Source organism: Sorex araneus, chromosome 4 (genome assembly GCF_027595985.1).
Source record: "Sorex araneus isolate mSorAra2 chromosome 4, mSorAra2.pri, whole genome shotgun sequence".
NCBI classification, from domain to species: domain Eukaryota; kingdom Metazoa; phylum Chordata; class Mammalia; order Eulipotyphla; family Soricidae; genus Sorex; species Sorex araneus.
Genome location: NC_073305.1, coordinates 71,530,878 through 71,675,056, shown reverse-complemented (window position 1 = coordinate 71,675,056; position 144,179 = coordinate 71,530,878). Strand labels below are relative to the sequence as shown.

General features: G+C 46.6%; 2 protein-coding genes across 5 annotated transcripts; one reads left to right on the top strand and one right to left on the bottom strand.

Moving 5' to 3' along the window:
• Positions 1-64,246: 64,246 nt before the first annotated feature.
• On the top strand, positions 64,247-110,178 carry DHRS7B (dehydrogenase/reductase 7B). Of its 2 annotated transcripts, XM_055137076.1 has the most exons (7): positions 64,247-64,329; positions 89,517-89,695; positions 96,365-96,474; positions 100,049-100,265; positions 101,199-101,291; positions 104,230-104,382; positions 105,802-110,178. In XM_055137076.1, exons 1-7 carry the CDS (start codon positions 64,310-64,312, stop codon positions 106,005-106,007), a joined length of 978 nt encoding a protein of 325 aa, XP_054993051.1. In that variant the 5' UTR covers positions 64,247-64,309; the 3' UTR covers positions 106,008-110,178. The 2 variants fall into 2 exon arrangements, with proteins under 2 accessions (XP_054993051.1, XP_054993052.1); XM_055137077.1 differs by lacking the exon at positions 101,199-101,291.
• TMEM11 (transmembrane protein 11) lies at positions 109,889-124,488 on the bottom strand. 3 transcript variants are annotated; one of them, XM_055137078.1, is made up of 3 exons: positions 124,340-124,455; positions 121,278-121,570; positions 109,889-110,798 (listed from the first exon to the last, which is right to left on the bottom strand). In XM_055137078.1, coding segments are annotated over exons 2-3 (519 nt in total). In that variant the 5' UTR covers positions 121,280-121,570; positions 124,340-124,455; the 3' UTR covers positions 109,889-110,281. The 3 variants fall into 3 exon arrangements, with proteins under 3 accessions (XP_054993053.1, XP_054993054.1, XP_004612870.1); XM_055137079.1 differs by lacking the exon at positions 124,340-124,455 and adding an exon at positions 123,616-123,734; XM_004612813.3 differs by lacking the exon at positions 121,278-121,570 and having other exon boundaries at positions 124,340-124,488.
• Between the last annotated feature and the right edge of the window lie 19,691 nt (positions 124,489-144,179).

Genomic DNA, 144,179 nt, shown 5'->3' with positions numbered 1-144,179 from the left:
AGGCGTTTGCCTTGCACGTGGCTGATCGGGATTCGGTTCCCAGCATCCCATAGGGTCCCCTGAGCACCGCCAGGGGTAATTCCTGAGTGCAGAGCCAGGAGTGACCCCTGTGCATCGCCAGGTGTGACCCAAAAAGCCAAAAAAAAAAAAAAAGTGCAGGTGGTGTTTCTGCTATGTTTTGGGGGCTCCAGGGTATATTCCCAGAAGTGGTGTTTCTGGGTCAAATGGAAGTTCAATTTCTAGTTTTTTGAGGAATGTCCATATTGTCTTCAAAGAGGCTAGACAAGTCGGCATTCCAAGTGACAAGGAAGGAGAATCCCTTTCTCCCCGCATCCATACCAGCACTGGTTGCTTTTGTTCTTTTGGATGTGAGATGATATCTGTGTGTGAGATGATATCTTATTGTTATTTTGATCTGCATCTGTCTGATGAATAGTGATGTAGAGCACTTTATCATCTGCCTTGATCATTTGAATTTCTTCTTTGAGGAAGTTTCTGTTTATTTCTTCTCCCACTTTTTTTATGGGGTTGGTAGAACTCTCAAGTTCTACCATTGCCTTATATATCTTTGATATTAACCCCTTATCAGATGAGTATTGGGTAAATAAATTTTCCCATTCTGTGGGCTGTCTTTGTATCTTGGTCACTGTTTCTTTTGAGGTGCAGAAACTTCTTAGTTTAATGTAGTCCCATTTGTTGAATCTCTGCTTCCACTTGATCAGTGGTGTTTCATCTTTGAAGATGCCTTTATCACTGGAACTTTGTAATGTGCATGCTGAGTTGACAGGTAGGGGCTAGAGTGAAGGTTGTAATGGGGAGGGAATCAGGGAACACTGGTGGAGGGGTGTTGACATTGGTGGAGGGATTGGTGTTGAATTGTTGTATACCTAAAACTCAACTATCAGTAACTTTGTAAATCATGGCTTTTTAATCAAAAAAATTTTTGATTAAAAAAAAAGATTCACCCATGCCGGCTGAGGAAGGGAAAGATCTTTCTTTCTCTTTTTTTTTTTCCCTTTTCGGGGAAAAGCAGCGTGACGTCTGCCATATTATGAGGACCATTAAGAAGGCACGAACTTGGTGGCACGGGAAGGAAAAAAAAAATGAGGTATGAACTTGAAACAGCGGGACTCGTGGGCAATCTTAGGCCAGGGCCATACTGGTGAGGCCAGCTAGACTACTTTTGGTACCAGCAACTGCTTGCCACAATGTTTCTAGACTGTGAACTAAGCCAGAGCCCCATGCTGCCCCAGGAAGGGAAATGATGCAATTTCTAACATAAATGTCCCTGGACTTAATTACTAAAATACTAAAATACAGAAATTCTAAACCATGCAGCCGCTATTGCGGCTGCACAACTTCATATCTCTTCATGCTCAGTAATGGAAAACTAATTATCAAATGCTTCCTTGTCAGCAGGGCTGTTTTTTGGGGGGAAACTCCAACAACAATAGTGAATTTTGTGTTGAAATATGGAATGTAATCAAGGTAAAGAGAAAATGAAGTGAAATTTATCAGCTATGCAGGCGGGGGTGGGGGTGGGTGGGAGGTATACTGGGGTTTTTGGTGGTGGAATATGGTCACTGGTGAAGGGACAGGTATTCGAGCATTGTATAACTGAGACATAAAACTTTGTAACTGTCCATATGGTGATTTAATAAAATAATTTTTTTTTTTTTTTTGCTTTTTGGATCATGCCTGGTGATGCACAGAGGCTACTCCTGGCTCTGCATTCAGGAATTTCCCCTGGCAGTGCTCAGGGGACCATATGGGATGCTGGGAATCGAACCTGGGTCGACCGAATGCAAGGCAAACGCCCTACCCACTGTGCTATTGCTCCAGCCCCAAAATAAATAAATTTTAAAAAATAAAAATAAATTTAAAAAAAGGTTCAAAACTGCCTACTTGAATCCTAAGAGGGATTCATGTGAAAAAATCATGTCTAGAGGTCATACTTCAGCTACTAAGAAAAAGTAATGAAGAGCAAGGCTTGACAGAAGCTAGAGAAAAAACAATATTCTAAAAAAAATTAAATAAACCGATATGCAAAAATAAAATAAAGTAATATACTAGGAAGCAATGTTTTAGAAATCAGATGCTTGCCTTGCATGTGCATGACCCAGGTTTGATCCCCCAGCACCACAAATGGTCCTCTGGGCACCTCCAGGAGCAATCCTTGAGCACAGCTAGTTCTGGTCCAAAAAACCAAAAATTTAATTTAAACCAAGAACTAAGGAGATCAGAAGCAATGTAACAGTATCTTGAAAGTGCAGAAAGGAAAAAAAATTGTTAACTCTAGTTTCTAAATCCATTAACAACAGGTAAAGTAAATTTAATAACAATCCTAAAGGATAAGAAATAAGGAAGTTTGGAGCTGGAGAGATATTGCAGTAAGTAGTGCACTTGACTTGCATATAGCCAACCTAGGTTTTATCCACAGCACCGCATGTGGTTCCCTGAATCTGCCAGGAGTGATCCCTGAGTAGAGTCAGACATAAGTTCTGAGCACTGCGGGTGTGGAGAAAAGGAAGAAAGTAAGGAATGAAGGAAGGAAGGAAGGAAGGAAGGAAGGAAGGAAGGAAGGAAGGAAGGAAGGAAGGAAGGAAGGAAGGAAGGAAGGAAGGAAGGAAGGGAGGGAGGAGGGAGGAGGGAGGAGGGAGGAGGGAAGGAAGAAGGAAGGAAGTTAGTTCTATGGCCAATGGGGAAAGCTATCAGATGGAAATTTGTGTATTCAGAAAGATGTGGAAAACAGGGCCAAAGTGATAGTACAGTAGGTAGGGCATTTGCCTTGCACCAGGCCAGGCTGGGTTTAATCTCCAGTACCCCAAAATGTTCCCTGAGTCTCACCAGGCGTGATCCCTGAGTGCAGAGCCATGAGTAAACCTGTATGGTCCCAAAAAATTTAAAAAAAAAAGAAGATGAAAAAATTAAAAAATCAGGAGAGGGTGGGGAACATCAAACATGTCAATTTGTCAATTATCTGGTTGAATATGAAAGTTTATTTTGTGCACTTAATTTGTTTAAAATACATTATGACAAAAAATGTTTAACATTGTCTTGAGGAATGCTATAGACTGAATATTTATGTATCCCTCGCCCCAAATTCCTATGTGGAAACCCAAACTCAACTTGATGGAATTTTGTCTGTCTGTGTGTAGAGAGAGGGCTTGTTGAAACACACCTGGCACTGCTCAGGCTTAACCCTAGCTCTGTGCGCAGGGATCACTCTGTGGTACTCTGAAGACTATATGCAGAGACTATAACCCAGCTGGGGATCAAGTTGGGTTAGTCACATGCAACACAGATGCCTTAACTCTGTACTATCTCCCTGGCCCCCAACTTGATGGAATTTGAAGGTTAGACTTTTGGGAGTGGTTGGTTCATGGATCACAAGTGGCAAGAATGACTTAAAAAGGAGAACCTAGGGGCTGGAGCCATAGCACAGCGGGTAGGGCGTTTGCCTTGCACGTGGCCAACCTGGGTTCGAATCCCAGCATCCCATATGGTCCCCTGAGCACTGCCAGTATTAATTCCTGAGTGAAGAGCCAGGAGTAACCCCTGTGCATTGCCGGGTGTGACCCAAAAATAAAAAAAAAAAAAAAGGAGAACCTAAAGTATTCCCTCTTTCATTCTGCCCTTTGGGGACACAGCAAGATGAAAGTAATCTATGTACCAGGATAAAGGTCTGGAGCAAACATTGAATCAACCTTAATCTTAATTTTAGACTTCCTAAACACTAAAAATTAAACTTCAAGTTGTTTACAAACCACTCAGTCAGTGGTATTTTGTAACATAATCCAAACATAAGCTAAGACAGGGTTTTATAATATATAGAGTAACACATAGGACAACTATTGCACAAAAGACAGGGTGGAGAGGTAAATGATCTTATAAAGTTATAAGATAGCCTTATTTTAATTAATTAATTAATTAATTTTTGTTTGGGGTCACACCCTGTTGTGCTCAGGGCTTTTTCCCTGTCTCTGTGCTTAGGGATCATTCCTGGTGATACCCTGGGCACCATATGTGATGCTGGAGATTGAACCTGGCTGCATGTGAGGACTTTTACACTGTACTATTTTTCTGGTCCCTCCATATTTTAAGTGCTACAACATTAAATTCTAGTATATGATAAAAAAAGATAACTATCAGCATATAATCCCTACAACAGACACTAAAAAAAGGATGTGAGATAGTAGTGGGCAGGGCACTTGCTTTGCAAGTGGCCAATGCACTTTTGCTCCCAGGTACTCCATATGGCCACCAGGAATGATCCCTGAGCACAGAGGTAGGAGTAAGCCCTGAGCACTGCCAGGTGTGGTCCCAAAACAAAAGAAGAAAAGAATGTGAAGCAATACAGCTAATAAGTCAGTGGACAAATTAAAACAGAATATTAAAATGTTCAAATGATATAAATGATGCTGGAAAGGGAGCAATGAAGAACAAAAATCAGAGGGGGGAGGAAATAATAAAACACAAGATCTATGCACAGCACATCAATAATTCTGTTAAATGTTACTAGAGATATACACTTCCACCCTTGATGAAATAGAGGGACAGGTTTTGCCTCCTACCGTAAATAACAACAATAACAAAACCAGACAGAATATAAGAACCACAGTTTTCAAACACTAGAAAACAAGAAGCACAGAACAGAGATCCATGAGAGAAAGAAAACAAAAGGAATGAGCCCACAACTGCCATAGCTTCTTACCAAAAGTGTCTGAGGCTTCGACACAAGGTAGGGCACCAAAAGCAGGTTTCTGGGGCTTTCCAGTCTCAACACTGAAAGCCTGTGGCAGGCCAGAGAACAAATGGGACTCCTTATGTCCTGTTTGACTTGGGAAGGCTGGCCACTCTACCAATCAGAAATCAGTAATATGCAGGTGTTGTGTAACAAGAGATGTTCCGAAATCTCGGAGCTGAATGCAATAGGAAGGGAGGGACTTCTGACACCAAGCTAGTAATTACTAGTTACCAGCCGAATGTTCAGAGTTTCAACTCAACACTGACAGTCTCTCCCATGAGAAAGCATTTGATCGCACAAATAAAGCACTTGCTCACCCAAGACTGTTCTCCACTTCAGATGCCAGAGCAAGCCCGGGCTGTTATCTGTGCTGTTAACCAACTGTTTACACTGGAGTTTCCCAAAACACTCTCCTTGGACTTTAGATTCAGTCATAAGCCCAGATTATTCCCTGAGTTTCTAACTGACAAGTTAGATGTCAGAAGTTCCTAAAACACACTCCTCAGTTTCCACTAGTATCTAGAATGACTCACAGAACTTGGGAAACCCATAGACTCAGTATATCCCTGACAGGAAATATTATTCAAGCAGAGCCAGGTGGAAGAGATGCACATGGTAGATGTGAGGAGAGGGCACAGGCTTCCATGCTGCTCAAAAATATCATCTTTCCATATCTCCATGTGTTCACCAACCCAGAAGCCCCATGGACCCTACTCTCGTGTGTGTGTGTGTGTGTGTGTGTGTGTGTGTGTGTGTGTGTGTGTGTGTGTGAATGGATACTTCATTACAAGGTCATGATTGAGTAACTCTTAGGCCATTGGCACATGATTTCAATCTCCAGGCCCATTTCCTCTCCCAAGAGTAGAACTAGACATTCGAACCCTCTAATCACCTGGTTGTTTTTCCATTAATCAGCTTCCATTAATTAGGTGCTTTCAGAAGTTATCTTATTCACATAAAAAGGCACATATTTATCATTTCAATATTTTGGAAATCCCAAGGGTCCTTAAAGCTGGGCATCAGAAACAGTTGAGGAAGGTTAGCTGTATACAGTAAGTGTGCTTTGGTCAACTGAGGAACCAAAATATGCATTTCACATAAGTCACAGTATTGGGACAGATTATCTCCTGCCCCTGTGCCAGGCTGTCTCCACCAGGGCCCTCTTGGAGGGAGGCGGGTTGAATTTCTCTCCCTGTCCCAAGCAGAGCCCCGGCAGCCAAAAACCTCCAGAACCCAGCCGCAGCCATGCTCAAAGCCACTCTCCACAAGCTCAGAAGAACCTCATGCATGAAGGAACCAACAGAGGAACCCAGGTATGCGGGACCTGTGACTGAGATCTCCAAGCCTACACAGATCAGGACTGGGCCTCCCCCACCCAGATCCCCCATTTTCTAGTAGCTTGGCAGTCACACCCACAAAACTGCCCCCGGTGCCATGTAATTTCATCAAGGCCAAGATTCAGAGATTATAAAACAAAGCTCCCAGAAGAGAGCGATGCAGAATCTCACACGGCAGAGCCTGACCAGCTACCCGTGGCATATTCAATATGCCAAAAACAGTAACAATAATGGGCCTCATTTCCCTGACCTTGAAGGTGACAGGGACGAATGGAGACGTTACTGGCACCCGCTTGAGCGAATTGATGAGCAACGGGACGACAGTGATATTGTGATTGTGATAGATGACCAACAAAGACAGGTGCACTATGAGGTCTTTCCAGAAATCTACATATGGTCCACTCAAATCTACGGTTTACAAGTGAGTGCAGGCATTGAGCAAGCCTCTGGCAGGGCAAATAATTTCCAGAAAGAAAAAGGTAAAGCTATTCCTGCAGTTCTCATCAGGTTGGAAATGTTTACATCCCCATCAGGCCGAGTGAGACAGCTTGTAGAGTTTCTCAAACTTTTGTGTGACCCTGACCTCTTCCAACTTGTTTCCTTCCTGTGCCCCCCCCAGTCCCCTCCTTCTGGTTGGTCTTCTAGTCTTATGTAATTTTCATATGTGGACCCTTTAAGAATATTCTAGGTACCCCTGGGAGACCATATGGTCCTTGACTGAGAAACACTGGTGTGAGCATTGGGGAGAACAGTTAGAGGAATGATTCTGAGTATCCCCCAAATAAGGATTTCTGGTCATTCCTGATAAAACATAAAACTTTAAAAACACCCAACTTCTTCCCACAACTTAGCCAAGATCTAAAACAAAGAAAAAATATTTAAGGAGTACAAAAAGGAAAAAGAAAATAAGAAAGAGAAAGGAGGGGTTAGAGGAAGAAGCACCAAACAAAGCGCAATGTTTAGAATCCAATAAAAATTAACAAGCCTGCAAAAAAAAAACAAAGAAAATACTAAGTATAGTGTAGAGAAAATCCATTTAGGAGCCACAGTAGATATGTATTTGCCTTGCACAGCCACTGACCCAGGTTGGATCCTAAGCACCCTATATAGTCCCCTGAGCATGCCAGGAATGATTCCTGCATGCAGAGCCAGGTGTAAGCCTGAGCACTGCCAGGTGTGACCCCAAAAAACAAAAAAAGAAGAAATTTTATAAAAATGCATGGCTCGATGGGAGAGAGCCTGCCTTTTAAAAATGTTTGACCTCAGACTCCAGTGCCAGGTCAGGCAGGTGAGCCCAGCCCTTGTCCAAACAGTGCCCAAGCAGCTGAAAGCCTCTGCACTCCACAATTGCCACCTGCTCCCGGCTGCACTCCACTGCTCAAGACGAGCCCCATCCAAAGTTAATCTGTTGAAAAACTTCAGAATGTGGGTTTTGTGGCTGAAATCTCCAGGCTTTCATGGAGTTGAAGATGGACTACCTTCCCCCATCTCTCTGCACTGCTGGAAGCCCCAGCAGTCATGCACATGTCCCAAAGCCAACACCCAGTTAAACATTTCACTCCTGCTGTATCACCTGTTAAAAGTTTTGGACTTTTTGAAGTCAGTGGCTGCAAATTTCAAACTACAACACTGATAAACCACACCAAATTGGATGGGATATAATGTAAAAGGTAGCCAATCTCAATTAACAAAATACAAACACAGAGGCTTAACCTGTTATAGGTGCTACTTCAAGTTCTGTGCTCACCATCACTCCTGGTAGTGCTTGGGGGGTGGGAAACTGCTTGGGAGACCATGTGGTGCTGAGAATTGAACAGGGTGATTAGCCACATGCAGAGAAAATAGCCCATTTTCTCTCTCCAGCCCCCTTTGCCACTTGAGAGTTAGATAGATAGATAGATAGATAGATAGATAGATAGATAGATAGATAGATAGATAGATATTGGATATTAACTCTTTTTACTTAGGTTTTAGTTGTTTGTTTGTTTGGGGGGCCACACTCTGCCCTGCTCGGGATCTGCCATTGACTGTGCTCAGAAGTGGTGGTATTTGGGGCAACTCAGCCTTGCTTGGGGTCCAGAAGAATCTCTGCAACTTGTTGGTCTCCTTCAAGATTTATTTATGAGGGGCTGGGGCGATAGCACAGCAGGTAGGATGTTTGCCTTGCACACAGCCAACCGGGGTTTGATTCCCAGCGTCCCATATAGTCCCCTGAGCATGGCCAGGAGTAAAGTAATTCCTGAGTGCAGAGCCAGGAGTGACCCCTGTGCATCGCTGGGTGTGACCCAAAAAGCAAAAAAAAAAAATTACTTATGAGTCCTTGGATCATGGCCAATGAGAAGCACTGCTTTACAAGAAAATGAGAACAGGGACCAAAGACGTAGTATGGTAGGTAAGGTACTTCCCTCCTAGGTAGCTGACCTGGGTTCAATTCTTAGCACAATTAGTTCAATTCGAAGCACTACCAATAGTGATTCCTAAGCATAGAGCCAGTAGTAAGCCCATAGCTGGGTGTGGCCTCCCTGAGAAAAGGCACTACAAACGGTCCCCTGAGTGCCACCAGGGTCACTTCTGGGCAGAGCCAGGAGCAACTGGCTCAGGGCTCACTCCTGGCTTTGCTCAAGGCTCACTCCTGGGGGAGGGGGACCCTATGAGTGGTGGTATCATATCAATTTCTCTCTGACCCCCGAAAAAGAATGTCTTCAATAAAACAAATAGTTGGTTAAGTGGAGCTTTCAACCACTAGGGAAAAGATGATGACTAATGTGCAGCACAACGTTGAAACCATGGGTCTCTTATTTTTGTGTTCTGGCTGGTTTTTCTTTGCAGTGATGCTCATTATGCAAATTACAAGTTAGTTATTTTGTAGTGGATTAATTTTGTCAAAGTAAAGATGGCAATACACCATCACTCCTGGTAATTATCAAGAGATGTAAGCAGGGATTAGAGAGATAGTACAAAATGTAAAGTACTCCACAGTGGGATCAGGGAACTGTGCAGAGTACAGACCAAATACAAGTCAGACATAAGAAAGGCAAACAACCTACCCACTGTACTATATTTCCAGCCCTTTGTATAATATTTTATACTAAGGAGGGGTAAAGTGAAAAAGAAGCTAACACTATTAAGTTTTAAAAGCCTTTCTATGGATCCGATCATTTGATCTGTGCTTTAATCTTCATGGCACTCTGTGTGTGTGTTGTGTTGGGGGAGGAAGTTTGGGCCACATTTGGAGGTACTCAGGGGTTATTCAGGGTTCTGCACTCAGGAATCAGTCCTGGTGGTGTTTTGGGAGATCATAAGGGTACCAGGGAACAAACCCGGGTCAGCCACCAGTATGCGAGGCAAGTGTACTCACTGTACTGTCTCTTCTACCCCAGTTTCATGTCATTTTAAAGAAGAAATAAATTGAACCCAGAGAACTTCATGGTCCCTCTCCAGGACACTGTATATGAACTGTGTCCTTCATCTGAATGTTGTGAGAGGGACTTCCTGCAGGTGTGAAAATGAGAACATGGCTCTCACTCACAATTCTTAAAAAAAATTTAATGAATCACTGTGAGTTATAGTTACAGAATTACAAGCTTTCATGCTTACATTTCAGTCATACAATGATTAAGTACCCATCTCTCCAGCAGTGCCCATTCTCCACCATCAATGTTCCCAGTATCCCACACACCACCCCCAACCCATCCCCGCTGCCTCTGTGGCAGGTACATTCCCTTTACTCTCTCTCTCTCTCTCTCTCTTTCTCTTTCTCTCTCTCTCTCCTTTCCTTTTGGGTGTTGTGGTTTGCAATACAGGTATTAAGTGGCCATCATGTTTGGTCTATAGTCTACTTTCAGCATGCAGCTCCCATCCTGAGCGAGCCTTCCAAGTATTCTTTACTTGGCGGTCTGGTCTCTTCTCTATCTGAACTGTCTTTTCCCCCAGAATGTCTCACTCACCTTTTGAAATAGCTTGGGTTGGTTCCAGGAACCATGAATGTAAGGCGAGCACTTGCCACTGAGCCCTGTCCCCAATTCTAGGAAAGGAGACTTTGAGAAGCCAAGAAAGTGCAGAAAAACTACTAGAAATTGTTTTTTCTTCTTTTTTTATTTTATTGAATCACCATGTGGAAAATTACAATGATTTCAGGCTTAAGTCTTAGTCATACAATGCTGAAACAACCATCCCTTCACCAGTGCCCATATCCCACCACCGAAGACAAAAAAAAAACACAGTACACCTCCCATCCCGCCCACCCCCGCACCCCCCCCCGCCTGATAAATTTCACTTTACTTTCTATTTACTTTGGTTACATTCAATATTTCAACACAAACCTCACCATTATTGTTAGGAGCACCCCACTAGAGTCAGACCTGTTGTGAAGAGAAATGAGGTCGCGCGGCCGCTACCGCGAGGTTTTGTATTTCTGTACTTTAGCAACTAAGTCCAGGGAGATTTCTTCGATCATTGCAAGCTTGTAAACCCCATCTGTGGTCGTCATAATATGATGTCCCCACGCCCTTCATCCCCGGGAAGGGACAGGCGAGAGAGAGAAATACCTTTCCCCTCCTAGGCGGGCATGGGGTCGAGGCATAGTTCTCTGGCTGGAGACAATCTGCAAGGAGCTGCCCATGTTGAAGTTGGTTCAGCTGGGTCTGGATTCACGCTTGTGCAGCTGCGGAGGAGCTGCACGCGTGCGGCCCCCGGGGTCACATCTCGGCAGCGGTGGGAGGGGCTGGTGCCTCCCTGTTTTTTCTTCTTTTTGAGGGGTGGGAAAGTACATATTTGAAAAGAGAACACAGGCTTCTCTAGAGTGTAAAAAGCAGCAAAGAAACAGAGAGACAAGCAAGTGAAATACATGTTAAGGGAGAACATGGACTTGCAGATCTGGCCCCGATCCAGGATTCTGGAAGGAGCTTTTATACAGTTCTTCCAATATTTTTAATGAAGTTTTACATACATAAAAGTTAATCTGGGGGCTGGAGTGATAGCACAGCAGGTAGGGCGTTTGTCTTGCACGCGGCTGACCCAGGTTCAATCCCCAGCATCCCATATGGTCCCCTGAGCATCATCATTATCATCATCATCATCATCATCATCATCATCATCATCATCATCATCATCCCGTTGATCGTCGAATTTTTCGAGCGGTCTCAGTAACGTCTCCATTCGTCCAAGCCCTGAGATTTTAGAAGCCTCTCTCTACTCGAATTTCCAAGATGCCATACTGGAAGCTCTTTCAGGGTCAAAAGAATGAGACCCAGCTTGTTACTGGTTTTGGCATATGAATACACCATGGGGACCTTGCCAGGCTCTCTCATGTGGGCAGGAAACTCCCAGTAGTTTGCCAGGTTATTCCAGAGGGAGAAGTAGGCTATAAGATATGGCCAGGAGTAATTCCTGAGTGCAGAGCCAGGAGTAACCCCTGTGCATCACCGGGTGTGACCCAAAAACAAAAACAAAAACAAACAAACAAAAATATTAATCTAGACCCAGGTCACTGAGGCACAGTGTAGCAGCAGCAGCAGCAGCAGCACAGATCTGGCTGGTTACTCAGGATCCCCATCTTGTCCTCCAGCCCAGGATTACCCCTGTCTGCAGAGCAATCTTCACCTCTCCATAACTCACTTGATCATATAAAAAAATCCTAATTTAGCCACACAAAAACTCGCAAGAAACAACTGCAGACTACAAAAATCACAATGAAAAAGCAATGCAGAACCCCACCAGGCTTAGTGAGTAAAGATGGTAGCCTGGAAGATTCAACCAGTTATAGGCAACTATATATTTTCTAATAAATAACTTAGAGAAGAGCTGTTGAAGATATTTAAGGAGTTTAAGGAAACAAGGGAACAGACCATCAATAAAACACAAGAGGATATGAGAACAGAAATGAGAAAACTACAAACAGAAATGACAGAACTGAAAAACTTAGTAAGTGAAATGAAAAACTCACTGAAGGCCTAGCAACAGCAGTCTAGTGGGGACAGAATTAGTGAGCTACAAGATGAAGTGCAGAAAGCTCCAGACAGTAACAGAAGATGGAAAAAAGCCTCAAGATAAATGAACAGCTGACAGGAGAACTTTGGGATGAATCCAAGAAGAACATAAAGATCCTCAGGATCCCAGAGGGCCAGGAAGGCAACCCTGCAGAAGCAATAGTCAAAGACATCACTGCTGATAATTCCCCAGGGCTGGAGAATGCATGAATTTAGATCCAGAAGACCTGAAGGGTACCAGCTAAAATAAATCCAAATAAGAATATGCCAAGACACATCCAAATCAGAATGACAAAAAACGTAGTGATAAAATACTGAAAGCAGAAAGACCAAAGAAGAAAATTATGTACAAACGCACATCCTTAAGATTTACAGCGGATTTAGCAAACAAAACCCTCTGGGCCCAAAGACTGTATCACTGTCATCCTGTTGTTTCTCCATTGACTCGAGTGGGCACCAGTAATGTCTCTATTCCTCCCAGCCCTGAGATTTTAGCAGCATCTCCTTACTTGTCTTTCCCAATGATTGGAGGCTTTCAGGGTCAGGGGAATGAGACCTATCGTTACTGTTTTTGGCATATCGAATACGCCACAGGTAGTTTGCCAGGCTCTGCCTTTGCTGGCGGGATACTCTCGGTAGCTTACCAGGCTCTCTGAGAGGTGTGTATATATATATGTATATATATATATACACATATATATATATAAAATCATATATATATGATTTGTTGCCTACTGTCTGAACTCCATCACCTATGATGTGGCAATTATGGAAAATGGGTAGGAAGTGTCTTATAATGTGTCCGGAAAGTGGCCTGGAGCATGGTGGTGGTTGGGTAGTGGAAGTCAGCTGCCGGGGTTTTGTCCCTTGGGGTGGGGAGGGTTCTCATCCACCCCGCTCTGTGGCACCCCGGGTGAAAACAGCCTGGAGTGGAGTTCAGTGGCATGGCTATGGGGACCTCATTTTATACTCCTATCTGGGATGAGCAGCCGTTGAGATCTGGAGGGTGGCCGATGAGGTGCCAACAAGGTGTGGCAGGGTGTGGCTTATGGGTGTAATCCCTGGGTCACTGGATATTGGGGGATAGCAGGCAGAGGAACTCTGCTTCCCAATCCCCTTGAGTCCAGAGTCCAAGGTCACAAACTTCCGAATTATCTGGGTTTCGTGGGACTTCATTCATGCATGAGGCTCAGCTAGAGCGTCCAGAAAGCGCCCTGGAGCACAGCGGTGGTTGGGTAGTGGAGATTGGCTGCCGGGACTGGGTCCGTTTGGGTGGGAAGGGTTCTCACCAGCACCCCCTCTGGGGTGCCCTGAGTGAAAAACCTGGATACAATAGACACCTCATCAAGAATACTTTACCCAGCTAAACTCTCATTCCGATTTGAAGAAAGAATACACAACTTTACCGATAAAAAAAAAAAACCTCAGGAACTTTATAAACTCAAAACCATATTCACTAGAACTAAAGGGGCTACTTTAAGACAAGTCCCACAAGCATGCCAAACTCCTGTAGAGAGATGGCCCGAAACTCCATGGTAATAATCTCTCGGTGCCAATGGGCTAAATATACCAGTTAAGAGACACTGAGTGACAGGATGCATTAGAAAATTGAACTAAACGTTCTGCTGCCTGCAAGAAACACATTTGGATAGTCAGAGCAAACATAGACTCAGAGTCAAGATTATAAGACAATTCTTCAAGCGAATAACTCTTTCAAAAAGCCTGGGATGACCATACTAGTATCAGATGACATAAACTTCAGACTGGAAAAGGCTATAAAAGACAGCAAAAGTAATTTCTTAATAATAAAGAGATACGTACATCAGGAAGAACTCATACTCCTCAACATATCTGTACCTAATGAGGGACCAGCAAAATTCTTTTCTTTTTTTCTCATTGATTCACCGGGAGTTACAGTAACAAAACTTTCATGTTTGAGCTTCAATCATACAGTCATCAAACACTAATCCCTTCACCAGTGCATGTTTTCCACCACCAAAATACCCAGTATCTCCCCCATTCCACACCTCCCCTGCCTGTGTGGCAGACAATTTGCACAATACTCTCTCTCTACTTTAGTTACCTTTAATATTTTGAGACCAGTCCCACCACCACTCATACCTGCCAAAAAGGCAATGCTAGACAATGTGTTTTGTATTGCTTGTTATGGACGCGATAGAATGCTGCATGGCTGCTCTAGGAATTCTAAAATTGTAATAATTAAGGTGTGAAAAGATTGCTGCAGCAAGTTGCTCGGTCTGAGATTGGTTTGTGTGTCTCTGGATCGTGGCCATGTGGGAGCTTAAGTAGACAGTGGCCAGATGTGGCATCATCTCAGAGTCCAATTGGGGCGGGGGGAAGGAGAAGGGCCCACTCCTCCCCTGTCCTGGGAGGCCTAGCATTTGCCGTCACCGCCACTCCTACCTGAAGCTTGTCGCTGCCTTCTAAAAGATGGCAGCGGCCAGAGCTCCTAGAGGGCAGGTGAAGAGACGGCACCTGCCCTGGTCCGGAGTAGCCCAGCGGAAGCAGCCTATTTCAAAGTCCAGGGCCATCTCGGAAGCAAGTTGCTTGGGGACCAGCAAAATTCTTAAAACAACTGCTAATAAACTTGAATAATGACATTGATAAGCAACACAATAGTAGTGGGAGATTTCAACACTTCTTTGTCACCTCTTAATTGATCAACTAGACTAAAGCTTCCTTAATTGCTTTTCAGAAAAAAATGAAAAAGGGGAATTGTATGTGTACATATATAAGTATATATATTTATATACAATATATATATAAACATAGAGAGAGATAGCTTTTCATCCTCAAAACATTGAATACACATTCTTCTCTGACGCACATGGGATATTCTTCTCCAAGGTAGACCACGTGCTGGGACACAAAACATACCTCTATAGGGGCTGCAGTACATCAGGTAGGGGGTATTTGTCTTGCATGTGCCTGGCCTGGGTTCCATCTATCCCTGGCATCCCATATGGTCCCCCGAAGCACCACCAGTATTAATTCCAGAGTGCAGATCCAGAAGTAATGTCTGAGTGTCACTGACTGTGGCCCTAAAACAAACATCATCGTCATCATCATCATCATCATCATCCTGTTGATCATCGAATTTCTCGAGTGGTCTCAGTAATGTCTCCATTCGTCCTAGCCCTGAGATTTTAGAAGCCTCTCTTTACTCATCCTTTCCAATGGTGCCGCATTGAAGGCTCTTTCAGGGTCAGGGGAATGAGACCCATCATTGTTACTGGTTTTGGCATATGAATACGCCATGGGGAGTTTTCGAGGCTCTCGCATGTGGGCAGGAAACTCTCGGTAACTTGCCAGGTTCTCCCAGAGGGAGAAATAGGCAACAAGGTGTGGCACGGTCACTCGACAAACAACAACAAAAATACCCATTATACCTCCACAAAGTCAAGAGCATAGAAATTAAATCAACTATCTTCTCAGACTATGATGCATTGAAAGTAGAAGTTAATCACAAACAAAAAGAAGGGACAACTCCAACACCTAAAAATTAATTAGCTTATTAATTTTCCTCTAAGACAACCAGTGGGTCTTAGAGGAAATTAAGAGGTTCATGGAAACAAACAGGAATGAGGACACTACCTATTAGAACTTGTAGGATAAAGCAAAAGTGGCATTGCAATGTTAAGAGGAAAGTTCATAGTTACACAAGCATTCACCAGGAAAGAAGATAGGTTTCACATAAAAAACAGCACAACTTAAGAAACTAGAAAATGTCCAACAAAAGGAGCAAGCAGGTCAGAGGAAGGAAATAATAAAACTTAGAGCAGAAATTATTGAACTGGAACTTAAAAAATCCAAAAGATGAATGAAACCGAGAGCTAGTTCTTTTAAAATGTAGCATTGTTGCACTGTGGTCCCATTGTTCATCAATTTGCTGGAACAGGCACCAGTAACATCTCCATTGTGAGACATGCTGTTACTGTTTTTTGGCATATCAAATACACCACGGTAGCTTGCCAGGTTCTGCTGTGCAGGCAAGATACTCTTGGTAGCTTGCTGGGCTCTCAGAGAGGGGCAGAGGAATCGAACCAGGGTCGGCCACGTGCAAGGCAAACGCCCTACCCGCTGTGCTATTGCTCCAGCCCTTTGAAAATGTAAATAAGATTAATGAACTATTAGCAAAACTCACAAAGAGAAAGAACCCTAGTAAATCTAATCAGAAATGAAAGAGGGAATGTCACAACTGACACAACAGAAATTCAAAGGATCATCAGATATTACTTTGAGAATCTTTATGTTACAAAACAAGAGAACCTAGAAGAAATAAATAAATTTTTGAACTCCTATAAACTCCCTATAGAACCATAATGATTTGTAATACCTGAATAGAACAATCACTATGAAGAGCATTGAACAAATAATCAAAGATTTCACAAAAATAAAAAGCCCAGATCCAGATGGATACAATAGTGAATTCTTTCAAACCTTGAAAGTAGAGGACCTACTTTCAATCCTGCCAATCCTTTTTCAGGCTCTTTTAGAAAATTGAAGAAACTAAAACACTCTCAAACAGTTTTGATGAAATAAATATCACTCTGATATCAAAAGCAGACAAGAGACACCACAAAAAAAAAAAAAGAGAATTGCAGTATGATATCCTTGACGTACACAAATGCAAAGCTCCTCAACTAATTACCCTAAATACTAGCAAGTAAAATCCAACAATTCATCCAAAATCTCACACACCATGACCAAGTAAGATTCATCTCGGGATGCAAGGATGGTTTAACATACACAAGTTAATCAACATAATACATCATATCAATAAAATAAAACAAAAATCATATTACATATCAATAAGTACAGAGAAAACATTTGATAAATCCCAGCATTCATTCATGATAAAAACTTCCAACAAATGGGAATTGTAGGAACTTACCTTGGTATAGTCAAAGTCATGTAAATAAGTCCTTGAAAGTAGGTATAGGGATAGACAAGGGATAATACATGATAACATTTCAGTGTCTGTATTGGAAACCATAATGCCCAAAAGGGAGAGAGAGAGAGAGAGAGAGAGAAGAAAAGAAGAAAAGTGCCTGCCACAGAGGCAGGCAAGGGAGAGGGAGGCTGGAGAGAAACAGGGGACATTGGTGATAAGAAATGTGCAATGGTAAAGGGATGGGTGTTGGAAACTTATATAACTGAAACCAAATCATGAACAACCTTGTAACTATGTAACTCACTGGAATTAAACAAAAGTAAATAAAAATAAAACAAGTCCTCAGCCAACATTACTCTCAATGGAGAAAAACTGAAAGTCTTCCCTCTAATATCAGGCACAGGACAAAGCTGCCCACTTTTGCCAGTTCTATTCCATATAGTACTGGAAGTACTTACCACAGCAGTTAGGCAAGAAATAGACATCAAGGACATCTAGATAGGAAAAGAAGTCCAGCGTTCACTATTTGCGGATAACATGATGCTATATTTAGAAAATCCTAAAGTCTCTACCAAAAAAATCAAGAAAGAGAGATTTGTATAATAAAATGGCAGGCTACAAAATATGCAAAAGCCCATGGCCTTCCTATATATAAGTAATGAAAGAGAAGAAAGAGCTATTAGGGCCGGAGCGATAGCACAGCGGGTAGGGCGTTTGCCTTGCACACGGCCGACCCGGGTTCAATCCCCGGCATCCCATATGGTCCCCCACGCACCGCCAGGAGTAATTCCTGAGTGCAAAGCCAGGAGTAACCCCTGAGCATCGCTGGGTGTGACCCAAAAAGCAAAAAAAAAAAAGAAAGAAAGAGCTATTAAAAAACAATCCCATTTACAATGGTGCCTCATAAAATCAAGTACCTTGGAATCAGCTTAACTAGAGAGGTAAAGGACCATATCAAGAAAACTACAAAATGCTACTCCAAGAAATAAAAGAGGACAGGAGGAAATGGAAATGCATCCTCCGCTTACAGATTAGGAGAATTAACATTGTCAAAATGGCAACACTCCCCAAAGCATTGTATAGACTCAATGTGGTCCCTATAAGGATACCCATGACATTTTTCAAAGAAATAGACAAAACACTCCTGAAATATGGAACAATAGACTCCCCCACGATAACCAAAACAATCTTGGAAAAAGAAGATGGGAGGTATCACTTTCCCAACTTCAAACTATACTACAAAGTAGTAGTAATTAAAACAGCATCGTAATTCAAATAAAGACAGACCTGCGACCATGGAATAAAATTGAACATCCTAACACAGACCCTCAAACATATGATCATTTAATCTTTGATCAAGAAGAAAGAAATATGAAGTGGAGCAAGAAAAGCTTCTTGGGGGCTTTCTTTCTTTCTTTCTTTCTTTCTTTCTTTCTTTCTTTCTTTCTTTCTTTCTTTCTTTCTTTCTTTCTTTCTTTCTTTCTTCCTTCCTTCCTTTTCTTCCTTCCCCACTCCCCATGTCCACTCTGTGATCCCTGACAAGTGATTTCTATCTATCACCTACAACAGGGAAACGGCTTGTATATTGAAAACTGACGTGGCATGGGAGAGATCCACTGTGGGGCTGGCTATGAAAGTGAGCAGTGCCAAGAGCTTCCTTGACTCCCTGACTCCCCTTCCTAGATAGGAAAGTAGAGGCGCGTGTGTGTGTGTGTGTGTGTGTGTGTGTGTGTGTGTGTGTGTGTGTATGTGTGAAGGTTTACCTACAGGACAGTGAAGGTTTGAGCTAGACAAACTTTGTCATTGTCGCTATCATTCTCCCACTCTGCATTTCCTATTGCTGTCCACCCTGTTTCTACTTCCCCTTCTCTGTTGAGCAGAAACAGCAGGGCCTGGTAAAGAACATGGGTCTGGGACAGACAGCCTCATATCAGCCCATCCTGTTACTGATAGGTGTGTTACTGCCAGCATTCATTGCCCAATGCCCTACTCCTACCCCTGTCACCCTCTCCCCACACTTTCTTTAATGGTTATTTGGAAGGTTTCCACCCCACGTCTTGAAGCTCATTGATTCAATATTTTGCTGCTTTCTCAGATGTCAAGTCTCTCTGTTGGGCTGGAGCAAGACTGTAGCTAGTAGGGTACTTACCTTGCTTATGGCTAATCCAGGATGAATCCCTGGCACTCATATGGTTCCCACAAGCCCTTCCAGGAATGATACTTGAGCATAGAGCCAGGAGTAACCCCTGAGAATAACTGGGTGTGGGCCAAAGACAAAAACAAACATAAAAGAGTTACCATGAATAGATAATAAATAATTTGTAACTATGACTGGCGCATGGTAAACAGAGTCATGTGCCATGTAACGGGAAAGTACAGAGACATGACAGGATGGGATTTTACAAAACAAACACCCTCACTGCTTGCAGCACAATGGCTGAGTGACCTGCCGTGAGCTAAGGCTCATGATGGCAGGCCTGCTCCACCCTCCTGCAGGGACGTGCTGCTAACTTCCCTTCACAAAACATCATTGGCCCAAAGTCCTGCCATGTCCAGTCTCAAACCCAAGTTTCTTCCATTGTGCCTTGTTACTCAAAGGGGTGGATGAAAGACGGCATCTCCCTCTGACCTTCATGCTTCATATAGTTTCGTTATTGTCTCACAATAAAAGAATAGACAACCATGTGCAAGCAGACTCTGAGGTCCTGGCAAGACACAGAGAAGTAGTTGCAGCTTCCCCAGCCCAGGAGCAGCTTCCCAGCCCAGTGTTGATGTGAAGATTAGTATATAGAAAGCTTATTGGGGTGCAGTAGCCATAGTACAGTTGGACGGCACTTGCCTTGCATGAGACTGACCAATTCAATCTCAGTGCCCAAACCCTCCAGGAGTGATCCCTGAGACCAAAGCCTGAGCGCTTCTGGGTGTGGAAAAAGAAAGAAACAAAAGGAAAAAAGAAAGAGAGAGGAGGGGGGAGAGAGAGGGAGAGAGGGAGAGAGAGAGAGAGAGAGAGAGAGAGAGAGAGAGAGAGAGAGAGAGAGAGAGGAAGTAATGTAGGCAGGTAGACAAGGAAGGGACTCCGTGGTAATGGAATTCCTTGAGAAGTAATAAAACCACTAGCCCTAAGGCTGTCAGGACCCACCTTGAGGACACAGATAAGACACTTACCTGGTGCCAGCACAGACCAGAGAAAGCTGGGCGCCAACTCCAAGAGAAGCTCCATCAGGAGCAAAAGCCAAGGAAAACTTCTAAGACCATCAACCACTCCCAACTCTACCACCTTGATAACCACTCTAGCAATGGACTCTTTTGGGGAGCAATTCCAAAGTCTTTATTACTGGAATGCTAAATCTTTCAACCCTTCTGGCTGTTATGCCTAATCCCTCAGGATTAACTTTTTTTAATAGTTTGTATCAAGATACAAACTATTTTTTTAAAATGTATTGTTTCTGTACAAGTCATATGATAAGTTTTTAAAATGTTGTTCTGGAATTCTTCTGTGGAATTCTTCTAAAACAAAACTCATGTTCACTTCTAAATATTTTTAATAAAATAGCTTTCATTATGATATTCTTTTAAATTTTAAGTTCATTATTATTATCATTATTCTTTTTCTTCCTTTCTTTTTCTTTCTTTTATTATTGTTGGCCCAATTTTAGCAGTGGGGGTTGGTGTTCAGGGAATCATGTGGTGCCAGGTACTGAACTTGGCCTCCTGCCTGCACAACATTCCCTCCAATCCTTTGAGCTACCTTTGTTCTTCCTGTGAAGTTACCTTTTTTTTTTGCCCTTCACAAATATGTACCAGTTCAGTGGTTCTAAATCCTATACTTAAGTAAAATTGTCTAAATAAGAAATACAGTTACAGCTTATCAGTACCATTGTCGAAATAACATCAAGGTTACATTTTATCAGTAGTGGTACTAAGGTTACATTTTATCAGTACCATTTTATCCATCCCATATAGAAACAAGGTTACATATTAGGAGAAATGTTTCAGATTTACATAATCTTATGTCTTTATTATACTGGATAAGGGAATGAAAGTCACCTGCCAAATAACTAGAATCCAAATGTTCTGATCATGAGGTCTCAGCTCTGAACCATAGCTCTTGGAGGAAAGAAGAAATGCAGTTATTATGGCCAGAATAATGTTCTCAGCATCGTTGAAGAAACAGAAACACTCCTTAACAGTTTCTATGAGACACATATCACCTTAATACCAAAAGCAAACAGAGACACCACAAAAAAAGAAAATTACAGGCCAATAACCCTGATGAACACAGATGCAAAGATCCTCAACAAAATATTAGCAAATACAATCCAACAACTCATCAAAAGATCATACAGCATGACCAAGTGGGATTCATCCCAGGGATGCAAGGATGGTTTAACATTCGGAAGTCAATCAACATAATCCATCATATCAATAAAAAAAGATAAAAACATATGATCATATTAATAGATGCAGAGAAAGCATTTGACAAGATTCAGCACCTATTTATGATGAAAATTCTCATCAAAATGGTGTGGGGTTTTTTGTTTTTGTTTTTGGTTTTGGTTTTTTTTTTGCTTTTTGGGTAATCCCGGCAATGCACAGGGGTTACTCCTGGCTCATGCACTCAGGTGGTGCTCGGGGGACCATATTAGATGCTGGAAATCGAACCCAAGTTGGCTGTGTGCAAGACAAATGCCCTACCCACTGTGCTATTACACCAGCCCCCAAAATGTGTATTGAAGGAATTTTCCTCAATATAGTCAAAGCTATCTACCACAAGCCTATGTAAAGCATCATTCTCAATGGGGAAAAACTAAGAGCCTTCCCTCTAAGATCAGGGACAAGACAAGGATGCCCACTCTCTCCACTTCTATTCAATATAATACTTGAAGTACTTGCAATAGTGGTTAGGCAAGAGAAAGATATTAAGGGTATCCAAATAGGAAAGGAAGGACTCAAGCTCTCACATTTGCAGATAACATGATACTATATTTAGAGAACCCGAAAGCCCCTACCAAGAAGTTCCTAGAAACAATAAACTTTACTTGTACAGTAACGTCACAGGCTGTAAAATCAATACCCCAAAGTCTATGGCTTTCTTATACGCAAATAATGAGAGAGAAGAAAGTGATATGAAAAAAGCAATCCCACTCACAATCATGACTCAGAAAATCAAATACCTCAGAATCAGCTTCACTAAGGAGTAAAGGACCTGTACAAAGAAAACTACAAAATGCTACTTCAAGAAATAAAAGAGGACACAAGGAAATGGAAACACATCCCCTGCTCATGGATTGGGAGAATTAGCACTGCCAAAATGGAAATACTCCCCAAAGCATTATACAGATTCAATGTGATCCCTATAAGGATACCCATGAAATTTTTCAAAGAAATGTATCAAACACTCCTGAAATTCATATAGAAATACAAACCCCCACGAATAGCTAAGCAATTCTTGGGGAAAAGAAGATGGGAGACCTTCCCCAACCTCAAACTCTACTACAAAGTGCTAATAATTAAAACATCATGGTATTGGAACAAAGGCAGAGCTGCAGACCAATGAAACAGAGTTGAATATCCTTATACACACCCTCAAATATATGATCATATAATCTTTGATAAGGGAGCAAAAAGTGTGAAGTGGAGCAAGGAAAGCCTCTTTAACAAAGAGCTGGCAAAACTGGACAGCTACATGCAAAAAAAAAAAATGGGCTCAGACCTCTACCTAACACCATGCACAAAAGTCAGATCAAAATGGATTAAAGACCTCAACATCAGACCAGAATCCATAAAGTACATTGAAGAAAAGGTAGGCAAAACCCTCCACGACATTGAAGCTAAAAGTATCTTCAAAAATGAATTGCTACTGACCAAGCAAGTGGAAACATAGATAAACAAATGGGACTATCTTAAACTAAGAAGCTTCTGTACTTCAAAAGAAACTGTCTTTGGGGGCTGGAGTGGTAGCACAGTGGGTAGGCATTTGCCTTGCATGCTGCCGACCTGGGTTTGAATCCCAGCATCCCATATGGTCCCCTGAGTATCGCCAGGGGTAATTCCTGAGTGCATGAGCCAGGAGTGACCCCTGTGCATCGCTGGGTGTGACCCAAAAAGCAAAAAAAAAAAAAAAAGAAAGAAACTGTCTTTGATGAGAATACAAAGACAGTCTACAGAATGGGAAAGGAAATTCACCCAATGCCTGTCTGATAAGGTGATCAAGGATACACAAGGCACTGGCTGAACTCTAACAAGAAGAAAACATCCAATCCCATAAGAAAATGGAACAATGAAATCAACAGAAACTTTCTCAAGGAAGAAATCAGAATGGCCAAAAGGCACATGAAAAAAATGCTCTTCAACACTAATCATCAGGGAGATGCAGATCAAAACATCAATAAGATATTATCTCACACCACAGAGACTGGCACACATCCAAAAGAACAAAAGAACAACACACCAGTGTTGGTGTGGATGTGGGGAGAAGGGGTCTCTCCTTCACTGCTGGTGGGAATACCAACTGGTTCAGCCCTTTTGGAAAACAATATGGACGCTTCTCAAAAAATTAGAGATTGAGGGGCTGGAGAAATAGCACAGCGGGTAGGGCGTTTGCCTTGCATGCGGTTAATTCGGGTTCGATTCCCAGTATCCCATATGGTCCCCTGAGCACTGCCAGGGGGTAATTCCTGAGTGCAGAGCCAGGAGTAACCCCTGTGCATTGCCGGGTGTGACCCAAAAAGCAAAAAAAAAAAAAATTAGAAATTGAGCTCCCATTTGACCCAGCAATACTTCTGGAAATATATCCTGGAGATGCAAAAAAGTACAGAAGAAATGATATCTGCACTTGTACATTTATTGCAGCACTATTTACAATAGCCAGAATCTGGAAAAAACTTGAGTGCCCGAGAACAAATGACTGGCTAAAGAAACTCTGGTACATCTACACAATGGAATACTATGCAGCTGTTAGAAAAGGTGAAGTCATGAAATTTGCGTATAAGTGGATCAACATGGAGAGTATCATGCTAAGTGAAATGAGTCGGAGAGAGAGGAACAGACATAAAATGACTGCACTCATTTGTGAAATATAAAGTAACATAATGGGAGACTAACACCCAAAAATAGAGATAAGGGCCAGGAGGATTACTCCATGGCTTGGAAGCGGGTCTCACATGCTGGGGGAAAAGGCAGCTGAGATAGAAAAAAGACCACCAAGTAAATGATGCTTGGAGGCCTCGCTCAGGATGGGAGATGTGTGCTGAAAGTAGACTATGGACCAAACATGATGGCTAGTTAGTACTCGTATTGCGAACTATAACACCCAAAAGAAGAGAGAGTAAAAAGGAATGCCCTGCCACAGGATGGGGGGGCGGCAGGGGGGCACGGAGGGAAGCTGGGAGTGGATGGTGGGAGGGATATTGGGACATTGGTGGTGGAGAATGGGCACTGGTGTAGGGATGAGTACTCGATCATTGTATGACTGAACATAATCACGGAAGTTTGTAAAGGTGATTCAATACAAAAATTTAAAAATATATATTAGTGCTCAGCGTCATCACTGTCTGAAGTGGTGGTTCCTGACTAGGCTTCTAGCAGACTTCCTCTGAGGAAAATTGGTTCCACCGCTTTTTACCTACGTGACTTCATAGAGTTTGCTGGTTTTGTAATGTATAAAATGAAGATCACAAATGAGCTTTCCTTACTGGCCAGAATGAAGAGTAATAATCCTTTCAAAAGGCTTAAACACCTGGCACTCAATGTTGGTTAGTTAAGAGAAAAAAAATCAAAAACAAAAAAAATAAATAACTTGATATGTGATAGGTGTAGGGATAAAGAAGTGGAAATAGATTTTATGATTAATTTATTGATGAGTCAGCCACAAAAGTTTGCCAAAAAATGACAAAATATGCATGTGAGGATGTGGTTGAATCCGAGTTTAGGTGTTTCTGACATACCATAATGCCAGCTGACATGGCCAGAGGGTAATCAAGATGCAGAGATGATCACTTTGATTTTGTTGTTGTTGTTTGGTTGGTTGAGTTTTGTTCCTGTTTTTGCTTTTTAGTTCACACCCAGCAATGCTCAGGGGTTCCTCCTGGCTCTGTGCTCATGAATTACTCCTGACGGTCCTTGGGGGGGCATATAGGGATTGAACCCGGGTTGACCGCATGTAAGTCAAATGCCCTACCCACTGTACTATCGCTCCAAGCCTGACAATCACTTTGAGAGCTGGTTGCTGTGCTCATACTGGTATCTGAAAGCCATCTGACAGTTTCCCAGAACATCTAGAAACCTTCGAAGCTCTGAACTGGGTGCTGCCTAGGTGGCAGAAATCAATGAGGAATATTGTAAATACTCCAGGCTTAAGCCTGGGATGTAACCTTGGCTTCCTTTATCTAGTTATTGTCCATTTTCAAGGACAGGTGCTGGGTTGGCCTTTGGCAGAACTGACTCCCCATGCCCAGCACTGAGAAGTATCTCTGTATCAGCTCTTCTGGGAACTTGACCTTGGGCTAGTTCATGCCTCAGAAATCAAGTACCTCAGAATCAACTTCACTAAGGAGTTAAAGACCTGTACAAAGAAAACTACAAAACACTACTTCAAGAAATAAAAGAGGACATGAGGAACTGGAAACATCTCCTGCTCATGGATTGGGAGAATTAGCATTGTCAAAATGGCAATACTCAGGGCTGGAACAATAGCACAGCGGGTAGGGCATTTGCCTTGCACGCGGCCGACCTGGGTTCAATTCCCAGTATCCCCACCGCCAAGGGTAATTCCTGAGCACAGAGCCAGAAGTAATCCCTGTGCAATGCAATCCCTATAAGGATACCATGACATTTAAAAAAAAAAAAATTGATCAACCACTCCTGAAATTCACCTGGAATGATAAGTTCCCATGAATACCTAAAGCATTTCTTGGGGGGAGAGAGATGGAAAGCATCACTTTGCCCAACTTTAAACTATACTACCAAGCACTAATAACTAAAGCAACACTCTTACCTAGCTAGAAAACACATGTGGGGCAGTTTGGGAAAACCCTATAAAGCCAACTTGAACAAAGAAAGCACACACAAATACTGCCAGAGCCCATGTGCTGCTTGTGTCCATGTGGCCAAGCACATGTGGTGCCTAAACACGTGTGTCACCTGTATCACCCCTCTTGAGATGTGTACTACTTTCTTCACCTTTGTAAAAGCCCGCATTCTCTCTCTCTCTCTCTCTCTCTCTCTCTCATTAAAAAATTTTTTTAATTGACTCACTGTGAGATAGACCATTATAAAGCTGTTCATGATTTGGTTTCAGTCATCAGTGTTCTAGTACCCATTCCTCCACCAGTGTGCATTTCTCAACACCAGTGTCCCCAGGTTCCCTCCCATCACCCCCCAAAATCCCCTTCCTTCCCAGTCTGCCTCTGTGGAAGGCACTTCTCCTCCTCTTCCTCTTCCTCTCTCTCTTTCTCTCTCTCTCTCTCTCTCTTTCTGTCTCTTTCCCTCCTTTCCCTCCCTCCTTCCCCTTCCTCAAAGCCTCCAAATAAAATCTGACAAAATCTGTTTTTGCTTCTCTGCTCATCTATTCCTGAAATTCTTTTCTGTGAAAAGGATAAGAACCCGAAAGCCCTGGGTAAGGCCTGGGATTGATTTCCCTTTTCTGCAAAGTGTCATTTCTCGCTCCAGTCTGAGTGTACAGCTCCCCAAGAAATCTGGTAGTGGGGACTAACTCCTGTGCCAAGAAGGACAAGTGGATATCAGATGTGGCTTGACAGCTACCTAGTGGGGCTGGCAGAACCCCAGGTCTGTGCCTTGCAGGGGTTCATCACAGCTTTATCCATCCTAGCCTTCCCAGCATGTCCAGAGGTGGAAGAAATGGATCAGGAGAAAGTGGCTAACTCTCTTCCCTCCACCTCACATAGGGAGGGATGGAGGGAGGAACAGAGGGGAGGGGGGAGGGAGGGAGGTAGGAAGGATGAAGGAAGGAAGGAAGGAAGGAAGGAAGGAAGGAAGGAAGGTAGGAAGGAAGGAAGGAAGGAAGGAAGGAAGGAAGGAAGGAAGGAAGGAAGGAAGGAAGGAAGGAAGGAAGGAAGGAAGGAAGGAAGCCTTATGAAATTAGGTCTGTAAACTAAAAGGAAGATCTCATACACCACACACAGATGGTCACTGTGGGGTCCAGTCTCAGATTCCTGCCTTGCATCAGCAGGAGCAAGGAGGAGGCTCCATCTTGCCTCGAAACAGCTCAGCCAATGAGAGATGCCATAAGGCAGCTAGACAGAAACCAGCCAACCCACTTCTTCCAGTGGGTCTGCGTTTACAAGAGCCTCTCTAAAATCAACAAGGAGTTTCCTTCTTTTGTTCTGGGGGAGTGCTCACAGGTTTCACGGGGACTTCCACTTTCCAAACTGCTTTTTGTTGTTTCTGAATAAACCTAGTTTTGGTGGTGAAGTAATTAGCTGCTTATATTCTTGAGGTTAACATTCAAGGTCAAAAGAAACCAGCTTTGGGACTGGAGTGATAGCACAGCGGGTAGGGCGTTTGCCTTGCACGCGGCCGACCCGGGTTCGATTCCCAGCATCCCATATGGTCCCCTGAGCACCGCCAGGGGTAATTCCTGAGTGCAGAGCCAGGAGTGACCCTTGTGCATCGCCAGGTGTGACCCAAAAAGCAAAAAAAAAAAAAAAAAAAAAAAAAAAAAAAAAAAAGAAACCAGCTTTGCACTTTCCCTGGCCTCAGCACTGAAGCTGTGTACCTGAGAGGTGTCCTTGACCCTTTAGCAAGTTGGACACAGAAGAATCTTGCTCATTATGGAGCAGAAACCATCATGTGCTCTGTGGTATCATCACATCCCTGTGTGGCACCAGGGACTTAGTTGTCTCCAGGCTGGGCAGATATCTCCTAACTCACTTCTACCAGAAATCCATGACAGAAGAGACGTCTGTGGGGTGCCATCCTTCTGGTCTCAGGATGCTGCATGCCCCAGGCTGATGAGTACTGAGCAGACAGTCTCATGTGCCCAGCCACGGTGGCCTAATAACTTCCAGGATGAACTCAGCTCAGGAGGCAGATGATGACCTGCTGAGTCCTTGTAGTGCACAGGACTACCCACCTGTTATCCCTTCCCCCTTGAGCCAGGAAACCCAGTCAATCCCCCAGGTAGGGAGCCAAAGCTCATGGCTTTTTGTTTTGTTTTGATTTATTTGGTTTGAGGCCAGACCCAGAGAGAGTTGTTCTGGGTTTATTCTTGGTGTGGCTCAGGGACTTTTTGGGATATTGGGGTTTGAACCCTGGTCAGCCAGATGCAAGGCAAGTGCTTTAACCTCTGGACTATCTCCCCAGTCCCCAAATAAGAAATGACTCTTTTTTCTACATGCATTTCAGCTCATGAGATAAAGGGCTTTGTTTCCACCCATCCTTCATTGCCCTTCTTGTCCAAGAAAGCTCAGACATCCAGACAGCACACAGTCCGTGGAGACGAGGCCGGACAGGAGAGCAAGGTCAGCCACAGAAGATGGCAGAGAGGCTCAGAGGGTATGTACTAGGGACTTGTCTGAAAGCTGCTGCTCCTTCTCCACCCCCTCCCCTTTCCTTTTCTTTACTCAGAGCCCCGCAATGTCCCCACATCACTGAGAATCTGAGCAAAGTACTGGAAACAACTCAAAAACAACCAGCAGTTGAGTGGTCCAGTCAGCACACGGAGGGGCAGCCAGACTTCCCCGTCTCTGAGAAGGCAGGAAGCATGGCACCACTAATACATGGGGGAAACGATGCTGAGTGGAAAAAGCCAGACGGAAAAGACCACAGATTACATAATACTGCTATAAAATATCTAAAATTAACAACACCAGAGGGATAGAAAGTAGGTTTGTTGTTGCCAGGGTAGGGGAAGAGAGGATAGAATGATTGCTTAGTGGAATTAGTTTCTATTTAAAGTGATAAAAATGTGGGACCAGTGAGATAACACAGTGAGTAAGGTGCTTGCCTGGCAAGTAGCTGACCCTGGTTCAATCACTGGCAACCCATATTGTCCCTAAACCTATCATGAGTGATCCCTGAATGCAGAGCCAGGGGAGTGAGCCCTTAGCACAGCCAAGTGTGGCCCAAACACCAGAAAGAAAAAAGAAAAATAGATAAGAATGATCTGAACCTAAATAGAGAAGTGGCAATTGCACATCATTCACTGTCACTGTCATCCCGTTGCTCACCGATTTGCTCAAGCGGGCACCAGTAAGTCTCCATTTTTAGACTTGTTGTTACTGTTTTTGGCATATCGAATATACCACGGGTAGCTTGCCAGGCTCTGCCGTGAGGGCGAGATACTCTCGGTATCTTGCCAGGCTTTCTGAGAGGGGCGGAGGAATCGAACCCAGGTCGGCTGCATGCAAGGCAAACGCCTTACCGCTGTGCTATTGCTCCAGCTCATTATGAGTGATTTAACTTTGAAATGGTTAATTTATGTTATGTGAATTTCCTATTAGTAAAAAAGGTTTAAGGTGTCTTTTAACAAAATTAAAATGGGCAAGGCAACAAATACTGTTATGTTCTATAGACTTACCACTACCAATACCCCCCACATCACATCACACACACACATACACACACACACACATGCACACACACACAGAGTCCTTCTAACGGTGCCCTTGCTCATCTACGCTAGGCACGCTTGACTCCTCCCAACAGTACCCTGGGAACACAGCCCCTCCAGACCCCATGCACTTGTTGTCTAGGGCCAAAAGGCTCTTCTCCAGGTGTGGCCACTCCTTTGCCAACATGCTCACCTGTCCCCATCCTTGGTGGGATCTCCTCTCTGTTTTCTCCTGCTTCTTACTGTCACCCAGGTCAGCGCCCAACAATCAGATCTTGGGCATCTCTCCTGGCATCCCTGCACAGCATCCTTGCATGGCATCCCTGCTTCCCCTCTCTGGGGACTCCAAACCCTCTCAGAGTCTCTTCCTTTCTGTGGAGAGGCAGTTACCCCAAGGGCAGGGACCCTGGAAGGTAAGTGTGCCTTAGTACACAGCACCGTTCAGGGTTCCATCGCTCTCCAGGATCCCTGGGGACTTTTTCTAGTGGATGAGTATCCAACCCCACAGCCATCAAGCCTCTTTCAACTGTTCTAGGGGCAGAGAGGGGCATTGCTATTGAAGGACTCGTGTCATTCACATGTCATGTCACCACCAGGGCTGAAAAGCAACCTTCTCATGATGGTCAAATCACTTTATTATTGAGTGAAGTTATGGACTGGGACTCAGGCCGTGTTTTCCCATGTGCTGAGCCCTGAGGAGGTGACAGGAAGTCCCCAACGCCATGTGAGACCAGCACCCCTGGCGTCTTCAAGCTGATTTCCATCCTGGAAATGAAGGATGTTTGCTGTCTGTTGAGGGGTGATTTTTGCTGATTTAGGGACTGGGTCTACAACAGCATCTCACCCTGTGAACTCAGAGATAATAGAGAAATTATCTCTGAAAGCAGAGTACAAAAAGCAAATGAATTAAGCATTCATTCTTTGAACTCTAAATTGCTGCACATGAGCAGCCAGAAATCTCTTTCCTAAGCCCTGGGAGAAGCTGGAGAGGGAAGAGGAGCCTGGTGGGTCCCATTGAGTGAGAGGACTCATGAACTTAGCAGCAGCAGAGATGTTACAATGGACAGGCGGGAAGAAGCAAGAAGGGATGGAGTCAAGGGCTGAAGAAAGTAGCTGGCAAGGAAAGGAATTCTCCCACAGAGCTTCTGGAAGGAGCAGGCCTTCCAAGATCTCAATTTCAGTACAGTGAAACCAATGTCAGAGTTCTAATTTTGAGAAATAGTCTCCAGGAAAAACATTTGTGATTTTGTTTGATTGTTAGTTTGGGGCCTATACCTGATGGTGCTCAGAACTTATTCTTGGCCCTGTGTTCAGGGAACTGCATGTGGTACCGGGGACCAAACCTGGGTCAGTCGTGTTTGAGCAAGTGCCCTGCCCACTGCACTATCTCTCCAGTCCCACATTCGTGTTTCAATCTTCACTGCACTTGTGATGCTCTGTGGCTGCCCCACAGAAAAGAGCGTGCTGTCCTGGCAGACCCTGCCTCTTGGGGCGCTGGTGACCCATTCCCTATGGGGATGGGGGTGACTTCCTCACACCAATCCCTTGTTCTCAACCCCCAGCAGGAGTCTGGAAATTCAGCTCAGTTCAGCTCCAAGTAGATATAATAAACCTGGTACAGCATCTGATTCTGCAGGAAATGGGTCCAGCCACCCAATGCTGCCCTCCCTGTCACACACCAGTCACAAGCCCAAGGGTGCCCTGTAACTCTGACCCTCAGGTAAGACTCAGGAATTGTGTGTGTGTGTGTGTGTGTGTGTGTATCTGTGTGTATCTGTGTGTGGGGGGGATAAATAAGGGGGTTGGTCTTCAGGAATAAACAAATAAGGCAAGCTATGGAGAGAGGGTGTGGAGCTCCCTGGCCTTCTCCAGGCCTGCACTCTCCCCTGCCTCCTTGTACTCACCAATCTAGTAAATCTTCGAAGTGTCTCTTTTAGGTTTCTGTGGAGTTTTATTCCACAGGCATGAGCAATGAACTTGTGGGTCCTTGGCCATCAAACTCCAGCTCCTTTTGCCTCCAAAGGGAAGGGGGAAGGGGTGGGAATGAACGTTCCAATACTCTACTCACACAGCTGGTTTTTCTGGCACTCAGCCCCCATCTTTAGTTCACAAGTCATCTTCACCAACACAGCAGAAACATCTTTGCCACTCTCAATACTTTGGGAATTCTCAGACTTCGATTAGCTTTGAGCCGGGAAGGAATTCTCCCTCTGAACTTCAGAAGGAGCAGGTGTGCCCACACCCTAACTTTGGTCCAGTGAAATCAATGTCAGATTCCTAACTTCTAGAAGTATTCTCCAGAGAAAATATTTATGGGATATTTTTATTTGCTTATTTGTTTGGGGGTAGTGTTCAAGGTTTACTCTTTGCTCTGTACTCAGAGATCACTTCTGGTGGTGCTGGGGAGGCCAAATGCTGTGCAAGGGATTGACCCAGGTCAACTTGCATGCAAGGTCAGTGATCTAAGTCCAATATTATCTCTCTGACCCTTAAATATATTTTTGTATACTCGAGTTCCATAAAATGAGGAAAATGCCGGCTCTCTATCAGTGTAATATCCAATTAATAATAGCAACAATCAACAATACTATTTCCTCTGCATTAATACAGTTGGCAGTGAAAATAATAAACCTAACGGTAATGAGCAGCAAGTGAAGACAAATCTGTACATTGGGGACTTTGTGTGCCAAGTGCCATGTGCTAATCTCACGATGCAGAGCTAATCCCAACAGTGACCACTGCTGTAAAGCCTCGCTTCATACTCTACTCATCACAGAACAGCAGAACACAATGTAGACCATGCTCGGCTGCTTAAACAAGCGTCGCTTTTCCTCTAGTACCCACTCACATACTCAGTTTCCTTCAAAGCCCCTACAAGCACCTTTAACACACACACCGACTGCTCTACCACCGGCTTACCCTGATCCACATCTCCTGTGGGTGATGAAAGCTTCTCTACAGCCCTCTTCGCTCCTTCTACTCTCCTACTAGTCTCTTCTTCATCAAGTCCATTTCTTTTGTCCTTTTTGTTCTGGGGCCACCTCCAGTGGTGCTCAGGGATCGCTCCTGGTGGTGCTCTGGGGGACATATGGGGCACTGGGGATTGAATCTGGGTCCTCCATCTGCCAGGTAGTGCCCTACCCGCTGTACTATCACCCCAGCCCCTAACAATTACATTTCCATCCAGTCTCTTCAAGGCAATCTACCCATTTCCCATCATACACCTCAAAATTACAATGGAGATACTTTCTCTCAAAGTTCTGACAGAAGAATTCTAAAATCAAGAGGGTGGTTGGGTAAATTTCTACTTGTAGCCTGAATATTACACACTGACTGCTCTACCACACCTGCTCTCCATGGCACATATCTTCTGTGGATGATGGATTTAAATATTGGGGGAGTGGGGCTCCCAAGCAACATTTAGTGGGGCCTGGGGGCTACTCGTAACAATATTGCAATACTCTGTCAACTGGGTCTGGTGGCTTAACGGTCTGAGCATGCAGGTTTCCTAGGCCCAGCAACCCAGAGACCACTACCTCTGGAAGAACTCTGGGACCACCAGGGCTGTACGCAGATGCTGGGATGAGTGAAAGCGTATAGTGTAAGGATTTGAAGTATGGTCCCAGTGCACGCAAAGCATATGTCCCTGACTACAGAGTAACTAATCAGATTAACAGAGGTTCTCTTTCATGCTCTGTCCGAGCTTCTGGTAATTGCCATGATCTTGGTATCTGCAGGCTTACAGATTCTTCATTCTAATTTTGACTTTCATCTGCATAGTTCTTTCTTTTCTCTACATGTTCTGTTTTCTTTGTTTGGGGACAGTACCTAAGGGCTACTGCCAGCTCTGTGCTTCTGGCAATGCTCAGGAGACAATGTGGTCATGGGCCCCAAGCCCCAGCTGCCCGCATGCCAAGCACACAATCAGTGTGTTCAACATCGATCTCCCTGGTCTTGTTTTTGTTTTGTTTACTTTTTTGCCTCATCTGGTGATGCTTAGGGATCACTCTAGTCTCTGTTATCAGGGATGCCTCCTGGTGGGGCTTGGAACACCATATATGGTGCTGGGGATTCAAACCAGGGCTGGTTGCATGCAAGGCAAGCATCTTGCTTCCCAAATTATCTCTCGCATCCCTGTTTCTGTTTTCTTAAAAGATCTGAGTCATTGGGTTAAGGTCTGGGCCAATTTAGTCTGACCTCGTTCTAACTTGATTTCATCTGCAGAGACTCTATTTCCAAATACTGTCAATGCACAAATCCCAGTGACCAGGACTTGAATATATCTGGGGGGGGGGGCTTGATTAACAAAAGATGTTGACAGTGGGTTGGGAAATAGTGATAATCTAAATGGTTGTTCAAAGCCGAGCAGTGGAGGAAAAGTGCTTTTCTTCTGACTCACAGTTGCCAAGCGCCTGCCAATGAGGTCGCTGAGCTGTTTTTCTCTTTAGACATAAACAATCAGTGACTATATCCCTGACTTGATTATCAAACAGGCTTCCCAGCTTTATTGCAACTCAAAGGATTGCTGCTGTGAAAAGTAATGGGAAGATATGCACCTCCCTCCCTCCTCCTCGGTGCAGCTGAGGGAAGCCTGTGGAGATCTGCAAGCAAAACACATTCCTGTCAAGGATCAGCTGGTACAGAGGTCCTGGTGTCTGGAGATGTGCTGGAGTGTCGGGCCACAGGCAGGCAGCGCTGCTTTGAGTAGTCATTTATGTTCCTTCCCACAAATCTCACTTCAAAAAATCTCTCTTCTCAGGGAACACCAAGCATCAGGGAGAGTGGGTGTGAAGGGGTTAACAGAGCAGCCTTGGTGCGCTCACATTCTGCACATTCCAAGGCCAGGATAAGGCTGCAGAGCGCCTTTGTCTACCTGAGGCCATGGCCATCCCCACAGCTTATGCCAACAAAGTGGTTTGTGGTGAGACTCTTCTTTTCATTGGCTGGGAACCTCGGCCCACTCTGTCTCCCAGCTGATCCCTGGAAAAACAGAGACTGGAGAGGGAGAAGCCAAGCTGAGTTATGTGGACAGTCCATGCCTAAAGTGTTATATCCAAAGTCAAGACATGGAAGGAATAAAAGTTTATTTCATCACAAAGGGGTCATGGATGGAGATGGGTCGTGTTACTCAACCCCCTGGACAAATGATCCAAAAACAGAGGCTGCTTTTATACTCCAAAAGCACATTCCAAAGGGTCGATTAAAATCTTGCAAGATGAACTACAGTGACATTCATGCATCAGAAGAGAGTGCAAGATACAGTTCACATGGGAACAAACGATCCTTTAACCACGCTAAGGGCGAGAGCAAGCCTCCTCCCAACCTTTATCAGCACAGATGTTCGAAGGAAAGCCCACAGCCAGCAGAGAACACTGCTCAGGGTGAAGGCGCACCTTGTCAGTACAGCTGTAGCCCAGGGTAAGGGTGCACTCTCTCCCAGCCTTGTCAGTACAGCTGTAGCTCAGGGTGAAGGCGCACTGTATCCCACCCTATCAGTACAGCTGTAGCTTCTAGCTACTTGGGCCTCAAGAGTATTTGGATGATGTTTTCTTAGGCCTTTAACCACCAGATTAATTTAATATAATTTTGGTACATAACAAAGTGATCAATTAGACAAAAACCTATACAACGAGGGGTGGATGAGCTCTCTGTCTGACAGAGGTTGTGTAGCTGGGCACCCACTGCGTAGGAGAATGGGTTCACGTCACTGGGAGACAAAAGCAGACTCTTGCCTGCTCCTCCGGGATTTTTTCCTGTTCACTTGCCCCCTTGCCTGACTTGAGCTTGTCCTTTCACTGGAGCCCATTAATTTATGAGCTTTATTCTCTGTCTGAGAACCTGAGCGTGGTCTGGGAAAGCCCTGGCGGGAAGCTGGTTCAATGACAACTATTTTCCTACCATTTAGGTACCCAGGGCACACTGACTCTTGCAGTTTCCTGTTTTTAAGAAATGAAAGGGGGAGTGGGAGAGAGAGAGAGAGAGAGAGAGAGAGAGAGAGAGAGAGAGAGAGAGAGAGAGAGAGAGAGAGAGAGAAGGCAGGAGGAAGGGATGTTTTGCCAAAAGGAAGCAAAACTGAAATTTAGACTGAGAAATTCTCACTGTCCCTCAAAGCCAAGTGTGCCATGGAGAGACAGGCAGGCCTTGGACAGCATGTCTGGACACATTTTTGCAGGGGTGGCTGGTGGATGCAGTCAACTATCTCTGCAGAAACACTGACAACTGGGAACTGAGAAATGACCAACACAGATAGCAGGGAAGAGCCATGTGAGGGGCAGGCAGAGAGCAGAGCGAAGCCACTCCAGCCCCAGAATACTCAGGGCCGCGCAGACCACCGCTTAAATAGGGAGTGAGGCAGGAAACTCTTTCGCCTTCAGCATCTCCATAGCAACCAACCTGCTGACATCTTGATTTCATTTCCAGCTTCCAGAACACTGGTGGAGAGATTTCTATTGTTGAAAACCACCCAGTTTGTGGTGTTTGGTAATGGTGATTTATGTTATGGTGCCCTGGCAAATTAATTACTTTTAAAAGCACAAAGCTTTGAAGAAGGCAGGTACCAGGAAAGGGAAGACTGGAATTTGGGCAATATCTGTTAAAAAAAAAATTTACTGGAGTCAAGAGAGATAGTCCAGGGGTAAAGCACCTAGTTCCAAGGGGCTCCGACAGGAGTCATCCCCGAGCACAGAGCCAAGAGTAAGCCTTGTGCACTGCTGTGTGAGGCCCAACACCCACCCTCATCCCCCAAAATGTACAGATCCTATTTTAAAGCAATGATTTTTCATATGGCTTAAAATTTTGCACCAAGGAAGATATTTAAGGTCAATCAATTGCAACATTGTTGGAAATAATCAACAGGATCTGGGACAGGATGCATTACAGAACTGCAGCACTGTAGCACTGCATCCCGTTGTTCACCAATTTGCTCAAGTGGGCACCAGTAACATCTCCGTTGTGAGACTTGTTGTTACTGTTTTTGGTATATCAAATACACCACGGGTAGCTTGCCAGGCTCTGCTGTTAGGGCAGGATACTCTCCGTAGCTTACCGGGCTCTCTAAGAGAGATGGAAGAATCAAACCTGGGTCGGCCGCATTACAGAACATCATTTCAAAATAACATCACACGAAAGAATACCCCACTGGAGATAACATTTGATTTCTTTAAAAAAAAAAAGAAATAAAGGTCTAAACAAATATGCTGGTAAATTATTTTAGAACAAAAGAGCACTGTGGGGTGTGTGTGTGTGTGTGTGTGTGTGTGTGTATGCAATAGTTAATTTCATAATGCACCAACCATCCTTTCCTGGTGGGATCAGCTGCATGTAAGGCAAGTGCCCTACTATCCTCTGTCCCTCAGATCTTTTATTATTATTATTATCATTATTATTATTATTATTATTATTGTTTTGTTTTGGGACCACACCTGGCAATACTCAGGGATTACTCCTGACTCTGCACTCAATAACTACTCCTGGCAGTGCATGGCAGATCATATGGGATGCTGAGGATCCAAACCAGCTAGCCACATGCAAGGCAAGAACCCTACCCATTGTACCGGTCACTCCAGATCAGTTGTTGGTGCTGTTTTGGGGCCACCCAGCAATGCTCAGTGGTCCTTGAGCTCCTTGCTGTGCACTCAGGAATCCCCCCAGTGGGACAGGGGGACCACATGGGATGCCAGGGATCAAACCTGCACACAAGAGAAGCACCCTACCTACTGTATAATCTCTCTAGCTTCCCTAGACCATTTTAAATAAGGAAATGACAAGGAAGAAAGAAATAGGATGAAACACTATAGCCTTAAAGAGATGGAGGTCCATTTCTCAGATGCAAAGGAGTTTGCAAGAGCTGATATGTTTGTGGGAAAGCACCAGAACCTCTAAACCAAACCAAATAAACAAAACAAAAACAATGACCGAAGGATAGGAATGAGTGAACCAGAGAGGCAGATGCTGAAGCCAGTAAATACTTTGGAAAGGGAAGAGTTGGTGTGAATTCCCCACTTCCATAACTCTGGCCTAGGAGTAAGCAATAGCCCATCAGTATGGGGTGATTGAAGCTCCCATAGCAGACCCCCCACCACCACCACCTAAAGCTCAGAGAACAGAATTCACACAAAGACAGCTGCTAGAAAGTGAGGAATTCTGGAAGAACAGGAGCCAGAGAAGAGGAGACCCAAATCTCTGGGAGAAAGCAAGGTTTAGCCTTAAAGTGCACAGGCCCAAGACAACTCAAAGAAGTTCAGCAAAGAATAAAGAACTATGGGGGGTTGAGGGAGGGGCTGGAGCGATAGCACAGTGGGGAGGGCGTTGGCCTTGCAGTGGCCTACCCAGGTTCGATTTTTCAGCATCCCATATGGTCCCCTGAGCACCACAAGGAGTAATTCCTGAGTGCAAAGCCAGGAATAACCCCTGTGCATTGCTGGGTGTGATCCAAAAAAAAAAAAAAAAAGAACTACTGGAACTGGAGTGAAAGCAGTGTGGGTAAGGTGCTTGCTTTGCATATGGCTGACCTGGGTTCAATCCTCGGCACCCCATGTGGTTCCCTGAACATTGCCAGGAGGAATTCCTGAAAGCAGAGTTATCAGTAATCCCCAAGCATCGCCAGGTGTGGCTGAAAAACAAACCAAGAATAAAGATTTAAATTAAAATTTTGACTTGCTGGGCTGGAGCGATAGTACAACGGGTAGGGCATTCGCCTTGCACATGGCCGACCTGGGTTCGATTCCCAGTATCCCATGTGGTCCCTTGAGCACCACCAGGAGTAATTTCTGAGTGCAAAGCCAGGAGTAACCCCTGTGCATCACCAGGTGTGTAAAAAACACAAAAATAAAAAGAGAGGGGCGCCACACCAGGGAGGTTGAATGGCGATGACGAGGCAGGTGAAGGAAGGAATGGAGCCAAGATGGTTGGTCTCACCACAGTTTATTCCGATCTTCTTTCTCCATTCTCCTCTGATTCTCCTCCTGCTTCTTCCTCCCCCATCCTACTTCATTCTCCCTCCTGCTTCCATTCCAACTTGCCCCTGCCCCCTCACACAGCTACTTTAAATCTCCCACATCCCCCAGCAGGCTGGGGCTTATGCAAAGGTGTGGTTACAATCCATAGGGGGTAAAGTTCTATCCCTTAGGGGATGCTTTCACTAGGACAGAATCTCTCTCAGCGGGACATCCGCCCAAGAGCAGAATTCCATGGGTGTGTTTCTCCTTTCTTTGTCCAACTAACATATAAGTATTCATATTATAAATCATTTTGTAAGGACATAGCAAGAGACACATTAAGCTTATAGAATTGCTCTCTGGGGGTCACCTCGATCTCAGACTACCGCGCTCAGGCCTAGTTGCTTTTGGATCATGACATGACACATGCCCATGACCAAGCTCTTAACATATAGTTAAGCATTAGGCACTTTGGCCAGGCCCATCTCGATGCCAGGGTAGCACACAACTCACCGCTTGCCCTGGGTCCGTCCCGTGTCCCTCATCAGGACCCTGCTTTTGGGGGTGCTAGGAAGCAAAGGCAGCTGAGGCTTAAGTCGAGAAAGCAGATGCCCAGGAATGAATAATATTTGAAGCCAATTAAATCCCATGCTACCAAAGCATATTAATAAATGTCTTTCTTTGTCCATACAAAAAGGATATTGTTTTAAGGTAAACTATTCAAAAGACATAAGAGAGGAGAAAGACAATATTAACTTAAAGACAACATTAACTTACACTGTCCTAACAAGGTCTGACCTTACAAATTAAGAGTTTGATTAGAAGAAGAGCAGATAAACTGGTAGAAGTGGTTACAGATAAACAAAGGAATGGGAGTGACTCAGGAGCACTTTGATGGGCGTGACTGATATACCTAAGCTCCTAGTGGCAAGGGGGAAAGGACAAACCAATGATATCCAACACCAGGTGTGACCCAAAAAGAAAAAAAAATTTTTTTTTTGACTTGCCATCCAAAAGGACAAGATCTAAAATTTGAGTCCAACTAAGCAGGTTAACAGATGTCTACTAAAATAAGAGGGTTTTGTTGGGATAGGTGGGCAAAGTTACACCCAGTATGCTCAGGGCTTACTTCAGACTCTGTACTCAGGGAGCACTCCTGGTAGCACTCAGAGGACCATACGCTTTGCCAGAATCAAACCAGAGTCTCTGCATACAAGGCAAGTGCCTTAACCCTGGTACTATCCTATCCCTCTGGTCTTTAAAACAGTTTCTTTTTTTTCTAAAGTACTCTTCCACCACCCTGAAAATAAAACCACTTTTTTATTGTATACTTTCTGTAATAGATTATTTTAAATTCTTTTCATTTGAACACTATAGTTTAACTTATTGACTATTTTAGTATTCTTCTAAAAGAACATTTGTAACTGAGACCATAATTTGGACAAAATAACTCACTACTCAGCTTTAACTTTTTTATTTTTTTTGCTTTTTGGGTCACACCCGGTGATGCATAGGGATTACTCCTGGCTCTGCATTCAGGAATTACTCCTGGTGGTGCTCAGGGGACCATATGGGATGCTGGGAATCAAACCTGGGTTGGCCGTGTGCAAGGCAAATGCCCTACCCGCTGTGCTAATGCTCCAGCCCCACAGCTTGTGTGCTGGACATATCTGCAAGTTATATCAGGAATCTCTAAGGATTCCTGAATATCTATTTCCGTTCCTCAGGTCCTTGGAGTGAAATAGACAGAACCAAAACACTACTGTGGTGAGTGTTAATAAACATCTCAAATTTGGCTTTATATAGTTCTTTAGCTGATGTTAAGCATTCTTTAGTATCCATTGATAAAATTGCAATTCCAGGTAGAAAAACTATAATTGACCCATTTACCACTGAATCTGAATACCCAACTTTGTGGCCTCGATTTTCTAAGGCAGTTGTAACTTCATAATCCTTAGGAGATGAGCGAACGCTAACACCTGAGCTCACACCTGAGCATCGCCGGGTGTGACCCAGAAACCAAAAGAAAAAAGGGGGGAGTCTGAACAGCAGGTGAGGCACTTACTAGCATACTGCCTGCCGGAGTTCAAGCCCTGGCACCACACAAGGTCTGAGCACTGTCAGGAGTGATGCCCCTGGGTGTAGAGCCAGGAGTAAGTCCTAAGCACAGCCTGAGGTGCTCCCCTGCCCCAAATTAAAAAAAAAACTACGAGAAAATTCTACTGGAAAAATGTAAGAACATCAAAAAACTCACTGGGTTGGACTTTACGGCAGATTATAAGTGACAGTGAAATAGTAAACTTGGGGCTGGAATGACAGTACAATGGGTAGGATACTTGCCTTGCACATGACCAACCTGTATTCAATCCCCAGCACACAATATGGTCCCTGAGTCCACCAGGAATAATTTCTGAGTGCAGATCTGGGAGTAACCCCTTAGCATCACTGGGTGTGTCCTTCACCCACCCCATCCCCCAAAAAAAGAAATAGTAGGTAAACTTGACAGATTCATAGGAATTATCCAACATGAAGAATTGGGAAAATAAAGACCAAGAAGAGGGACTGGAGCGATAGCAGAGCAGGTAGGGCATTTGCCTTGCACACAGCCAATCCGGGTTCTATTCCCAGCATCCCATATGGTCCCCCAAGCACCACCAGGAGTAATTCCTGAGTGCAAAGCCAGGAGTAACCTCTGTGCATTGCTGGGTGTGACCCAAAAAGCAAAAGAAGAAAAGGAAGAAGAAGAAGAAAAGGAAGAAGAAGAAAAGGAAGAAGAAGAAGAAGAAGAAGAAGAAGAAGAAGAAGAAGAAGAAGAAGAAGAAGAAGAAGAAGAAGAAGAAGAAGAAGAAGAAGAAGAAGAAGAAGGAGGAGGAGGAGGAGGAGGAGGAGGAGGAGGAGGAGGAGGAGGAGGAGGAGGAGGAGGAGGAGGAGGAGGAGGGGGAGGAGGAGGAGGAGGAGGAGGGGGAGGAGGAGGAGGGGGGGGGAGGAGGAGAAAAAGAAGAAACTAAGGACCACTGGACAATATACCATCAGTCAAACAGGTCAGAAAGAGATAACAGCGCTGCCAGATACTAGAGTAGCAATAAACATATGAGGCGGGATCAAAGCTATGGCCTTATACTAGCCACGTGGGCACTTCACAGCCTCTGGACCATCTCTCAGCACCCTAAGGATTTTAAATAACTTCTGGGGCCAGAAAGAGAAGAAGATGTGAGACACCTGCCTTGTAGGTGGCTACTGCTACCACAACCCTGATTCGAATCCTAGGCACCGCATATGGTCTGAGGACTGCCAGGGTTTGATCCTGAGCACAGAGCAAGGAGCAGACCTGAGTAAGGAGCTTATGACACCCAGCACTTTTTCTGAGACTTCCTTTGTTCTTTGGACTACATTTTAAGGGCTGGTTCTAAAATGGCATTCGTATGCAAAGAATATGCAGAGAACAGACCTGCAAAGTGATTTTTGCTGGCAGAAATAGAGAAAAGACGGAGTATCCGAGTCTTTTAGTTATAGCAAGATGAAAGGAAGAATCGATGACTTTTTTCTTTTCTGGAACCAACCAGGCTCTTCTACAACTGATTTTCTTTGGGAAAATATTCAAGATATTAATAGTCTGATGCCTCTTGAAATGCCACTTTCCCTCTATAAGTCTGTGGAACTTTACAACAACCCCACAAAGCAGAATTCATTTTCCTCTGTACAAGGAATCTGAGCTCAGAGAACTAAATTTACAAAATGAGCCTGACTCTTCAGCTCGAATAACATGGCGGTCAGGACCAGTGTGAGAGCACAGAAGGTCAGGAGCTCGCCCTGCACACAGCAGACTTGTGTTTCATACATAGCACCCCACATGATTCCCTGAGCCCCAGCAGGAGTCATCCCTGAGCACAGAGCCAGGAGTTAGCCCTGAGCACTATCGGGTGTGACCCAAAAACAAAAAAATAATGGCAGTCCCAATAGTGATAGAGGAAGAGGTGCCTTGGGTGAGGTCTCCGAGAGTCTTGATGCAGGAGAGTTGGCTGTCACCTTCCTGTGTGGATGTGGTCACCAACCTGGAAGCTCTCCAAACCCCATAGTTCTTTTGGCGTTGCTTGGGCCAGGAATCTTCCAAATACCTTCATGCTGAAGGACCCCAGGCCCTTGCTGCACAGTATTGGCCAGGTTAGCCCTCCCTGACCTCCAGTCATCACACTCCCCCCGTGCCAGATGTAAAAACACTCCTGAGGGGCCCTCCCCACTGCTGAGGATGTCTGACTACATGTTTGCATTGTGTTTCTCAACTGCACTGACCCACCTTTGCCCCTCCTAAGCAGAGATGATTTTGCCCCCCCAAAAATTGTATATACTCCAAGTGGTCCCGGCCGCCGGAAGTCACGCCCCCGACCCACACTCGGTGCCATCTTGCTGCCACAATCCACAGAGAAGCGGCAGGCATTCTGGTGAGCAACGCAGCCCGGACAATGCTCCGGACCCGAATCGGGGCCAGCAACACCGGGGGCCGGAAGGAGGAGGTGCCGCCAGCACACCTTCTCCAGATGGAGCCCTGGCGACACTGAGCAGCAACTAACACGGCTCCGGGATTTGGGACTGGGACACATCCGAGCCGCGCGACCTTTTCTAAAACCTGAAAACATACAATCTTTTAATGGAAAACTAATTATCAAATGCCTCCTTGTTATCTTGTTTGGGGATATAACTCCCACAACAATAGTGAGTTTTGTGTTGAAATATGGAACGTAATCAAGGTGAAGAGAAAATAAAGTGAAATTCATCAGTTATACAGTTGGGGTGGGGGGCAGGGGGTATACCGGGGATTTTGGTGGTGGAATATGGGCACTGGTGAAGGGATGGTGTTTGAATACGGTATAACTGAGACATAAACCTGAGAACTCTGAAACTTTCCACATGGTGATAAAATTAAAAAAAAAAAATTTCAAAGTCCCCCCCAAAAAATTGTATATACTTATATCTATATCTATATCTATATATATACAGAGAGAGAGAGATTTATGTCACCCTAACTCTATTCTGCACAAAACCAGAACCTGAACCTCCTCTTTTCAAAGCTTGTTCTACAGCTTATGCTAGCAAGAAACACTTCCAGATTTAAGTTGTTTTCTTGCTGATAACGCTCCTCTTTCCCATTTGGTGTTCCTGTGATTCTTGAACAATAACTTCCAAAGCAGAACAGGTTTACATTTCTCAAATCTTTGCGTCATAAGATAGATTATAAAATAGCGCTTTCAGAAAGCTTGAAATCCTTCCCCCAAAGCTTGATATCTTTAGCTAAACTACATTTGGCTTTTTATTCATAAGACAGATTTCTGGTTTTCTTTCTGTTCGTTTCTTTTCTTTGGAGGGTGGGTACATCCTGGAATATTCAGGAATTATTCCTGGCTCAGCACTCAGGAATTACTCCTGGAGATGTTTGGGGGACAATACAGGATGGCAGGCATAGAAAGATTGACCATGAACTAGGACTAGCTAAGACTAGTTTCTTCCTTCCTTCCTTCCTTCCTTCCTTCCTTCCTTCCTTCCTTCCTTCCTTCCTTCCTTCCTTCCTTCCTTTCCTCCTTCCTCTTTCCTACTTCCTGAGGAGTACTCAGGGTTTACTCCTGATTCTGAGCTAAGGTTCACTCCTGGTGGGGCTCAGGGGACCAAATGTGGGGCCAGGAATCGAACCCAGGCTGGCCATGTACAAGGAAAGCCCTGCTCGCTGCATTATCTCTCTCAAAATCAGATTTCTGGTTTTCATGTATAAAATACATGATCCAAATAGAAATGGTGACTTGTGTATAACTGAACCATAATCATCATTTCTTTCCACCTGTGAGCACTTCACAAAGCCAGCCCCTCAAATATTTTCCTCATTCCTTTCACCTTCCCTTTGATTTTGCTATTACTGGATGCCCTGGGCTTGTACACATGCCTGAATACAATGTTGGCATATTTTGTGCGACAGTGAGCTTTCAAGACCACACATCAGGTTACAGTGCTTACCAAGGTTTGCACCCCTTCAGTTGTGGTACTTACACATGTGCTCACCTGAGGTCACACTTCTTGATGTTGGTGTTCACAAATCATGTGTGTGTGTTTGTGTGTGTGTGTGTGTGTGTGTGTGTGTGTAGTGCTTATACATACCTGCCCTGTTGTGCCCAGACATTGCTCACAGTACCAGGGATTGCAAACAGTGGATCTTCCACAGTCTCAGACAGCAAAGCTGCCAGGATTATGCTCAGCCCAAATAGGCCACAAGCCCTGGGGATTTGGCTACTCTGTGCATTTATAAGGCAGGTGCTTTAAGCCACTGTTCTGCTCCTCTGGCTCCACAGTGAATTCTACATGTTCTACATGGAAGTAAAATCTTTCACTCAGTGCTCAAAAATCCTACATGTGTCTTTTTTTCTTCCTTCACCGAAGGAAGTGCCATCTTCCATACAGTAACACGGACTAGCTCAGTATGTTTCCTGAGGTCGCTCCATGGGAACGACCACCAGGCCCTGAGTTGCTCTCACAGTCGCCCCGACTTCACTGAAGATGCCTGTTCCAGGCCATTCCTGATCCCTATTTCTCTTTTCTACCTGCCCTGCGCAGAATACAGAAAATGAAAAATGGAATCACTATCCAGAATTTGCATTTAAATGAGGGGTCTTGGGCAAGAGCAGAGAAATTACAGGGAATGGTGAGGACACTGTAGGGATGGTGAGGACACTGTAACGGAGGCATGAAGGACTATGGAATTTGGGGGAAGGCACTTCACCTTCCAGAGATGGAATCCTTCAACCATGTCTAGACAAACAAGGAAAAAGATTCAGGTGTGAAAAGAGAGGAGGGGGTCCCTGTTAACAGAGTTCCTGTTTTCTACAGCTGGATCACAAATCCAGACCCAGATCATGGTATGTCTATCTAGTCTCTTAGGATTATGGGAGGTGGTTGGTATAGTTCTTATCTGGTTGTTTTGTTGTGCTTTGGGACCACACCTGGCAGTGCTCAGGGCTTACTCCTGGCTGCACTCAGGGATCACTCCTGGGGTGATGCAAATGATGCAGAAGCAGTGACGGAGGGTCTCTGTTCATTTGTGATTCCCAGGTTCTTTAATACTTTCATTAATGAAAATATCGAGTAATAAAGATGCTCATACTTAGAGTTTGTAAGTAAAAAAGTTTATTGGAAATTCGAAGAGAAAGGAAAAGGAGCTCCCCTAGTGGGGAGGAAGTTTGTATAGCTTACGGAAGGGAGTTTCGTGTAGGCCTGTTTTAAGGGCTCTTTGCATTTCTCATCAGTTGGCAAATGTTTACAGAGGGCACCCGAAAACCAAAGGGACGTCTAAGCTAGTCTAATCTCTGGGCAGTAGCCTTTTATCATGGCCTCCCTGTCAGCCTCAGTTCTAGGTTTCTTCTGGTTCTGGGAGCTCGGGAAATGCTGGCACGGAGCCTGGAGGATGAAACTGTCAGGTCCATGGGGAAAGATGGCAAGAGGCGACTGTGGCTTCCTCCCTCGCTGGCAAAGGAGAACTACTCTCAGGGCATAGTGCCCGTGACCCGAGTCCCCGTCAGCCTAGGCTCTGGGGCAGCTTTATGGTCCTGGGGATCTGGGACTGCTGAGCAGAACCTTGAGGATGAAGTGTGAGTCGTGTTGATAAGGGAGAGATAGAGCATCTGGCAAAAGGAGCCTGGCTGCCTCTCCCGCTCGTACGGGGAAACCGAGCTTCCTCTTCCTCTCCCGCTCGTACGGGAAACCGAGCTTCCTCTTCCTCTCTCGCTCGTACGGGGAAACCGAGCTTCCTCTTCCGGTGGCGCTGGGGGCCCAGGCGGAGCCCGGGGTCCGGCCGGCCCGCTGCATGCAGCACCCTGACCGCGATCCATCTACTCTCCGGACCGGAGCCACCGGCGATGCTCAGGGGTCACTCCTGGCTCTGCACTCAGGAGTTACTCGTGGCAGTGCTCGGGGGACCATATGGGATGCTGGGGATCGAACCCGGGTCGGCGGCGTGCAAGGCAAACGCCCTCCCCGCTGTGCTCCATAACACTTGCTCATTTATAACTGCTTTGTTCTTAAAACTCGCAGGTTGCGGGCAAGCGTGGGCTGCTCCTCGGAGGCACGGTCCGCCGGACCCAGTCTCCGGGGCGCCTCCGGCCCGGAGGGAGACCCCGCCAGCGGCTCTAGGAGCAATCGCAGGCGCCTCGGGAAGGCGGAGGAAACGGACGCCGGACGGGCCGGTGCAAGATGGCGCCGCGGGCCGCGCCCGAGTCGCCGCGCCCCCTGCCGGAGGGGAGCGGGACAGACGCGCCTCTGCGGCCGGTCTCCCTCGGCCGCCGGGAACCCGCAGGGAGCGCGAGGGAGCTCGGCCCGACTTGCTGCTCCTGGTCCGGAGCCACAGGCCAGGGGCAGGGCGTTTGCCTTGCACGCGGTCCCTGAGCACCGCCAGCACTGATTCCCGATGCAGAGCCAAGAGTAACCCCTGAGCATCGCTCAATTTGGTGCTGTAAACTGGTGCTCAATTTGGTGATGTAAAGTGGCAGCGTCTCTCTCTCTCTCTCTCTCTCTCTCTCTCTCTCTCTCTCTCTCTCTCTCTCTCTCTCACACACACACACACACACACACACAGAGACAGAGAAAGACAGAGAGAATACCACTAATAAGTTGCATTGCATTTACCTCCTTGCCTGCTAAAGTCACTGATTTATAAATGAAAACACTCAATAACTATTGCAATTCCATCGGGGGATATTTTTCCCCATGTGTTCAATTAACCAGGAGCCTGAGTAAATGAAATGCTCAGGATTGAATCAGGAATCGGGAAGAGATAAGATCATCTCTCTTCAAATCGAGATTAAGATATTATCACCATACATTGATATATTCTTACTCAAAAAGAACCCAAATAGCTGCTGGTGAGCACGGGTCACTTTGGCACCTCTGCACATACCTGAGGGGGCAGAGGGGCGGGGGCAGTGGAGCGGAAGGACCATATCCTGCATATCCTGCTGTTGCACAGCTCAGCTCTCAGTGGATAATGGGGCATCTGACTCGAGGTATGCTAATAAGCTAGACGTCCCACCTTCAAATCCCAGAGTTTGCAGCTTAGTTTGTTCCCCATTTCCGCTTCCCCGCACCCTCCCCACAAATCAGCTTGTTATCTGACACATAGGCATCTTCAACAGGGTGGAAGGACAGTTGGGTTTCAAGATCATTGTGCCTTTTGCTGTGACTTGTCCAACTCTGTCCTGCAGAACCTTGTTTATTTCATCTGATACTCTTAGCTTTTTTTTGGGGGGGGGGGTTTGGGGACACACCCAGTGATGCACAGGGGTTACTGCTGGCTCATGCACTCAAGAATTACTCCTGGCTGTGCTCAGGGGACCAAATGGGATGCTGGGAATCGAACGCCGGTCAGCCGGATGCAAGGCGAACTCTTTACCTGCTGTGCTATGGCTCCAGCCCCTGATACTCTTAGCTTTTAAGAATAGTCTTTATGAAAAGAGTATTCAATTAATGATTATTCCTTTACAATAGGCCATAGGAGTTTCAAGATCACTAAAAAACAAAACAAATTTTTGAAAAAATGGGGCCTAGCAATAGTACAGTGAGTAGAGCGTGTGCCTTGCACACAACCCAGATGGGTTCCTTCCCTGGCACCACATATGGTCTCGAGCCTAAAGGACTGATCATTGAGCACAGAGTCAGGAGAAAGTCCTGACACCTTCCGGTGTGACCCTAAAACAACCACAACAAGCACAACAAAAACCCAACCTAAACCTAAACAAACAAAGAAACTATAAATCCTTCCAAGGGAAGGAATCCAGAATTTTAGATTTTTGTTTTGTTTGCTGGGGGGCAGGGGGCTGTCAAACCCAGCAGTGCTCAGGGATTATTCCTAACTGCACTCAGCGGTCATTACTGGTGGGCTCAGAGACCATATAAGGTGCGGGGATTGAACCCAGGTTGGCCGAGTGCAAGGCAAGTGTCATACCTACTGTTCTCCAGCCTCAACTTTTACCATTTTTTAGAGTCACAATTCTTGTGCAGTAGCCATCATCACATGCTTTCATCTTAACTTTGGTGACTAGGAATAAAATTTAACCTCCCTGCTGGGAAATAGGATATTTTCCAGTAACTGAAAATAATAAAAAAAAATTTGCCTGTGTCTCACACCAGCAATGCTAAAACAAATCTTTTTTTTGTTAAGACTTTTCTTCTATTTTCACTGTCCAGTTGTTTTTCTGACAGGTAGTACTTTCGCCATAACATTTTAAGCATATCAACAAATAGGGGGAGGGAAAGGAGAAGGATAGAGGAGGAGAAGGAGGAAAAGGATCTTCTATGTGTGTGCATATATATATATATATGTATATATGTATATATATACAGACAGTCTGCAAACAACTGGTTCAATTCTAAGTGGTTTTCCTTGCAGTTAGGGGAAACGTTGTGAGGCCTTTATATCATTTCCCAGCCTCCAAGCAGCATCATATAAGGCACATATCAGAAAGAAGAAGATTTTGCAAATAAAATATCCCTGGGGTGAGGTGAATATCAGATTAGAGTTCCTGTAAGTAACTAATACAGATGTTTCCTTCCAGCTCTATGAAACAATTGGAACCTTTTTGTCTGCCTTCACCAGAGGAAAATGCAATTATAGATCTTGGTCGACTTGCAGCAGCAATTTCACCCTCACAGCAATAAAAAACAAGTTTCAATTTATTGAGCATCTACCTATGTGGCACCTTTAAATATCACCTTTGTGCTCACATTTGATTATCTTCATTTTAAGCATGGGAAGTCTGATTTATTTATTTATTTATTTATTGGGTCACACCCAGTGATGCACAGGGGTTACTCCTGGCTCTGCACTCAGGAATTATCTCTGGCGGTGCTCAGGGGACCATATGGGATGCTGGGAATCGAACTCGGGTCAGCCGTGTGCAAGGCAAGTGCCATACCTACGTTTTCCAGCCTCAACTTTTACCATTTTTTGTCACAATTCTTGTGCAGTAGCCATCATCATTTGCTTTTATCTTAACTTTGGGACTGTAGTACTGTAGCACTTTCGTCCCGTTGCTCATTGATTTGCTGGAGAGGGCACCAGTAACGTCTCCATTGTGAGACTCATTACTGTTTTTGGCGTATCAAATAGCCACGGTGCTTGCCAGGCTCTGCTGTGCGGACAGGATACTCTCGGTAGCTTGCTGGGCTCTCTGAGAGGGACGGAAGAATTGAACCCAGGTCAGCCACATGCAAGGCAAATGCCCTACCCTCTGTGCTATTGCTCCAGCCCCAGGAAGTCTGATTTTTGGATGTGTCATTTTTTAAAAAATGTTTTTACCTTATTTTGAATAAATTATAGAGTCTCAGAAAGTTCCACAGTAGTATAATTCAATGTAGGTCATGATGATAGGGCAATATCCAAGCCAAAGATCTGACTCTGTGTGTGTGTGTGTGTACAGGTGCTGTTCCATGTTGCTTGTGTACACTTGGATGCATCCCCAGCATTGCAGGGCCTGAGAAGCATCAAATCCTCAGGTCCTTGCATTGAGCCTCCAGCTCTGGGGCTGAGAATTACTAATGACTCCCCACCCCATCCTGGCCCTTCAGTTTAGCAGACCTCCCTCCACATGTTATGGGCTGGGGGCTGAGCTCGAGGGTAGTGTTTGTCTTGCATGAGTGAGACCTCAGGTTTGATCCCCAATATCACCCCTCACTGTTGAGTGTGAGTTCTGTACACTGCAACCTTGTATGTGCAAGCAAGCACTGCAAAGAAATTAGTGACCCCAGAACACTGCAACAGCAGCCACTGAGGAGGGGAAGGAAAGTTATCTAAATCATAAGCATATGAACTTTGGAAATTAGCTTTTTATTTTTCACTCAGCATAATACCCACAAGATTCACTGTAGAGGCTGGGAAAGATAGCTCGAAGGGCTTGCATGCATGAGGCCCTAAGTTTGACCCCTGGCACCATATGGCCCTGCTAGTGTCACCCTAGTGGGTCCCAACATCACCTTGCAGAGCAGTTCTGAGGTGCTGGGCCCACGAAGGAGATGAGGGCTGTGTGTCACCAGAAGTTTCCCTGAGCACACTGGGGAAGCCCCCAGAATAAGTGCATGTATCAGTAGTTTATTCCTTCATGGTATGGAATATCTGCTATGTAGTATAATCACGAGGAAAGTTCTGGCAGATTCCAGTCTTTCCTCCATTTAGAAATAAAGCTCTGTGATAATTGTGTTCAGGCTTTGGTCTGTTCATAGATTTTTGTTTCTTTGGGGTAAATGTTATTAATGAATTATAATTAAATTTTATTTTATTATAAAATGTGAAACATTTTTTACAAGAGCAGATCATCACGGTAGAGCCTAGCAAGCTCCCCGTGGTGTATTCATATGCCAAAAACAGTGACAATAATCAGTTTCATTCCCCTAACCCTGAAAGAGCCTCCAGTGTGGCACTGTTGGGAAGGACGAGACGCTGCTAAAATTTCAGGGCTAGGATGAATGGAGACATTGCTGGCGCCTGCTTGAGCAAATCGATGAATAACGGGATGACAGTGATACAGTGAACTAGATCATGTTATGTTCCCAATATCAACACTTGAAAAAATTGTTTTTCTTCTGCAACCACTCTTGTATTTGGTACGGTCACCATTTTGTTTTGTTTTGCTTCTAGGGCTGCAACCAGTGACACTCAGGGGCAGCCAGTGGCCCTCCTGGCTCAGTGCCAGGAGCAGCTCACTCCCAACAGGTGCGTAGGACCATGTGGGGATGGGAAGTGAACACTGGCCTCATGCAAAACATGAGCTGGGCCTCTTGAGGTAGCTCTCCAGCCCTTGTCACTATTGCTATTTCTTCTCTTCTTCTTAGGTATATAATAGTGATATTTCATTATAGTCGTACTTGGCATTTTCCTGGCGCCAACTCCCACTGGGTATAGTCCAACTCACCAGAAAAACAAACCAAAAAAAGCCCCTCCCCCCACCATTTGCAACGGTGTTTCTTGTTTTTTGCAGCCCAGCTATGCTCAGAGGTTACTCCTGGCTTTGCACTCAGGAATTACTCCTGGAGGTGTTTGGGGGAACCATATGGGATGCCGGGGATAGAATCAGGCAAATGCCCTACCCGCTGTACTATCGTTTTGGCCCCCTATTTGCAACTTTCATATTTGCAACTTTCATGTTTTCTTCAATATGACCATCTGTTTTAGTCCATTTTATAAATGACCAGTTGTTTATGAGAGTTCTTTTTATATTCTGGATAGATATACCTTTTAAGGTACTGGTTTACAAATATTTTCTCCCAGTCTGTTTTTGTTCTGGGGGGAGGGTCCCCCAACCCCAGTACTGTGGCGGGGCTTGGGGATCATTGAGGCCTGACAATTCATTATTTGGTTCTAGCAGTGCAGTGCTGCCCTAATCCAGCACTGCTGAGAGCCACCAGGGCTACAAATGGCGTGCTCAGTATTGGGGCTATATGGTGCCAGGGACTGAATTCAGGGCCTCAAGCATACAAGGTGTATACTCACCCCCCTCCCTGCCCCACAAGTTATCTCTCCAGCTCTCTAATTAGGTTTTACTTGGGGGTTGAACCATAACAGGCAGTGGTCTGGAGCTACAGATCTGCTCGGGCAGGGGTCACTTCTAATGATGCTCAGGGGATCATGTGGTGCCGAGGATCAAACTCAGCCCTTTGAGTTGCATTCTGGGTTGAATTTGATTGTTTTGTTTTAGCACATTAACAGGACCTTTTATAAAACAAAATGCTTTTATTAAGTCTACTTATTTGTTTTGTTTTCTTGGTTTTGTGCCCAGAACTAACTGTGCTGTGCTCAGAACTAACTCCTGGCTCTGTGCTCAGGAGTTACTCCTGGTGGTGCTTAGATCATATGCAGTGCGGTGGATTAAACCAGCGTTAGCTGAGTGCAAGGTAAATGCCTTCACTCTGGACCACTTCTTTAGCCAGAAACTTTTCATTATGGAATGTGCTTTCAAGCATCATATCTGAGTTCACAGTCCCTAGTTGTTCTAGGTTTTCTCCTGTTATCTCCCAAAAGTTTTGTCACTGTCACTGGTATCCCATTGCTCATCGATTTGTTCGAGCGGGCACTGGTAGCGTCTCTCATTGTGAGACTTATTGTTACTGTGTTTGGCATATCAAATACGCCACGGGTAGCTTGCCAGGCTCTGCCGTGCAGGCGCAATACTCTCAGTAGCTTGCCAGGCTCTCCGAGAGGGGTGGAGGAATCGAACATGGCTTGGCTGTGTGAAAGGCGAACGCCCTACCGCTGTGCTGAAAGTTTTATCATTTTAATTTACATTACCACTTATGATTAATTTAAAATAATTTTTATAAAGGTGTGAGGTCAAGGTTTAGCTCAATTCTTTAACTTTATACCATTGAGCATTCAATTACACCAACTCAACTTGCTGAAAAAATTTATCCCTTTCTCCAATAAATTCCTTCTTCGCCTTCCTCAAAAATCAGAAAACAGAACTATGCGGAGCTGGGTCCTTTTTTCTAAACCGTTGGTCTGTATCAAACTCCCCAAAATATCTCAAAGTCTTAAGTGTATACTTAAAATCAAGCAGATTTTATGTACAGTGATTCTTTTTTTTTTAATTAACTTATTCTTTAATTGAATCACCATGTGGAAAGTTACAAAGCTTTCAGGTTTAAGTCTCAGTTATACAATGCTCGAACACCCATCCCTTCACCAGTGCACATATTCCACCACCAAGAATCACAGTATACCTCCCCATTCCCCCCACCTCCCCAGCCAACCACCCAGCCTGTGTAACTGATAAATTTCATTTTACTTTCACTTTACTTTGATTACATTCAATATTTCAACAAAAAACTCACTATTATTGTTTGGAGTTTCTCCCCTCTAAAGTCGGACCTGCTGAAAAGGAAACATTTGATAATTTGTTTTCCATTGCTGAGAATAAAGAGATATGAGGTCGAGTGGCCGCACTAGCAGCTGCACGGTTTTGGATTTCTGTATTTTAGTATTTTAGTAACTAAGTCCAGAGAAATATCTGCCAGAAATTGCATCATTGCAAGCTTGTACCTCTCAGCTACTTTATATTCCACATATGAGTGCAATCTATGTCTGTCTCTTTCTTTCTGACTCATTTCACTCAGCATGATACTATCCATGTTGATCCACTTATATGCAAATTTCATGACTTCATGTTTTCTGACAGCTACATAGTATTCCATTGTGTAGATGTACTAGAATTTCTTTAACCAGTCATCTGTTTTGGGGCACTCTGTTTTTTTCCAGATTGTGCCTATTGTAAATAGTGCTGCAATGAACATAAAAATGCAGATGTCATCTCTACTATACCTTTTTGCCTCTCCGGGATATATTCCCAGGAGTGGTATTGCTGGGTCAAATGGAAGCTCAATTTCTAATTTTTTGAGAATCATCCATATTATTTTCCAAAAGGGCTGAACCAGTCAGTATTCCCACCAGTAGTGAAGGAGAGTCCCTTTTTCCCCACATCCACGCCAACACTGGTTGCTTTTGTTTTTTGGGATGTGGGCCAGTCTCTGTGGTGTGAGATGATATCTCATTGTTGTTTTGATCTGCATCTCCCTGATGATTAGTGATGTTGAACATTTTCTCATGTGCCTCTGAGCCATTCGGATTTCTTCTTTGGGAAAGTTTCTGTTCATTTCATCACCCCATTTTTTGATCGGGTTGGCAGTTTTCTTCTTGTGGAGTTCAACCAGTGCTTTGTATACCCTTTTTATCAACCCTTTATCGGATGGGTACTGCGTAAATATCCTTTCCCATTCTGTAGATTGTCTTTGTATTTTGGTCACTGTTTCTTTTGAGGTGGAGAAGCTTCTTAGTTTGAGATAGTCCCATTTATTTATCTCTGTTTTCACTTGCTTGGCCAGTGGCGTGTCAGCTTTGAAGATACCATTGGCTTCAATGTCGTGGAGGGTTTTGCCAACCTTGTAGAGTGATTCTTTCCATTCCTCGCCTCCCGCTTCCTTCATTTTTTCAACATTCGTTTAAGTTACTCTGGTTTTGATGCTTTTATACATATATTTAAAAAATAAGCTTTCTAGGCCAGGGAAATAGTTTAAAAGCCTGGAGCATGTGGTTGGCTTGCTTGGGGACCTGAGATTAAACCCTAAGTACTGCTGTGTGTAGCCCTGGGGCACTTCCCCCAACACTTCCAGTGGCCCACAATACTGCTAGTCACCAAATCATTAGGGCAGAGTGTTAGCAGAACTGGTCCCCTGAATCTCTGTTAATGATGGGGAAGCCTCCTGAATTTAAAATATATTTTCAGATGGCTAGTGCTCATACTTTGCATGCTGGAAGCCTGGATTTAGATCCCCAGAACTTCATGGTCCCCTGAATGTCACCAGGAGAGACCCAAAAGACAATAACCATAATAATAATAAAAAAAACATGCTTCCAAGGGCAGGAGAGATGACTCAAGGGGCTGGAGTTCATGCTTTTCATGTAGCCCTCGGTTCAACCCCTAACACCACATGGTCCCAGAGTATGGTCCTATGGTCCCAGGGTACCAGAGTACCCCTCCAAAAAAACCCACTTTCTATATCTTTATCTCTATATAGAAAATATTGTTATGATGTTTCATATGTGGAATTTTTTTTTTTTTTGCTTTTTGGGTCACACCCGGCGATGCACAGGGGTTACTCCTGGCTCTGCACTCAGGAATTACTCCTGGTGATGCTCAGGGGACTATATGGGATGCTGGGAATCGAACCCGGATTGGCCACATGCAAGGCAAACGCCCTACCCGCTGTGCTATCGCTCCAGCCCCTCATATGTGGAATCTTAAAAATAAACAAACAGAGGCAAGAGAGATATTACAATGTAGAGGGTGTTTGCCTTGTATGCAGCCTACCTGGGTTTGCTCCCCAACATCTCATGTGATATCCTGGGACCACAGGAGTGATCCCTGAGTGCAGAGATAGGAGAAAGTTCTGAGTGCCTCTGGGTGCGTCCCAAAACAAATAAATAACCAAGGAAACAAAAGCAAGCCCATAGATGAGAACAGAGATAAAAAGGATAAAGGGAGTCATAGGTAAAAAAAAAAATAATAATCTTTCAATACTTCCCAAAAACCTCACTGGTAATTGGTTAGGAATTCTCTTAAACTTATAGTTAGTAGAGAATGGACATCTTTACTATATTAAGTCTTCAAGTCTATGAACTTACCATGTCTCTTTATTTAACCTTTGCTTTTTTTAAATCAACATTTTATATTTCTCCCCACTTAAGTCCTGTACTTGTTTTTGTTATATTTATACCTAAATATTTCCATTAGTTAGTGATTGTAGACAGCATTGTATTTAAATTTTGGTTTGATGTGTTGTTAGTATGTGAAAATAAAACTGACTTTTGTTGATAGGGACTTGGTTCTAAGAGAATTTTGTTACTATTGTTGGTTTATTCTTAGAGATTTGTAATGTCGATCATCTTATATACAAAGTTTAATATCAGTCCTATCAACATTTGTAGATTGTACTCCATCAACAATAAAAAACACATTCTTTTTAGGCATCCTAGATACATATACAAGATATATATATATACATATGTATATGTGTGTATATATATATATATGTATATATATATTTCCACCCAGATCCCCCATTTTCTTTTAGCTAGGCAGTCATACCCAGAGACTGCCCCGGTGCCATGTAATCCCATCAACAGCCAACATCCAGAGAATATAAAACCAAGCTCCTGGAAGCACACAGCCACGATGCGGCCACATGATATCTAATAGCCTAGTACTCCCTCTTAGAGGACCTGACAAGCTACCGAGAGTCTATTGCCCACTTGGGAGAGCCTGTGTATTCATATCCAAAGTACATTCATATCCAAAATACAAAATACATATGTGGTGTATTCATATCCAAAATACAGTAACAGATATATACATACCTCTCAGAGAGCCCGGCAAGCTACTGAGAGTATCCTGTCCGCACAGCTGAGCCTGGCAAGCTACCCGTGGTGTATTCGATATGCCAAAAACAGTAATAGTAGGTCTCATTCCCCTGACCCTGTAAGAGTCTCCAATGGTTGGGAAAGACGAGTAAGGAGAGGCTGCTAAAATCTCAGGGCTGAGTGTACTAGAGACATTACTGGTGCCCACTCGAGTATATTGACGAACAACGGGATGACAGTGGTACAGTGATATACATATATACATATATATATACATATATATATAAAGTATGTGTGTGTACAGCAACATTATTTACCACCAACATTGGTTGTTGTTAATTCGTCAACATTTGTAGACTGTACTCCATCAACAACAAAAAACACATTCTTTTTAGGCATCTCAGATACATATACAAGATAGATATCCAGGGCCATAACACCAGGGAATGTATGTGTGTGTATATATGTATACACACACATACATACATATATGTATATATATGGGCCATACCCAGTGATGCTAAGAGGTTACTCCTGTTCTGCACACAGGAATCAGGGGACCATATGGGATGCTGGGGATTGAACCCAGGTCAGTCACTTTCAAGGCAGAGCTCTCACCACTGTATTATCTCTCTGGTCCCCAAGTTGTTCTATATTTTAGCTATTTTACTCTACGAATAAGTGAGAGAGTAATGTTGATACAACATTCAGTTATCTCCAGATATAACTGCAGATTTTTCAGTTTCTCCTTTCAGTTCTCTCAGATTTTGCTTTATTAATTTGCACTTCTGTTGGATTACTATGTCTTCTAACACTAGGGTTGGCACTTTTCTTTAAAGATTGTACAATCTATGTCTCTGTTCCTTATGATTTTCTCTGCTCTGAGATATATTTCCACTGATATTAAAATATCTATTTATTTTGATTGTTTTCATGGTTTATCTTTTTCTATACTTTTAATGCCTTAATATTTTTCTATGTTCCTTTAATCCACTTATATGAGTTTCTTATTGATTGTGTAGAGTTATATTATTTTTATCTGTTTTGCCATTCTTTTTATTTAGACCTCTTTCATTTAATATTATTTTTAACATGTTAAGGCTTAAGTCTATTTATTTTTGGCTTTGTTTCCTGTTTGTTTTTTTTAATCTTATTACTCATAACCTTATGTTATTTGGACATTCTTTAACTGATTTACCTATATGGGGATAATTTGTTTTTCTGGGGGTGTCTCCCAAGCCCACACGATTCCTGGTGGTGCTGAGGGACTTTGAATGCTGGGACTGAAATCTGTGCAGGCGCGTTCCAGGCATGTGCCCTAATCACCGTACTATCTCTTGTTTCCTTGGTGAAAAAAAATATATAATATGTATATATAATATGTACATATATAAAGAATTAATATAACATTTTAATAGGTTTTTTTTTTTGAGTCACACCTGGCGATGCACAGGGGTTATTCCTGGCTCATGCACTCAGGAATTACTTTTGGCAGTGCTCAGGGGACCATATGGGATGCTGGGAATTGAACCCGGGTCGGCCGTGTGCAAGGCAAATGCCCTACCTGCTGTACTATCGCTCCAGCCCCCCATTTTAATAAGTTTTTCTAAGGATTTTATTATATATACATAACTTATCAGTCTGGGACCAGAGACATAGGTAGGGTATTTGGTCCTTGGTATCCCATATGGTCCCCCAACTCTCCAGGAGTGATCCTTGAGTGAAGAGTCAGGAGTAAGTCCTGAGCACCACCAAGTGTGGTCCAAAAAAAACCCAAAAACAAACCTTTTCAGTATACTTCTGCCTACATTTTACTAGTTCAAGTAGTATAGAAAACTCTTATCCCTTTACATCTCCTTATAATGCCCAACTAATAGTTATTTAAAATATTTTATTTATTTTTGGTTTGGGAGCCACACTTGGAAGTACTCAGGGTTTAGTCCTTGCTTTGCATTCAGGGATCACTCCTGGTGAAGCTTGGGGACGATACTGTGTCCCAAGGATTGAACCCAAGGCAGTTGCATGCAAGGTAAGTACCTTCCCTACTGTAGTCTTCTCTAGGGCCTAAAATATTTCATTTTAATAAATTGAGAATAGCAGAAATTTTTTAATTTTGCTTCAATGAATCAACATAAATTATTCAATTCCAAGTGAAAAGTCTATTTTATCTACTTTGTTTATTTTATTTTTTTAATTTTTTGCTTTTTGGGTCACACCCGGCGATGCACAGGGGCTACTCCTGGCTCTGCACTCAGGAATCACCCCTGGCCGTGCTCAGGGGACCATATGGGATGCTGGGAATCGAACCCGGGTCGGCCACGTGCAAGGCAAACGCCCTACCCGCTGTGCTATCGCTCCAGCCCCTACTTTGTTTATTTTAGAGTATTCTTTCTTCATCTAAAATCTGAAATGCTAAAATAAATAAAATAAATAAATAAAATTTGATATTCTAAAACAGCTCATTATCATTTTCTTTGTTTAAAGTGTTTCACTTAGTTTTGTAGAGTAGGTCTATCGCAACATAATTATCTTCAGTTTTCTTCATGTGAGAATGTAATTTATTTTCTTTTAATTCCCAAATAATAGTTTTGCTGGATACAGAATTCTGAGCTGATATTTCTTTCAGCATCTTAAAATGTGCCACTGAACTAATTTTTTGCCTTCTGGGTTTCTGAGAAGAAATTTTATTTGTTTTTTTCCTATAAGTAATGAATGCTTCCTCTATGCTTTTAATATGTGTTCCTTTATTTGCTTGTGTTTTTTGATTTTGGGTCACCCACCCAGAAATGCTCAGGTGTTACTCCTGATACTTCAGGAATTACTCCTGGTAGTGCTCAGGGAACCGTATGGGATGCTGTGGATGGAACCTCGGTCACCCAGTGCAAGGCAAGCACCCTACCCACTGTACTATCTCTCCACTCCAAAGATTTCTTTTGCTGTTAGTTTTCAGAAACTTTACTATGGTGTGTCTTGACATGTGTTTCTTTGGGTTTATCTGCCTGGTATTCAGTTACCCTGTCAAATCTGTAGAATTATGCCAAATGCCAAATTTGAGCAATTTTCAACCACTTATTTTATTACCTTTTCAGTTGCATTTCTCCTCTTCTCCTGGAACTCCAACGATAGATATGCTAGGTGTTTGTTTGTTTGTTTTCATTTTATTTTGTTTTGGGGTCACACGCAGCTGTGCTCAGGACTTACTACTGGCTCTGTATTCAGGGATCACTTCTGGAAGGCTCAGGGGACCATATGAAAAGCCAGGGTAGAGTGCCTGCTTTGCGGGCTTGAAGAAGAATGTCCCTCTTTGGCAATGCCCCACATGAATAATACCATGCCACTTTCATTTGACATAAAACCCAAAACCCATCTCAAAGTGTTACAAAAACATTAAAATTTATTCTATTGCCTCCAAATAACTCCAAGACCACAAGGGTGGGCTAAAGGTATTTAGACCTGTAAAATTAATCTGAGAAAACTGGCTCTGTCTTACAGTTTGACTCTACGATCAGCTTGGGTTTGTTTCCGGACTAGACTATTAATACTTTTGTGAGCTGCTAAGCAGACATCTCGAGTTCCCAGAACAGTGGAGAGGAACCAGTATTATATATCTAAAGCTCTGTGAAACAAAGAAAAACACATTTTATGTAATCTTTAAAATCACTGTACACATTCCTCCAAAACTAGAAGTTGAGATCCCATTTGATCAAGGAACACTACTTCTAGGAATATATCGTAAGTGTCCAAAATCACATGCAGAAACACCAACTCCACTTCTATATTCATGGAAGCACTAGTCACGATAGCCAGAATCTAGAAACAGCCTGAGTGCCCCAAGAACAGATGACTGAATAAAGAAATTATAGTACATCCACACAGTGGAATACTATGCAGCCATTAGGAAATACAAAGCCATGAAATCTTATAAATGGATGGACATGGAAAGTATCATGCTGAATAAAATCAGTCAGAAGGATAGGGACAAATAGAGAATGACTGCATTCATTTGTGGGATATAATATCCCACTATATATGTATATATAATATCCCATGTTTGATTCCTCCGCCCCTCTACCCCGCAAGCTACCGAGAGTATCCCATCTGCACAGCAGAGCCTGGCAAGCTACCTGTGGTGTATTCGATATGCCAAAAACAGTAACAATAAGTCTCACAATGAGAGACGTTACTGGTGCCCGCTCAAGCAAAACGATGAGCAACAGGATGACAGTGATAAAATATAAAATAAAATAATACAAATAAAAATTATATAATATAAATAAAATAACAAAATAATATAAATAGATTATACAATTAAAATTTATAATATAAATATGGGCTGGAGCAATAGCACAGCAGTTGGGTATTTGCCTTTCACGCGGCCGACCTGAGTTTGATTCCTCTACCCCTCTCGAAGAGCCTGGCAAACTACCGAGAGTATTGAGCCCGTGCGGCAGAGCCCGGCAAGCTACCCATGCGTATTGGATATGCCAAAAACAGTAACAATAAGTCTCTCAATGAGAGAGTTACTGGTGCCCACTTGAACAAATCGATGGGCAACGGGATGATAGTGACAGTGACAGTGAATATAAATACATAATGTTAAATATAATATATATGATACAGATAGTGATTAATAATATAATATAAATATTATATATAATATGATATAAATTACATTTTATTAAAATAAAATATAAAATAATGATAATATAAAATAAAATCACTGTGCACTTACTCAAATATAAAATGTCCTGTTTCTAAATTTTGTGGATATCTGTGATGGTTTCCATAATATATTGCTTGAAGAAAGTAAATGAAAACAAAGTATTAAGAAGTGTGATAGGGGCTGGAGTGATAGCACAGCGGGTAGGGCATTTGCCTTGCACGCGGCCGACCCGGGTTCGAATCCTAGCATCCCATATGGTCCCCTGAGCACGGCCAGGGGTGATTCCTGAGTGCATGAGCCAGGAGTGACCCCTGTGCATCGCCGGGTGTGACCCAAAAATTAAAAAAAAAAAAAAGAAGTGTGATAGTTATTGTTTGTAAAACAAAGAAGGTTGGGGAGAATGCTGAATAAATATATCATTACCTAATTATATATAATATTACCCTAGAAGTACATATAGAAGTACATATTATCACCCTAGGTAATAATAGAATTATTACCGAGGGTGAGAAAAACTGGGTGCCTGAAGAATAGGCTAACTCATCAATTTCTTACATTTCTGTCATCTTTTGAATGTTTGGAAATTAACTTTAATTATTATTGCCTTCTCCCACTTCCCATCATTGCTGCTGTTATTACTACTACCATGAGCAAGGGTTGCACACACACCTGATTGTGGTGCTCATTTATTTCTAGCTGTGGTATCTGCCAGCTATGTTCAGGACTTTCTCTTGGCTCTGTGCCCAGGGATCACTTTTGGTACTGTTCAGGGAGCCATATGCCAGCGGTGAGTGAATTGGAGTTGGCTACATGCAAGACATTAGCCTAAGCCCCATACTATCTTTCTAGCCCACCTTTTACTCTGTCAATAGTGTCTTCCCATGCATTTTTCCTTTAAGGTTAGTACTTTAAAATTTTTTTTGCTAAAACATAATTTTCTACTTAGTTCTCTAAGGATTGAGGGTTTGCTTTTAAAAACTAATCGTAGAGTTGGTCTGAGAAAAGCAGTTTTATTCAGTTGCTGACACTCTGAGAAGATAGTGGACTTGTCCTAAGACCCATTCTAGGGCTGGCTGGGAAAAGTAAATTAGGATTAAAAATGAGTATTTGGGGCCAGAGAGATAATACAGCGGGTAGGGTGCTTGCCTTGCAAGCGACTGACAGGTTCAATCTCTGGCATCCCATGTAGAGCCCACCAGGAATAGTTCCTGAGTGCAGAACCAGGAGCAAGCTCTGTGCACCACTGGGTTAGTGGCTAGGGAAGGAAAAGAGATTTACTCTTTCAATGGCTGTCCAGCAGGCATCAGCACAACCACTGGTGGTCTGTTTCTTGTAAACTTTAAATATTATTAAACAACATATGGCTCGATGGTCCACATGAAAGGGAAATTCTCCGAGGGTCTGCTGTTTGTTCTTTCCTGTTGGTAAGTGACTGGACCTAGTTAACACTGAACACATTCAGGATCACATTCCTCAACAGTAGGAGAGAGGGCAAAAGCGAAGGGCGAGAAGTTGTAAAAAGTCAGTGTGCAGATGGCATTTCCAGTGCCCATTCACTTACATGATGATGATCTAATTTTCTGTAATTTTTAATAGTTGTACCTTTCACACTGATGTCTACAATATTTACTTACATATGGTATAGATAGGAATCAAGGTTCACCTTCCCCCATCTCCACCCTATTCAATGCTCTAGTATTGAAAATTGAACATTTTCATATATATATATATATATATATATATATATTTTGCTTTTTGGGTCACACCTGGCAATGCACAGGGGTTACTCCTGGCTCTGCACTCAGGAATTAATCCTGGCGGTGCTCGGGAGACCATATGGGATGCTGGGAATCGAACCCAGGGCCGGCTGCATGCAAGGCAAACGCCCTACCCACTGTGCTATCGATCCAGCCCCCATTTTCATATTTTTTTAATTTAATTTTATTTTATTTTATTAAATCACCGTGTGGAAGATTACAATGCTTTCGGGCTTAGGTCTCAGTTATACAATGCTGAAACAACCATCCCTTCACCAGTGCCCATATACCACCACCAAAAAAAAAAAAACCCACACAGTACACCTCCCATCCCGCCCCCCCACCCCCTACCTTGTAACTGATAAGTTTCATTTTACATTCTGTTTACTTTGGTTACATTCAATATTTCAACACAAACCTCACTATTGTTGTTAGGAGTACCCCACTAGATTCAGACCTACTGTGAAGACAAATAAGGTCGCGCGGCCGCAGTAGTGGCCGCACGGTTTTGAATTTCTGTACTTTGACACAAAGTCCAGGGAGATTTCTTCCAGATATTAGATAATTGCAGGCTTGAAAACCCAATCTGTGGTCGTCTTAATATGGCGGCCACCGCGCCCTTCATCCCCGGAGAGAAAGAGGCGAGAGAGAGAAATACCTTTCCCCTCCCGGGCGGGCACGGGCCGAGGCTTAGTTCTCAGGCTGGAGACATTCTGCGAGGAGTTGCTCACACCGAAAGAGGTTTTGCTGGGTCTGGATTCACGCTTGTACAGCTGCGGAGGGGCTGCACATGCGTCCATTTTCACATCTCGGCGCCATTTTCATATTTTTAAAAATAACTTTCCTATTGCAATACGGGGATTTCTTCTTGCAATTGCAATTACAAGAAGTGGGGGGTGTAAAAGAGGGGAGGGGAAGGTTTGGGTGGAGTGATGATACATACCTCTGAGCCTACTTCCATATACTCATCTTTTTTTTTTTTTTCTTTTTGGGTCACACCCGGCAATGCACAAGGGTTACTCCTGGCTCTGCACTCAGGAATCACCCCTGGCGGTGCTCAGGGGACCATATGGGATGCTGGGATTCGAACCCGGGTCAGCCGCGTGCAAGGCAAACGCCCTACCCGCTGTGCTTTCACTCAGGCCCCTCATCATCTTTCTGTTTATCTTTGCACCAGTACTCCAGTTTTAAACAGTACAGTGTGAAATGTCATGGATTTATAATACGTCTCGCTAACAGAGCTTTGACATTCGCCAGTGTTGTTGCACGAAACCCAATCAGTACCTGCGAAAGGCTTCCCTTGGGAAACTCAAGCCCGCAGGCAGGACACGCCTCCGACCCCAGGGCGCCGAGAGGAACGCCCACTCGAGGCGCACGCGCCGCCGGAAGGCTGGGATTGGTCGGCGCCCCGGGGGGGAGGTGTGTCGCGTCACTTCCGCGTGTGGAGGATGAACTTGGTGGATTATGATCTCTGCAGCCGCCAGGTAGGGGCTGCGGAGGAAGGAACTTCTGTGGCGAGGCCACCTGGGCTGGCCCAAAGCTGACGCCGGCGGGCATAAACTGGGGGGTATTTCCGGCCCTAGAGAGGGGAGGGGCCTTAGCGGCTTAGGGGGGTCCGCCCGCGCGTCCTAGCACTGGCTTCCGGCCGCTCGGGGCGCCCCCACTCGCCGGCTCAGCTTGGACGCCTCTGGGGACCTGAGAGGCAGCCCCAATCCGTGTGGGGACCTGAGAGGCGGCCCCGATGTGTGTGGGGACCTGAGAGGCGGCCCCGATGTGTGTGGGGACCTGAGAGGCAGCCCCAATCCGTGTGGGGACCTGAGAGGCGGCCCCGATGTGTGGGACCTGAGAGGCGGCCCCGATGTGTGGGGACCTGAGAGCGGCCCCGATGTGTGTGGGGACTTGAGAGCGGCCCCGATGTGTGGGGACCTGAGAGGCGCCCCCGATGTGTGGGGACCTGAGAGGCGGCCCCGATGTGTGTGGGGACCTGAGAGGCGGCCCCGATGTGTGGGGACCTGAGAGGCGGCCCCGATGTGTGTGGGGACCTGAGAGCGGCCCCGATGTGTGGGGACCTGAGAGGCGCCCCCGATGTGTGGGGACCTGAGAGGCGGCCCCGATGTGTGTGGGGACCTGAGAGGCGGCCCCGATGTGTGTGGGGACCTGAGAGGCGGCCCCGATGTGTGTGGGGACCTGAGAGGCGGCCCCGATGTGTGGGGACCTGAGAGGCGGCCCCGATGTGTGGGGACCTGAGAGGCGGCCCCGATGTGTGTGGGGACCTGAGAGGCGGCCCCGATGTGTGGGGACCTGAGAGGCGGCCCCGATGTGTGTGGGGACCTGAGAGGCGGCCCCGATGTGTGGGGACCTGAGAGGCGGCCCCGATGTGTGTGGGGACCTGAGAGGCGGCCCCGATGTGTGTGGGACCTGAGAGGCGGCCCCGATGTGTGTGGGACCTGAGAGGCGGCCCCGATGTGTGGGGACCTGAGAGGCGGCCCCGATGTGTGTGGGACCTGAGAGGCGGCCCCGATGTGTGTGGGACCTGAGAGGCGGCCCCGATGTGTGTGGGACCTGAGAGGCGGCCCCGATGTGTGTGGGGACCTGAGAGGCGGCCCCGATGTGTGGGGACCTGAGAGGCGGCCCCGATGTGTGTGGGGACCTGAGAGGCGGCCCCGATGTGTGGGGACCTGAGAGGCGGCCCCGATCTGTGTGGAGACCCGGCAGGCGGGGTGGATCTGTGTGGAGACCTGGCAGGCAGGGGTGGATCTTGTGTAGGGATCATATGGGATGCCAGGGATCGAACCCTGGTCGGTCTCATGCAAGGCAAGAACTTGACCCTTTGAACTATGCTCCAACCCCAAGGCTTATTTTTTTCCTTCCTCAAAAGCCTGTGAGAGGACTTCCAGATTAGGAGTTGACTGAGTTGCTTTAAGGAAAGCCATTAAATTTATGGATAAACACAATTTGGGTTTTGCTGAGTTAATCTTTACAGAGAGGACCACCTAATCTGTTTATTTTCCACCCCCTTTGCAACATTTGAAGCATGTTTGGGATCCTGAGCTTTATTCCCCGACCCTGGCTAGTGGAGTGGATGGGGAATTCCTTTTGTTCGAGAAGACACAGCCTCAATTTTTTTTTTCTACCATTGGGAAAGGATCTTTGTTATAATTTTGTTTCTGGGTTGCAGGTTAACAGGGATTTAGTCAAAACTTTGAGAGAACAGTTTGTGTTAATACATGGCACCTACAGTGTTATTTAGCCAAGGCAGAAGTAGTTTCACTTTCAGTTTTATTGATGAAGAAATTGAGACTTGGAGAAGTAAAAGGACATTGTCCAGAGTTGGGAAATCTGAGAGAGGACTAAAACAGAGTTAAAGGGCATGTTGTGGAGAAGACAGAAGTGCCATAAGCCACGATGCTGGAGAACATACTGAAGGGGCAGTTTCTCAAAGAGTGTCATTTCCTACTGTGGAGGAAGGGGAGTTGTCTTAAAGGCAATAGCCTGTTTCTTTATACAGATATCTTGGATAAAGGTCAGCATAGCTGGAATGAGGTTCTGTAGGTTTTGGCATTATGGTTGAAACCTTGCTGCCTGAAGTAATGATGTGCTTTGCTTTGAAAGAACCTGCTGTTGTAGAACAAGCATGTATAAGCCATATGTATAAGTGAATGATCACTACACCCGGAAGGGTTGTTGGTTTTATAAACAGATTTGTTTCGGTATTTCTTTAGGTAATACATTCCTGTATACTTGAACATGTCTTATTCAGATTTGCAACATATTTGCATAAAGGGAGCTGTTTGTATCCTAGTCAAAAGCATGATATATGCTATCCCTGCCATATATAATGCTTGCTCTTATTCATTTTTTAATTATAATTTTGTTGCTGTTGTTGCTGTTGCTGTTGTTTTGGACTGGAGCAATAGCATAGCGGTAGGGCGTTCGCCTTGCATGAGGCCAACCGTGTTCAATTCCTCTGCCCCTCTTGGAGAGCCCGGCAAGCTAACGAGAGTATTGCGCCCCCATGGCAGAGCCTGGCAAGCTACCCGTGGTGTATTCAATATGCCAAAAACAGTAACAATAAGTCTCACAATGGAGATGTTACTGATGCCTGCTTAAACAAATCGATGAACAACCGGGATGACAGTCACAGTGACGGTGACTGGTACCCGCTTGAGCAAACTGATGAGCAACAGAATGACTGTGACAGTGCTGTTGTTTTGGGGAGCCTCCTAATTAGAGCCCAGGGGGCCACTTTCCTGTGGATACAGTGCTGTTCAGGCCCCACAGTAGCAGGGACCACCAGGACTCAGCAGTGCTAGGGGCCTCCAGGGCTACTCTCAGTGTTGCCCAGGGGTCCATGTTCGAGTCACGGGATAGAACCCAGGCAAGGCACATACCTTAAGGACTGCACCTTAACTCCTATATTATCTCCCTGGCCATTAATAATATTTTAACATTAATTGTTATGTGCCAGACACCATACTAAGCACTTTGTTGGATAAAATAACCCTAATAAGTAGAAACAATTATTTTCATTTATAGGAAGAAATGGACTCAGAGATTGTCAGAAAAGGGGAGGAATCACACTCAGCTGCACTGAGGGATCACTCTTGGGGGTGCCTGGAGGATCATGTGGTCAAACCTAGGATCAAACTGAGGATCAAACCTAGATTGGCTATGTGCAAAACAAATGCTTTACCTACTGTGCCACTCCAGTCCCCACCTGTTGCTTATATATTTATCGAGTCAGACAATAAATTAGAAGTCATTTTGGGGGTTGGGGGGGAGGCGCCACACCCAGCAGGGCTCTGGGGTTACTCCTGGCTCTGCACTCAGGAATTACTCCTGGCAGTGTTCAGGGGACTATATGGGATGCCGAGAGTCAAACCCAGGTCGGCCACGTGCAAAGCAAATGCCCTACACACTGTGCTATTTTCCAGCTCCTACAAATTAAATATTAATTGCAGTATGGCACATGGCACTGGAGGACGACAGAGGGCACTATTAGAATATCTCCTGACTTCATTTGTCAGGGAGGAGGTGGGGCAGGACATGGAAGATAGTGTTTAGCTGAGTCCTTAAGAACTGAATTGGAGTTGAATTGGGCAAAGAAAAGGATGCAGAGCTGCCAGGAAGAGGGGAGGACACTTGAGAAGCCTTGAGGAGAGGAGAGACTTGTGTCTTGTAGTTACTGAAAGTCCTGTGTGATCAAAGTTTGCAGAATTCTGTGAAATCAGATGCAAAGTGTAGGTAGCAGTCTTATACTCTGCTCCCCAGTCTTATTTATGTGTTTCACAGAGCCTATAATGAAACCGTATCTATTTTTCAACTTTGTCTTAGAATTTGTCTTTCTCCGTTAAACATGTGGTTATACCTCTGTCCACCAGATGGGGGGTGTCGGTGAGAGGAGGAATAAACACCTAAACATGGGGCTTACTTGGCCTCCATAATTAGTATTGCATGGCTAAATAAACATGGAATACCATTATCATGTTTCATCATATTTGTTTCTGGTTTACAAAATGATTTAATATATACATTTTTGAGCTCCACTATAGTGGTAGTCATCTTGTGGTAGTCATCTTGGATGAACATGCAGTTAAGATAATACAGTTAATTTATCAACAGTATTTACTGTATATTTATTTTTATTTACTATGTGCTAGATTCGAACTGGGGCATGCAGGCACATGCCCTACCTGCTCTTGTCCCTGAAGATGATTTTTTTTTTTAAAGTGACTTTAGGTTATACATGGTTAGAATGATCTAAGGTGATCAGATTTAGCACATAACTTTTTAAAAATTGATTTGCCATTGTTTTATAAAGCACAGTTCTAGGACTTCAGTGTCACACATCTCTGTCATTTTTACCACTGTGACCACCAAAGTTTCAGTGACATCCCATCACCAAAAACCCTTAGACCTATAATTTCTTCTACATTGATTTTAGGAAGTGTCACTAGTAGATTTAGATCCTGCTGGTTTCCAGCCATAATTCTTTTTTAGTTTGTTTGATTTTTGTTTGTTTGGGGGGGCCACATCTAATGATGCTCAGGGCTTACTCCTGGCATTCAGGGATTAGTCCTGGCAGAAGTTCTGGCAATTCAGTGGGGATGCTTGGATTAAACCTGGGTCAGCCACATGCAATGCAAGCCTCTTGCTTTCCTCTCTGGTTCTTTTATTTTTTTTAAATTTAAAAAAAATTTTTAACCCCCTTCCTTCCAGTGATTTTTTTCTTTTTTTTTTTTTGGTGGGGGGGGGCTGCTGTTGTTGAGATGACTGAGGGACACACACAGACACGGTTGTTGTGCTCACTGGGTGTCAAATACACTTTGAGTTGCAGTGCTCGAGCACACTTGGCTGCAGACAGTCTGCGTGTATTCTCCCCTCAGTTGCACTGGAAGTGGGGTGGGTCTTGAGCAGCACAGACACATGGGGATTGAATTTACAGCCTCGAGGAAGGCAAGTGCTTTGCCACCTGATTTCTTAGGCAAAACTTGACTACTCGACTCTGGTAGTTGACTCTTTCAGAACGTATTTTCCACCTTGAGGTCAGTAATGTCATTTCTGAATCCTACCCAGTTATACACATATGAATCTATTGTTTGGTAGTAAATGTTATGATTTTAATGCAGAAATGAACTCACCATTAATCTATCCTGGAAGACCATAAACGTGGAGATGAAAACTGAGATTGAAACGCATATAAATTTAGCTTGGAAGTTTTTTACTACCCACTAAGGTAGGACATTCAATAAATCCCTTTGCATTCTTAGTTCTCTTTCTCGTCTTAAGTTGACAGTAATCAAAGCTATAAAATTGTGTAGTGGAGGGGGCTGGAGCAATAGCACAGCGGGTAGGGCGTTTGCCTTGCACGCGGCCGACCCGGGTTCGAATCCCAGCATCCCATATGGTCCCCTGAGCACTTCCAGGAGTAATTCCTGAGTGTAGAACCAGGAGAAACCCCTGTGCATCGCCGGGTGTGACCCAAAAAGAAAAAAAAAAATTGTGGAGGGAAGGATTTGCTGGTATAGCTGAACTGGTTGAATATTGCTTTCTAGAAGAAGTCTGATCTTGCTTGCTGTAGTTTACTTTTATTTTATTAAATTAGGCCATGGAATACTGAATTTTGAAGGGAGGTATAACTTTTTTCCAGATTAATGTAGGCAGTATCTAGGAAGCATTAAATGGGAAATTTTATTTTAAAATTGGTACTGCTTCAAAATAATCTGAGTATGGTGTTATAGTCCCTAGTGATAGAGAGTATTAATGAAATAGAATCAAGGTACTTGTACTGAGTTCTTTTTAAGCAAGTAGCTTATGTACAATCAGTTACTGCATTCTATATGCATCTATTTGTATTCTATCTGGGTTATTGGAGCTGAGCTTAGGACTTTATTCATCTAACTGGTATTAGAATCCTTCCTATTTAAGCCTCCAGCTAAAGGAATAAAATTTTTTTTCCACGACCCTCACTTTGATGCACTTACTAGTTAAAAGTGTGAACTATCGCAGACTCTTGCTATTTGCTAGCTATAGACTTTAGGTCTGTTTCTCACAGCAAATAGAAATAACTCATGTACCTCAAATTTACTGTGAAGATCAATTAAATGAGGTCCTGCATAGAAAGTATGACTTCAGTATATGGCATATTGAAAACACTAAAATAGTTAATATTTTTCTGTAATATTTGAATATAATATAATATTTGTGGTAATATTTTTAGTTACTTTTACTCTAGAAAACAGGTTTTGTTTGTTCGCTTTTTATTTTTTGGCTTCCCAAATGACAATAGCCTCTTTGTGCTGTCCTGATGGGTCTGTGCCTTGCCCGGTGATATGGTACCGCCAAGGCCGCTGGGTCGACACCAGTGCTTGGGACTATGCGATGCCAGGGTTGGAGCTCAGAGCCGTGAGCAGGCCAGGCATCTTCTCCAGCCCTTTGACCTATTTTCCTTGCCCCAGGACACTATTTTTTTTTAAATTTATTTATTTTTAATTAGAGAATCACCGTGAGGGTACAGTTACAGATTTATACACTATTTGTGCTTATACTTCCCTCATACAAAGTTCGGGAACCCATCCCTTCACCAGTGCCCATTCTCCACCACCCGTAAACCCAGCGTCCCTCCCACCCTCCCCAATCCCATCTCCCCCCCACCCCACCCTGCCACTGTGGCAAGGCATTCCCTTCTGTTCTCTCTCTCTAATTAGCTGTTCAGGACACTATTTTTTGTAGCATTCTCTAACATTATAAAAGCAACTGGGAACAGTTGCTTTTTTACTATTAGCCTTTTACAGAGTGAACCTTTTTTCTCTCATCTTCATTCAGAGATTTACAAATTATAATGGACAAATAGTGGTTCTTATATTCCTATGGGGCTGGAACGATAGTGCGGGTAGGGTGTTCGCCTTGCAGCTGACCTGGGTTTGATTCCTCCGCCTCTCTCGGAGACCCCGTCAAGCTACCGAGAGTATCTCGCCCGCACGGCAGAGCCTGGCAAGCTACCCGTGGCGTATTTGATATGCCAAAAACAGTAACAAGTCTCACAATGGAGACGTTACTGGTGCCCACTTGAGCAAATCGATGAGCAATAGGATGACAGTGCTACAGTGCTACCACTTGCCCTCTTGCCTTCATTATTATGTTTGATGACTGTGAGTTGAAGCGCATGCTTGGCTGTGGTGCTGGCACATTTTTATTTGTGGAGTTTGCTGAGAGGTTGCGCATCTGGCTTTTGTGTTTGTGCACTTGGCTGTAGTGCTCAGCCAAGTTTACATTCCTTTAGTTGTGGTAGTTAGACGTGTACTTGCATGCACTTTAGTTTGAGATTCACAAGTTATGATTGTGGTGCTCTCCAAGACTTATTGCCATGTGCACACAAGGGCTTGAGGGGGTCTATACTACAATAACATATCACTGTCATCCCACTGTTCATCAATTTGCTCAAGCGGGTGCCAGTAATGTCTCTATTCCTCCCAGCCCTGAGATTTTATGATCAGCACGGGAGTTTTGAACTGCTCCGTTTCCGACCTGGGCCGGTTCACCCCTCCTTAGGCAACCTGGTGGTCCTCCGCTCCCGGAGGGTCACCATATTGATGCCGAACTTAGTGCGGACACCCGATCGGCATAGCGCACTACAGCCCAGAACTCCTGGACTCAAGCGATCCCCCGGCCTCATCCTCCCGAGTAGCTGGGACTACAGGCACGCGCCACCACGCCTGGCATCAGCCCTGAGATTTTAGCAGTCTCTCCTTACTTGTCTTTCCCAATGATTGGAGGCTCTTTCAGGGTCAGGGAAATGAAACCTGTTATTGTTACTGTTTTTGGCATATCGAATAGGCCACGGGGAGCTTTCCAGGCTCTTCTGTGTGGGTGGGATACTCTCGGCAGCTTGCCTGGCTCTTCGAGAAGGACAGAGAATGTATATCAGAGAATACAAGCAAGTATGTTAAAACCAAACACATGTGTACTACTTTAGGCACATCAGTGGGCTAGACTATAAGATGCGTTTCCAGGAGCTTTGTTGATGGGATTACATGGTACTGGGGGCAGTTTGTGGGTGTGGCTGCCAAGCTAGTGGAAAGTGGGGGGGCCTGTGTGGAGGAGGCCTAGTCCTGATCCAAGCAGGCTTGGAGATCTCAGCCCTGAATCCCGAATGCCTGGGTTCCTCTGCGGGTTCCTTCATGCATGAGGCTTATCCAAGCGTGTGGAGAGTGGCCTAGAGCATGGCTGTGGCTGGGTTCCGGAGGTTTTCGGCTGCCGGGGCTCTGCTTGGGGCGGGGAGGGAAACTCAACTGGGGTGAAGAAAGCCTAGCACGAGGGTAGGAGATTCTGCATTGCTCTCTTCCAGGAGCTTTGTTTTATATAGTCTCTGGATCTTGGCCGTTGATGGGATTCCAGGAATATGTAATATTTTTTAATATATATGTACCTTAACTTGTATCATGATACATGATGTAAAGACTGATGGAAACACACACACACACACACACACACACAAAACAAAACAATGAGTCATATACCTGTCAGAAATGAACACACCAAATAAGCAGAAAACCAGTAAAGACATGGTTGAACTCAACATCACCATTAGTCAACTGGACATAGACTGCTTAATAGATTTATAGACTGCTTCATCCAACAATAGCAGATTATATGTTCTCAAGTCTTTGCAGTATTCACCCATATAGACCACTTTCTTCCTTCCCTTGAGCATTGCCAGGAGTGATTCCTGAGCACAGAGCAAGGTAAACCGTGAGCACACCACTAGGTGTGGCACAGAAACAAACACAAAAATTTTAATAAAAAAAATAAATGAACTACTCTGCAAATAAACACAATTGCTGTTAGTTGCCCAAAAATAAATAAGTAAATAAATAAATGAGCTGTCACAAAAGTGGCATTTACAGGGAAATTGATAGCATTTAATGCATATGTTAGAAAAGAAAAATTGGCGTTGGACTATCCAGCAGGTAAGGTATAAGGAGTAAGACCTTAGTACCGTTGGGTGTGGTCCAAAAACCAAGAAGTGGAAAAAAAAAAAAGAAGAAGAAGAAAAAGCTCTAAAACCAGTCACTTAAACCTCCTCTGTAGGATGCTGGAATAGGGCTAGAATAATAGTACAGTGGGGAGGGTACTTGCCTTGCATGCAGCTGACCTAAGTTCAATCCCTGTCATCCTAAATGGTCCCCGGAGCACTGCCAGGAGTAATTCTTGAGTGCAGAGCCAGGAGTAACCCCTGAGCACCTCTGGGTGTCCCTCAGAAACCAAAACCAAACAAAAATTGACTTTAAAAAAAACTTAGAATATACTCTAGGAGAATATATATAAAGAACCCTTAAAACTCCTAAATAAGAAAGTGAACAATTTGATTTAAATATGAACAAAAGACATCTCAACAAAGAAGATATACAGATAGCAACTAAGTACATAAAAAAGAGGCTTAACATCATTAATGTTTCTAGGTAGTTGCAAATTAAAACAATGGTGAGATACATATATATTAGGATTGCCAAAATCTAAAACATGGACAAAGTAAATATCTGTGCAAACATGGAACACAGGAATTCTCCCAAATGTTACAGCCACTTTGGGAGGGATTTTTGCCTATCTCTTAAAACATCAAACTCTTGCCATATGATTAAGCAGTTGCTTTTCTTGTATTTACCCTTAAGTAAATGGAATTTTATGTCCACACAAGTGCCTGCAAACAGATATTAGCAAATTTTTTAATTTCCAAAACTTGGAAGCAACCAAAATATCAATAAGTGAATGCTATTTTGGTTGCTTTGAGTGTGTGTGTGTGTGTGTGTGTGTTTGTGAATCTAATTTAGTAAAATAATTGAAGAATGGTGACCACAGAAAATGGAGTTACATAATTTCTGTTTATTTTTATTTTTGAGTGACACCCAGCAGTGTTCAGGGCTGACTCCTAGCTCTTGCTTTAGGGATCACTCCTAGTTGGGCTCAGGGGACAATATAGGGTGCTGGGATTTAACTCGGGTCATTCACATGCAAAACATTGGTGTTTGTACTATCTCTCCAGCCCCAAGAATTATATTAAAAATGTACTGACCCAGAATTCTGTGTCTAAAACTATCCTCTGAAAAATGAGAGTAAAGTTAAAGATACTCCTGTGTAAGCAAAAACTGATGTGTGACGTATTCAGTACAAACTTTTCAAAAAATTAAAGGGAGATTTTAGGCCTAAAGGAAGTGACTTAAATAAGTGATGAAATTATATTAAGACACCTACTGTAACTATTAGATTTATACATGCGTAGATATTAGGGCACGAACATTCAAAAAGAACAGAGATAGTGGCTAGAACAGGGTGTTTTAATAAAGATCATAAAGAACTATTATTGGTAATAAGGCTTAGTTATAGCCATTAAGTGAATGTCTGAAGTAGAATGGAAGACAAGATAGTGGAGGAAGAAGCCACATAAATTAGAGGCATGCATAGGAGTACCTCAAGGACTTAAAATTGCCAAGAATTTTGGTGACAGGGAATGTGCTGAAGAGAGTACCCATGAACTCTTAAAATTACTTAAAAATTGATGTGTGTGTGTGTGTGTGTGTGTGTGTGTGTGTGTGTGTGTGTTTTCAGAGGGGAGGTGACCAAGAGGAAAGGAAGAGCAGTGAGTGACATGGTCTGACTAGAGAGAGGAGAATCACAGCTGTCTGATTTTAGGGGGAAGGGAGGAGATAAAATAAATGAGGAATGAAGGTGATGGGTCAAACCTTTGAACCAAGACTGAGAGGGTTTTGCAGAATTGCAGTCTTGTACGTATTAGGATTTGGGTGGGAGACAGGAGACCTTGATTTCCTGTCATGACATAAGTAAGGATAACGGGCACGATATAATTGGTTCAGTTGCTTTCAAGCAGATGGGAGTAGTGAGATTGAACCTTGGAGTAGGGGCAGGGGGCAGGGACTTCTGAACTACTTGACTTCTGCTGACAGGCGTGAAGGCAGTTACACCTACATCCTGTGGATAGTTTGGCAGTTCCCTTTGCCACCTCCACAGTGGCTCATAGTTCTTGGTATTTTGGTAGCACTGTATCACTGTCATCCTGTTCATGGATTTGCTCAAGCGGGCACCAGTAACATCTCTATTGTGAGACTTGTTACTGTTTTTGGCATATTGAATATGCCACGGGTAGCTTGCCAGGCTCTGCCGTGCGGGCGGGATACTCGGTAGCTTGCTGGGCTCTCCAAGAGGGACAGAGGAATCGAACCCGGGTTGGCCGTGTGCAAGGCAAGGCAAACGCTGTACCCGCTGTGCTATCGCTCGAGCCCCTTGGTATTTTACTCCTGGGAATTCAAACTAATACTGATTAAAAACATCAGGTGGAGAAAATAGCACAGGGAGTAAGGTGCAAATTACCAGCTCCCATTTGATTGTAGCACCACATGGTTGTCAAAGCATAGCTGGGTGTGAGCACTGCTGGGTGTGACCCTTGAGGGCCCTGAGCACTGCTGAGGCTGGCAGGGTAAATCCTAGCACCATAGACCGCCTGTAACACCATGTCCTCGAGCTATTGGCTGAGAGTTTCTGGGAAGACCCCCTGCTATCCTGAGCATTGCTCTGCAGAAGTCCTCGACCCCTATTCCTACGGAAACAATTCAAGCAACTGAAGCAATAGTACAGCCAGTAGGGCCTCTTGTCTTGGACGTGACCAGCCTAGATTCAAGCCCTGACACCCCATATGCTTCCCTGAGCAATGCCTGGAGTGATCTCGAGTGCAGAGTCAGGAATAAAGCCCCTCATGCAGCCAGTTGTGGCCCAAAAAGATCAGATGTGGGTATTGAAGAGTCAGATTCCCAGGTCTCATACTTTTTGTTTTATTTCAAAGGCCTTTTCTGGGTGGGGCTCTGGATCTGAATTTTAACAAGTGCTTCTAATGTAGGTATCAGCTGAGCCACAGTGTAATTCTGGTGCAACTTGTTCGTTAAATGTCCAGAAACAAGTAAAGTCCAGTGGCCCCCCTGGTCTCACTCTACAGAGTGTACCACCATACTACCCATGTAGATGCTACCGTAACCTGACATTGTTCAGTTTGTTCCTCCAGCTGTTCTAATGGGTGGTATTTATTAGCTTACTTTATTTTACACAGTTGGTTCTTCTTTTTTTCTTTTTGGGTCACACCCAGTGATGCTCAGGGGTTACTCCTGGCTCTGCACTCAGGAATTCCTCCTGGCAGTGCTTGGGGGACCAATAGGGATGCTGGGAATCAAACCTGGTGGGCCGCATGCAAGGCAAATGCCCTACCCGCTGTGCTATTGCTCCAGCCCCTGGTTCTTCTTTTTTTTTTTTTTTTTAATTTATTTATTTTTAATTAGAGAATCACCGTGAGGGTACAGTTACAGATTTATACACTTTTGTGCTTATACTTCCCTCATACAAAGTTCGGGAACCCATCCCTTCACCAGTGCCCATTCTCCACCACCCGTAAACCCAGCGTCCCTCCCACCCTCCCCAATCCCATCTCCCCCCCACCCCACCCTGCCACTGTGGCAGGGCATTCCCTTCTGTTCTCTCTCTCTAATTAGCTGTTGTGGTTTGCAATAAAGGTGTTGAGTGGCCGCTGTGCTCCCTGGTTCTTCTTTTATAGTCTCATCTTAGTGAAGTTGAGCATGAAGGAGAAATGATAGAAATTCTCAAAGATATATAGAAATAGAATAGGACAGCAAGTAGTGCAGTAATAAATCCATTACTCAACTTCAACAGCAATCAACATTTAGCAAATACCAGCAGTAAAGAAACTTAAAACTTTCATTTTTCTGACTCAGTTTAGATTTTTTTCAAATTTGGTGGCTGTCGCCTTATTCTGTGACTAAACTCCGTGGTTAGTGACCAAAAATGAAAATGTACAATTGTTATGTAACCATGTGAATACAGTCAAAAAAGACCTTTATGCTTGTATACGTCCTGACAATAAATATGGTGAATGTATAAAATGCATTTTGAATAGAAAGTAATTTTTCCTTTAATATATGCTCTAGAATTTACCATATTTTTTTCTTAAGCTTGAAAAAGTCTCTGAGAAGGAAATAAAGGAAGTCATATGAATGGGGGCAAGTGGGAAATCTGCTAATCAAGGATGAAATAAATAGATTGATGGGCTACGTGCGGTAGGTCTGTTCCTAAACAAACACAACTTGTGTCCTCATGGAGCTATTTACTAAGATCCTGGAAAATAAAATGATATTCCAGCTTGCTGGGTTATTTTTAAATGAAAGCTTAGAAGTTGGCAGTGGGACCGCTCTTGTGTTATTATGCTTTCCTTCTCACAAGTCCTAGCTTGTGAAATTCCTTTCTGTACATTTGCTAGTTTTAAAGTCAGTGCACTACAAGTTTTAAGTGGGATCGTTCAAACTGCCCCAAATTAAGGGTATTTCCTAGTTAAAAATCATACTAATGTATTTCAGTTCTAAAAATAATTGGGAATTCAGGATGGACCGTTAATCTAAATAAATTATAGTAAAGCATAGTGAAAGAGAGGCACTGTCTAAGCAAGGCACAGTGGACAGTAGTAGAGATTTATCCAAATCCGTGGGGAAACCAAGATGTAATTTGCTGCAATTTAAAATAACTGTATTGTAGGGGATGAAGATATAAACAGAAGGTAGGACACTTGCCTTGTATGTGGCTGACTTGAGTTTGATCCCTAGCACCTCATGGTCCCCCCAGCCCTACTATAATGACCCCTGAACGTAGAGCACTAGGAGTAACCCTGAGCATCACCAGGTTATATCCAAAATCAAACAGAAAGTAAAATAACTTTCAATCATGAACCCACTTAAAAATTAGTGTTTATTGATTTAACCTTTGTGAATGCCATATTTTAAATTCCCCCCTTTTTTTTTTTATCTCATCTAGAGAGATAGATAGCTCAGTGAGTTGGACGTTTGCTATGTGTGCTGAAGATGTGGGTTTGATTCCCAACACTCATGGTCCCCTCAGCACTGCTGAATGCAGCTCAGAAATCTAAGTGAAAAAGTTAAACTCCATTTCCCTTTGTTTTTATAAAATACTAATAACAAAATTTACCGTCTTGACATTTTGTTTGCTTTTGTTTGGGGGTAAGGGTCACAACCAGCAGTGCAGGCTCTGTGCTTAGGGGGGCTGTCCTGGCAGTGCTTGGGGAAACCATATATGCTTCCAACGACTTAACCAGCGTTGGCTGCAAGCGCCTTCCCCACTGTACTTTCTCTGTGGCCCCACCTTAGCCATTTTTGAGTGCAGGTCAGTGGTATTTAATACGTTCATAATGTGCCATCATCCATCTCCAGTATTATTTTTCATCTTACAAATGGAAACTCTGTACCTATTAAAAAACCAAAACCACTTCCCGCTCTTCCCTCCCCCAGCCCTGGCAAGCCTTATTCTACTTTCTATATTTAAGCATTTGACTACTCTTAAGTTCTTCATGTAAGTGGAATCATGTAATATTTGTCTTTTTCTGATTGGCTTATTTAAGTTACCATATTGTCCTTACGGTTCATCCTTGTTGAAGCTGGAGAGAATAGTAGAAAGATTAAAGCCTTGCATGTGGCTGACCCCAGTTTTATATTCAGTACCTCATATTGTCCCCCAATGTTAGAAAATAAGATGGGGCTGTAGTGATAGTCCAGTGGGTAGGGTGCTTGCCTTGCATGTGGCCGATCCGGGTTTGAACCCCAGAATCCCGTATGTCCCCCAAGCCCGCCAGGAGTGGTCCTTGAGTGCAGAACCAGAGGTGAGCCTTGCACAGCCATAGGAGGCAACCAAAAAAAAAAAATTATTATTTTTGTGTGTGTGTGAAACATGATATAAGGTTGTTGATAGGGACTGTATTGAATCTATAGAATACTTTAGTACATAATATTGACATTTTAATAAGTATTCCATTCCTTTGAACATAGAATGTTTCCATTTATTTTTATACTCTTTATTCCCTTTTCTTTTTTTTCCTCTTTCTGATTTTTGGGCCATACCCAGAAGTGCTTGGAGGACCATGAAGTCCTTGGGGCCCCCAGATGCGAAGCATGCATACCAGCCCTGAGCTAATCCCCTGCCCACCTCTTTAAAAGGATATTTGGTACATTTTGTAGTTTTTATTGTACAAGTCTTCATCTCCTTGTTTTGTTGTTGTTGTTTTAAGAAAGAAAAGGTGTTTTTTTTTTTTCTTTTTGGGTCACACCTGGCCATGCACAGGGGTTACTCCTTGCTCATGCACTAAGGAATTACTCCTGGCGGTGCTTGGGGGACCATATGGGATGCTGGGAGTCGAACCTGGGTCGGCCCCATGCAAGGCAAACGCCCTACCTGCTGTGCTATCTCGCCAGCCTCTAAGAAAGAAAAGATTACTGAAAAGTAGGAGAGAGAGAAACTCCCATCCAGGAAGAAACTTACTGTTGAACTAAGTTCTCCTTGGTTAATTCTTTTATTTTTTTATTGGTCAATTTTAAATTTAGTTTTTAAATGGAGACAAATGCAACAACTGTTGATACAGTTCTAGAATTGAAATTGATTAGATAACAAAGCTCTATTATTAACATATCAAATATTATTTATATTTTATTATTTATTAAATTATTTATATTAATAAAACATAAAATATTTTTATTATATTTAAATAATATTTTATTATTATTATAATTTTAAGCTACAATTAGCTTAAAAATTTTTTTAAATTATGTGAAAATTGTTATATCTCACCATGGGGTTGTTAAATCGTTGTCTAAGGATTTTTTTTTTGCTTTTTGGGTCACACCTGGCGATGCACAGGGGTTACTCCTGGCTCTGCACTCAGGAATCACTCCTGGCGGTGCTCAGGGGGCCATATGGGATGCTGGGAATTGAACCCGGGTCGGCCACATGCAAGGCAAACGCACTACCCGCTGTGCTATCACTCCAGCCCCAGTCTAAGGATTTTTTAAGCCATTTGTTGCTAGTTAAATCTTCTGTGTTATTGTTTTTGTTTGTTGAGTTTAGTTGTCTTCTATGTTACTTAGCCATGGTTAATTCTTATGTATATAATTATTTTTGATGTCATTATAAATACAGTTGTTTTTTTAATCTTTTAAGATTGTTCTTTGTTTATACAAATAACACTGATTTTTGTGTGTTAGTTAACTTTGTAACTCTGAACAAAATTGTGGCTGCATAGCATTCCATCGTGTGTATACATGACAGCTCTTATGTTGTTGGGCACCTGGGTTGATTCCATATCCTAACTATCATGCTAAATGCTGCGGTGAATAATGGAAACTCAGCCACCAGGCCAGCAGTTAAGTGTGAGGGCCTGAGGATGTGGTGCACTCATGCCCTGCCAAGGTCCACCAAGGCCATCCCAACAGTGCTCAGGGGCCTCCAAGTATCCACCCAAGGATGCTGAGGAAGTCATCTGATGCCAGTGATGTCCTGTGTCAGGAGCATGCATGCCCTAGCTCCTGTAGTTTCTTCCCACCCCAAGAGACTTGATTACTGATTCACTGTCCTTAGTTATTGGTCTGTTTCTATTTTCTATTTCTTTGTGATTTAGTCTTGGTAGATTTTATATTTCTAGGTATGTATTCATTTCATCTATATTATAAAATGTTAGTATATATGTAATTATATTTTCACTACACTATATAAATAAAGTATTTCACTGCAAAAAAATTTAACACAAAAAATGGCAGTATTTCCAGCATCCAGAAATGACTGGAAATGAGTAGGGAGGAAGTTAAATGCATATTCAGGCTAGAAAGATAGTACACAGGTTAAGGCGCTTCCCTTGTATGGGGTAAATCACCCCAGGAGAGACTCTTGGGAGATACCCCTTAGTACAGAGCCAGAAGTAGCACCCCAAGCACTGCTGGCTGTGGCCCCCAAATCTCCCAAAACAAAATAAACAAAAAGATAGAGCATATGCAAAATAAATAGTACAATAGCAGTGGTAGTCCTTTCTTACCAGTAATTTTTCTAAAAAGGGTTCTGAGAGAGTTTATTTATTTGGTTTATTTTATCTATTTATTTGGTTTTGGGGCCAGCCCTGGCTATACTCAGGTTTTATTCCTAGCTCTGCACACAGGAATCACTGGGACCTTATGGAGGCCTAGAATCAAACCCAGGTCAGCCAGCCATATGCAAGGCAAGCACCCTACCTGCTGTAATCTCTCTCTCCTGCCCGTCAGTAATTACTTTTATGAAAATGGGTTAATCTCTCTAAAGGACAGAATTTGGCAGAAGAGATGAAGATACTTGGTTCAACTATATGCTATTACAAGAAACAAAGATACAAATAAGTTGAAAGCAAAAAAGATATTCTGTTCAAATAATAAGAACAGATATGAAAAAAGAAGAGACACAACTGATACTTGACAAAATGGACTTTAAGAAGCGGGACTGGAGAGATAGCTCAGTGGGCCGGAATACCTGGTTTTGATACAGGAGACCAGGGTTTGGTCCCTGACACTGCATAGTTCCTCGAGCACTGCTAGGAGCAGCTCCCCCTATCCCCATCATAGAGCCTAAGAGTAGCCCCTACAGGTTAACATGTGACTTCAACACAAAGTATTCGGGGCTGGAACAATAGTGCAGCGGGTAGGGCGTTTACCTTGCATGCAGCTGACCCAGGTTCGATTCCCAGCATCCCATATGGTCCCCGAGCACTGCCAGGAGTAATTTCTGAGTGAAGAGCCAGGAGTAAACCCTGTGCATCTCTGGGTGTGACCCAAAAAGCAAAAGGAAGGAAGGAAGGAAGGAAGGAGGGAGGGAGGGAGGGAGGGAGGGAGGGAGGGAGGGAGGGAGGGAAGGAGCTTCCATATAGTCCAGTGATTCAACCTTTGTCATCTACCCCAAGAGCACCAAAACATTAATTGAAAATGTGTTTGCACTGCTATGTTCATTACAGTGGTATTCACACAGTCAAGACCTTGAAATAACCTAATTATCCAAGAACAGATGAGTGAGTAAAGAAACTGGTATACTTACTACTCATTTCATAAACTGTGGAATGCTACCCAACAATGAGAAAGAATAAAATCCTGCAGTTAACAGCAACTTGGATGGAACTATAAAGAATCATGCTGAGTGACGTGAGTCAGAAGGATGAGAAATACTGAATGATCTGACTCATTGTGGAGTATAAAAAATATCATCAGGGAGTAAAAAATGCCTGAGAGGGATAGTACAGCGGGTAAGCCAACCCTGGTTCTTTTCCCAACATTGCATATGGTCTCCAAAGCACCACTAGAAGTGATCCCTGAGCACGGAGATGGGAGTAAGCCCAGAGCACAACCAAGTGTGGCCCCCCCCCCAAAAAAAAAAACAATTAAGAAAATGCCAATGATAACCTTTAGAGTCTGCCTACAGAACTGTGTTTGCTCAGTGAGGGGAAAGCAGGTGAGAGGGGACCTAGAGACTGGTGGTGTCTTCCTGAAACATTCATATTGGCAGTATTACAAATCACAGTATGGGGCCAGAGAGATAGTACAGCAGCTAAGGTGCTTGCCTTGCATGATGCTGACCTGGGTTCGACCCCATGTATCCCATATCATTCCCCCAAGCACTGCCAGAAGTAATTCCTGAGAGCAGAGCCAGGAGTAACCCCTGAGCATTGCTGGCTGTGCCTCCCCGGAGTCATGGTGTCTTAGTAAGGAAGTGGGGGGCGGTGGGGAATGAAACTTTCAACATAAGAAATGAAAAAAGAGCCCGAAGGGCAGCTCAAAGGTCTGGACCCCATAATTGGCATGATGTAGGGGCCCAGGGTTTGATTCCTGGTACTGTATCACCACCCTCCCTGCCCCCGCCAAGCATTCCTGAACACTGCCAGGTGTGAGCCGCCACCAAAACAAAAAGAAAGAAAAAAGTAAACTAGAAAAAGAACAAACTAAAAGCCAGAGGTAGCCAAATCAATTAATGAATAAAGGAGACAGGAGGGAGAGGAAGGGCGACCAGAGAAAAATTAAATAGACAAAAAATGTCAATGAAACTAAAAGTTCTTTGAAAGAGGATAAAAATTGACAAACCTTTAGCTTAAAGGACTAAAAAATAATATATTTAAATTAGTAAGATCAGGAAAGAAACTGGTCATTATTTCATTCTGCCCAAAAGTATAGTTGCACACTAATAGCAAATATAGTGGATAATTTTTTATAGTGGGAAATTTTAATCTGGTGAATTAATTTGATATTGTGAATTACATGCTTTGTTCTTAATGTCAAAATGACAAATGATGCTTGTGTACAATTTCTATTAGCTATGTATGTATGTAAACAAACCCTTTAAACATCTAAGTCCTGATTTCAAATTTATATAGTATCTTGTTTGGGTTGTTTCTCCGCCCCCCCAGGGGGTGGGGTGCATTGGGTTACATCTGAAGGTGTTAGGGTTTACTCCTGGCTCGGTGCTCAGGGGTCAGTCCTAGTGTGTGGTATTGGGGGATCAAACTGATGTCAGTGGACTCCATGGATGGCTCACGTGAGTCGGGAGGAGAAAAACGGTCACTTTCTCCCTATCTGCCTCTGCCACCCATGACCTAGGGTTACTGGGTTCTTGTCTTGCTCGCAGAAAAGAATTTCAGGAGTAGACAAGCAGTGAAGTGAAACAGTTTATTTGGAGGGATTTTTGAAAGTGTGGAGGGGGAGAGAATGAGAGAGAGTAGCGGGGGAGAGGGGGAGAGAGAGAGCGCGAGAGAGAGCAAGCGCATGTTCTTAGCAACATGAGCTCGGGAAGCATATGGGCACCCTTCCTTTGTTCAAGGTGGCTTTCATAGGATTTTTTCCAACCTGCCTCCACGTGGGGCCTCCACCCAGGTAAGAGTCCATTGCTATGGTTGTTGCAAAATGGGTAGAATTGGGTGCGGCCCTTGAAATTCCTTTTCTTGACCTTTTGGTCTTGCTGGATCTTCTCTGTGCTGAATCACTAAAATTAATCGGATTAAGGAAGAGGAACCAGGGTTTGAGGAACTTCATGGGGAGGGATCCAATCTCCTCAGGGTCTGTTTTCCAGATCCACAGGGTGGATCAGTCTTAGAATTTTCCTCCCAGAAGTTTTGATGACCTAAGGTTCATTGCCAGGGCCTTTCTCTGTCTACCTGCCTACATCAAAACCAGAGTTAACTGCATCAAGCCAAGGGCCTTACTCCCTTGTGCTATCTCCCTAGCCAGGATGGAGGCCATCTATCTTATGAATGTTATTTTTAATATTTAGAGGTAATAATCATAATTTCAGGAGTCAGAAAACTACTAGCTATCTCTGCAGGTTATATGTTCTTCGACTGATATTTGAATTGCTTGGCTTTGAATTAAAGTCCTGGAATGGATGAGGGAATGCTACCCAGGACTGAAATGATCTAGAGTATGAGATGTGCCTACAAAGATGTTTTGTTTTACCAACTGTACCTTAAACATGGATAGTCCTTTAAGCTGCCTATTTGCCTGCCATTACTTAATTCCTTTCTGAAAGCCACTCTGGAAATTGTCCTTTTTTCAATCTATGAGTCAGTAGCACATTTGCTCATGACGTTAGCATTTATAAAATCGTTCTCATTCGTTTTCTCATTGCAGTAAACACCCCCCCCCCTTGTGAATTAGAATATACTGCAGATGGAGAGTAAGTCTGCTTGTGTCACCCAGCAAAGACATGACAGGGTGGACAGATTCCTTACACCCACTTGGTATTTTTTTCTGCTTCACCCCCACAATGCAAGCCTTGTCCTGTGTCTTTGGGGCCTCTTGTGTGTATTCCAGAAAATAGGGTGAGATCACTCTTGCATCTTCCATAAACACTAAATTAATTTCATTAAGTACATTAGCAGACTGGAGAGATAGGCAGGGCCGCTCTTGGGTGCTGCCAGGAGTAAGCCCTCAGCTCCTCCAGGAGTGGCCCCAAGCTCAGAACATACTTTAGAAACCAAATTAGTTTTTTGTATGTTGTTATGGTTTTATGTAGCCGTCATAAATGCTGTTTTAAAAGACAGAACTAAGTTGTCAAAAGATAATACAAGGTTAAGGCATTTGGATTGTGTGCACTCTGTGCCCCTGTTGGATCCCCTGCATCACCGGGGATGTGACCCCCAAGCCAGGGATAGCTCCTGAGTACTGCCAGTATCTCTCGCCCCCCCCCCCCCCCCCCCACACACACACACAAGGAAAAGACTGACTTCTTTAAGACTTTGGCCTAACTCTCACCCTCTGGTGTCCTTTTTCTACGTCCTATCGGCACTGCCAGGCCCAGAGCATGCCTGGCCCTCTCCCCTCCCACCAGCACTCACGCCACATCACGCCCTTCCCATGGCCAGATGCTTGGCAGCCAGGTCTGAAATATTTTCTTTTGGTTTTGTACTTATATTTTTATTTTTATCATTTGTTCTGCTGTCAGCCTGCACTCCTTTAAATAGGGAACCCTACTTGGCATCCCCAGACTTACTCCACTGCTATCACATTGCCATACTTTGTGTTTTCTAGTTTGCGAACCCTCTAAGTTATTGTGGGGGGGAGGGGATCTGCATGATTGGGCAACACTGGGTGGTTCTCAGGGCTTACTCCTGGCTCTGTGCTCAGGGATCACTCCTGATAATACCCAGGGCTGGGGAGTCAGCTGCATGCAAGGCAAGTACCGCAGCCCCTGGACTATCTCTCTACCTGCACCTCTGAGCTTTAGGGGGAACGGGCTCCCTGTTTGGCTTCACAACCCACACACCCCTGCCACCCCCCACAGCCCTCAGTGAAGCCATGGCTCAGGTGTAGGTCTGAAATGGGGAGACTACCTAGATCTGGCCTCTAGGACCCATGGAGGGGAAATATGCAGAACTGCCTTCACTGTGCAGATTGAACAAAGCCCTGGCCTCAGCACAGAGGTTGAGCCCTGCTAACCTGGAATAAGGATCTAGGAATAAACAGCCACCCTAAGCATCCTCCATCCCTCTTGACCCCGCCCCCAGTTTACTTATTCCGACAGTTCTGAGCTTATTACCAGGCAGACCTGTATTTTTTGCCAACTGCCACATAATTTTCCATTAGTCTGTACTCACAAGTTGGCCATCATTCCTGCCCCTAGCACTTACCCCTGCCTCCCATAGGAAATACTCCCTCACCCTTCTGGGGAACTGGGCCTAACCTAACCCCCACCCCGACCCCGACCCGGACCCCTACCCCATGAAGACTTCTCTTCCCCTATACACCCACCCATACTGCCCAAAGACCCATGTGCTGCTTGTGCCCACGTGGCAGAAGCTCTGATACCTGCTCTGAACTTTTTGAGTACTTTTTAGGTGTCAGACAAAGAATTCCCAGGTTCTGCCTGGCTACAGTTTCCACTGGGGATGGGTATAAAGGCATCAGCACTGGAGTAAAGGGCAGTTCGGACTGATGTAGGCAGGTAGATAGGGAAAAGCCCTGGGCAATAAAAATTTCGATTTAACAGTCTCTGAGAAGGAGAATCTTAAGACTTGTAGATTCAAGAAAACAAAAGACTAACCCTAACCACTGAGGAAACCATCAGTGGACCCTGAGGATAATGGGCCCCTCCCCAGGAAGTTCCCGAAAGAAGGCCCTCACCACTCCCAACCTCCCTGGCAACCTCCTTAGCAACGAACTTTTACCTGGAAAGAAACCCCACATGGGGGCAGGTTGAAGAAACCCTATAAAAGACACCTTGAACAAAGGAAGCGCCTGCATATGCTGCCTGAGCCCATGTGCTGCTTGTGCCCACGTGGCTGAGCACATGTGTTGCACACATCTCCCCTCTTGAGATGTGTACTTTCATACTTTAGTGTCTAAAGCTCGGTTATGTGTAGGGGCTTCCTCCACCCTTGGAGAAGCCCACATTCTTTCTTTTTTTTGCTTTTTGGGTCACACCCGGTGATGCACAGGGGTCACTCCTGGCTCTGCACTCAGGAATTACCCCTGGCGATGCTCAGGGGACCATATGGGATGCTGGGAATCAAACCCGGGTCAGCCGCATGCAAGGCAAATGCCCTACCCGCTGTGCTATCATTCCAGCCCTCTTGAATGTATTACTCTTACCTCTCTATTCCTTTCTTATCCCTTCCTCCTATCCTCAAAAGCCTCTAAATAAAATCTGTTTACTTCACTGCTTGTATACTCCTGAAATTCTTTTCCGAGAGCGAGACAAGAATCCAGTAACCCTGGGTCTCAGGTGGTAGAGGCGGTTGGGGAGAAAGTGACCGTCTTTCTCCCTGCTTCACGTAAGTCACCCGTTGGGCCCACCGACATCAGGACCACTTTCACTCCTAGTTCATCCATTGTAGGCATGCCTGGGTGGGGACTGTAGCCTCTTGGAAGAAGTTTATAGAAGTCGATTAAGTGGGAGTCAGTGGCCGAGGATCATTTCTTTACCCATATTTGTCCAAGAATATTGGTAGTGGTGTTTTTTTTGTTTGCTTGTTTTATTATTATTTCTTTTGGTTTGGGGACTACACCCAGCAGTGCTCAGAGCCTACACCTGGTTCTGTGTTCAGGAATTGTTGCTGGATGGGCTCAGGAACCATATTTTGTGCCAGGGATCAAACCCAGGCCAGCCATATGCAAGGCAGGCACCCTACCAACTTGTACTCAGGTCCTGTTTTTTTATTTGATTTTTTTAAATGGACATTTATGAGTATAGGTGTATTTGAAAGGGGGATGAACAAAATTAGACTAGTTGAGGTTATCAAATCAGAGTGGAAACTTCGTAGTGCATAGGACAGCCCCTACTGAACCCCAAGTTCAGGATCAAAGCAGCACTTCATAGTGGACCCGTGTTGGGACTCGTGACTGATATACACAGAGTCAGAGTTTCAAGAAAGGAAGCAGAAATACATATATATTTAGTGTGTGGCGTTGAGTAGATGGGAGACTGGGTAGATGGGTGGGGCTTTACATACTTACGCCCAAACTGGTGAGTAACCGGAAGCTTCAGGTGAGTTCCTGGGAGCTCTTCTTCCTGAAGCAGATTACTGTGCCCCGGAGGGATGGGTGGGCATTTGTTTTGGTTTGTTCTTTGTCCCACACCCAGCGATGAGCACTTCTTTCAACTGAAGGCTGTTACTCCTTACCAGGCACATCCTTGATTTCCCTTTTATCCCATCTTGTGTTTAGCTTGTTTGGGGCAGGAGCACAGGTGAGGGGCCAGGATCAGGGGGCGCCTGAAGGGAAAAGGAAATTAGAAATAGAGGAAACTGGTGTTTCTTGAAAGTTGACTGGACACTGTTGTGCACATGTGCAGGCGCACACATATGACCTGCTGATTCTATCTGCCCCAGCAGCAGATGCTAAGTGAGAACACACTTCAGTGCACCCAGGGCAGCCTTTGTTAACCTGGGGCCATGTCTGTGCCCAGGCAGGCAAAGGGCAGCACCATTCTGCTGAAATCCCTTTGGCTGTCTGCAAGGCTCATAGCCAAAAATGTATTTGTGAGCCTTACCAGAAAATAGCTTTCTGCTCAGGAAGAAATATGCAACTTGTATGAGTTTTGTTTTTCTTTTTTTTCTTTCGTTTTGGGCTGCTCCTGGCTTGGTGCTTGGGGGTCACTCCTAGCAGTGTTCAGAAGATCATGTGGTATCAGAGATTAAACCCAGACTTTCTGCATGCAAAACATGTGCTTAACCCATAGAGCTATCACTCCAGCCACTGCCTTTATTTTCACAGCGGCAGGGCGTTTGCCTTGCACTGGGTTTTGATTCCTCCGTCCCTCTCAAAGAGCCCAGCAAGCTACCAAGAGTATCTCACCTGCACGGCAGAGCCTGGCAAGCTACCCGTGGTGTATTTGATATGCCAAAAATAGTAACAAGTCTCACCATGGAGACATTACTGGTGCCCGCTTGAGCAAATCAATGAGCAGTGATACAGTGATTTGTCCCACATATACTCAGATAGGGAATGGTAATGGGTAATATTTGGGTTCCCCAAAACAGGCTTCTGAAGGGGAACTGTGCGGGTCCTTGCAGGCCAGTGCCTCCTGGATTACTTGGGCACTGAGGTCTAAGCTGAAGTATTCTCTGTGGTCATTGTGGCCCCCTGAACCAGTGGGCAGTTCAGGTGGTTTCAGTTGCGCTGGAGCCAAGTGTCCAGGAATTGCGCACAGACCTGAAATTCGTGCAGGACAGAACAGGGGTTTGCATCAGACGAGGTGGAAGGTTTGGCACACCCCTTCAGTTTTCCCAACCTGTCTCTGATGAACTGAGTTTTGGTTCTTCCAGGAAGTGTTGGCTGAAGGTGCGGGCCATGGACTTTGTCTCGTCCACAGCCATCCTACCCCTGCTGGTGAGCTGTGTGGGAATCTATAGCGTCTTCAAGCTGCTGAAGCACTTGTTCAACAAGACTTACATCCAGAACTCAGTGGTCGTCATCACCGGTGCCACCTCAGGCCTAGGGCGAGGTGAGTGATGGGGCAGTATGTCAAGGGCAGGGAAGTTTGTCTATCCGGGAGTAGCTCAGTGTGTGCGGATAAGGCAGCAGGGTGGCTGCTCTGGGCATGCATTTGTCTGTGTCCTGTCCTGGCCTATTGGGAAAGAACTGCACCCCAGAGCCAGGCCCCGACTGGTCCTCGTGTCGAGCCTCAGCCCTGGGAGCCAGAGAGGATGCAGTCGGCTTGCACAGCCTCTTGCTATGGGCATCCCTAGGGATGTGCATCAGGAGTGTGAAGGCTCCGAATTTTCAAATACTCATTTGAATGACCCTCTGTGAGGGTCATTCAAAAGATGTCTTTTTTTTTTTTTTCCTGGGCTAAACCAGCATCCCAGGTGTGTGGCCTTCTACCCTGGTAGGCTTATGGCTGGGGATCACAGATCAGCGGGGCCTTGGCTGTTTCTTGACCAGGTTCCCAGGTTCCATCAGGATTTCATGAGCAGGTTGAGAGTCTGGGGCCAGCACTTGTGCATGACCTGGAAGCCTGGAGTCTGACCCACTCACAGACGTTTATCCTTTCACCTACGGACACCTACTGAGGGTCTGCAGGGGCAACACAGCCACGGCACAGGGTGATGCCTGGCCCATTCTCAGCATAAGCCCAGAATCCATAGCTCAGGCACTGATCCTGGACCAGGGCCCTGAAAGCCAGCAGAGGCGGCCTGAACTGCTCAGGTGCACGGTGGCTGCCTTGAGGGCGGAGGGGAGACAGCACCCTTGTGGAAGGGGGCACCTGCTCTCCTTGTGTGGTCAGGGTCCTGGCACCACTGCTCAGGGCCTGGGAAGGGGAGTCCTGCTATCTGCGTGAACTTGGGCACTTCTCCCTCGTTCCCACAGCTGAGAGAAGGCGCTCAGCCAGAAAAGTGCCAGGTCAAAGTTCAAGCCCATGATTCTGAATCCAGAACTGGGTTGGTCATGCATGAAGGGTAGGTGTCTCGGGCAAGGTGGGCTCAGGCCAGCAGGGAGGGCAGTGCCAACAGGCCCCAAGCTGGGAGCAGCACATTGTGAGGTACTGGTCAGTGCGTGAGTGTCCGGGTCACAAAGGATAAGTGGCTCGTTGTTGACCAGATGGAAGCTTTCGGTTTTATAAATTTATTCGTATCTGGGGGTGCCCCCTGTGTCTGACATTAGATATCCAGAGCTGCCCAGGGACAGCTGCAGCCAGGCTCCTTGGCACCGCTGCTCCTGACCTCACTCGGCTGCTATATATAGGGGCTCAGCAGCCATGCCTCACGCTCGGGGAGGAGCATGTTTGTGGAAGACCTTGACAAGGAGTCGAGAGTTGGCTGAGATGGCAAAGTGAGTTGCAGGTGTTCTGGCATGAGGATATTTGAGAAGGACCCTGTCCTCTCCATCTTATCACATTTCCACCCCTGGACTCCAGGACTGGAAGGGAATTGAAAATGTCATTGGGAGAAAAACAGAACCTCTGTCATATGTGTGTTTGGTATGTTATGCCAGCCATCTCCTGAATTCTAGGTCACTCTGCTGCTCTCTGCATTTCTCTCTCCCCCTCCAGCCTGACTGAAATCGGACCCAATTCCTGACAGTCACTAGCAGCCCAGGACACCGAGGACGTGCTGCTCTGTGAGGAGAACGTGCCCAGGTTGTCCTCAGGGGCCCTCCCAGCCACGTCAGCCACCCTGAAGATTGGGGTTATATGATGAGTCTAGACAGCTTTCCATTTTGCTCTATGTTGCAGTGATGCTATGTGAGCTTGTCCTTGTAAAACAGGGAGGCCCCTGACTAATGGAACAAAGTGTTCTAGGTGCCCTCTTTAGCCAGAGTCACCTGGGAGGTCATGAACTGCAGTCTTGATTGCTAAGCCAGGAGTGTCGGCCAGCACAGGCAACAGACCCAGTCGCCCTAGACAAACGGTACCTCGAGACTTTTCCTCTTTTTCACTTGGCCTTCCTAATTCCCTGTGTTAACTTTTTCAAGAAATGAAAATGGAATCTTTCCCATCCCTGGCTTTCATTCCTGGCACTCCCTACACAAACTTTCCTTTCCTCCCTTTAGGTCTTGGCTTGGAAACGAGCAGTGTAGGTGACATTTTCCAGAAGCCTTGTGTATGCTCCTTTGCCTCACCCACTTTGGATCTGTGTGTTTGTGCCCTTTTGTGCTACCTCATTCAATGTCCATTGCTTTGGTCAGGACAGAATAAAACAGGGTGAGGAAGAAACCAGGGCCAGAGAGATTCCTAGTCTTTGGGGACAATGTCGTAAACCAGATGGGTAGTTCTAGCCTAAAGAATGCTGGCATGTGGCTTGTGAGTGCAGAGAAAACTTCCCAGGAGATGGTTCAAGGGCCTGCTCCTAGGAAGCTTTGCTGCTCTGGTGAAAGGGCCTGCAGGACTTAGCTGGGGGCTCTCACCCCACAGACCACCCACAGCACCGTGGAGGCTGCAGTTTTGTGCCCTTCGTGAATGAGAAAGACAGTGAGAAAGCTAGTAAGAAAGATAACAGCACCTACAATGTACCGAGTCTAGCACCTCCTTCCAGAAAACTGTGCTGCCTGTATTATAGGGAGATGCTGGCTTGGGAGTGGCAAATACAACCCGTAAGAGCAGCGTGGGGGGACTGGAGGAGGGAAGTTTTGCCGTGGCGTGAGAGGGTTTTGCCCCCCGGACAGTCCAGCCAAAAAACCTTTCTCTCCCCTTCCCCGAAGGATTCCAGAGTCCCTTCTTACTTCCTGTTGTAGTTTTATTTATTTAATTTGGGGCCACATCCAACAGGGATTAGGGGAGTATGCGGTATCTGGTAGCCTGGGCCTCCACATGCAAAGCAAGTGGCCCTTGGAACCACCTCCCTGGGCCCTCCCCTCCTCTTTTAAGTCCTTCAAGTTCTAGAGAACTGTAGGCTTTCTGGGCAAGGGCTGCAGAAGCTGACTTCCATGCCTAAATCCTACGGCTCCCTTTCCCTCCTGGAGAGGAAGTGACAGTCTGGTTACTTGACCTTCCCTTGAGCAGGCCTCTCCATTCTGTAAACCTGATCTTAAAGGCCCGGCAGGCAAGGCACCGCTTGACTGCCAGGCCTCTGGGATCTGCTCTGGGGTCCAGTGGCTGCCTAGTCAGCCACGGATTGAGGAGTCTACACAGACCAGCCTGCAGGCATTTGGGTGGCTGAGCCTGGGTGAGGACAGGGCCTCCCAAACACTTTCCCATTTTCACCAATTTTTAGGATTTCTCACAAAAGAAGCTTTGAGGGGCTGGAGTGATAGCACAGCAGGTAGGGCATTTGCCTTGCATGTGGCCTACCCGGGTTTGATCCCAGCATCCCATATGGTCCCCCAGAACCGCCAGGAGTAATTCCTGAGTGTAGAGCCAGGAGTAACCCCTGTGCATCGCTGGGTGTGACCCAAAAAGCAAAAAAGAAAAAAAAAAAGAAAGAAAAAAATATTATACACACATACACACACACATATGGGGGGAAGTTTGTATGTATATACTCTTTTATTATTATTATTATTATTATTATTATTATTATTTGCTTTTTGGGTCACACCTGGCGATGCACAGGGGTTACTCCTGGCTCTGCACTCAGGAATTACCCCTGGCCGTGCTCAGGGGACCATATGGGATGCTGGGATCTGAACCCGGGTCGGCCGCGTGCAAGGCAAATGCCCTACCCGCTGTGCTATCTCTCCAGCCCCTATAATCATCTCTTACTGCTGTTCCTTCAACTCATTTAATCCTGGTACTGTTTTTTTGTTTGTTTTGTTTTGGGCCACACCTGGCAATGCTCAGGGGTTACTCCTGGCTCTGCACTCAGGAATCACTCTTGGTGGTGCCTGTTAGACTCTCTGTGGTGCCAGGATCAAGGGGATCAAATCCGCGTGGCTGCATGCAAGGCAGACACCTACCTACTGTACCATGGCTCCCACCCCAACCACCCCTCCCGTGTTGTTTCATCTGATTTTCACAAATGGGAGAAGAGAGAAATGAAGAAGTCACACCTAAGTGAGTGTCAGAAGTCAGAACACAGGAAGTTGCACTCAAGTTATTTCTCTTGGACACTCTTGGGCTGGAATGTCTCTCATACACTGTCAGTTTTCAGCACAGGGACATTGCTTTAGGCCATGTGTGAATTGGGGCGGGAGGAGGGTCTGTCCTCTGGGAAATATTTTTTTTACAGATATACATATAATCACATACGGCTCAACCTTTAACAACATGTTCATGATCTCTCATGGAAGGGCTTCATGGCCCCGGGTGAAATACAACAATCTTCACACTCTTTCCGCTAAGGAAACTTTTTGGGAGCATTTTCAGTGGTTTTTCATAACAAAAAATACAAAATAAATTATTTTGGTTCTGCTTTGGGGCAGGGATTGGGGTTCAGGATGGAAATTTCCAAAATATAGTGGTGGGAAGGTGTAATGGTGGTGGGATTGGTGTTCGAATATTAAGTGTAATCAAATATTGTGAACTACTTTATAAAATAGAAAAAATGATGTTGCTGTGACTTCTCCAGAGTATGTATGATGCTGAGAACTATCAACTAAATTCCTCTCCCTTCTCCTCTCCCTGGGTTCTGGGGCTCTCCCCTCCGCACTCCACCCCTGGGCTAGTCATGGCATGCTTCTCCATCCCCACCCCTTCATCCAGCACAGTTTCTTCCTGGGATTTAGACATCAAAGCTTGGAAGCTCTGCTCCTGTCTTGTACTGATACAAACCCAGGACTGCCCACAGCCCCGTTTCCCTCTTGTGGAGAATCAGACTAGAGAAAAGAAGCAGAGAAAGGTTGGCCAGCATTGAGAAGGCGGCTGGTGTCTGTGGCCAGCTCCCTGCACACCCCCATTCCTGTTCCTCACTTGTCTCAACCATGTGGCTCTTCTCCATGTTTGAACTCTACCCAACTCCTTCTGATACATCCTTGGTTTTTGTTTTGGTTTGGTTTTGCTTTGCTTCATTACGATTTGAGTCTCTTTTTTGCCACCAAAAGAATCTTGACTAGTGGGGCTGGAGCAATAGTACATACAGCCTTGTACGCGGCCAACCCGGGTTCAATTCCCAGTATCCCATATGGTCCCCCAAGCACTGCCAGGAGTAATTACTGAGTCAGGAGTAACCCCTGTGCATCGCCAGGTGTGACCCAAAAAACAAAAAAAAAAGAAAAGAATCTTGATTAGTGGCTAAGGCACTTACCTTGCACATGGTTGACCCAGCTTTTATCCCTGACACCCCATGTGGTCCCCTGAGCCAGCCACAAGTGATCTCTGAGTGCAGAGAGCACAGAGCCAGGTGTGGCCTCAAAACAAACAAAACCACAGTAACAACAACTACATCAACTAGGGGCCAGAGAGTACCAGCTGGTGGGGCCTTGCCTTCCAGATGGCCAGCCCACATTGTATCCCCAGCACCATGTATGATCCCAAGCCCATCAGGAATGGGTCTGAGCACAGAGCATGACTAAGCCCGGAGCTTACCACCAGGTGCGGCTCAAAAACCAAAAGAGGAGGGAAGAAGTGGGGGTGAAGAGGAGAGGGGAGGCGAGGGGAAAGAGGAGAGAGATCAGGAGGAGGAGGAAACCCTGAGCACCACCAAGTGTGGCCCCCCAAACTAAAGAGTGGGGGTGGGGAAGGAGGGGGGAGGTAGAAGTTGTTCCATCTGGTTCCAATGGTGCCTCAGCGCACCCTCTCCCAGAAAGCACAAAGCCAGCAGTAACCCCTGAGCACCACTGGGTATAGCCCAGTAACAACAATAAATTTATAATTTAAAAATAGGATGAAGCTGCCTTCATTATCCTTGGCTGTCTCAGGCACTCAGCACATTTTAATTCTTTAAGCTACAGCCATGTCATTTTCTAGCCCTGCAAGGCTATTTCTACTTTCTTACTTGCCACTTTCAAGTCCCAGCTATCTCCAGCCATGGTCCCTCAGTAGCTATAGTCAGACCCCTCTACCTCCAGCCCTCACTGGGGAAACAGCCCCTCAGACATTGGCAAGGGAGCAGCCCCCCGAGCTTGTCACAGAGCCCCATATTCATGTGTTTTTGCAGAATCATGCAAGTACCCCTAACAGGCATGTACCTACTGCACTGAAGTAACAGTCTGGCTCACACTAGAACACAGGCTGCCAGAGGCCTTGGCTCACCCTGGGTGACACTGGCTGTCACTAAGCACTACCCTTATCCTCACTGAGCTTCCTTGGTTGTGAAAAGGGGACGCAGCACAGAGGGTGACTGAGAGCCAAAGATCATTAAGAAAGTTCTGAGCACAGTTTGCAGTAGACCTTCCCACCTGTCCCCCCTTTCCCCTTGCCGTGTGGGTCACTTTCATCACTTGCTGGAAGGTCTAAAGGCACCAACAGCTTTTTGTTGGTGGGGCCCTAATTCCTAGCTCTGAGCCTCACCCATGCCGGGAGCTATTGCATCCAGTGCCGAGCCTAGTTCAGGGCTGCTTCCTTCTGGTCATTTATTTTGGGGGACATTAAGACACAGGCTGTGGGAGATGATTGGAAAGAAGGTTATTTCATTCCCAGCCTACAAAAAGAAACCAATAAAATGGAGCTAATGCATCCATGCTGAGTTCTTAAGAAACACATCCGTGTTCTGCAACATCAGGTAAGTTGAAACTGAGCTACAGTGGAGAAGAAAAGCATTCACTTCCTCATTTGCTAAGGTTCTTTCTTTTCCCTTAGAATGTGCCAGAGTCTTCTATGCAGTAGGAGCAAAGCTGGTGCTCTGTGGACGGAACAAGGAGGCCCTCGAAGAGCTCACAGAAGAACTCATGGCTTCTCCCACTGCCCAGGTGAGCCCAGGGGTGTTCTCGGTGAGAAGGCGCATCTCTGAAGGTGGGAGACATCTCTGCTGTCACGGTACACATCAGTGCACCTGTCAGCAACGTCCGTGCACACAACCTGTCACCATCCCCAACAGAAATTCTGTACTTGACAGAATTTCTTTCACTCTTCTGCTACTGGGAACATTGGTGTACAATATCTGAGTTCTTAGTTTCAGGTAGTTTTGAAGTGGAATCTCAGTTACATGGTATATTTCCTTTTGAGGAAATGCCAAATTGCTGATCTTTTGAAAAGAACCAACTTTCAGCATTGTATTTTTCTATCCTATTTTATCATCCTAAATCTTTTTTTATTTCCTTCCTTTGCTCGCTTTGGGTTCAGTTTGCTGATTTCTATTTCCCTAAGTTTGTAAAGTTTTAGTTTACCTTCAGTTATTGATTTCTAGCTTCATCACATTGTGGTTAGAAAAGATACTTTATACGATAAGGTCTGTCTTCTAAAATCTGTTGTTTTCGGGTAGGGATGATGTTCAAGAGGCAGCACATGTGTTTTGCTTGCCCCTCCTAGCAGCACCTTGTGTGACCCCCATGATAATAAAAAATAAATAGGGGCTCTCTCCATCTTGCAGAAGCCTGCATTCTCTCCTGAGCACATTACTCTGTCTCTCTTCCTTCTTCCCTCCAAAAACCCTCCAAATAAAATCTGCATACTTTCCCCAAAGTAAAAAAAATAAATAAAAGTTGGGCTTGGAGAGATAGTACAGAATGAGGCATGTCTGTATGTGGCCCCTTCAAAATAAAACTTGTTGAGTTCTTTTGGTGACCTAGACTGTGCTGCTGTTGGGCAGAATATTCTGTGATCTCTGGGTTTGTCCTACTTGGTCCTGAGCTTCTTGGTTTCATATCTTTCATTAAATTTGGGAAGCTGTCACTCCTCATTCTCCTTCCTTCTTCCCAGATTTCCACCATGTGTATATTGCACTTGCCACGTACTTGATGCACCACTAGATCCTTGGACTAGGTTTACTTTCCTCCTTTTATTTTCTTGTTTGCTTTCAGACACAATAATTTCAAGTCTTGGGTCGGAACAGTGCTACAATGGGGAAGGTGTCTGCCTTGTCTTTGCCTACCCAGATATGATCCCTGGCATCATATGGTGCCCCAAGCCCTGCCAAGTATGATTCTGGAGTGCAGAGTCAGAGCTAAGCTCTGATCACTGCCAGATTTGGCCCGAAAACAGAAACAATAATAATAATTTTAGTTTTCTCTTTTCAAGTTCATTGATTCTTTTTTCCATGTGCTTTTTATTTTTGTTTTTGGTTTTTGGTCACCCACAGTGGTGCTCAGGACTTACTCTTGGTTCTGCACTTGGGGTCACTCCTGGAGGTGTTTGGGGGGCCAGATGGGATCCAGGGATCAAACCTGGGTCGGCCTTGTGCAAAGCAAGTGCCCTACTTGCTGTACTATATTTCTGGACCCTCTTCTACTCACTTTAAATATGATCTGGGGGCCAGAGCGACAGTACAGCAGCTGGGGCTTTTGCCTTACAAATGGCCAAACCTGAATTGGATCCCCAGCAACTCATATGGTACCCTGAGCACTCTCAGGAGTGTTTGCTGAGTGCAGAGCCAGAAGTAAACCCTGAGCACTGCCAGTGTGGCCCAAAACAAAACAAAAACAACAACAAATCTGATTTGGAACCCCTGTGGTGTCGCTTTTATTTCAGATTTTATACTTTTGAGCTCCAGAGTTGTTTCATAAATTCAGCTTCTTTTATTTTTTTTCTACATCAATTTTTTTTTGCCTACTCTTAAGTTTTCCTTCAGCTTTGAGCAGTTTAGACAGTCTTTTTGTAGCCAGTTTATCATCTGGGGTTTTCCAGGTATGTTTTCCAAGGATTTATAATTTTGAATACCTAAAACTCTCGGCATGATTTCTTTACATCCACTGGAAGCTACTTCTCAGCTGCTTCTGGTTGAAATAATGTCAACCTGCTTTCATGACCCACCTCAGACATCAAAGTTGCAGCACCATTCTGATGTTTAGATGAGATCATTATTGCCTAGTTTGGCTATCTCAAACGGCACGAGAAAATGATTACCTTTCCTTTATCCACCTGCCATTGTGCTGGGTTTCAGGGATAGGTAGGTACCTCCAAACTGAGTGCCAAAATTGGATAAAATTGGGGTCATAGAGATAAGGTGGGCAAGGTGCTTGTTTTGTATGTAGCTGATCGGGATTTGATCCCTGGCATCCCTTACGGTACCCTGAGCCCTGCCAGGACTAGGCACAGAGTCAGGAGTAAGCCCCAAGCACTGTGGCTCAAAACCAAACCCCCCCCAAATTAATTTTTTTAAATAAAATTATCTACAATTTGCCAAGTAAGCACTCTCCTGGAAGTTACATTTTAACAGACTCCAAGGTCCTCAAACTAGGCACTCCAAGGAATTTCTGCCAGTGTGGTAGAGAGAGGATTCCTAGCACTGTTCTGCCTGGAATCTTCCCTGATTCCATAGCCTGCCACCCCATCTTTTTGTTCTTCTATTTAACTTGCTTTTTATTGGGAACCCTCAAAGTTAGATTGTTCAGTTAATCAGTTCTCTCACAGCTTCTTCCATTTTAGAATTCACTTGTGTCTCCCACTAGATTGTGTCTCACAAGTGCAGGAACTATTTATGTCATGCTTTCTGCTCTGGCCCCAGTTGTGGCATATTGAGAATATATAAAAAGCGTTTTATGGGCCAGAGAGATAAAATGGGAAGTAAGGCCTTTGCCTTTCATGTGGCCAACTCTGCTTCAACCTCCTGCACCAATTGAGCCTCCAGATATGGCTGGGATGACCCCAAGGGGGAGGGGGAGAAGGGCCAGAAAGATATACTATACCTTACATGCAGCAGACCCAGATTCAATCCCTAGACCCAGATTCATGGTCCCCTGAAGCACACTAGTATTGATCCCTGAGCACAGAGCCAGGGGTAAGCCCTGAGCAACGCCAGGTATGGCCAAAAAACAAACCAAAGGGGCTGGAGAGATAGCACAGCGGGTAGGGCATTTGCCTTGCACGCGGCTGACCCGAGTTCAAATCCCAGCATCCCATATGGTCCCCTGAGTACGGCCAGGGGTAATTCCTGAGTGCAGAGCCAGGAGTAACCCCTGTGCATCGCCAGGTGTGACCCAAAAAAAAAGCAAAAAAAAAAAAAAAAAACCCAAACCAAAAATAAAGCATCATGAATAATGGAGGGAAAAGACTTAACCAGAAGTACTCCCAATAGAGACACTGGTTTTTATGATGATGTATAGCATAGTACAGTGCTGCCCAGGCAACAAAAGAGCTGTGATTAATGGTTCTTGTGGTGAGCTGCTACAGTAATCACCACCATATGGGTTCTGCCCTGTATAATTAGGAGAGAAGCTGTCCGGGCCAGAGACTAGGATCCCGCAGGCCCCATCTCTTGAGAAATGAATTGCTGCTCACCTGTTGTTTTATGGCCAGTAGGCCTCTCCTAGGACTGTGACATGGAGGGACATGAAGACATGACCTCTCACTCAGAAATTGGGTTGGGTTTCTCTCTCATCTGCCTAGGACCAAGCGCACAAGCCATGCACAGTGGTCTTTGACCTCACAGACCTTGAGGCCATCACTGAATCCACAGCTGAGATTCTCGACTGCTTTGGCTATGTGGATGTGCTCATCAACAATGCCGGCATCAGCTACCGTGGTGACATCATCGACACCAGCATCGACGTGGACAAGAAAGTCATGGATACAAACTACTTTGGCCCAGTTGCCCTCACTAAAGGTGACCATCTTGCATTTTAAAAAGCGAAGCAAAACCAAACAAACGGAAACATTGGTATGATATGTTGACATTCTTTTTACGCACTGGTTCCTTTCCAGCCAGACATTTACTGTCCTTCTCCTGGATTTGGTTTTGCTTGCTTTTTTTCTATTTTATGGCTCTATCTATTTTATGGTTTTAAATCAAGATGCTCCCCTGAATAACAGCTTTACTTGCAGAATGTTGCCTCCATTTCTTTTTCAGGGTGCTTGCAAACCCCTAGAAAATAGGGATAGTTTGGAGCCAGAAAAATAGTGTAGTGGCTGCGGCCAACCTGGTTCATTCTCCTGCACTGCATATGGTCCCCCAAGGACCACCAGTAGTGATCCCTGAACACAGAGCCAAGAATAATCCCTGAGTACTGCTAAGTATAGCCCCAAAACAAAACAAAAACTTAATTTAAAAGAAAGGAAAGTGGCTGGAGCAATAGCACAGGGGGTAGGGTGTTTGCCTTGCACGCAGCCGACCCAGGTTCAATTCCCAGCATCCCCTGAGCACCGCCTGGAGTAATTCCTGAGTGTAGAGCCAGGAGTAACCCCTGAGCATCGCCGGATATGACCCAAAAAGCCAAAAAAAGAAATAGGGATAGTTTCATTCGGAGAGAGTACAGGGGTTAAGGTGCTTTTCCTTGCACACAACTAACCCGGGTTCAGTTCCCAGCACCCCATTGGTCCCCCAAATACTGCTCAGTGATCTGAGCATACAGCCAGGGCCCACCTCTCTCTCCTTGCTCTCCTCCTTGCCAGGTGCAGGAAGCCTGAGTTCCCACACACCATGTTTTCCTCCCTGGGAATCCCACTGTCACCCCTTGTGCTCTGAGAGGGAAGGACTCCCCTAGTGCGTTGCAGGAGCAGAAGACAAGGCCCCTGCTAAAGCCTCTGCCTCTTTCCCCAGCACTGCTACCCTCTATGATGACACGGCGGCAAGGCCACATCGTTGCCATCAGCAGCATCCAGGGAAAAATCAGCATTCCTTTTCGGTCCGCATGTAAGTACTTTGTCTCCCTCTGACAAATGCTTGCATTGTTTCCCCCCTCCCATTATAAGAACAGCACATACAGAATTCAGACCTTAGAGCAGTTCTCACTACAGAATGTGAAAGAACATCATCAGAATGTGTTCTCCGAACAGAATGCCTCTGTTCAAGTTCCAGCTCCACCCTTTCCCCTATGTGTGACCTTGAGCAAATGTCCCCATCCCCCTGCACCCCAGTCCTCTGTCAAGTGGAGACAGGGCAGCCGCTCTCTTGGAGGGCTCCTGGAAGGTTGGTTCCCTGTGGGCGCTGGGTGGAATGCTGGAGCAGCTTCAGGCCTTATACCAGACATGTGTCAGCTGCTACTGAGGCACTGTCAATTTCCCAGGCAGCCCACACTTGAGGCACTTTATCACTTTGTTGCATGTGTCTCTAAAGAGTTTCCACATAGACCAAACATACAGTTTTGTGTCTCTTTTATTTCACTTACATCAGAAAACAAGAGCTCCCTTAATCCTTTGAAGTGATATACATAGCTAATTGTTGAATACATGTAGTATCATTTGCTTATGCATTTTCCTTAAGGTTTTCTTAAGGTATTGGGCCATTAGAAGTGATGTGCCTGCAGTGGGTAGGGCGTTTGCCTTGCACACAGCCGACCCAGGTTTGATTCCCAGCATCTCATATGGTCCCTTGAGCACCGCCAGGAGTAATTCCTGAGTGCATGAGCCAGGAGTAACCCCTGTGCATTGCCGGGTGTGACCCAAAAAGCAAAAAAAAAAAAAGGAAGTAATGTACCTGCCAGAACCATCTCTGAGCACTCTTGGTGAAAGGGCTTCCTCAGTGCACAGGCCCCAGGTGGAAATATTAGGTAGGAAGAAAACATTAAAACTGCAAAACTGACTTCCAAGTGACACTCCTTCATTGCAGAGAATGGTGACACTAACATTTTATTCCGCTGTCTGCCATCAGGTTGCAGCAACAAATAAATTGGGCTCCACCCAGCAGTCCTCAGGACTGACTCCTGGCTCTGCTTTTAGGAATCACTCCTGGCAGACTCAGGGGAGCCTATGGGGTGCCAGAGATGAAACCTGGTGAGGAGTATGCAAGGCAAGCACCTTCCCCCCTGTACTGTGTCTCTGTCCCCAGAAGCTAGTTTTGTTCTTAAAATATTATGAAGGTTGGGGGTAAAGAGATAGCACAGTGGGTAGGGTGCTTGCCTTGCATGTGGCCAACCCAGGTTTTATCCATGGCAGCCCAAAGGGTCCCTGAGGACTGCCAGGGATGATTCCTGAGTCCTCATGTGAGTACTTTGTCTCCCAGAGCCAGGAGTAACCCCTGAATATTGCTGGGTGTGATACAAAAACAATAAAACGGAACAAAACTATTCCAAAGGTAATTTTTCAGGCTTCACAGTAATTCAAGTCCTGGCTCCTCCTCTGGAAGGAAGGATTGTCTCATGGCAGAGGAAGGCGTGGAGTGGAGCCCCACTCGGGAAAGACAGACCAGCATCCAGTTTGCTGACAGGGCGCAGCCAGCTGAGCTGAAACTGCGACAGAAACCACTGCCTGTCTCAAGGCAGCAGTTCCAGTTTGGGTCTCGTATTTCTTGGGCAAGTTGCCTTTAATTCATCAGACCCTCTCTTTTCATGTTTGTGAAGTGAGATTTAACAATCATCATCCATGTTCACAAAACTGCCTTAAGGGTGAAGTGCAAAAACTGGAGATGATGTCTTTTATATGGGGGCTGGAAAGATCATGCAGCAGGTAGAGCACTTTCCTTGCTGACCCGGGTTCAATTTCTAGCACAACATATGGTTCCCTGAGTCTCTCCAGGGGTGATCCCTAAGCACAAGAGCCCCAAGGGAGCCATGAGCACTGCTGGTGTGAGGAAGGAAGATGGGAGGACCTTTATAAAGTGTTCATATTTGTTTCTGTAGTTGCTGTTTCCCTGTTTGCCAGCTGTTTCAGCTCCTTTTTATTTTTGAACTTTTTTAAACTTGGGGGCACACCAAGCAGTGCTCAGTGCTTATTCCTGGCAGGCTTGGGGGACCTTACGGGGTGCCTGGCATAGAACCTGGTCTGCTGCGTGTAGAACAAAGGGCAGTATTATTATTCCAGTCTCTCTGTTTCAACTCTTGACTCCGAATACTTTAATATGTTCCCTAAGAACAGGTTATGATACCCGTCTAAATGACAAAATGGATCTTGCTATAATACTATGATCTTAGAAAGTTTGTTTGGTTTTGGTTTTTGAGTAATACCCAGTGAGGCTCAGGTGTTACTCCCAACTCTGCACTCAGGTATTATTCCCAGCGGGGCTTAGGGGACCATATGGGAAGCTGGGAATTGAACCCAAGTTGGTCGTATGCAAGACAAGCATACCTTACCCACTGTACTATCTTTCTGGCTCTGTTTTGGTTTTGTTTGGGGTTGGGGGGATGGGTGGGTTACACCCAACTATGCCCAGGGCATATTACTCGCTCTGTGCTCAGGGATCACTCCTGATGGGATTCAGCATATTTGGGTTGGGATAGGACAGCTGCATGCAACAAAGTGTGAGGTTTATTTATTTGTTTGCTTGTTTGTTTGTTAATTAAAAGAGAATAAATGGGGAACAGAGAGATAGTATAGCAAGAACAGTGTCTTGTTTGGCTGATCCATTATTGATCCCCTGTATCCCGTATGGTCCCCTAAACCCTTCCTGATTGCAGAGCCAGCATCACCAGGTGTGGCCCAGAAGCCAAGCACTACAAGGGGGAAGAGGGGAAGGAAGGGAGGGAGGAAGAGAGGGAGGGAGGGAGGGAGGGAGGGAGGGAGGGAGGGAGGGAGGGAGGGAGGGAGGGAGGGAGGGAGGGAGGAGGGAGGGGAGAGAGAATGTGAATGACTATATGGGCTTGTTCCAAACCATGTTCCACGCCATCTCACTCATGTCCCTTGCCCCCGCTTTGTAGATGCAGCCTCCAAGCATGCAACCCAGGCGTTCTTTGACTGTCTGCGTGCAGAGATGGAGCAGTATGGGATCGAGGTGACTGTGATCAGCCCCGGCTACATCCACACCAACCTCTCTCTCAACGCCATCACCTCCAATGGGTCCAGATACGGAGGTGAGGTCAGGGTTCTCCTCAGGGAGGAGCTATCAGTTACCGAGGCTGAGCCCTGTGCCTCTTGCCTGAATGACTGTTTGGGCTCTTCTCATTTGGAATCTAATTTTTAAAACAAAAGAGCACGAGTGTCAGAGGCTTCTGCTGCGGCTCATCTTCCTAACCAGGAGCATCACCACGGTAGCTCTTAAGAGGGTTCCCCAGAGACCAAGTCCCCAAGTCAGAATGCCGCCAGACTAACCTGGCTTTGGTCAATCAGCCTCATGAAAAACATGGGTTTCGTGGCCTAAGAGGCTCCCTGCACAGAGCATGTGTGAGAAATAACCAGGTCACTGCCCTCAGAGTAAATGGCCCTGTCTTAGGGGCACACCAGCTGGTATCCGGCCAGAGCCAGCATGCGGCTGACCTGCAGTCATCCTCGTGGGCTGAAGGCCTGGCCGAGCCTCTGCTAGGCCACAGAGACAAGACCTAAGAGTTGACGCTGGCATGAGTGGCCCTGGCTCAGGTTTCCCAAGCTCAGCAAACCCTGCCCACCCCACTGTGCAGAGATGGAGGCAGGAACCTGGCACGTCCACACCTATTTTTACCTAGAGGAAACTTTTAAGAAGTTTCCTCTATGGCATTTAAAAAATAGAAACCAACTAGACTCCTGTTCAAAAAAACCACAAAGAACGGATGGGTGGGGGGGTGTAGGGAGCTATAGTACTGCACTTGCCTTGCATGTAGCTAACTCAGGTTCAATCCCTGGCATGGCGTATCACGTATGGTCCCCCAAACCCTGCCTGAGTGCAGAGCCAGGAATAATCTCTGAGCATTACCAGATGTGGCCCAGAAACCAAGCAAAAACAAAACAACAACAAAAAAACACTGATGGGGAAGCTCAGGCCGCTTGGAAGACTTACAAGTTTTCTAATGGCCCCTGCTCATGACTGCCAACTGGTCCTGTCACCAGCTGAACTGTCAGATTACTAGGGAAGAACCACCAGTTGCTAAACTCCCAACCAGTCTTTTCTGGAATCTGAAACAAACGGAGGACTCTTCCAGTTCCTGTCGTCAGTACGCACCATCTGGAAGCTGCACTTCTACTCTCACCTCTCCGCTTTCCCTCCGCAAGGGCCTAGTGCTTATGGGGTCATGGTCTCCTCCCGTCCCCAACCTGGCCCCCTACAGAACAGCCTGTCACTGCCCGCTCCAGTGGGCAGTCTCCCTGGGCGAGAAGCACCTCCCGGACTCACACTGCAGCCTTTAAGGACAGGCTGGCTTGGGCTCTGAGCATTGCCGTGGACACGGTGTCCCCCAGTTCCTGGACCACCCCAAACTAACAGAATCAGGGATGATGTATTCTGCTGGCCCACCGCCCCTGCCCTCCTCGGGAGAGGGAATTCAGTCTCCATATTCATGTGTCCCCTTTGTCTATTTTAGTGATGGACAAGAACACAGCTGAAGGCCGAAGCCCCAAGGAAGTGGCCCAAGATGTCCTCACTGCTGTGGGCGAGAAGAAGAAAGATGTTGTCTTGGCCACTCTGGTGCCTTCTCTGGCCATTTATCTCCGAACTCTGGCTCCGGGGATCTTCTTCAGTCTCATGGCCTCACGGGCCCGCAAGGAGCAGAAACCCAAGGATGCCTAGTGTGACAGCCAGTGGGGAAGCGATGCCTAGTGTGACAGCCAGTGGGGAAGCGACCTCTCTGTTGTAGCCAAAGGAGCGAGGGACAGTTGTATGTGCTGAGACTTGACAGAAAATCTGTCTCGGGGATGGGGTCAAGGATGGATACATGCCCTGCAGCTCTGCAGACAGGCCCTGCGGGTACCGCACTAAAAAGATCACCAGCCTCTCAGCCTCTCCCTAGCGCTGACCGTGACGCTGAAGGAGGAACTGCTGAACTGGACTCCAAGGGCTTTAAGATAATGAAATAAATTCATGTAGCAGGAAGAGTCATAATCCTCAACAGTTACTAGAACCATCCTTGACCTCCAGGCTTTGCCTAGAAACTGCTTCTCTTGAAATCAGGATCATTCCAACTTCACTTGGCCCATTTGTTCTCATGCCTGGTTTATCCAAGATCACTCACTTACTGTTTCTATGGAGTCACCCCAGGGACATGAAGATATCATTATTCATATCCACCTCCTGGGCCTCACTCAGAACAACAAATGGGCCAACATGGTGGGGCCTGAAAGATAGTACATTAGATAAGGCACTTGCCTTGCGTGCAGCCAACCCCAGTTTGATCCCTAGTACCTCATATGGGCCCCCTCAGCTCCACCAGGAGTGACCCAAGTGTAGAACCAGGATTAAGCTCCAAGCATAGGCATGCGTGCCCCACCCCCATCTCTCAACGGGCTAATATGGTACTGGTTATTTGACACAAGTGACTCCAGTCTTGGGGTGGAGCAATAGCACAGTGGGTAGGGTGTTTGCCTTGCACACAGCCAAGCTGAGTTCAATCTCCAGTATCCTATATGGTCCCCTGAGCAATGCCAGGAGTCATTCCTGAGCATAGGAGTACCCCTGAGTATCATCAGCTGGGGACAAAGGGAAAAAAAAGCCTTACAAGTGACTCCCTAGGTTCCCTGCCAACTCTTACCCTGTAGGACACTCTAAGCAGATGAACTTACTGAAGAGACAGCAGCCAACAAGAGGGGAATCCCACGGGTGCCACACGTCTAGAAAGAGGCCAATTCTAGTCAGGTGGGGCGTGGTACTAAGGCAGTGTCAGCTCCAGTGGGGAAACATCCTTGCTTTAGCTGTGACAGTCTGGAGCGCAGCCAGGAAGGATGTCTGCTTCCACCTTTTGGATTCATTCAGATACAGGGTGGAGGTTCCCTAGGTCAGCCTTGCTGACTGGCTCCTTCTGTAGGTCCTACTGTACAGATACTGACCTTTCCTGTCAATTGGGGAATGCTAATTCACCACCTGCATCAAAAGAACATCACTGTTATTGATATTGTTTTGGAAGCCAGTGACCATGGCTGGGATCCACCAGTCACAGGTGTCAGCTGTGGCATAGGTAGGCATAGCTTGTGGTTCGTGGCCACAAGCTATGGTCATCCAGGGTTGTTGAAGCTGGATCCTGATGTGCTGGATTGAAACAGAATCATAGTCTAGCTGTCTGTTGAGAACTGTCTGAGGCCCAGCTGCTGTGGGTAGAATGGTGCACTCACAGCACTACATGCCCTCCTGGCACCGAAGCATGGGACTAAAGGATATCATTTAGTGTTCATGTGCACACAAAACCTTGAGTCTGCTGGGTGTTTGGGTACAAGGCTCCCAAGCTTCTGGAGGGAGGCATCCCAGCAGCGAACATGGGGCTGGAGCAATAGCATAGCGGGTAGGGCGTTTGCCTTGCACGCAGCCGACCCAGGTTCGATTCCCAGCATCCCATATGGTTCCCTGAGCACTGCCAGGAGTAATTCCTGAGTGCAGAGCCAGGAGTAACCCCTGTGCATTGCCGGGTGTGACCCAAAAAGCCAAAAAAAAAAAAAAAAAACAACCCAGCAGCGAACATGCTGGGAATTAAATTCCTTCTGTTTCTTTTTCTCCTCTGTCCTCAAATGTTTTCCCTTCCACCCTTGCATTCTGCTAGGGAAGTTGGAAACTGATGACTGTGCCGGGGCTTTGCTGTCAGATAAAGTTGAGACACTTTTCATCTGACTCTCCAGCCTCGGTGATTCTCTGATGCCAGAGTGCTCCACGGCAAAATCAGAACGGAAAAACACAACCAGCGTGTTTCTGCGGTACAGCACTGCACCTCTGTGCACTCAGCAGTACGGGCAACTCACACGGGCACACCATGCCTGTCCCATCTCCACGAGGGACCCCAGCTGCTGAGCCAGACGAGAATGCTTTGGAGGGGGGCACGGAAAGATAGGACACTGGGCAAGATGCTTGCTTTGCACGCTAAGACCCGGATTTGATCACCGGCATCCCATATGGTTCCCTGAGCACTGCCAAGGGTGAATCTTGAGTGCAGAGTCCCTCAGTCAGGAGTAAGCCCTAAGCACCACTGGGTGTGGCAAAAAAAAAAAAAGATGCTTTAGATGCTTTAGAGGGAACCGACAAACTACCAACTACAAATTGACCTGTATGTCCTTTGACATAAAGCTCTTTTTTGGAACTGACCCTCTTAAAATTAGGCTGGGACAGGCAGTTAATTACATGACCCCCTCCCCAAAGCCACATCCAGGGCTTATATGAATGGGCTTTGCAGAGGGGAGCCTAGTTATGGTCCCTGAGTGCTCTGGTGGGACATAGTGTTTCTTCAGGGTCACGGTGGCAGCTTACTGGTGAGTATAACCTACTTGCCAGCGATGCCTAAGGGAAGGTGGCAGAAATAGATAAGCCACTGCTAACTGAAAGGCCACCCATACTGGAGCTGGGGACTGTCTTATTCTCCTTAGCCATCTAGGCACACCTGGCACACAGAAGCCCTGCTCTGAGGCCCAGAGCCCCATCACAGCCTGTCTCTGGCCACAGGACCTGGGCTGGTCCACCTCACAAGAGTCCTTCTGTTCACAATAGTGAGCCAGCCGCTTGGCCCTGGTTCCTACTTCAGATGAGCATGTCTCAGCTGATCTGAGAGCCCGTCTATCTGTGCCCAGTCACCACCCCCCTGAAATCTGGCGTGCAGGCTGAGTACAGCTCCCTTACCCAATCTGGACTGTTGATTACAAAAATACCTACCATTCTTCCCCTCTGCGCGAGCCAGCAGTCAGATGCCTGAGGGCCTGTGGACACGGCCATTGTTGCAAGGTCTGTCTGGGCTCACGATCAGCACACCCGTTCCAGATGGCCAGACTGTCATGTAAATAGTGGTGTGTACCCAATGCCATTTGCCACCCGGCACTCAAATGAATGATTTAGTGTAGGGCCTTGGGATTTAATCCGTTATTTCTCAAACCTGTAAGCCACAGCTCCCTCTCAGGTCTTAAGTCGCTCCAGATCTTCCCCTTTGGCTAGAAGATGCCCAGCCATCCCTGATCCCTTCCCATCCGGCTCCACTCTCTCTGGGGCTAGACCTTCCCAATGGGGCCCTTCAAGAAAGGGGAATCAGAGCTGTTCCTGCGACGGGCATCAAAGAAAGTGCTCCATTGCTCTTCGGTTCAGGGACCTCTGTGGAGGGGTCATTTCCCTTTTCTCCAGCGCTCAAGGAAGACCACAAGGTGCCCTTTGGTGAGAGGCGGGTAGACTCAGTTCGTGAGGGGTGGGGGCATGGGAGGTGCGACAGAGGGGACCTTTCTTTGGCCAAGGGCAACAGCTTGAGAACCTCGGGCGCTTCAGAAAGAGGAGGGCTTTCTAAATCAAATCAGAACCTCCAGAGATCCTCGGTGCCAGTTCTCCCTGTGAACCCGAGTGGCTCTATCCTCTGTCCCCAAATCACTTAGTGGGGCTGGCCTTGTAGATAAGGCAAAGGACAAATGAAACTGCCCGGGAATGGGCCTGCCACGGGCCTGCCTCCGCGGGCAGGACTGTCACGGTGGCTGGGGAGCCAAGACTGAAGACACCAGGCGTTGAAATTCTCATAATTTTAATGGTCAATAGCTTCTGGTTGGCTCTGAATGGTACAGTTAAACAATATACTTAAAGCCCCCCTCCCAAGCACGGTCACACCCCCTCAGTAGCGCTGCTTCCATCCAAGTCCCGCTGCCAGGTCAGACTTCCACAGCCTCAGATCCTGCGGGTCAGAAACCCACATCTTAGTGTAATGAGTCGAAAAACCCTTGGTACACTTGTGATCTGTGTTACTTTTTTTGCTTTGTTTCTTTAAAGAACAAGTATTAAACCAAACAGCTTCCCAGGCTCCGATGGCTCTCAGAGCTAAACTGTTACTGTGGCAATCTGAATACTCGTGTCTGGTGGGCTGGGTTGCTTGCTTCTCTCCCGGTCTGTGGGTCCTACTGAAATCATACGGAGTAGAGTTCGTAGACCTTCTTTACACAGTACACCAGGGCGGCCAATGCTATCGTGTTGTGCAGTCTCTTTCTGTGCAAGTCGTCCTTCCGGACCAGCACCACCGGGGTGGAGGAAGTGAGTGTGTGCAGGGGCAGGCGGGACAGTTTATAGGCATCATACTCCACCTGGTACTTGCAGCAAGGGTCAAACTGCCACGAGATGCCGTAGAGGGTGCAGCAGGCTAGGCTTAGCACACCAGCGGGCAGGGAGATGTAGTGGGAATAATCTAAGGGCAGTGCCAACGGGGTGAAGAGGCAGGCCGTGCCCGCCAGCACGGTGGTCTTGTGCAGACAGTTGCCCACGGTGATCCAACGGGCGGTCTCGTCACCGATGCGGGTGGGCTCAATGACGATGTACTTGTACTGGGCTTCCAGGGCCTGCTCCAGCTCATACTCAAACTGGTCCTGGGCATTTTCCCCATTGTAGATCTCGTGCACAATGTAACAGTCTGTGGCCGACAAGCTCACCCTGGTTCGGGTTGGGGGGGACACGAGAGGGGGGTGATGAGAAAGCACAGTTAGTCAGGCTGAGGCATTTTCCGTTTCTCTGCTGAGCTGCCGAGGCGAACCTCGCATTAGGGTTTTTATCTCCCTTGGAGCCCAACACCTGATAATCAGTAGAAGCACTTTCTGAACATACTGAAATCTACAAACAGGAGCACCCTGGTTCCTAAGATGACAGCCTACAAGACAAGCCGGGCTAGGCAGCAGACACGGAGTCGGATCAGTTAGTTACCAAAGCACCCCAAGGCAGAAAGAATGACTTCACGGGAACACGCCCAAAGCCCCAGGTCAGCAGGATGAAATCACTCCCGGTTAACCAGGCTGGCGGCAAGAGGCCTGACTGACTGACGGAAACCAAGAGGCCCCCTCTCCCCCAAGAAAAACGCCAGACACCCTGCCCTTTGCACAGTCCATCCCAGGCCTGCAGACGAGGAGAATAAATGGTGCAGACTTGACCGTGAGCAACAGACAAGGAACCCGAGGGAGCCATGCTGCACCTCCCCGGCTCCACAGCACCTCCAGGCAGAAGGCGGCTGGAGGTGGAGTCTGCTAGTGCACAGCGGAGAAAAAGCAGGGCTTCACTCCTCCAAGGAACAGACACCAGGGATCCCTTCACACCCACTCCCCCCACACACCCAGACACAACTGCCGCAAGCCCCCACACAGGAAGTCCTGTCACAGACCCACCCGATGCCCCCACTCTGAGCCCCAAACTAGGGATGCAGTGACACCGAGTCAAGGGGCCGATGTCAGCAGTTACAAGACTCCTCTATGCCTCACCACTGCAAACTGCCCTTCCCTAGAGCAACCCCCTCCCAAGGGACTCCTACCCTAGTGGCAAAACTGAACACAGCCATGTCGTGTGCACCTGGTTCGTTCTGGCCTGCCCTGGCCTTCATCATTCAGCATTTTCTTCCACTTTTGTGCAAGTTGCTCATCCCCCAGAAAAGTCTGATTTAGAGGGATGCCGGAGACCCAGCCCTTGCAGCTACACCTGGCTCTGAAACATAACTGTAACCGTGAGGAGGCCGAGTGTCGCCCCGCACGTCTCAGATAACGCAGCCTTTTTCTTGAGCAACCCTCGTCTCCAGACTGGTTCACTGTCCAGGGGAGGCCCCCGCCAGCCTCCCAGAGATTCCAGATCCCTCTACGTGCCTCCCACCAAGGCTCAGCCGTGTGCCGGCCTCTCGGGTTGGGAGACCCCGCCTGAGCTCCCCCAAGAAGCCTAACGCTAAGTGCTCAGACACAAAGGCTCAACCAGCTGTGATGGTGACAGGCTGCGCTGCCTGCCTGGCTTCAACAATGAAAGGTTCACGGTGCGACGGGTGCGGGTGCTGGGTCCTCTGGAGCAGATGAAGGGGACAAGCCACAGAGCGCTGTGCTCCCCAGGGAGGTCTCCCAGGAGGACTGGCCCCGTGCAGGCTCCTTGAGCACACAGAGGAGAAGCTAAGCAGCAGGGTTCGGAGCTGAGTGCACAGGGAAGTTCCCGGGGAGGCACTCAACTCCCAGGTGGGAGCCAATGTGCTAAGAGCTGGGCTCAGGACTCAGGCCTGGAAAAGGCAACGGCAGCCCCTAATTAGATCACAGTGGCCTAATGACACTGGGCACTGGGGAGAACCCAGCCCCAGGGGAGGGACAAGAGCCTCCAAACAAGGCCACTGCCAACACTGCAGCCTGCTCCTGTGCACAGTTGGGCCAGGAACTGACATGCCACTCAGGCTCCGAGATACTACCCAAGTCTAAGAAAAGGTAACTGCAGGCCGTGAGCTCCTCCATCTGGTTCCAAAGCCATGAGAGGGGGCAACTGGGTACTGCCACCTACAGGGTTTAGCACAGTACAAGCCACTTTCAGCAAATAAAGTCCCCCAAAGGCCTGGGTTTCCTTAGTCAGGAAACAGGCCGAGGGCCTGTGGGCAGGATGAGGCCATGGCTGTGACGGCGCCCAATGTGTGAGCCAGGGCTGGCCCAGAGGCTCCCTTTGTGCTGTTCCAAGGGAGGCGGCAGAGGGATCCAATCCTGTGCCCCTCCGGCATGCTGCCATGGCAAGTGGCCTCATACCCAACTCAGAGCTTTCTGGCTACCCCGAGGAACACTCAAAGCCAAACATGGGAATCGGGTGGGGAATTCTGGACCTTAGTGACCCAATACTGGTAGGTACAGCAGGAAAATGCCAGTTAACCCCAAACCCTGAACTGTCCACCCCATCACCTCAAAAGATAGAGCCCACTGCTTCCAACCTCCTGTTATCTTGTCTCTTTCCAGCCCCCAGGTTGCCAAGGCCCTAACTTCTGTCAGCCCAGGGCCACCACATCCTCGGGAATGGGAGAGGATGCTGGGATGTCCTGCCATCAAGGCTTCCCAACACCACTCATCTGCCCCAAAGGCTCCTTCTGGGTCCTCAGGCAGTTGCAGGGGCAAGGTACTTCTCTGTGTGCAGACGAGTGGTGTGGCCACGGGCCCTAGAAGGAAAGGCCAACACCCGGGGCCAAAGCGACAGTGTAACAAGAAGGCACCTACCTCACATGTGGTAACCCAGGCTCAATCTCTAGCCCCTGAGCACGGTCAGCAATGACTCCCGAGGGCGGAGCCAGGAGTAACTCCTGAGCATGACTAGGTATGCCCCAAATGCCTCCCCACCCCCCAAAAACCTGCCAGAAGCATGCAGGCAGGCGAAGGTGCACCCCTGATGGTACAGGAAGCCCCCTGTCTGTAGCCCTCACAACCATTATAGCACGAGGTGCCGCAGCAACGCCATTCTCACCCCCAACAGAGGCAAACCCAAGCAGCTTCCAAGGCTCCCAGCACATCAACCGCAACACCCACGCCAAAACTCCTCAGGCCCTTGTCTCAGCAGCAGCCCAGCCAGGTTTGCCACACACAGCCCAGAAATCCCAGTGCTGCTACTACACTCACGCCTGACTAGGAAGGGATATTGGTTTCCACCAGAGAAGGACAACACCCAAAGCCTGAAGAACCTGATTCATGGGCTGGAGGGATGTAGGTTTTGCATGCAAGAGGCCCAAGTTCAATTCTGCAACACTACATGGTCTCCTGGCACTGCCAGTGACCCCCAAGCACCAAGCTGAGAGTAGCCCCTGAGCACCACCTGGTGTGGCTCCCGAACAAAGAAAAGGACTCCACACAATGTATCAGATGGAGACAAGATTCGAGATGAACCACAAAATTTGGAGATAGGAACCAGCACATGTCAGGCACAACTAACCCCAGCAGTTGGCACCCACAAGCTGTGTCTGTGTAAGTCTCTCTAACACCAGGTGCTGAAGCAGGGCCGACAGCTCACCTGTGACCCCTCACACAGCACAGGCAGGAGCTGCTGACACACGCAGATCTCTTATGCTGTAGATTTTTAATTAATTTTTGGCCACTGTGTGTTCAGAAACCTTTAACTCTTACCAAATTTGTTGTGATCAACACGTTCAGATACAGGGACCCCTCAAAGGGTCACAACCCAGTCTAAGCTAGGCTGTAACATGGTGTTTCTGAACCTATTGCCAACTCCACCCCCCTTTCCCCTCCTGGGATCCCATGCCGGCCAGTTGGCCCCCTAGTCCCCTGCTGTGGCTCACTGCCAGTCTTCACCTGTGTCGCTTAGAGAAATGCTCCTCTAAAAGGCTCTGGCTCAGCTGCATACTGGTGCTGTGCGCTGGATGTTTGACTTTAGACACGGGGTGGGGTGGGGTCTAGTCAGTGCCTCACCCCCAGACACTGTCCAGCACTCCATCCGGCCTGCTCCTGCTGCTAGATCAAAAGTAACAAACCCACTTAAGACATTGCCTCAAGGGCTGGAGTCATAATCCAGCGGGTAGACACTTACCTTGGTGAGGCCAACCCAGGTGTGATCCCTGGCATTCCATCTGGTCAGTCCCCTAAGCACAGCCAGGAATAACCCTGGGTACCGCCTGGTGTGGCCCAAAACACAAACCAAGCAAACAACACCCCCGAGGGTTCTGCATGTGCGGGATGCTAGCATCTCTAGCCTTTGACATACCTAAGCACCAAACTCACTTCACAGGGAACTCCACAGTGTGATGGAGGGTTGCTAGGGGACAGAACTGGGCTCTCACACGCAGAGCATACACTCCTCTCCTCTGAGCTGTTGCCCTGCTCCTGATTTAACATATTTATCTGTGGTGGCCTCCCAAGCAGTGTTCCGAGGATGTCTGGCATCACATCCCAACAGTCTGAGGATGCAATGCTGCCCAGGTCCTACAGTGAAGGCAGCCTGTACTGCACCCTGCAATGTTGGGGAAACCACAAACATTAATGCTAGGAACTAAACCTGGGATGGGAATATGCCTTAACTACTATACCATCTCTTGGCAAGTATACACAGATACATGCATATACACTTGGGGGAGGGGGGTGCTTTCTATGCACAGAACCTTTCTTCGCTGAGAATTATGACTGTTCCAGGAATTATGACTGTTTGATCGAAAGACTTTGTGACCCTTATAAGTTTGCCATATTTGCAGGGACTTATGAGATGGGGTGACCAATGGAATACAGACACCAGGAATGTGGGGCCTGTCCGCAACCCATCATCTGAGGCCTGGGGTCTGCAGGGCTGAGCTGAACAGAAGCAGCTCTGGGGGAATCATCAAAGATGCACTTGGAGCTGACTTCTGGTCAAAGGAAACCATAATGAAGAACTGCCAGGCAACTGCCATCTTCTGGCAGTTTCTTTCTTTTTTTTTTTTTTAAAGTAAACTAGCAGCTTTATTGTCTGTCTTCACTTGAGGAGGTTTCAGAGTGCCTGAGGAAGGAAGACCTGTAAAAAATGATGGAGATCAGGAAAGAGGCCCTGAGAATCTTGGGCTGGGGTCACCGTGAGAGTCTGGTCTGCAGGGGAGGCAGACACCACAAAGGTGAGGGGTGGCTCGACCTCGGGGCTGCAGCACTGCCCGGGCCCCTCAGTTCCTGGGTTACCAGAGCCTCGGTGGCCAGCCACTGGCCCCAGGCCGGCACTGCCCTCACCCCCGTGCCCGGGTCAGCTGCTGCAGGCGCCTCCGGGCTCGTCGCCACCCTGCCACACTCGCCACAAGTGCTCGGTGCGCCATACACAGCCCGGCAGTCTCCCCAAGGATCTGGCCCCACAGTCCCTGTACGGCTGTAAAGTTCATCTCCAAAGACTTGGGGGTCAAATCAGTAGTTTCAAAAGTAAGGCTCCTGGGGCTGGAGTGATAGCACAGCAGGTAGGGCGTTTGCCTTGCACGTGGCCAACCCAGGCCAACCCAGCATCCCATATGGTCCCCCAAGCACCGCCAGGAGTGATTCCTGAGTGCAGAGCCAGGAGTAACCCCTGAGCATCACCAGGTGTGACCCAAAAAGCAAAAAATAAAAAAATAAAAAAAATAAGGCTCCTCCAAAGTCTGGCAAGAGTACCCTCAGAGCCACCCTCAAGAGAAGGAAGTTCTGACCTCCTCCAGTGTGGAAACCAACTTGGTATGACACACCGCCAACTCACTTTCACAGGGTGGGAAGGGTTCTGAGAGCCAGCACTCCACCCACATACTAGGAACATGCCACATGGGATGAGTTCTTGTGTGTTGGGAGTGGGGACACACACACACACACACACACACACACACACACACAGAGCAAAGACAAGCAGGATATGACAGTGCCTCAGGATGATGGTGTCGGTTCACCCGAGCTTCCTTTCTCCCCACAGGCCTTAAGGGCTGCTTCGTGGAGTCACACATTTGGCTGTGGTGTCAAATACGTGATTGCAGCACACCAGTGACCACTTGGGGGCTGGGGACAAAGTCATAGTCTCATCTATGAAAGGCAGATTTATTAGCTTTAAAGGCATAGTAAAAATTCCTTAAAGCTAAACAGAATTAAAAAGGCGTGGTATACTGAGGGCCAGAGAAATAGTACAGCCGGCAGGGCACTTGCCTTGCAATGCAGATGACCTGGGTTCAGTTCCTGGCACTCCATGTGGTGTCTGCAAACCCTGCCAGGAGTGAGACCGGAGCGCAGAGACAAGAGTAAAGCCTGAGCACCACTGGGTGTGGCCTCAAAACAAAACCCAAAAGCAAAAACGAAAAAGGCATGGTGTAAGTAAATGCATTCATTCCTGCGCAGCTCTTCTTGAGAATTTGTTCATCTTGCAAAGCTGAAATTAAAGCACTGTACCCCATTAAACCCCTCCCCAGCCACCACTGTCTCTATGAACCTGACCGCTCCTTGTCACCTCATATATTCAGTCATGCCGTTGTTATCCTTGAATCTGTGACTTCTTTCATCTGGCACTATGGCCTCAAGGTCGGAATGACCTTGTCTTAAATTTCTGGTTTGGACACCACACCCGACAGTGCTCAGGCATCATGCACCGCCAAGAACCAAACCCAGTCTCCTACATGCTCTTTGTCCAGCACTAGAATTTTCAACCTTTTAAAGAAAAAATTTCTCCTCTCTGGCTTGGGGGAGGCCTCCTAAGCAACCTTCATGAGATCCTTGGGCCACTCCCAGCAACACTCTACCAAGCCAGACGGTCAGTGCGAGGCCCAGGGATGCAAAGATGCTCAGGCTAGCATTGCTGGGAGGACGTGGGGACCACTGGGTCATGGGGGGTGGGGGGTGAAGGGGCGCGGACACAGAGCCCCTCCCAGAATGCTGGGGGGGAGGAGCTCATACCTTGCATATGTGAGGGTTGCTCCCCAGCACTCCCTCGACCCACAAACCTCTGGGCTGGAGAGTTCAATGGACTGTGTGTAAAGCCTGGGTTCGAGTGCCAAGTCAAGAGTAACCTGAGCACCACTGGGTGTGGCATCCAAGCCAAAACCAAAACAACTGAGTCTGATTTTAAATCTTTGGGTAATACACCTAGAAGTGTAATAGCTGAATCATACACTAGTTTCATTTTAGCTTTCCGAGGAGCCACCTAGCAGCTGTACCGTTTTCTAGTCACACCCAGGTGCACAGGGAAGGATTCTGCCTTCCCTGCATCCTGGTCCTCATCTGTTCTTTTCTCCTTTGTTCTAAAGAGCAGCCATTCAAATGGGTGTCAGGTGGTGTATCTTATGTGGGTTTGTTTATTAGTACTTGAAAAAATACCAGTTTTGGGGATCAGAGCAATAGTATTTCTGGTAGGGTACTTTCCTTGCATGCAACACACCCGGACTTGCTGCCCAGTATGCCATGTGGTCACCTTTCCCTGCCCCCAGTCCCACTGGAGTGATCCCTGGCCTCAGAGGCAGGAGTAAGCCCTGAACACAGCTGTGTGCAGCCCAAAAACCAAAACAAATAAATGAATAAAGTATGGGGGCAGGGGAGACAGCACCCTGCACGTGGATGACCGGGTTCAATCCCTGACATCCCATGTGGTTCCCCCAGCACTACCAGGAGTGATTCCTTAGTGCAGAACCAGGAGTAACCACTGAGCATCACAGGTTGTGACCCAAAAACAAAAACAAAAATAAGCACAATGGGTAAGGCACTTTCCCTGCACCTGATCAAATCAGGTTCAATCCCCAGCACTCCACAGAGCCCTCTAGGAATGCTCCCTGAGCACAGCCAGGTATGGCTCCCAGAAGCACCGAGAAAAAAAAATCTAAATATCTACTTTAGATGGAATTTACATGCCACAATGTGGCCAAACCCAAACTCACCACACACAGCAATAGCACAGTGGGTAGGGCATTTGCCTTGCATGCGTCCAACCCAGGTTCGAATCCCAGCATCCCATATGGTCCCCTGAGCACCGCCAGAGGTGATTCCTGAGTGCAGAGCCAGGAGTAACCCCTGTGCATCGCTGGGTGTGACCCAAAAAGCAAAAAAAAAAAAAAAAAAAAAATCCCCACAAATAGTCCATTTTCACCCAGCCCTCCTGGGCCTCGGAAACTACCGATCTACTTGCCCCTAGTGAATCTGCCTGTTCTAGACATCTTCTATGACAAGCATATGACAGGTAGTCTTTGTGACTTTTCTGAACAGTTTTTGAAAATCATGTATGACAGCAAGTTGATGACTTTTCACATGTTAGATGTAAATGTGTGATATGTTTGTTTTTGTTTGGGGGGCCACACTCAGCAGTGCTCAGGGGAGCATAATATGGTGCCAGGGGGCAGTAGCTACAAGTGCAATTGGGAGACACTTTATTTGCTAAAACAATGTAGACCTTCAAGGGGACACTGAATGGTTTTGTCTGAAAAGGAGGCATTAGGCCAAATAGAACTGGGCACCTCCGCAGAACCAGAAGAATCAGCCCAACTGAAGCGGCAGTGCTCGCTGTCGGCCCGCTGGGCTCTGAGACACAGAAGGGGGCTTGGGGTTTGTTTGATGGGTGTTTCGTTTCGTTTTTGGTGTGGTGGAACAGGGGACCGTTGGGGCGCACCCAACCTCCCAAAGGTGCTTGGGGAACCATGTGGTGCCAATCCTGAGCCCCTTGAAAGCAGCTGCTTCCCCTCGCGCTCCTGCAGCACAGGGGCTGATGGCAATAGGATCCCAGCAGATACCATGGAAATACATTGTATGAGGCATGTCAGAGAGAAATAATTACTATGGCAATTAGGAGAATCGGTGGCTGAAAAACTCAAGCAGGTACCTAATATCAGGTGAGGTGAGAAGTGCCACCTCTCCCCCACCTCTGGCCTAGGGAAAGGCACTTTTGACTAACCCAACAACGGCTTCTTCGGGAGCCGAGAAAGCTGCAGGAGGAAGCGGCAGAATTCTACCCAGCCAACGGGAAGATCAGTTAGGACCAAAAGGCACAGGCCTGTAGTCCCAGGTATTGAGGACAGTTCCAGAACAAGGTACTCCCAGAGCACCTGACCCCCTCAGCCGAGCCAGAGCGCCAAGTGCAAAAACACTCTTCTCTTCTGTGTAGGCAAGTGAGCCGCTCTCGTGCTGTGGGAGCAAGAACACAGTGCTGCAGGTGTGGGAGGCCAACGGCCTGGGTTCAAGTTCCCTCTCAGTTACTAAGTGGCTTTATGTGGTGGGCACCACCCCTGCTGCCCTGAGCCAGAGTCCTTCCTGCGTAATGGAACAAAGGCCCAGCGCGCCCTAGAGCTGCAGGGAGATGGGATGGGGATGGTGAGCTGACGGGGACCATCTCCTCCTGTACCAGCCCAGGCCTGGCCTCAGCCCCTCTCCACTGCCCTGGACACAGGCATATTCCTCGCCCTGTATCACTGTATCTCTGTCGTCCCATTGCTCATCGATTTGCTCGAGCAGGCGCCAGTAAAATCTCATTCGTCCTTGTCGTGTTCAGGGTCAGGGGAATGAGGTCCATTACAGTTAGGGAAATGTAGTGCTACGGGCAGAATCTCCTAGGCACAGCTTATTCCAATGAGAATCCAGACTGCTTGGAAAGAAACTCTAGGGACGGTCAAATGTGAAGATGAACTAATCCCAGTAGGGTCTGACCCTCAGTATACCATTCTTGGGCCCCATCTTCTGAGAGCCAGCTGAGTGGAACCCGTGATCCTCAGCGTTAGGTACCCACAGGCGGCTGTGAATATCTGCCTGGCCCATGCAAGGCCGGGTTGGGGTGGGGGTGGGGTGAGAAAAATGACACACTAGCATCAAAACAGATGCCTTGCACGAGAAAAATAACCCAAACACTAAGGATTCTGAGCTCTAAAAAGAAAGGATCAGCCAAGAACCAGGGGAATACCACTCAAGGAGTTTTAGGCCCTGCCCGCGTGGCTGGCAGGCCATGTGTTCTGCTGGGCAAAGGACCAAGCAACCCCCTCACCGAGTCCAGGACCACAGCCAGGCAAGCCCCAGATGAGAGCAAAGCCGTCCAGGATGAGGGAGAGCGCAAAGGCGTGGATACAGGTGTGAGGCCCCATGTCCAATAGCCAGCACCATACACGCTTCTCTACCAGCAGACAAGGGTAGCCTGTAGACACACCCACACACATGGCACACACACACTGATCTGTCAGGGTCACAGTGTTGGACCAGGAGTGGCCTCTGCCCCCCAGCCCCAGTACCACTTGGGCTGCCTCTATTTAAAAAAAAAAAAAAAAAAACCCATCTATCTGAATAGGCTACCCCGAGGCATACATAGCTGTTTCCTCTTTTCCTTTCACTTCTAAACATCTTTGCAGTATACTATTTCTTAATAAAAATCTGTCACTATCCTATTTAAAAAAAAAAAAAAAAGAAAGCAAAGCCGTCCAAAAGGAGGACCAAATCCTGTGGAACTAAGCAAGGTGCAAAATAAAATGGAAATGACCCACAGAGCAGGTTTTTAAATGTGCTGGGCAGACGGCTGCCCCATCCAAGGGAGAGGAAGCCACAAAAAAGCAATTTTGCCCTATGGTCTGTCTGAGTATTAGGTTCAGTGTGCCGGCCCCTGGAGCACCCGCACCTTTCATCAGAGCAGCTAACCTGGCATCAGTGTCAGAGTCAGATCAAGCACATCTTCACGTAAGGACAAAAACAGGAGCTAAGCGCACACGACTATACTCACATTCCAACAATCACGGAGACTCCCAGATGCTCAGGGGCCCCGAGAGAGCGAAGATAGCAGCCCAAGTGGGACAGGAGGGGCTGTCTGTGAGCCGGTCCGGGTTGGCACCCAAGTGGCAGAACACACAGATACCTGCACTGTGCCTTCCTAGATGGGCAAGTGTGTCTCAAAGACGCCGACAGGACAAGTGGCAATCTGTTTCGTGTGCTTGCTGCCAGTGTGCTGAATTTTGGACAAGAATTCAGGTTACAGCTCAGAGTCTGATGTTCTTCATTACAAACACTGTTGAATCCCTAGATTTAATGGAGTGGAGAGAAAAATCAACATGCAAGCAGCTATTATTTTCCTATTTCCTCCCCTCTCCTATTTTAGTCTAGATCATACTGACCTAGGAACAGTAATTTCTACAGTAATGGAAATGTTCTCTATCACAGCTGCCCGGTTCGGTGGCCACAAGTGGCTCCTAGGCGTCTGAAATGTGGTTAGTTTAACTGAGGAGCTGAATATTTCATTTAATTTTAATTAATTTATATGTAATTTCCCCATATGGCTAAGTTGCAGCTGCATTAACACTATTTCAGAGTGTTAATGAGTGGGCACCCTGGCATAATCCCTGATGTCACATGCTGTCCTTTAAACATCAGGAATGCCCCTCCCAGGCCCCTCTTTCCCAAAAAACACTACTCTAGATTCAAGCACAAGGTAAAATAAGAAGTCATTACTGACACATAGCTGACAACAGAAACTCTTTTGGACAATCTGGCACCAAGAAGAGCCTTGAAACATAAGGCATGCTTTGGAGTCTGTAGCGCTGGCAAACCGCAACGTTTGCCCAAAGTGTTGCTCTGCTCTGGTCCCTGACCCACCCCAATGTTCCCTTAAACCAGCATAAATCGAGACTCCAACCAGGCTGTCAGCAACTCCGCAAAGTGGTCTTTAGTAGCACTGGAAATGAAGCCGGCACAAAGGTGACAGGGGACAAAGTCATTTCAAAGCGGCATAAACTCTTCAGGCATAAGCGCCAGTAATAAGCTCAAACAGTATAGTCTACAGTGCAGGGCAATCAATCCAGCCTGCCACACCCAGTCTCCCGGCCACCAAGCCCAGAGGAGGTAAGCCCAAAAGCAGCTGGCTAGCCCCAGCTATGTTTCCATTCCCTCCCTGCATTCCCTCCCTGCTCTGCGTGGAGGACCTTCAGGGTAGGAACTAGGTGCAGGCAAATCACTTCCCAAAAGTGTTGGCTTAGTCCCACTATAAAAGCAAGCAGGGGGCACACCTGTTATCTGGAAGGAGGGCAGATGGTGCCTCCCACACCACAAAAACCAGATGACCCACTCCCAGCTGACACATGATACCTGCCCAGCTGAGCAGAGCTTTCAGTTCCAGGGCAAAGGTTGCAACCCGAATATGTAAGGCGAGCAGGCAGGTTGAATCAGTCAGGTGAGGCAGGATGTGCTTAGAGAGCACTTGCTCCGACCGAAACAAGCTGACCACTACCGCTGTTCAACAAGCTTTCAGTGAAAATTCTTCATTCATCATGTTGGCAACTAAGTTATAATCTCCTTAAAAAACCAAGAACCTAAGGACTGAGTTCAAAGTCATCTGGGATGAGTATTTGTCTCAAGCCAAAGAGAAAACGTCCCATGTATCTAATTTCTTAGATCAGTAACAACTTAACTTTGCTGGCATTTTCCCTAGAAGTTGTCTAGCAAATACTCATCTGGTCTTTCAGTTGTTTTATCCAAAAAGGAAGACTCCTTCCTCATTAACACGGAATTTTCTAAACTGGTTATTTCCTATCACTAAAGAATTTGTTTGCATTAAAGATCTGGAAAACACCTGAGAGTTTCTAAAACCATCTATGATGATCTAAAATATATATACCAGGAGTTGCGGGAAAAAAAGAAAAATAACCTGCTTGGCGCTCCTGCTTTTTTAAGAGGAAAGAGAAAATACGGAATAGTGTTAGATAATACTCAGCTCAAGAACAAAATGCAAGCTAAAGGACCTGTCTCAAATGCCAAATAGGAGATGTCTTCTGGGTTGGAAAACCACCTGCAGGCAACAGCAATGAATATATTGATGGAGTCAGTAAACAATAATAACATAGAGTAGTGAGGAGGGGGAAGAAAAGGGAGGGAGAACTTTACTGCTGAACTATCCTCACCAAAAAGACAAAGACCGGAGAGAAAGGGGGGGTGGGGGGAAGCAAACACAAAACTCTTCTTTCTCGTGGGTCTCCGCTGCACCCATCGGGCCACAGCAGGACGGGCAAGGCGATCCCCGTGAATCTGGGACGATCCCACCCAGACACATCCTTCCCTGAACTTCCACTGACCGGAGAGCTTCCAGCGCTTTCCACTAGCGGAAACTGGCTTCCCAGGGGCAAAAAACAATCGTGATCGTAAATCGAACACGACGCAGAACCGGCACTCCGACCTCCCGGCCTCGCCAGCGGCTCCCGCGACGGAGCCCCCCGGGAGGGCCGTGCTCCCCGCTCCTGCCCGGCTCCCGTCGGGAAAGGTCACCTGGAAGGACTCGCACGCAGGAGGCTCGCGGGCGGAGGGCGGCCCCGGCAGCCCCTCGGGGACGGCTCCCGCGGGGGGCTGCCGAGCGCCGCCGGCCCCCGCACGCGCCCGCGCCCGCCCTGCCCGGGAAGGTTCCTCGCCATGGCGCGGCCGCGGCCTAGACGGCCACGCGCGGCGGGAGCGCGGCCCCCGCTCCGGGCTCGGGCAGCCCGGCGGCTCCCGGGCGCGGGCCTGCGGGGCCTCAGCTGGGGCCCCACGCCGCCCGGGCCACCTCGCGGGGCCCCGGCGTCGTCCCGGCCCAGAGGCCCGAGGCCGAGGCCGCTCGGGCCCGGCCAGCGCGAGCGCCGGCTCCCACCCGGATCCCGTATCGGCCCGGACTGGATCCCGCGTGCCCGGCGGGGGAACGGGGCGAGCCGGCGGGCGGGGGAGGCCGGGGACAGAGGCAGGGAGAGCACTGCAGCGCCAGAGGGCCGCGGAGGCTCCCCGGACACCGAGCCGCCCGTCCTGGGGGAGCAGCAAGTGCCCGGATCTCACCTCTCTCGGGAGCTGCCGCCGCTGCTGCCCGGGCCAAGACGCCTCCTTCCCCAAGCGGCCATCTTGGAGACACTCGGCTCGCAAATGTCTCGCGCCAAGGCGGCCTCGGGGCAGCGAGCGGGCACCAGGGAAATGTAGTCCGGCCCGCCGCCCCACGCGGCCCTAGAGGCGGGAAGCGAGCCCGGCGGGACTACGACTCCCACGATGCACCGGGCCTCCGCGGCCTTCGCCTCCTCGCGCCTGCCTGGGGGATGTAGTCCTCTGCCGGGGCGGAGGGCACGGGGACGGCCGGGCAGGAGTGCCGCGACGGGGCTCCCTTGCCGAAAGTAAGACGCCCCGGGAGCCGTAGACTAGGAGTCACAGTTGCCACCGCTTATATGGCGCCGGGGTCGGGAACAAAGAGCCGGAGGAGCGCGAAAGAGAAAACGCCTACAATTCCCAGAGCGCCGCGGGGCAGCGTCGGGCGAGGCCGCCTCTGAGGGGCCGCGGCGCTCCCGGGCCCGGCGCGCCGCTTCCCAGGCTTGCCCGCGCTCGCCGCCCGCCCGCCCGCCGCGACCCACGGAGGTCACCGGGGCCGGGCGCCGACGCCGAGCACGTGTCGGGCTCTTGCCTTCTGCACCCGAGTTCCCAGGGTTCGAGAGAGGGCGACGAGACCCGGCGTCCCGGTCCTCCCGGGGGTCCCCGCTTGCCGACTGGAAGGGGAGAAATCTGAAAGCAGGGAAGGAACGCGACGAGCTGCGAAGGAATGGGAGAGGAGATCCTTTCGGAGGGGCGCGAGGCTCCGGGACCCCGGCCGCACCCCCCGCGGCCCCCGCCCAGCCCTCGGAGTTGGGGGCCCGTAGCGGGGGCTCCTTTGCAGCTTTCCAACCGCCGCTTTCCACGGGCGACATTCCTAGAATTAGTTGCCCCATAAACGCTTGAGCAGATCTCTTATACCCAAATCGGCCTCGGACTCAGAGACCGGATGCGGCCCAGTTCTTAAAAGCTCACGTTCTCCATTTGGTTTATATATACCCGTCCGGGGGCATAAAACCATAGGACAGTGGGTAGGGCACGCTGCCAACTCGGGTTCGATCCCTGGCACCGCGTATGATACCCTGAGCACAGGCAGCGCCAGGAGTAAGTCCTGAGCACCACAGGGTGTGTCCCCAAAACAAGTGCATCAGTTCTCTCTCCATCCTTCTTGACCTCCAAGACACAATTTAAACCCACAGCAGGTACGGCAGTTGCCTTGCACGCGGCGGACCCGGGCTCGATTCCTCCGTCCTTCTGGGAGAGCCCGGCAAGCTACCGAGAGTATCCCGCCCATGCTGCAGAGCCTGTCAAACTATCCCTGGCATATGCCAAAAACAGTAACAAGTCTCACAATGGAGCTGTTACTGGTGCCCGCTCGAGCAAATCAGTGAGCAGCGGGAAGGGACAGCAGTGCTATCATAGTATGGAAATGGCCCACCTCTCCAGTTAAAACTGTCTCCTGCCCTCCTTGGGCCTTCCAGGCAAACAAATTTCCAAGTTTCTCTCTTCCCAGATGTCCCCAGCTGTGCCTATAAAGCCTTTCTCTCCAGACCAGTTTTGGTGCCTGTAGGCCTTGAGACTTGGGCCTGTTCGATTCCTTAGAAATGTTTTAGGTGACACAGGCCTCCTCTACTTCAGTGTGTTCACAAGTTGTGGGCTTCTGTATTGGGCCTTGATCTCTTGCTATAGCCTACAGTCCTGTTACCTATAGATCCACATGCTGGTCCTACAGTAGCTGAGATTAAAGCTCCACAATTCTGGGGGCTGGAGTGATAGCATAGCAGGTAGGGCGTTTGCCTTGCACGTGGCTGCCCAGGTTCGAATCCCAGCATCCTATATGGTCCCCTGAGCACTGCCAGGAGTAATTCCTGAGTGCAGAGCCAGGAGTAACCCCTGTGCAGGTATGACCTGGTATGACCCAAAAAGAAAAAAAAAAGTTCAGTTTGTTCAACTGAACAAACATTAAAAAAAGTAATAATAAAGCTCCACAATTCTGTATCCCAGCTTCCTTCTCAGCTTCCTTGTTCCGAGATGGGGTCAGTATTGGTATCTCTTCTCAAAGGATGAGTACTACATAGGTTTGTTGTCTTCAGCTGTTACAGACTGGCAGTTTGATCAGACCAGGAAGAACCAAATGCTTCTCCACGAAGGTTTAGAAGCAGGATTTATTCATACAGGCAGACCCAGCCTGAGATCGTGTTCAACAAACTGGTCCCAGAACGAAGGCACGAGCTCAGTTTTATAAAATGGCTACAGGCAGGAGAATACAGAAGCAGAAATTCCTAAGCCTGTGGGGTCAGAATGATAGATAGTACAATGGACCAGGAATTTGCTTTAAGTATAGACAACCCGAGTTTGATCCCCAGCATCCCATACGGCCCCTGAGCCCTACTCTTAGTGCAGATCCAGGATTAAGCCCTGGACACTGCCAGTCATGGCCCAAAAAACAAAAGAAACAAAATTCCTAAACATGTTACTTACAAAGCAAGATCAGCACCCTTCAAGGACACTCAGGCCTCCTCTGCGGTCACAAGGCAGAAGATTATCTTGTCCGCTTGCACATCCCGTGGTGGCAGTCTGCTTCTGGCAACCATTCATATCTCTGGCTGCTCAGCTAATCATGATGGAGACGGGGGGCGGGGGAGGGGTAGCAGGGACCTAACGCCTTCATTCTCAGAGCTGGCAGAAGTCTCTTTTCCTCATCACAATCACCGGTCCAGAGTGGGACCAGTGAGCAGGTGTGGAAAAATTGGAAACCACCACCAGAGAGAACAGTGGGTAGGCCACTTAATTTGCATGTGGCTGACTTGGGTTCTATCCCTGGCACCCTATATAGTCCCCCAAGTCCCATCAGGAGTGATCCCCGAGCACCACTGGCCTGCCGCCTTCATTACAATTTCCAGTTCAGGGACCAGTGTGCAGGACAGGTAGGTGTGAAAAGGTTGGAGGAGTCTGCCAGGGGATACTGGTGTGGAACTTAGAATGGCAAACAGATCACAGCAACTGCTCAACTCCTAACAGCACAATAGCTGGAATGCTTGTGACCCATGAACTAGAAGCTCCTGGTGAAATCCCTGAGTCGCTAGGAGAGAAGAACCAGTGACAGAGGCAGAGCCTAACTGGTACTCAGAAACAACCACTTCTGGGCGAGGAAGAGAGCTAGGGACGAGAGCCCATGCTCTGAGTGCCTCTGGGAGTGACTCTTGAATAATCAGTGGGAAATTGCCTCCAGCACTGGTGGTTGTGACCCAGTTTTTTACAAAAGGAATAAAAGTAAAAAAATAACTGTTTCCTCCACAGCTCTTTCCATTCATTCATTTTTTTTTAATTTATTTATTTGTTTTTTGGGTCACACCCAGCGATGCTCAGAGGTTACACCTGGCTTTGCACTCAGGAATTACCCCTGGCAGTGCTCAGGGGACCATATGGGATGCTGGGAATTGAACCTGGATCGGCCGAGTGCAAGCCAAACGCCTTACCCACTGTACTATTGCTCCAGCCCCTCATTCTTATAACAAATACCTGCTGAGTGTACATAGTGCCAGGTACTCTCCGTAAGAGACATACCCGTTAGTAAGAAACACTACCCACTCTGGAGGGTTTTCCAGGGGGGTGAAGAACCAAGAATGTATTTTCAGAGCTCAGTAAGCACTTAGAGCATGGGGGTTGATTAAGAGAGCAAAGATTACAGGCGGTCAGAAAAGATCTCTTCCAAGATATACCATTTGAAGACAAAGTCGTTTGAAGAGGGAGAGAAAAAAACGCTGAAGAGAAATTATATCCATGTGCAAAGCTGGCGACAGAATGCTCTGCACGGAGACAATGCACGAGAAGATTCTCAGGTGCTGAGTACTCCTGATGTGCTCAGTAACAGGACCAGGACAGCTGGGGCTGAGAGGGAGAAGAGGGACTGTGTTTGCCTTCGGTCATGGCAGTTTCTTTGAATTTCATTTTCTCAACTGTAAAGAAGATGCTTTAATTAGGAAAGGCAAGCCTTGGTATTTCAAGCCAATGGACTTTAATGGCACATTGCTTTTTGGGTTTTTTGGGGTTTTTTTTTGCTTCTGTTTATTTTTTTATAAAGTGTTCACTGTATTTGTTTACATTTAATATTCAAACACCAATACCAGAACCATTACACCTTCCTACCACCGTATTTCAGATGTTCCCATCCTGAACCCCAACCCCTGCCCCAAAGCGGAACCGGAATAATTTATTTTGTATTTTTTGTTATGAAAAACCACTGAAAATGCTACAGAAAAGTTCCCTTAGAGGAAAGAATGTGGAGATTGTTGTATTTCACTCAGAGGCCATTAAGCCCTTCTATGAGAGATCACTAACGTGTTAAAGGTTGAGCCTTGTGTGCTTTCATATTTATGTATATATATGTATAAATGTATATACACATATATAATATCTGTAAAAAATAATTTCCCTCTAAGATTGGTTGTCTCCTACTTTAAACCCCATCAAATGTGGTGTGGTACTCTTGGAGTATGGGTGGTGTGAGATATGAGTGCGGTCCAGGAATAGGTTCACTCATGGATCAGGCTTGGCTCGAGTATCTGGAGAGCGGCCATGAGAGTTCTGGAGGTTTTCAGCTCTTGGGGCTGGGTCCCTTGGGGCAGGGAGGGGTCACACACACACACACACACACACACACACACACACACACACACACACACGCACCCAGGGCACCAATGGCACATTGTTGACAGGGTATCACAATGGCAGGGAAGCAGGGCCAATAAGGATGCCCACAGACAAGTATTGGAGAAGCCCCTCTGTCCCCTCTCCAGGCAGGAAGAGTGAAAGGTAAAACAATGGTTTCCAGAAACTGTGATTCTTTGGCCTAAGCAGGAACCGCCCTCCAGAGCATCCCTGAGATGGTCCATTGGTCCATTCTTCAGCACCCACTTAGGTATAGGAAAGACAAGGGTGCTCCTAGGGAGCCCTGTGCACACGCCCCCATCACCAAAGAGAAAGCTATGTACCCAGTGTTATGGTTTGTTTCTTTTCTGGTTTGTGGGCCACACCCAGCAACTCTCAGGGCTTCCTCCTGGCCCTGCACTCAGGAATTAACTCCTGGCAGGCTCAGGGGACCATCTGGGATACTGGGGATGAACCTGGCCAGCTCCGTGCAAGGCCAGAGCCCTGCCTCTCAAGTTTAGAGCATGAAGTGGGAGGGGCCCTGGCCACCTCTCATTCGTCAGGGTGGAGGCTGACAGCGGCCAGCAGGGTGGTGAGACCTCTGGCAGTCCTAGAACCTCCTTCCCTGGTGAGGGGAAAGGAGTTGGCCTTGCCTGACAGTGCTCAGGCTTTCTCCTGGCAGAGCTCAGGAATGATACAGATGCAGAGAATCAGACCCCCTCGACCATGTGCAAGGTAAGCTGTATTATTTCTCTGGCCCCAAATTTCACTCCTTTTTCTGTGGCCAACTAACACTCCACTGGGTGAATGAACTTTGGTGTGTTTAATACCTCACACCCCATATGGTCCCCCAAGCACCACCAGGAGTGATCCCTGAGCACAGAACCAGAAGTAAGCCCTGAGCACCACCAGGTATGGTCCCACAAGAAAAAAAAAGAAAGAAAACCCAAAGGAAGTTAATTCTGACATATGCTAAAATGAGGGTAAACCTTGAAAATATGTGGAATAAAATGAATCAGTCACAAAATGAAAAATAGCGTGAATCCACTTATGTGAGTTGTCCATACTAGGCAAATCCATGAAGACAGAAAAGGGATCATAAATGAGATATTTTTAGTTTATTTTTTAATACAGAATCCTACAAACTCTGGAGTGTAATTTTGCATTCAAAGCCCTTCTCATTGCAAATCAAAACAACAATGAGATATCATCTCACACCACAGAGACTGGCACACATTCAAAAGAACAGATGCAACCAGTGCTGGCGTGGATGTGGGGGAAAAAGGAACACTGTTCCTTCACTGTTGGTGGAAATGCCAACTGGTCCAGTCTTTCTGGATAACAATAAGGGCAGTCCTTCAAAAACTAGAAATTGAGCTTCCATATGACCCCACAATACCACTTCTGGGAATATATCCTGAGGATACAAAAGAGCACAGTAGAAATTACATCTGTACTTATATATTCATTGCAGCACTGTTCACAATAGCCAAAATATGGAAACAACCCGAGTGCCCTGAAACAGATGACTGGTTAAAGAAACTTTGGTACATCTACACAATGGAATAAATACTATGCAGCTGTTAGGAGAGATGAAGTCATGAAATTTGCTTATAAATGGATAAACATGGAGAGTGTCATGCTAAGTGAAATGAGTCAGAAAGAGAGGGACAGACATAGGGGGACTGCACTCATTTGTGGAGTATAAAATAACATCACATGAGACTGACACCCAAGGACAGTAGATACTGTCTGGGGCTGGGTCCCTTAGAGCAGGGGATTGCCCCATAGCTGGAAGCCTGCTTCATGAGCAGAGGGGAGAAGGCAGATGGAATAGAGAAGGGATCACTAAGAAAATGATGGTTGGAGGAACCAGTTGGGATGGAAGATGCATGCCGAAAGAAGATAATGGACCAAACATGATGGCCTCTCAGTGTCTGTGTTGCGAGCTATAATGCCCAAAAGTAGAGAGAGAGTATGGGGAATATTGTCTGCCTTAGAGTCAGGGGGAGGGTGGGAAAGGGGGGGTATACCCGGGATATTGGTGGTGGGGAATGTGCACTGGTGGAGGGATGGGTGTTTAATCATTATGAGATTGTAACCCAAACATAAAAGCTTGTAACTATCTCACGGTGATTCAATAAAATTAAAAAAAAAATTTTTAAAGCCCTTCTCATTCAGGACAAGAATTTTTCATCAGGAGTATGTGATCTGTATTTAGATGTTCAAAGTGTATAGTTTCCTTGTACCCAAGTAATTTGTAATATAACAAATGGTTGCCAGTAACCTAATTGAGTGTCTGTTTTAACATTTGCATTTCAACACGTTAGAAGGGGACTGAGAATTCAGCTGGTCGTGCAAGGCTTCCTCGGGAACTCTGGGTTGGCTTCAGCTCTTTGACTCTGGGCAGGAAGAGCAGAAAAGCTGGGGACAGCAGGGGACACTGGCACAGGCCAGAAGGGTACTGGGCTGAGAGATGACTGCAAACAGGAAAGTCCAAGACGTGGGAGCACTGTGGGCACCTCTTCTGATCCTGTCCTTTATTGTACCGGTGCCCTGGAGCCCTGTGGGCTGATGTGACACAGGGGCTACCGTCCTGGGTAGAGAGCAGCTTAGGGTTTGGGAGGGGGAGAGTGAAGGTTGTGTTGCTCGGGAGTGAGCCCTGGACTCACATTAGGGCACATATAGGGGGGCCCCAAACTCATGCTATGGAGAGGGGGCAAGTTTAGGAAGGGGGGAAGCTGGATTTGCCTCTATGTCTGCTGACATCTAGAGATTTCCAGAGGACTTTGAGCAGAACCTCAGGGGCTTCCAGCCACCCCCAGGTTCTTTCAGGGCACAGAGTGAACCCCGCCGTATCTACAGTGCCCCATAGCCATCTGAATCGGGGCTTGCCCAGGGCTCCTGTCCCAGCCCCTCCTTGCCCATGTGGACCCGTGGAATGAAGAGAGAAGGGGTGATGGGGAGGGCATCTCATCTACTCAGATTTAGGCTGGAGATAGGAAAAAAGAGGAGGAAGGCCAGGCCTGGAGAGATAGTCCAGCAGTCAGGAAGCTTGCCTGGCACATGGTCCACCTGGGTTCGATCCTCAGCATCCCATATGGTCTCTGGGCCATTGGGAGTGCAGAGTCAGGAGCAATCCCTGTGCACAGCCAGGTGTGGGTCAAAAATAAGGGAGGCCAAGGCTGCTGACCCTCCTGTGTTTATGCTCCTGGGAGAGACAGAAAGAGAAAGAGAAAGAGAAAGAGAAAGAGGAAGAGAAAGTGAAAGAGAGAGAAGATTTATCTCCAGCCTAAATCTGAGTAGATGAGATGCCCTCCCCATCACCCCTTCTCTCTTCATTCCACGGGTCCACATGGGCAAGGAGGGGCTGGGACAGGAGCCCTGGGCAAGCCCCGATTCAGATGGCTATGGGGCACTGTAGATACTGGATGTGTGAACAGGGATGGAGTCAAGGCTGGAGCAATAGCACAGCAGGTGGGGTGCTTGCTTTGCACATGGTGCACCCGGGTTTGATCCCCTGCATCCAATACGGTCATCCCACCTGCCGGGAGTGAGTCCTGAGTGAGAGCCAGGAATAATTCCTGAGCACTGTCAGGTGTGGCCCAAAAAACAAACAATAAAACCAGGGATGGAGTCACGGGGTGTAGATTCCAAGACTTTAAAATCTGGCACCAGCCAGTGAGTGACTCTGTATCATTTTCCTGCAGTCACTCGAGAGTGATGGGCTCTTTCTGAGCCCCAGCTTGGAAATCTAAAGAGGGGCTGGTCATGGTATTGGAACAAAGGCAGACCCGCAGACCAGTGGGACAGGGTGGAATATCCCTACACATAACCTCAAATGTATGATCATCTAATCTTTGATAAGGGAGCAAGAAATGTGAAGTGGAACAAGGAAAGTCTCTTCAACAAATGGTGCTGGCATAACTGGACAACCATATGCAAAAGAATGGTCTTAGACCTCGACCTGACACCATGCACAAAAATCAGATCAAAATGGATTAAAGATCTCAACATTAGACCACAATCTATAAGGTACATCGAAGACAAGGTCGGCAAAACCCTCCATGATATTGAAGCTACAGGTATCTTCAAAGATGATACGCAACTGACCAACCAAGTGGAAACAGAGATAAACAAATGGGACTATATTAAACTAAGAAGCTTCTGTACCGCAAAAGACACAGTGACCAAAATACAAAGGCAATCTACAGAATGGGAAAGGATATTCATCCAATATCCATCCGATAAGGGGTTGATATCAAGGGTATATAAAGCACTGGTTGAACTCTATAAGAAGAAAACATCCGACCCCATCAGAAAATGGGGCGAAGAAATGAACAGAAACTTCTCTAAGGAAGAGATACGAATGGCCAAAAGGCACATGAAAAAATGCTCTGCATCACTAATCATCAGGGAGATGCAGATCAAAACAACTATGAGATACCACTTCACACCACAGAGAATGGCACACATCCAAAAGAACAAAAGCAACCACTGTTGGAGAGGATGTGGGCAGAAAGGGATTCTTCTACACTGCTGGTGGGAATGTCTACTGGTTCAGCTCTTTTGGAGAACAATATGAACGCTCCTCAAAAAATTAGAAATTGAGCTTCCATTTGATCCAGCAATACCACTTCTGGGAATATATCCCGTAGAAACAAAAAGGTATAGTCGAAATGACATCTGCACTTATATGTTCATCGAGGCACTGTTTACAATAGCCAGAATCTGGAAGAAACCCAAGTGCCCAAGAACAGATGACTGGTTAAAGAAATTTTGGTTCATCTATACAAAGGAATACTATGCAGCTGTTAGAAAAGATGAAGTCATGAACTTTGCATATAAGTGAATCAACATGCAAAGTATCATGCTAAGTGAAATGAGTCAGAAAGAGAGGGACAGACATAGAAAGATTGCACTCACCTGTGGAATATAAAATAACAGAGTAGGAGACTAACACCCAAGAATAGTAGTATATAATACAAGGAGGTTGGCTCCATGGCTTGGAAGCTGGCCTCACATGCTGGGGGAAAAGCAGCCCGGATAGAGAAGGGAACACCAAGTCAAATGTGGTTGGGGACCTTGCGTGAGAAGAGAGAAGCGTGCTGAAAGTAGACTAGAGACTGAACATGATGGCCACTCAATACCCCTATTGCAAACCACAACACCAAAAGGAGAGAGAACAAAATGGAATACCCTGCCACAGAGGCGGGGTGGGGGGGGGACAGGATTGGAGGGTGGGAAGGATACTGGGTTCATTGGTGGTGGAGAATGGACACTGGTGGAGGGATGGGTTCTCGAACATTGTATGAGGGAAACACAAGCACGAAGATGGGTAAATTTGTAACTGTACCCTCACGCTGACTCACTTATTAAAAAATAAGTCTGTCACTGTCACTGTCATCTCATTGCTCATCGATTTGTTCGAATGGGCACCAGTAACGTCTCTCATTGAGAGACATATTGTTACTGTTTTTGGCATATCCAACACGCCACGGGTAGCTTGCCAGGCTCTACCGCGTGGGCTCGATACTCTCAGTAGCTTGCCGGGCTCTCCGAGAGGAGCGGAGGAGTCGAACATGGGTCGGCCATGTGAAAGGTGACCGCCCTATCACTGTGCTATCGCTCCAGCTCCATTAAAAATAAATAAAGAAAAATAAATAAAGAAATAAAATAAAGAGGGGCTGGAAAGATAGTATAGCAGGTAGGGTAACTGCCTTGTGCACAGCAGACCCAGGTTCAATTCCCAACACTATGTATTGTCTGAGCCCTGCCAGACATAAGCTCTGAACAAACAGCAAAAGAAGCCTACAGATGAGGTGGGACCTTGCCCAGGTGACCGTGAGGGGTTGCTACTTTTGGGGCTCTTTCTATTCCTCTGCCCTCTTGGGGTGCAGGGCTCTTTCTCATAGGATGCTGGGAGATGAGAGCCCATGCTCACAATCCGGGTCTCTTCCCCTCAAGATCCATCACTAAGAGCAGGAATAATAGCACTGTGGGATGGGGGTACAGCTTGCACACGACTGACCTGGGTTCAGTCCCCAGTGTCCCATACAGTCCCCCAAGCCCACCAGGAGTGGTCCCTTAACATAGAGCCAAGAGTTAACCCCGAGCACCACTGGGTGTGGGCCAAAAACAAAATAAAAACAAACAAACTAAAAGATCTCTCACCTGCTCACACATGACAGATTCCACATGAGCAGGCATCCTTTGCTTGGGAGGTGGACATACTATTTGACAATTACCTTTCAAGCCAGTCACTGCAAGTGACAAGGAAGAGGTCATGCCACTCAACCCTGAGGGGAGACTTCAGGGGTGCCTTCCCTAGAGCAGCTCCTGTGTGGCAGCAAGGGTTCTGGGCTGCAGAGAACTGCCCCCAGGGATGTCTGAGGTGAGGCCTGGGGGAAGCTGGGCCAGTGCCCGCAGGAAACTTCCAGACCCGAGGGTGAGCTGCTGTATACACTAGGGCCTTTTAGTTCTCTGTCTTCGTTGACCCACAAATTGGCATAAATTTTTGTTTATTGATATAAAATGATATCTCTAATGTGAAAGCTTCAAAGATTTTAAGAAAAATTATATTTATATATATGTGTTGTTTCAGTGTATATTATCAGTAATTGACTTTTGCTCATTTTTATTTTTTAAAACATATTTCTAGGGGCTGGAGCGATAGCACAGTGGGTAGGGTGTTTACCTTGCACGCGGCCGACCCGGGTTCGATTCCCAGCATCCCATATGGTCCCCTGAGCACCGCCAGGGATAATTCCTGAGTGCAGAGCCAGGAGTAACCCCTGTGCAGAGCCAGGTGTGACCCCCCAAAAAAAATAAAAGCAAAAAAAATAAAACATATTTCTAGTATTATTACAACATCATGATTTACAAATTTATGCTGTTCTGAGCATACAATGTTCTGACACCAATCCCACGGCCAGTGTGACTTCCCTTCTCCAGTGTTCCTAGTTTCCCTCCCTTCCCAAACACATAACAAATTTACTTCACATTTCTTGCCAGAACAAAATGGCAAATGGGATTATCAGAAAATATATCAATAAAAGTCAATTTGTGATGACAGGAGAAAAAAAATACAACCTTTCAGCAGAGGCCTCCAGTGCACCCTCTGGGTCCTGCCAGCCAAGGTTGCCCCTCCCCAGGCACAGGGGTCCCTGTTTGAATCCCCCACAAGTTTGTTCTGCCACTGGGAGCCACGGGGCTCAGAATGTCCCAAGGCCCCAAGTTCAGAATCAGGGACAGGCAGGCCCCTGGGCCTTGCTGCTGTGAGGACAGGGAAGGGGAAAGCTGGAGGCTGAGGCTCTGAGGAATCTGCGCTGGAGGTGTGGTCAGAGGGACAGGAGGTGGGGGTGGGAATGAAGGGAGCCCCAGGCCCAGAAAGATTGGGGAAACCAGATGGAACTCTCCAGATAAAGTTCCTGCCACTAGTGAACTCTATTCCTCTGGCCAGCCTGTTCTAGAGGGTTCTGAGCAGTGGCTGGAGGGATTACTCTTCAAAGTTGTATTTCTATTCACTGTAGGGCCTCGTGAGATAAGATGGGTTGTGGGACAGAGAAGAAGCCGGGCGTTCTGGTGAGCAACGCGGCCAGAGAATGCTCCAGGACCCGAGACCGGGCCAGCAACACCGGGGATCCAGACGGATGAGGTGCAGCCAGCACACCTTCTCCAGATGGAGCCCCGGTGACACTGAGCAGCAACTAACACGGCTCTGGGATGCGGGACTAGGATAGCTCCGAATCGCGTGGCCGCTGCGCGACCTTTTCTAAAAACTGAAAACATACAATCTTTTAATGGAAAACTAATTATCAAATGCTTTCTTGGGGGGAAACTCCAACAACAATAGTGAGTTTTGTGTTGAAATATGGAAAGTAATCAAGGTAAAGAGAAAATGAAGTGAAATTCATCAGTTATACAGTTGGGGGTGGGGGCGGGGGGTATACTGGGGTTTTTGGTAGTGGAATATGGGCACTGGTGAAGGGATGGGTGTTTGAATACGGTATAACTGAGACATAAACCTGAGAACTTTGTAACTTTCCACATGGTGATTCAATAAAAATTAAAAAAAAAAAAGATGGGTTGTGGGGAGTGTGTGTGTATGTGTGTGTGCGCGCGTGCATGCTTGTGCTCACAAGCAAAGTTAACTGAGGCTTTTTTTCAGGGGAGGAAACAACAAAAAGTAGTGCTGGGGGCTACTCCTGCTGGTTCCAGGAACAAAGTGGGGACAGCTGCATGCAAGGCACCTTTATGTTAACAGCCTAATGCTGTTCGATAAACTGAGGCTGAGTTTCTCTGAACCACACCTGGCTGGACTCAGGGCTTACTCCTGGCTCTGTGCTCAGGTGGTGCTTGGGGGACCATATGTGGTGCTGGGGATTAAGCCCAGATTGACCACATAAAGGCAAGTACCCTACGTGCTGTACTTTCTCCCTGGCTCTGAACTGAAGCTCCACGAAACCCTTGCTTCAGGGACAAAAAGCATTTAAAGAAACAGCCACCAGAGAAATGGCCCAGTTTCACAAGTGACCTCAGAGAGACGCAGGCAGCTGAGTCATTCCAGGTAGCCAGCCGCTGGGTCCAGATCTCTGGAGCCTTAGCTGGGTGGGTGCAGAGTGAGTCTCCACCCTGCCAAAGGCTCAGCACTCCCCCCACCCACATCCTAGGGAAGTGGCCCAGCTTCATGACTGATCTCAGAGAGATAATAAGCATGGGGCTAGAGAGATAGCACAGCGAGCAGGGCGTTTTCCTTGCATGCAGCTGACTTGGGTTCAATCTCTGGTGTCCCATCTGGTCAGTTCCCTGAGCACGGCCAGGAGAAATTCCTGTGTGCAGAGCAACCCCTGATCATTGCCAGTTGTGACCCAAAAAGCACCCCCACACACACCGAAAAAAAAAAAAGCAATATAAAGTAAATTATTTTGTGCCTGCTAAGAGAGCAGGCTGGTGGGGCTGGGGAAACTGGGGACACTGGTAGAGTGAAGGACACATTGATGTGGGACTAGTATTAGAACACAGAATGTTTGAAACAACTGTATTCCAAACAACTTTGTAAATAACGATGTTAAAATAAAGTTTCATACCAAAAACATTAAAAGGGGTCTGGTACTTTTAACCTCTTTCTAATTAAAGGAATAAAATAGTATATTGCTTATTCATTCAACAGTCTCTCTTTTTCACTCCAGATAGGAGTGCTTGCTCTGTGGGGTCCTATGTGTGCCACAGATTGCGTGAGTAAATTGGTGTAGAACTGCAGGTGCTTCAGCAGGAACGTGAACTCCTACGAGCGAAGGGCCCCCTTGGATGGCAGGGCTTCTGTGATCTCCCTCCAGAGGGTCCTGTTTCCTGCTCTTGGACTATTCATCCTGCCACTTGTCATGAGACCCTTGGATAGCTCTGGTGGGGGGTGGTGTGGGAGCCCGTCTCAGCACCTCCCCTTACCACCTGTCCTGCCCACAGAAAGCTGTGACCTCAGCAGGAACTCTGGCCACTAGGGACGTTTCTGGCAGCAGGCCGTGCACTGGAGCACAGGCCCCGGAGACCTCTCTGGCTCAGGGCTGCAGGCTGGAAATATGTCCCTATGCTTTTCAAGTGAGCACTGGGCAGAGACTGTGCAGTCTGGGTCTGGTCTCAGGCCTGCACACCTGTCCCTGCACCCTGCCTGCTCGTTCAGAAAGGAAACTGGGCCTGACATTTATGCCCAATCTTAGTGCGCCCTCCATATTGCTCTTACATTGGGCTCACTCTTGGGCACTGAACTTGTACTTAAAAAGGAAAAGAGCATCTACGTGAGTCTTGAGCAGGTCACTCTAAAAATGAATTTAGGGGCTGGAGCGATAGCACAGCAGGTAGGGCGTTTGCTTTGCACGCGGCTGACCCGGGTTCGATTCCCAGCATCCCATATGGTCCCCTGAGCACCGCCAGGAGTAATTCCTGAGTGCAGAGCCAGGAGTAACCCCTGAGCATCTCTGGGTGTGACCCAAAAAGCAAAATAAATAAATTAAATACAAATAAATAAATAAATAAAAATGAATTTAATAAATGCACTGCCCCAAAGGTTATTCAGTTCTGTTTGAATACCATCATGCCCAGAGACCTTGGCTTGGGCCCCAGAGGGCTGGAGGAATAATAGACATACAGACCCGGTGCAGAGCCCTCCCTCGTCCCCGGGAAGGTGCCTGGCCCACTCAGTTAGGGGCTGCCACTTCACTCTGGGCTTTGCGTCACTGGGGCTGAGAGCAGCCAGCCTTTGAGGGGACACTAACCCACACTGAGAGTCACACCAGGAGCTCACTCACACTATGTCCACAGACCCCAACTTGGGTGGGTGTCATTTTTGTCCTTTTTGGCATTTGCATAGCACCAGGCAGTGCTCACAGGCCACTCCTACTCTCTGCTTAGGGACCTGGTGCAGTGCTGGGGCCTCCTGCTCGCAGAGGCTGTGCTCTGCCCGCCCGGCAATCTCTCACCCCGGACTGAGGACAATAATTTTCCTTCTGCCCATCCTAGTCTCAGAACTTGGCTTGCTTTTCCTTTGCCTGGATGTGGCAGAAGGATTTGGCTGCTGCTCCTCACTTGAGGGGTTCTCACAGAGACGCCCGGGAGACCCTGTGATACCCCAAGAAATCAATGTCCAGACCCATGACGCCTGGGTTTGAGGTCTGACTCTGGCACCATGGCAGTCAGAGGATTATTGTATTATTTACTTGTTCAAAAAATATTTCTTGGCCCAGAGATGAACCAAGAGCCGCGGCACGAGAAGCAGAGCCTCCCGCCTACTGACTGTGATCCTGAGGTCTCCTAACCCATTTTGGCAGCAGAGCAGATTCTTGCAGCCATGCATTTTGACTCTGAACTGAACTACAACCTCGTGCAGCCCGGGGAGGGATTTTTTTCCCTCTCCACCCCATTTTTCTGAGCGAAAATGGCGGCAGCGGCAGCAGCCACGCGGTGAGAGCCACCCTCTAAGACCCCTCCACCAGGAGGTAGGATTCTCTTTAGTGACGTAGCCTGTAGGTGATCCTGGGAGGGGAGGTGTTCCCGGCGCGCCTTCCGCCCAGAGATGAACCGGGAGCCGCGGCACGAGAAGCAGAGCCTCCGCGCCTACTGACTGTGATCCTGAGTCTCCTAACCCATTTTGGCACCAGAGCAGATTCTTGCAGCCATCCATTTTGACTGTGAACTGAGCTAAAATATTAGAAACCCAAAACCGCAATAGCGGCCGCGCGGACTCAAAGTCTTCACTTTTACCAAGGAAGAGAAATTATTAGATGATGCTTATTCAGCAGTCCTGATTGTTGGGGAAAATTTTCAATCAACAATAGTGAGTTCTGTATGGAAATATGAAATGTACTCAATATATATAGAGAATAATGGGAATATCATTAGGTACTTAGATGGGGGGTGGGGTGGGACGGGGGTGTATTGGGGTTCTTGGTGGTGGAACGGGTGCACTGGTGATGGGATGGTGGTTTAATCAGTATTTGACTGTGACTTAAACCTGAAAGCTTTGTATTTTTTTTCTTGTTTTCACGGTGGTTCAATAAAATATTTCTTTAAAAAAAAATATTTCTTGGGTCTGGAGCGATAGCACAGCAGGTAGGGCATTTGCCTTGCATGCGGCCGACCCAGCTTCAATTCCCAGCATCCCATATGGTCCCCCGAGTACCGCCAGGAGTGATTCCTGAGTGCAGAGCCAGGAATAACCCCTGAGCATTTCCGGGTATAGCCCAAAAAAACAAACCAAAAAAAATCAGAAACAACAAAAAGCTCACCCCAACAAACAAATACTCAGTGAGCATTTACTATGTGCAAGAAACTGTGCCAGGGCTGGGTGTTCAGCAGAGAATAAGGGGCGTGTGGCCCTTCCTGAATGTGGCTTTCATTGCCATGGTAGGAGAGGGTCAAGTGATTTAGCACTACAATATGATGGGATTAAGGAGGTAACATTTGATGAGGGAAGTCAGGGAAAGCCATAGTCACCTTTAGTTTTCTCTGGAATATGGGTGTGATAGCTAGAGGTGCAGCAGCCATTTTGTAACATCAAGGCAATAACATGAGGGCGAAACCCAACATACTTAGGATGTTGCAAAGGGAAGTGGCAGAGAGCCTGGACCTTTGGCAACCTATTGCACCACTACGTGAGCTCTGGACACCTTCGTCCTCCACACTTTCTGCTAAGGAAAATAAATGAAAAGTCACTGTGAATTGGCTTTTTCTAGCAGTTAGACACAGGGAAAAAGTCAAGTAGACCTAACAGACAAGGGTTTTAAACTATTTTAGATAGAGGGAAGCAAGTATAAAGGCCCTGGGGCAGGAGCAAGCACAAAGGTCCTGAAGCAGGGGCAAATGCACAGGTCCTGGGCCAGGAGCAAGTTGGAAGTGTCTGAAGAACAGAAACAACAGTTCACTAAAATGTGATCAACCAGAGGATGTGCTGGGCCATCAGAGCTGTATCAGGTTTCCTTAGTTTTGTTTTGTTTTTTTGAGACCACACCTGGCAGTGCTCAGGAGTAACTTCTGACTCTGCAACACAAGAATCACTGCTGGTGGGCTCAGGAGACCATATGAGATGACAGGGATCAAACTCTTGCTGGGTCGTGTGCAAGGCAAAAGCCCTACCCCCCTGTGCTATTGCTCTGGCCCTTTGTTTCATTTTTTTTTTTTTTTTGCTTTTTGGGTCACACCCAGTGATGCTCAGGGGTTACTCCTGGCTCTGCACTCAGGAATTACCCCTGGCGGTGCTCAGGGGACCATATGGGACACTGGCAATCGAACCCGGGTCTGCCGCATGCAAGGCAAACGCTCTACCCACTGTACTATCGCTCCAGCCCCTTAAATGGTTTTTATTGAGAGTTATTTAGACAAATGTTAAGGAAAGAAGGATATTCAAGAGAGAAAAGCAGGTGGAGCTGTGGGCTGTGAGTATAGTTGGTGTGTGTGTGGGGGGAGAGAGAGGGAGGGAGGGAGGGAGAGAGAGGGAGCCTGCACTTCTCCAGAGTAGAAACAATAAAGCAATGGAGCAGACACTGGCAAGCAAGTGAGTTACATTTTCCAGCGAGAATGGAGCTCGCAGTCTCCTCTGCTTTCCTCTTAGCACCATAGCAAGGCAGCTGGGAGTTCAAGGAAGGGGAAAACATGGTCTAATTATGATCTTAAACTTTTATTTAGTTCTTGGTCTTCGAATCACACCCAGTGATGCCCAGGGCTTACTCCTGGCTCTGCACTCAGGAATTACTCCTGGCAGTGCTCAGGGGCCCATATGGGGTGCTGGGGATCAAACCCAGTCCGGCCACAAGCAAGACAAAAGCCCGAGATGCTGTCCTATCGCTCCAGCCCCCTGATCGTGATTTTATTTATTTATTTTTATTTTTTTTTTTTTGCTTTTTGGGTCACACCTGGCGATGCACAGGGGTTACTCCTGGCTCTGCACTCAGGAATTACCCCTGGCAGTGCTCAGGGGACCATATGGGATGCTGGGATTCGAACCCGGGTTGGCCGCGTGCAAGGCAAACGCCCTACCCGCTGTGCTATTGCTCCAGCCCCGTGATCGTGATTTTAGAACGACCTTCCTGCAGGTTTGTAGAGAGCTGGGCAGGTGGCTGAGAGCAGGGGGCAGACTGGAAGTTCAGGGTGAGGGTTGATGGCCCTGGGCTGGCTTGGTGGTGGTAGCCATGGAGTCTTGGCGGCCGATATGCAGATGCACCTCAGCACAAGGCTCTCTTCCACTCAGAGAGACTCAGGTTCAAGTCCTGACCTGCCACTCTCTGTTGGAGGGCTCTGGGGCACGCTATCAAAACCCCTTACTCTTTCTCTGTCTTGCACTGCCCTGTTGTAGACCTGAGGCTGTTCTTTCTTACCTGGGGTCTGCTCTTCACACCTGCTTTCCTCCCCTCCCTCCCCCTCCAACTCAAGTCATACGCATCCTACTAGCACACACCTTGCACTTGACCAACTTTGGTTCAACATCCAGCTCCTGGGGGCCCCCAAGCACCACCAGGGGAGCCTACATAATCCCAGGCAACTAACAGGCCCACACAGCACCGAATCCTTGGGCTCTTGCATTGAACCACCAGCCTGGTTGGCCTGGAGTCACTGGACATGGCCCAACCCAGCTGAATTATTGTTTATTTTATTTTTTGCTTGGGGGCCATATTCAGTGGCACTTCCGCCTGACTCTGTGGGACAGAGGTTACTCCTGGCAGTGCTGACGGACTATACGTGGTGTCAGTGATTGAACCAGAGTTGGTCATGTGCAAGGCAAGTGCCTGAATCTTTATATTGTTTCTCTGGCTCAAACTAACATTTTCTGTTTTCTTTTGGGAGATGTTTTGGGCTTATACCAAGTCACGCTAGGGCTTCTCCTGACCCTGTACTCAGTGGTCATTCCCAGAGATGCATGTTGCTGGTGTTAGAACTGGGGTTGGCCAAATGTAAGACAAGAGCCTTAGTCCTACACTATCTCTCCCCCGACCCCTATCCCAAACTAAAAAATCAAAAAAAAAAAAAAAAAAAAACCCTGATGTCCAGGAAGGTGACTCAGAGGTGGAGCATATGCCAAACATGTATGGGGCCTTGAGTTCGATACCTGAGTCTTTAGATTAAATAAAAAATGTATAAAACAACAAATATGAGCTTACTTCTTTGCTGCTTATACCTGCCCAAGGCTCTCACTAACTCTCAGCAAAGTCTAAATGCCTGACCATGACACTAACAGAGGCAGAAGTATTAGTCAGGCTCACCCCCGGGGTTGGGAGCTCTCCTGAGCCCAGACAGGCCCAACTGTCCATGCTCATAGACCTGCAGAGTGTGGACCGCTTGCCAGTGAGTTTAGCAATGGAGTGGTCTCCATTGCCCCTTTCTTTTTTCTTTTGGGCCATACCTGGCTGTTTTCAGCTCTTATTCCTGGCTCTGCATTCAGGGATCACTGCTGGTGGGGCTCAGGGAGACTCAGGGGTTGCTGAGGAGCAACCGTGGATTGGTCACACGCAAATCAAAGCCCCCTACCCGCTGTCCTATCTCCCTGACCTCTCTACCACTCCCTTTCACATGCAGCCAGAGAGGACCCGCCCCCCACAAAGCCTCACTCTACAGGGCTGCAGAAGTGTGGCCATGCGTCCAGCAGGGCAAAAAGTGTATTTCTGAGGGATCAGTGAGTCCCTCAAGAGTC

What these genes read in the sequence shown, in the direction of transcription:
- TMEM11 (XM_004612813.3), bottom strand. Translation starts at nt 124,401, where the DNA reads ATGGCCGCTTGGGGAAGGAGGCGTCTTGGCCCGGGCAGCAGCGGCGGC. An exon ending in GGCGGCAGCTCCCGAGAGAG is followed by an intron (nt 110,799 to 124,339) that starts GTGAGATCCGGG and finishes AACCCGAACCAG; the next exon opens with GGTGAGCTTGTCGGCCACAG.
- DHRS7B (XM_055137076.1), top strand. Translation starts at nt 64,310, where the DNA reads ATGATCTCTGCAGCCGCCAG. An exon ending in ATGATCTCTGCAGCCGCCAG is followed by an intron (nt 64,330 to 89,516) that starts GTAGGGGCTGCG and finishes TGGTTCTTCCAG; the next exon opens with GAAGTGTTGGCTGAAGGTGC. An exon ending in CCCAGTTGCCCTCACTAAAG is followed by an intron (nt 100,266 to 101,198) that starts GTGACCATCTTG and finishes CTCTTTCCCCAG; the next exon opens with CACTGCTACCCTCTATGATG.